General features: G+C 41.3%; 5 protein-coding genes across 9 annotated transcripts; 4 read left to right on the top strand and 1 right to left on the bottom strand.

The window, feature by feature from the left end:
• Positions 1–40,649: 40,649 nt before the first annotated feature.
• rwdd (RWD domain containing 4) lies at positions 40,650–46,031 on the top strand. 2 transcript variants are annotated; one of them, XM_078276298.1, is made up of 8 exons: positions 40,650–40,812; positions 41,546–41,626; positions 41,826–41,935; positions 42,478–42,628; positions 42,891–42,990; positions 44,023–44,072; positions 44,200–44,202; positions 44,733–46,031. In XM_078276298.1, the coding sequence occupies exons 1-8, from the start codon at positions 40,789–40,791 to the stop codon at positions 44,769–44,771; spliced, it is 558 nt and encodes a 185-aa protein (XP_078132424.1). In that variant the 5' UTR covers positions 40,650–40,788; the 3' UTR covers positions 44,772–46,031. The 2 variants fall into 2 exon arrangements, 1 of the variants encoding a protein (XP_078132424.1); XR_013503539.1 differs by having other exon boundaries at positions 44,023–44,202.
• A 555-nt stretch (positions 46,032–46,586) lies between these two features.
• On the top strand, positions 46,587–109,421 carry LOC144534419 (uncharacterized). Its single transcript, XM_078276336.1, has 32 exons — positions 46,587–46,652; positions 52,018–52,077; positions 53,892–53,942; positions 54,032–54,142; positions 54,318–54,648; positions 55,792–55,991; positions 56,097–56,512; positions 58,770–58,924; positions 66,845–67,059; positions 67,820–67,953; positions 68,044–68,154; positions 69,440–69,598; positions 69,708–69,831; positions 69,901–70,104; positions 70,665–71,009; positions 72,865–73,385; positions 76,301–76,440; positions 76,991–77,119; positions 77,501–77,709; positions 79,577–79,702; positions 80,051–80,184; positions 86,987–87,115; positions 94,077–94,324; positions 95,168–95,333; positions 99,992–100,193; positions 100,853–100,986; positions 101,348–101,484; positions 102,468–102,616; positions 103,419–103,625; positions 104,336–104,430; positions 105,355–105,479; positions 107,469–109,421. The coding sequence occupies exons 1-32, from the start codon at positions 46,605–46,607 to the stop codon at positions 107,714–107,716; spliced, it is 5,763 nt and encodes a 1,920-aa protein (XP_078132462.1). The 5' UTR covers positions 46,587–46,604; the 3' UTR covers positions 107,717–109,421.
• Positions 109,422–116,889: 7,468 nt separating this feature from the next.
• Positions 116,890–121,527, bottom strand: ing2 (inhibitor of growth family, member 2). 2 transcript variants are annotated; one of them, XM_078275560.1, is made up of 3 exons: positions 121,386–121,527; positions 119,841–120,008; positions 116,890–118,283 (listed from the first exon to the last, which is right to left on the bottom strand). In XM_078275560.1, exons 2-3 carry the CDS (start codon positions 119,983–119,985, stop codon positions 117,583–117,585), a joined length of 846 nt encoding a protein of 281 aa, XP_078131686.1. In that variant the 5' UTR covers positions 119,986–120,008; positions 121,386–121,527; the 3' UTR covers positions 116,890–117,582. The 2 variants fall into 2 exon arrangements, with proteins under 2 accessions (XP_078131686.1, XP_078131685.1); XM_078275559.1 differs by lacking the exon at positions 121,386–121,527 and having other exon boundaries at positions 119,841–120,128.
• A 4,205-nt stretch (positions 121,528–125,732) lies between these two features.
• Positions 125,733–136,253, top strand: cd68 (CD68 molecule). Of its 3 annotated transcripts, none has more exons than XM_078275558.1 (7): positions 125,733–125,867; positions 128,409–128,567; positions 128,718–128,866; positions 129,688–129,807; positions 132,203–132,272; positions 132,582–132,761; positions 133,804–136,253. In XM_078275558.1, the coding sequence occupies exons 1-7, from the start codon at positions 125,819–125,821 to the stop codon at positions 133,941–133,943; spliced, it is 867 nt and encodes a 288-aa protein (XP_078131684.1). In that variant the 5' UTR covers positions 125,733–125,818; the 3' UTR covers positions 133,944–136,253. The 3 variants fall into 3 exon arrangements, with proteins under 3 accessions (XP_078131684.1, XP_078131683.1, XP_078131682.1); XM_078275557.1 differs by having other exon boundaries at positions 128,409–128,669; XM_078275556.1 differs by having other exon boundaries at positions 128,409–128,866.
• Positions 136,254–138,099: 1,846 nt separating this feature from the next.
• On the top strand, positions 138,100–143,952 carry LOC144533978 (uncharacterized). The gene is made up of 7 exons (XM_078275555.1): positions 138,100–138,239; positions 138,491–138,612; positions 139,255–139,365; positions 140,822–140,875; positions 142,233–142,400; positions 143,176–143,298; positions 143,581–143,952. The coding sequence occupies exons 1-7, from the start codon at positions 138,233–138,235 to the stop codon at positions 143,617–143,619; spliced, it is 624 nt and encodes a 207-aa protein (XP_078131681.1). The 5' UTR covers positions 138,100–138,232; the 3' UTR covers positions 143,620–143,952.
• Positions 143,953–144,179: the final 227 nt, after the last annotated feature.

Here is a 144,179-nt window from a genome sequence, read left to right as displayed (position 1 = left end):
TATATGTTGTGCCATATTGGGGTGTTCAAATGCCACTTATTGGTTTAGCATAGTTGCTCCTCCACCCGTTTAAAGTTGGTCAATGTGTTGGTGATAATAGGGCTATAGGCTAGCATAGACTTTTTTTGGACACACACCTGTGAAGGCAAGGTCTTGCAGTCTTAGACTGCCAGTGAGGTTTTGCTCTATTTCTCTCCATGGGACTGTAGATGAGGGGTCCATCCACACTCTGAGGGCCCGTAGCTGAAAGGTTCTGTGGTACACTTTAAGGTTGGGGAGGGCCAGGCCTCCCGTGTTTGTGGTACGTTGCAGGGTAGAGTATTTTAGCCTAGGTTGTTTATTATTCCAAATATACTGCCAAATTACGGTTTCAAGTTTCTTCCAGAAATGTATTGGTGGGGGTAAGGGGATCATTGTACTTAAGAAATGACAGAACACGTTTATGTCAAGATGAAACTCTGCAATCAAAATGTAAACACATGCACACAATTACCTTTTCAAAGCAGCAACAACACACTGATGTACTTTATACAAAACACTGCTCTCTTTAGTACTTTGTATACCTATTTTCTCATACAGGCTCCTGTGAAAGATTGTTCCAGTAAAGAACAACTACTTACATTTCAATGAATGCAATAATGGAAAGGCATCAGAAAAAACATTTACAGTTTATTTTGTCCAATTGCGTGTTTTTACAAAAAAACACACAAAGAAAAGTAGAATTACAGTACAGTAATCAATGCAATATGTTACTTTAAACAAACAGAAAACAATACTGTAAAAGTAATTGCAGTTAAATTACAGTGCAACAAAAAAATGGTTTTGTAAAGGATGGGGTTGATGGTTTATGGATACCGCCTTCTGTTAGGGTCTGGCCACATCACCTCATTCAGATCACAAGCAATATTATCCCTGACCAGGCAATGGGGGGAAATATCACATTGGGTGCCATATCCAACCCTGGACTGACCCCACCTCAATGTCTTTGCATGCCTGCTTGCAAAAGAGGCATGTGGTTGGCAGTCGTACACTTTCCAAAGCCAAGCTGAAAATAATTCTTGAATCTGATTAAGAAATTGGGAGTAAGGGGCCAAGTATACAGCTGTGAAGTTACAGTATTGTGGTTGGTGAACCAGTCCCGGACCAGAGCAGCCTGCTGGAAACTAACATTATCCCAGATGACAACAAACCTGGGCTGATGTGGTCCATCCTGTACCACTACATTATGTAGTGCTCCTAAAATGTCATTATGTGTGCAGTATTGTAGGGACCTAGAGTGGCATGGTCTCCTTGCAGACTAATGGCGGCCCAGAAGGTGATCATGTGAATGGGTGTGTTGCCAATTTCAGATAGTGTTTTGCATTGTGAAGAGAAGTGTTTTCCCAATTATTGCAAGAGTTGTGTCAAAGTGTCTAATGTAAGTAACAGTGTGTAGTGTTTTGCAAGAAGTGTGTTGCAGAATTGCAAACAAAGTGTAAAGCAGAAAACGTGTTTGTACTTTTGATGCCTTTGTTTAAGGCATGGTTACAAAAGTTAGGGGTTTTGATGCTTTTGTCCAAGCATTCACTTTTAGTTTGTAAGCAATTGGCAAAAACCGTAATAAAAAAGGCTGGAAGATGACAATTCAGTGTGCTTTCAACCCTTTGTTAATCAGAGAGCACCATCTATTGGGCACAAAAAATACAAAAATGCTTCACGAAGATTCATTTGGACATCACTACTGATTAGCATCAGCATTAGTGAATCAGACGCCAGAAGACCCCCCTGCATCCTTCAAAGAATTAGGGTTCAGATCACCTACAACAGCAATGGGGAGAGAGTTGGCATTGACAGTATTTCATGTTGCACATGATCATGCTGGTTTAGTGAGCTTATCTAGTAACGTCTAGCTTGTGACCGGGAGGTTGTCGGTTCAAATAAAAATCTGGAAGGTACCCACAATTTTATCGTAGTAATTGAGTACATTTACTGAGTTATTTCCCTAATTTAAGATAAGATACGCCTTTATTGATCCCCAGAGGGGAAATCGGGTGTTGCAGCATCAAGACAGTTACACAGATAAATAGTACAGATAAATAGAGAAGTTTTATATACATCGCGGCATTTATTAAAAAAATAATGTTGGTATTGACCTACATCAGACTCATCTGGTATTTTTAACATATCTGTCTGTATGGCATAAGTAAAGGTGGCTGCTATTTTTGACACAGCTAATGAATTATGCCATTGTAGCAAATGGAACTACTCTGTTTTTTGTGTATTTAAATACTTTTGGGATCTTGAATTTGGTTTAGAATTTAGAAGAACCTTTTGTACGTTTGAGCAATGCTTGTTCACACCAATTTGTAATGATGGTTAGAGGTTCTGTGAGCATGAAAATATTCAACTGAGACATAACACTGCAAGATCAGGCAGCCAGTCCTCCAAACTGTGTACACATTCTGAAAATTAGGCTCTAGGCGCCCTCTTGTGTCACTAAAAGGTACTTTCCTATAAAGGCAGAGGATAGTACATTCCCTCCCATAACCTGCCCTGTACATGCATACAGACTGTACATATCTGCTCATATTGTTGATTTCAACACGTAGCTCTGTTGTTTGTAAATTTGGAGTGCTGTCAGTAGCAAGAAAAACGAAAACAATCGGTGTTGCCTACACGGTGTTATCCCCCTGCTAGAGTTAGCACCCAACAGGCTTAAACAGGGCTTTAAAGGGTTTTAAACGTGTTTTTAGCCTCTAAACATGTTCGAAATGTCATTACAAGTGTCTACCCATGTGAAGTGATTCCTTCCAAGGGAACACAGCAAATTTGACTGCAGTAGATGTGACAGGCATAAAAGTGTTAATCCATACCTCTGTTTATTTCCTGTTTTCCGGGGAAGTCCACACTAGTTGATTGTCGAACTCATACAATCCAATATTCTAAAATGTATTCTTTCCACAAAAAAACGATTTGCCATTGTTATTTCCTTAGTAATGACTATGTAGCAACAGGTTGTAACCTGACACCACAGCTGAGCCAGAGGCAGCAGGTCAAAAGTTCAAGAGCCTACTGTTGCTTAGGTACCTATACATGCACGATAGCTCTTGAACTGCAGTTCTGCTGGCTCCACTGTGGTGTCAGGTTACAGACTGTGGCTACATAGTCATTACTAAGGACATAACAACGGCAAATCGTTTTTTGTGTGGAAAAAATACGTTTTGGAATATTGGAATGTATGAGTTCAACAATCGACTAGTGTGGACTTCCCCGGAAAACAGGAAATAAACAGAGGTATGGATTAACACAACTTTTATGCCTGTCACATCTACTGCAGTCAGATTCGCTATGTGTTCCTTTGGAAGGAATCACTTCACATGGGTAGGCACTTTTAATGACATTTTGAACATGTTTAAAGGTTAAAAAAATGTTTTTAAACTTGCCTTGTTTAAGCCTATTGGGTGTTAACTCTAGCAGGAGAATAACACCGATTGTTTTCGTTTTTCTTGCTACTGACAGCACTCCAAATTTACAAACAACAGAGCTATGTGTTGAAATCGACCGGAATTCTCCTTTAAGGTTAAACATTACAATTAACATTATAGACTATAGCACTTTGAGAGCATACAACATTTTAAGTGATGTTCTTTCAGTACATTTTTTTCATTTAATTTGATCAAACTTTAGTTTGATAGTGTTACACAGAATCAGCATGTGGCAAGCAATTTTATCAAGTTCAATATTCAAAATTTACATAAAACTGCCATTCTGTCTTAGCACAATATTCACATGTCCTTAATGTACATTGAAATTGTTTTTTTGGTCGCTGTAATTATTCCTCTTGTCCATGCTGGCTGCAAAAAGAGCCCTTCCTATGTGACTCCAATGTAGATCATCGTTCTGTGTCAAATACATTCAAAAGTGCAGCTGAAGCTCATGTGAGGCTTTAGACACCTGAGGTAAACAAATCGAGTGTTTATCTTCTCTTTTTTTGTACAACTCCCCCTCTTTTTCATGCTGCCATAGGGACCCTGACTCCTATAATGTTTTATTTATTGTGATGGTTGGGGTCGGCTGGCTGTGAGTCTTTGTTTTGTTTTCTAGTTTCCTAGTTCCTATTTTATTTTCCACTATCAATTTCTCTGTTGGCCCTGCCTCTCTCTGTGTCTCCTGTGTTTCCCCCCTCCTGCCTGCTACTGCCAGCTGATTACGCACATTGTGCACACCTGCCAGCCATCTACAATCAAGCCCAGTATTTGAACCCCAGATCCACTCATCATCTTCGCTTGATCGTTGCATCAGTCGTCCTGGTGACATGCAATACACGCTCTCTGAAAAATTCTCGTACTTACCTGTCCTTGTCTGTTGCCGACCCTCTTTGTGTTTCTACCCTACAGTCATTCTCTCCACACGCCTCTGTTACCTCCAGTCAGCTGGCTTCACCATTCGGTCCCCTCCTCACGGCTCCCTGCTCCACCCTGCCTCCGCTTCTGCTCCGTCCTACCTCCGTCCCTGCTTCCAACCATCCCCTCTTCAACTCGCCTGTTGCCCCAGTGCCTCCTCCTCGGTTCCCTCGGCCCCAGTTCTCCCGCGCTCCCCGAGCTCCCTCGTCATTTCTTCCCAGTGAGTTCCTCGCCATCCTATCCCAGTAAGTCCCTCCCCATCCTGTCCCAGGGCCCTCTCTCCTGTCCTTGGTGTCCGCCTCCCCACTCCTCCTTCCCTTTTGTCATTTTGATTCTAATAAACCTGTTTTTGCTGAGCCTGGTTTTGGGTCTGTTCTGTACGATGGCCGACAGGGGCCGACACCCTGCAACTTAAAACACACGCAAATAGACAAAGCACAAGCAAATTAAGAAAACAACTTAATTTGACAACACATGAGCAGCATTCAGCAAACGTGCTGCAAATACACACAACACAACCAAATAAAAAAAAAAGCACGCTGAAAATATGAAACGATGCAAAAAGAAACGCACACAAACCCAGAAAACAAATGCAACAAAAAACGCTGCATCCAGATTACACAACGGAAGTTCTCCAGACCTCTAGAGGGAGCAGCTAGTGGAACAGCTTGATTTACGACCCCACGGGGGGAGAGCGCTCTGCCTTTTTATTAGAGTTTGGTATGGCTGCAGCCTGGAGAACTCCATAGACTGTATATTTTATTATTAATAATATACAGTCTATGCTCCCGTCTCATGCCCTCCTGGCTGGTGCCGTCCGCGAGCTTCGGCTTTTCAAAATAAATGTGTCCATGTCTTTGTACTTTGGTGTGTTGGATGTTTGTGAACTAAACAGCATGGCAATCATGCTAATGAATACAATAACTTTTTCAGCAGATGTCTTACTTACAACACGGAGTTAGCAAAGATGTTTTGTGTTTATATGTGCGAGCGGGATTTATTCAGTTTGATAAATCCTACGGTAAATTGGCTGGTTTACTAAACAGGGAGGGACTGTAAATCCTGTCTGTTTTTTGTATTTCAAGAGCGAATTGCTCCACAATATGAATACAGATTGATCACTTATTTTGTTGGTAAATGTTGTATAATCACAATATTACACTTGAGGAGGCCTATACTTCAGTAATGCGCCTTTCGGACCTTGAAATTAAACCCTCTCATGTAATATGGCTTAAACAAACGTCAACGTTAAACGCTGATGCAGTTTTATTACCACGAGTTTATAGACGTCTCTGCTGATTGAGTATCACCTGTGACCTGAGCCGAGACAAACCCACCAAACGAGAGAAAACATATCTCAAACATAGACTTAATATTTACAGTCTATGCAGTTGCGCGCTCTCTCTCTCTCTCTCTCTCTCTCTCTCCCCGTGGGGTCGAAAATCAAGCTGTTCCACTAGCTGCTCTCCTTAGGGGTCTGGAGAACTTCCGTTGTGTAATCAGGATGCTGCGTTTTTTTGTTGCATTTGTTTTCTGGGTTTGTGCGCTTTTCTTTTTGCATCGTTTCATATTTGCAGCGCGTTTATGTATTTGGTTGTGTTATATTTGCAGCGTGTGTATGTATTTGGTTGTGTGTATTTGCAGTGCGTTTATGTATTTGGTTGTTGTGTGTATTTGCAGTGCGTTTATGTATTTGGTTGTGTTGTGTGTATTTGCAGTGCGTTTATGTATTTGGTTGTGTTGTGTGTATTTGCAGTGCGTTTATGTATTTGGTTGTGTGTATTTGCAGCGCGTTTGCTGAATGCTGCGCAAGGTGTTGCATCGCTTCTTTTCCGTTTTATTGTTAGCCCTCTAGTGGCCATAATAATTATGATAGGAGCATAGCAGGATGTCATGTAATGTGGTATTTAACTTGCTAACTAGTCATTGACTGTACAAATAATATTAACTGTCTATGTAACTAGTTTTCTCACATAACTGCAACATGTAGTGTTCAGGTGTTACAGCTGATATATATTTTTATTCAAATCTAATTTTAAATTCATTTTTCAAATCAGTTGAGCTGCTCCACAATCTTTCCACCTAACCCCATAGCAACAGCAGAAGTACCCCCCCTGGGTTACACATACCCCTGGTTGGGAATCACTATAGCAGACAGAAAATGCATTGGAGAGGACATTTTGGATGAAAGCATCAGGACGTTTCTGGGAAACAAATCTACATAGTTTTATATCTGTGTTAGTTACAGTGTTTGTTTTTGTTTTCACTAATTGCCAAGACTTTGGAGAACAATTTCCAAGAGCCAAAAGTATTTTAAACAATAATTCTACATTTCTGTGAGATTCCATTTAAGTTTTGTCTTTATAGTCATATGGGTGGTGATGGTGCAGTGGATATGACACATGCCCTGTGGTGTGGGAGATCTGGGTTCAATTCCCACTGTGATACATCAACCAATGTGTCCCTGAGCAAAAGACTTAACCCATAGTTGCTCCAGAGGCGTGCGTCCTCTGACATATGTAGCAACTGTATGTCGCTTTGGATAAAAGCGTCAGCTAAATGACATTCATGTGCCATCCCTGCAGTATATATGTATCCTGATACACGTGCCATGTTTGGGTGTAAGTTCTGTGTTTTACCTATCCGCCACATCAACCAAACAAATTCCCTCTGCGGACCTCCGTCCTTTCATACTACTCGCTACGACGATAATTCACATGTAATGTAGGTCAATGGAGGCCAAACGGCATTGATAAACATGCTAAAAAACGATTATGTGTCTTTATAACAAGCAAAAACGGCATACGAATTGGCGGGTCATACATACGCCACTTTGTGAGATCAGTCTGGTTTACATGGTCTAGTTCTTTTTTATGCTGAACATAAGGTGTGTCTGAACTTTAAAATCTAATAAAATTAAATAAATAATAAAAATAGGTCAAAACCATTGCTGGCATGACAGTAGTCTAACTCAGGGTGTAAGATTATCATTTGTATTTCGTTTATTTAGGATCCCAACATCCTGTATCATCAGTCATGGTGAGCAAATTCAATCTTTTACCCATAATTTGCTAGATGTTCTTACCCCTTGTCTTTATTAATCTGCACATTTGTTCAGGCTGAACAGGCGACCCTCCGGTTCCCAAGCTCACAGAATGAGCTACTGCCACTCCTATTGTTTGTTCATTGTTTAAGAGGACTTATTATTGTGGAACAGTAGAAAGTTTCATGGCAATGATAAAGATCTGACATGTTATTTGAATATTCAAATGGTGATAATAATGTGAACAGGATTCAGTAACATTAATATAGTGCTGTGATCAATTTCCATCAGCACAGAGGGAGAGACATCAGAGCAGAGTGACGCTGAGGAGAACATGACTCAGAAGAAGTAAGTTGAGACACTTTTTATTTGAGATTTCATGTTTGTGTGGATTTGCAGAGGTGGACGATAGATCCACTATATTTACTGCTTGTATTCAACCTAGTGCATTTATATAATGAAATTAGTGTTTTCAGGTAACAATGAAAACTAATTTCGATTGCAATATATTGCAATTAATGATTTTTCAGTAAATACTACCTGTTTTGTTGTGTCAGGTCAGAGGGATATTTTTGAGTTTGGATTATTGCTGAGCAGTTTTTTATTGTCCAAGAAATACTTCCTTTTAAAATCATTCTAGATTATTTTGATTATTCCACAAGATTAATTTGATTATTCCACATAAAACTGGCTCATTGCTTCTTGAATATAATTTGATCATAATACAGTTTTTGTGGTAGTACGCGTATTAGTCCATAAAAATATTGATCAAGAATCTTTTAATGAACTTTGGCATAATAAATGCTCTATTTCACTTCTTCATGCTTACGCAATAGGCTCACTGTAATTTGAAAAAGAGAGAATATCAGATCTGAATAATGATTTGGGGTTTACTTGAGAAAAAAATATTAAGACTAATCCATTCACGACAAACGGAACCAATCCAATAAAAGGAAAAAGCAATCTTGAAGATTATATACACACAAAGGCACAGTTTGAAGTGATAAAAAGTCATACACAACATGAAACAAATGGATACAATAAAAAGGGAAATCTGTTTGCAAAGCTCCCTCCTCTTTTTCATATGAATACATATTATACAATAAATAAATACAATTGGGAAATAATCCTACAACACATTAAAACCTCAGCTATTATTATGATCTCATATTTCATCCTGCTTCGTTTGACAATAATAATTTTGAGGATAAAGCTTCAGATTTCTTAATGTCCAGTGTGTGAAGGACTAATTGTTACAGCTGGGTAGAGGAGGACTCAGGTGCAGATACAGAGCTCGGGAGATGGAGGAACGAGGAACAGGATTTATTTGAAGCACAGATAACCAAAGCAAAGGCTGGGTGTGTGCTGTGAGCAGAAGGCAGACAAGGTGGAGATGGTGATGTCCAGGTATCCAATGAAGAGTTACAAGATCCAGGTAGAGAAACACAGACAACAGAAAAAAGGGAGAGTGAAAAAACTCTGTGCTGATGGCGTTGACTCACTCAACATCTCATGTGGTGTGCACATTTAAAACACGGAATCCTGTGGTGCCGTTCCAACATTTTATTGCCGTCAATGCAGAGAAATGGTTTACACTTGGTTGGATGATGGTGGATTATTTTGTCTAAACAAAGAAGAATGTGACCGATCACTGAATAGCATTAAACAGTTAATAACAAATTAGGTTGAACTCACCTTGCATCCACAATCTGCACTTAATTTTCTCTTTACTTAAACAGGATTTAAGTTTTAAGATCAGCAATCTAGCATAAACAAAATATATGAAACTTTCAGGCAAAAGATTCAATGAAAATGATGACGTTGAAGGTGAAAATGTCCATTAAACTCACATCAATCCTCTTTGTTCTGCCTGGTGGGGTTTAGTTTGGAGGGAAACGATAGTCACAGGCCTGAAGGGCGGATTTATTTAACCTCGGAAAGGGGAGGGGTTTTAGTCATGATTGACAGTCCATGCAATGATGTATGTGAGGTAGAGACTTGCTATTTAACAGAGCGACAACAAAAACCCAGAGACACACAAATAACTATTTCATTGCACAGTGCATGTGAGAATTGTATTAAGATAGAGATAAAAAAAAGAAATGTAAAATGTTAACATTTATTTGTTATCACCCTCTTCAGCAGCACAGAAAACTTTTTAAAAAGCTCTTACTAGCCAGGTTGGGGCACTTTCTGCATGCTCTCTATGTAAAGCACTTAATTATTAACATTAAAAGCATCCATGTAATACCAATAATAAAGAGTGTAGGGATGTGTTACTGTGTTGCACTATACTGTACATGTGATTGTGTTATTGTGTCTAGACCCAATGTATTTTGTTATCTGTATTTGACACAAATCACAGATTTTCATGGGCTTACGAAGCAGTTGAATGTGATGAATTGTTGAATATTTGATTTCCATCCTGATATAGTGGGTTATATACTGTATATACTGAATGGGTTTCCCCAAACCTAAAGACAAGCTGTTAAAAGCATTGTGTTTGGTTCAGTGCACACTAAAATGTCAGTTTCATCTAACAGTGCGAAGATGCAGTGGAGTCTGTTTGTGCTGATTCTGATGGGTAAGTGGATCATCTTTATCAGTTCTACAGTGTTGTAATAATACAGCTGGACAGCTCACTCTTCTTATTAAAGCTACATTGTGTAAGAATTTCTCCTATCTAGCGGTAAAATTGTATATGACAACCAAATGAATATTACTTTCTAACCCCTCCCATTCCGAGCGCGTTATAACGCCTACGGTGGCCGTATTATTCCAAGAAGTATGACTTTGTCTGTGAGAGTTCCTTCCAGTGTAATAGTTTTATGTTATTTTTGTACCATTTCATTGCTAACATATCAGGTTCCCAAACATATGCAAGCTAATGTTAGTAAAGTATCAGTGCTATTGTTATTCTGTATATTGTACGAGATTAATAGTGTAAGGCAATGTTTACAGCGTAGGAGAGAAGCAACGAAGGTTTGTGTTTTTAATATATTTCTCTGAGCAGTATGAACAATGTCAATGAAACCGAAATTAGCTTCTTAGTATCTCCATCGTTTACACACAGCTGTTCTAGCTGTAGCTAGTCTGTGTTACAACTCCATTACGTGAGTTGTCTGCCAGGGAAATCACGACACATATGATTACGTTTATGTTACAAGGTAGACAATCCTTTTTCATCATTGACGTGAGGAAAAGTATCCTAGACGTCGTTCTAGCGTTATGCACAACCATGCTATATTAAGCCAAGCAACTATAAAACTTTGAATTTACACAAATAGGCAGAATTATCTTTTGAGAAGAAAGCAGGCAACTTCGGCGTCCCTTTTAAAATCCTTGCTCCTTATGAGTTCTTTCCATCTTGGAAAAGCCACTCCAATATTAACTTTTGTATTGTTGCTTTGCCTGTCGCGTTGTCGTTTTAATTCTCTTTTTAACTTCCTTGGCTATTCGGTTACATGTCCTAGATAGGTGCTCCATCTTCAACTGGCTTTCAAATCTGCCGGCAGTCGCTGAGTAATCTTCTCCCCCTCCCTGGCATTCGTCACGGTGCCAGTGAGTGTAAAAGCGCGAAACACGGAGGTATTGTCCCTCTTAGGCCAACGTATTTTAAAGATGGAGGTGCAATATGGTAGAATACATTCAAGCGACTCGCTCGAATGTATTCGAAATATAACTTCAAATTCAAATTTGTCTGCTACAATGGTGAGAATATGTGGCTAACAATTCTATTTAATGTTATCATCCTATTTACCACTATTTGCCCATGTGGCTATATACCTTATCTTGGTTTATAAAGAATTAAGTAGAAACTTGGCCGATAGGTTAAAACAAAAATATATATCTAGGAACTGTTCGGTATTTATGGAATGGACCACCGGAGGAAAATAGGGGAGGGTCATGTCTTAATTTTTTTTAGTCTAGGGGGGAGGGTCACCCAACTTTTGTTATAATATAAAGTTAATGGGCATTAATGTTAAATTGCAGCTTGTTTCGCTGCTGCCAATTACAGCAGTCTTGGGTAATATTGGACCAATTTCAAAAAAATTTCTTAATATTCGTCACTAAGACACAAAAACATAGTAAAATAGGCTCCAGGTTAAAAAAAAAACGAAGTTATCCTCCCATGATAAGTGATCCTGATCAGTCAGAGCAAGAACTGGGAGGACGCCTTATATTACTGCAGAGCTCACCATGGTGACCTGGTCTCCATCACCAACCTGGGCGAGCAGAGATGGGTCCAAGAGAGAGCCAAGAATGCCAACAGTCCCTACGTGTGGCTGGGACTGCGCTACACCTGCACTCTGGATTTCTGGTTCTGGGTCAGTGACGAGGTGGTCAACTACAAGACCTGGGACTCACATGAAACGTATGACTGTCAGGGTTTGCTAAGGGATTGACTTAGCTAGGACCCAAATGCAGGTAAAAAGGAGTTTATTAAAACAAAAACTTTCAACTGAAAGTGTCCAAAGGTTGGCAGGCAGGTAAACACAAAATAATCCAAAGCCAGGTAGACCAGGAGGCAAAAAAACACCAGAGACAACACACCATAAATCACAGAACTAAATGCTCCCACAACACACAAAGGAAAACACAGAGACTAAATACACAAAGTAAATGAGGAAACAAGCAACAGGTGACACTAGGGCTGGGAAACAGGTGACACACATTAGGGCTGGGCAGAACAATCAAAAAAGGCGGGAAACAAACAGATGAAGAAAAACCAGACAAGACCAAAGCCCGTCTACGGAAAGCCGTTCCACTCTCTATTCAGCCCCATTGTACCTACTTTGGTTGCAGGTCCACCAGGGTTCCACTGGGGCTGATCACGGTCCAGTGCAAAATGAATGGGACCCTATGGAGCTAGACGGCTAAATTTGTCTCTTTCACCTGATTGTTGTTGAGAAATCTCAGATTTGATTGTAGTTTTTGCAAGTTCAACATGGATTGTAGGTCAAAAGTTGAATGAACGAGTACTTATGCCCTTTCGATTTCTTACAGGTTGAGTCGTTGTTGCCCATAACACGCTAGCATTCTGCTAATGAATGCTGATTGGTCAGTGAAGGATTGATTACGATCGGAGATCCCGCTTGACGGCATCCGAAGCAGAGCCAGAATGTCAGAGTGAATATTTCGGCATGGTCTTTAAAACATTAGCAAACCTCTTTCTAGCATGTGTATTAACAGGGAGAGCCTAACCTGTCAGCTGTGTTGTCGATGCCTCGAGAGAAAAAAGAGCTTGCCGTAAAGCAGTATCTCTGGCCGTATATGTGTATGACGTCATTGACATTTTAAAAGGCTTTTTAGAACAAAAAAGCGACTTTAAAAAAAATCTAACACCCAGCAGTGTGCATTTTCTTAGCCTCCCCTTTCGAATGCAACATTCAAATTACTAGACAAAAAATTAAATCCTGAGAAAAGTGGATTTTGAGGGGTATAGCTCCATAGAGTCCCATTCATTCTGCACTGGCCTGTGAGCGCCCCCTATATGGAACTCTGGTGGAACTGCAACCAGTTCAGAAGCCGGAAGTAACGAGGGAGTGGAACTTCTTCCCATATTAGAAATTCTTTGACAAGACTTTCTGTCTGACTATCAAAATAAAACAGGAAACCGAGCAAAACAGAAAAACAAGACTACCACAATAAAACAGAACACAGAACAAAATACCAAAACCATGACAATGACTGTGACGAGCCATGGACAGAGGAGGACAACAACAGAAGTGGTTCAAAAAGATTGACAATGAGGAGTTTAATTTCATCTGTTCCAAGTAAAAACCCTCACTCACTGGTAGCAGGTGCTTTATTCATTCACTCACTTTGTTTGCTGTGGTGTGACGTTATATACTATATATACAGTATATGTTCAGTTGGTTTATTGAATGGCATTCTGGAAAATGTAGAATCACAACCTAAGGGGGAGAGATATGAAATAACTATCAGACTTTTTTTACAGCAGATTTTAAATTGAGACTTAAAGATTAAGGATGTGATCCTGTAACAGGTTTTTCTGTCTCCTGATTCTGATTCCCCTGAATGATCACTATTTGTTATTTTCTGAAGTTGTTATATTTTCTTGAATTGTGGATCCTTTATTCATCTTTTGAGGTTGTATTTAGTTTTCTGTATAATTCAAAAGGTGTTGTTTCCCCCATATTTTTGGTAGGAAAAGGAATAAATACACTGATGTGGTTTGATTTTGCTTTCCCATATCTAATATGGAACATTTTATCTTCTTTTTTTGTTTTTGTTTTGGTGAATAGCTGGTGATTGTTTTATTATGTAAAATCTTGGTCTTTCATGATTTCACATTTTATGGAGTTTCGGAATAAACTGTTGAACCACAAAGTGGTCCTCTTTTTTCACTTAAGTACTCTTAACCCAAATAGTACTTTTCCTAAACCTAACCAAGCCTTAACTACAGAGTTGTCACATCATGAAACTGATTTGTAAGACACAGACAAATTATGTCATCCTGCCAATAAGGGCATCAGATCAGAAAATTCGTAAGTCGTACTAAAGGACAATTACAAATAACATATTTTGTTTTTTATATTCTAAACAAACTGCGGATGCTGCTTGTTGAATAAACTGATCACTTCCTGTTTTTTTATAAGGAAAGTCCCAGCAGACACTGGGAGTTCAGATCAGCAAATGTGAAGGCTTTTAAATGCATGTGCAATTAAATTAAGTATATATATAATTCATAAATTATATATTCAGCAGGGAGTCCACTCATTTGATCTCTGACACCACAGCCAAATATTTTCATTTGTCTTAAAGAATTCCTTTTCTGACCCTCTGTTTAAACAGGGTGCATGATCAGTGCACTTTAATATTCTGTGGAAACTGATGTATTGATACTTCAACTCTTGTTTTTTTTAGGATGATTTTCTGAAAGAAAAAAAGAAAAGCTTTGCATTCACATTCAAAGTCACAAAATACACTATAAACAAAGTCTTCTGAACAGTTTGTTGCAAGAGTCTCCTGTAAGATACGATAAGAAGCGATGTAATGCTGCTAAAGATGAGATCAGGTTTGCTACAATTATTATTGTTCGTATATTGTGGCAACCCAGGGGACTTGAAGGCAAGATTCACAATAGAAATAGGAAACATACAGCTTTAAACATGAAGTGTATTTTAATAAATCTTTCAAGGAAAAGGGTAATGGGTCAAACTTTAACTGCGATTCATCCCATCCGTGTCAGGAATCCTGCTTCCTAAGTTCACTTTCTGCCTCAGTTTGTGTTTTCACCTGTGAGTCTGTGTTTTTCTGAGTTCCTGAACGCATCCTGTCTAGTTGCCTGGCGACGAAGCAAGGCGGGAGACTCTGCAATCACACTCACCTGTATCTCATCTGCAATCTGCGCACCTGGTCCTGATCATCACCTCTCCACCATTTAAGCCGTGAACTGACATCCATTCCCTGCTGGATCGTTATCCTCACCAGTATGTTTGCTAGAGTGTCAGTTAGTAAGTTTGAGAAGTTTGTTCTGCTCTTTTGTGACGTTTTACCGTTGCTAATCTGCCTGTTCCTCTGGCTTCAGTTTTGAGACCTGGAAGATTCTCTCCATCATCGTCTGGTCGTTTGCATCACCTTTATTACTGAGTCTGCACTAATCCGTCAGCCAACTCAATTCCACCCACTGCCTCACCAGCTGGATTCCCCTGCTTCCACATACCAAAACCAAATAAATACTTACCTTTTTTTCCCACTCTACTTACCTTGTCCTTGTCTGCTTTTGGGTTCCTGTCCTAGTGAAGCGTGACAATCCAGGGTCCTTCGGCCTTCTCGTCTTCTCTTAAAACGGACTGTCCTGTGGGGTTAGAGCAGAGAGAGGTCAATCCTTTCCCCCGGGTCAATGTCTCCTTCCCAGGCTCTTACTTAAAGCCACAGCGGTGTTGCCTGCTTAGTCCTTTGTTTCCAACTCCAGTCTGAACCTAACCTGGTCGGGAGCAGGTTTTCTTCAATAAACCCAGAGTTTCTCACAGTCTCCTTCCTCTGACACAGCGCTCTTTCATTTCTTCATTCATTCATTCACTCTGTATCAGGCGCATTTTAGCGCTGTTTGTTATCTGCATGAATAAAAAAACGGGGTTGGTTTATTAACCATAATAGGCAGACTATAAAACGTTTTTTTCTCAAAACCTGGCATTTCCTTTTGTCAACGATCCCGTTGATGAAGAAGCTGTATTACTTCGCAGGGAGTTAAACATACGACGGGAGATGATATTGAGGCCCCGACTATTGATGCATTTTCATTTCCAGATACTAGCCTACCTATTTCAGCGGTATTGTTTTTCTTCCTAGTCTATCAGTTATGTAGCCTACATAACCTCATCCATTCTCATATCACTAACATCACCCATCGTGGACATGCTTTTACATCCCAGCAGGTTCTTTGTGTCACATTACGTCTTTTTGCAAACAGCAGTTTTCTTTACAACATTTGTGATGTGGAGCACATTAGTAAAGCCACTGTAGCAAAGAACAGAAGAGTGACTTGCTCTGAAATGTTTTTAAAACTTTTTTGTAGTGTTCCCTGGACACAAACCAATAAGGTTGCAGCCTCAGAATGGGATTAAGGACCGTTCGGTATTTATAGAATGGAGATATAGGGGAGGGTCATGTCTTTTTATTCTTTGTTGATGGGAGGGTCATCCAATTTGTTTTTGTCTAGGGGGGAGGGTCACCCAACTTTTGTATTCATGAGAACAGCAAAATTTCAAAGTGGCTTGTTTGGTGCATATTTATCCATGTAGGTCCATGTAGCTCTCTCAGTCTCGGCCCCTATTGCTAGCAGATGGGTCCCTCCCTGTTTAGCCAGCCAGACAATTTGAGCTGTAACTTTAGAGACCAGGGGATTTCCCAAACTGATTAAATCCCGCTTGCACATATAATCACAAAACTGCTTTGCTAGCTCCATCGTGTTGTAACTAAGACATCTGCTGAAAAAATAATTGTATTCATTAGCATGATTGCCGTACTGTTTAGTTCAAAAACATCCAAAACACTGTACGAAAACATACCATACGCAAGCTTTTATTTTGAAAAGTCGAAGCTCACGGACTGCACCAGCCAGGAGGGCATGAGATGGGAGGTCTCCGGGCTGCAGCCATACCCGACTCAAATATCCTTTCGGTCCTTGTGATTATTTGTGAAATTGTGCAAACGACAGCCTTTTCAAGCCATTTGAGAAGGAAGGAGTGGTAGCATGCAAGCCCCCAAATTGACGCTTGTCTGAGAAATGGAGTTTTGGATAATGTTCAGCTTCGGCAAGCTTACCTATGCTAAAATATACAATGACTGAGGAAGCCTAGTGACGAGTCCATAGCAACCAGTGTTGAATTTGTTATTTCCCAGTGTCCTCTGTTGAATGGTCTCAATGTTTTATTGTTTTATTTCATGTGAATACTAGTTTACTAGATGAGTAACTTAGTATTTTAAGTAATACAGTAATGCAGTGTGCATTTAGTTTCCATGCTTATTGTGTTTCCACAACTATATTAGTGAGTAAATCTACTGAAATGGCCCCCACACCATAACAGAGGAGTGTGATGCGTAAGATGAGAATGCAGAGGTTTAGTCACATAAGTCATGGCTGTAAAAAACAATGAGTATCTGTATGTCTTTGCCAAGCACAAACTTGTAGAGTATGCATCAATAAATTGTTGGGGAGGTTCATCCCATTTTTCCATATCATTTTGGAGGGTCATCCAAAATGTATTGCTGATGAAGGGAGGGTCAGGTCTAATTTGATTAAAGATCCCAAAACTCCTCCGGTGGCCCCTGAAATAAATAATGAACAGTCCCTTAGTAGGCCTAGGACTTTTTCGCCAGCAGGATTGCACCTAAAAGAAATAGATTGTAGGTTCAATACTATTTCACCAGTGATATTATAGGCTACTTATGATTAAATATGATAATACATTATGTTGGAGCTGCTGTGTTTTGCTTTTTTAATGAAATATATATTCAAACTCGCTGTATGTGCGCATGAGTATTTCCGCCGACCAGTTTGTTTGTGGTTGTTACCATGGTGAATCGTAGTATCATGGCTCCATAGACCTCAACAGTCCCGCCCACAGCCGACTCCAGAAGTAAAAATCCCATTGATTTTCTCCATAAGGATTTAGAATATCAGTCATAATGTCTAAACCATCCGAGGTAGACTGACCCCGATCTACGTGGTTGTGAAACAAAGGTTTCCGCTCTTGTAGAAGCTAGAAGTCCGTATGAAATCAACCTTGTTTTAAGAAAAACATGTTTTATCCGCGATCTTATGGAGAAAAACTACACTACCCACAATCCTAAGCGTAACAGCCATGTCTCTGATTGATCCAACTTGCTGTTACAACAGAAACATTTACCGTACCCGCGAAACCGTGAACGGTTAGAGCGAGCTTCTACCATTGAAGTTTATGATAGTTTCTGTACACGGTCTTGTACCTTTGCCTTTTTTGCCATTTTCAAAATGTTTTTTGTGCCAAATCGGAGCGGAGTGAACCCAAGCAGAGTCAAAGCCGTAAAAAAGTGGGCGGTCACTGTTGAGCTCTATTTATGCTGCCTTTTTATAGTGGTGGTGCACGCGCTAAACTCTGAGTGAACCTACTCCGAGTTGATTGAACCAACTCAAATCAGCTGTTCTGGAACCAAAATCTCAGAGTTTCCCATCTCAGAGTCAATCAACTCAGAGATCAGGGTTAGACTCAGAGTTTGTTAAACCTTCTTCCTGAAACGGGCCCCAGGTGTCAGAATGTGACTTTAGCTTTTAATTTTGATCCCAACTTTGCATGTTTTGGTGAATTGCCCAGTTTGACTTTGAGCAGTGTGTGTATTTTGCATTTGGTTTTATTGGTAGATGTGTTGCATATTTTAACAGTTATTATTTGCATGGTTTGGTGGCTTTGCTTTATTTTCTTAATTGTTTGTTGGACTTGGAATCATGGTTATGAGAAGCAGCTGCGATTGCCTGGACCACACCCCCTTCCACAGCTCATGATTGGCCACAGGATTGAATGATGTGCTTGTTAAAGGTGGATGGAAACAGGTGCAGAGAAGGTGCTGGTGGTTGGCAGGCCGAACTGGAGACGGACAGGAGATGGCAGATGGACGTGACGGATCAGGAAGTGAGATAGTAGAAATGGAAGTAGGGAAGGATGATGGTTGGAATACTGTAGACCAGTGGTCAAAAAGTAGAAAAAAACAAAAGAAAGCAATACAGCAGAATGACACCGGCAGCAGAGAGGAAATTGATAGTGACCAAAGTGTCACAGCAACAGCAAGGCAGAGTGTGGAGCATTAAAGTGAGCATTAAACTTTGCCAAGACGGTGCGTCTTTTGGTGAGTGGAACCCAATTACGTTGACAAAACAATAAATGGGGTTCGGGGTGCGGTTAAGAGTGCAATGTAATATATATTACCTGATGACAAAGTTTATTCGAGGAGTCGTATCGGGAATTCCTATAGTGGTGTCAATGGATCAATTCAAAGGTAATCTGGAAAGTGCAAAAGTGATGGAGGCAAACAACTAGAAATGGAGGCAGATGTGATAGCCTGTCAGTCTTGATTCAATTTGATAAACCCAGACTACCAAGCAAAATACATATCGGATACAAGTTAGGACATATATTCCTCCACCACTGAGATGTTTCAAATGGCAAAAATATGGTCATGTTGCAGCGATTTGCAAAGGCAAGCAGAGATGTGGTAGATGTGCAGGTGAACATGAATATGGGAACATGTGAAGAAGGAGCTAAACTAAAGTGTAATTGTGAAGGAGAGCACAGCTCAGCATACCGAGGATGTGAAATAAGTATGGTGCTAAAACAGTCTCATAAGTATTTGCAACTTGTAAAACACAATGCAGAAATGAATGCAGTGATTTGTATCCGTAAATCTGTGTTGTATCTGTGCCTCTAATTTGTGACTTGTGAAACACAATTCACAAATGAATGCAGAGCGATTTGTATCCGCAAACAAAATTCACAAATGAATGCAGAGCAATTTGTATCTGCAAATGTGTATCTGTGTCCATGCGTCTAATTTGTAACTCGTATTTCATCATTTGTAAATGAACTTTAGTATTTTTCAATGTAAATATATTTGTAAATCTATTTGTAGAAGGGACGAGTGACCTGGGAAGGCAAGCGGGTGTTTTTTTCCAGGACCTGTCACAGGATGTTATCCAGAAGTTTGACGGCGCAAAAAAGCAACTACAGGAGAAGGGGCTGCGTTACACTATGGCGTACCCGGCTGTGCTGAGAGTGGTTGTAGATAATGTTAGACATACTTTCAGCTCGCCGGAGGAGGTCGGAGAGTTTCTGGCTACGAAAACTTAAATTTTCACTTAAGATATTGCAGAAGGTCTCCTGCGAGCTGTCTATTGGAGTCGGCTTTGTGAATTATTTTTCATTAATCTAATTTCAATATTTCTTATACGTTGAGACAAGGTATCATGAGACTGGACCTTACCGGAGGACGCCGGGTGGATTCTGCGGCGACTCCTCGAAGGACAATAAAGACCTTTTTTTTTCCTGTTCCCTTAATGGATGGATAATATACTGAGCAAGTTATTAAGAAATGAGAGTCCCGGACAAACTATGCCCAGGTTGAGCAGCTGTGAGCTATTCGTGAGTTATTTTTTATCTCAACATCTTTGTTTGGGTGGCAAATCAGGCTAGCTACTGATTTATTTACACGTAAGGTAATGCAGTTGTTATTTGTATATCGGTTTTGAATGCAGTTACTGGAATGTATTCTTTATCTTCTCAACGTTCTAACGTCACATAGGTCTAATGGCGGGTCAGAACGAATTACATATTTAATGGGCGGTTACACTTACTGAATGACCTCCCAAGATCCTAGACAAACTTGTTCTTATCTGCAGAGGATAGTATATAGACAATGTTATATTGGAGGGTGGCGGGGGCGGCTGGGTTGGGACTTAGAGTTTCACGGACGTATTATTTTTCAGTTTGGTTTCGGAGAATAATATGGTGTACGATACGGTTCATATCAGGTTTTTGAAAGCATGTACCATTAAAATGTACGCGTTATTTTTGTTCGGTTAGAGGAAATGCATCACACAGGGTTGCATTTAAATCAGAGTCTTATCGTGTCAATGCACAAATGTATTATGAGATCACACCAGGTGGCAATGGGGGAAATCAATCAAATAATATTTAATAAATAAACAAAGATAACGGAGTTTTATGGCAGAAATGCTTAAAGTGCTGTCTTGGACTATAAAGGGGTCAAATCTTGCCCTTAAGAGGAAAGAACTTATGTTATATTTGAAACAAAAGAAAGTGGACATTTGTTTTTTGCAAGAGACTCACTTGAATACAGAGGATTCGACTAAACTTCAAAGAGACTGGGTCGGTAAAATATTTTATAGTGCGTATTCATTGAAGCAAAGGGGGGTTTGCATTTTAATTCGCAAAAATGTTATTACTATCCATAACCAACTCTCTGACGGGGAGGGCAGATGGGTTGCTATAGATATGGAACTTCTCGGTATTAGGTGCTCTCTAATTAATATTTATGCCCCAAATACAGACTCTCCAGACTTCTTTACTGACATTTGTATTTGTAATACAGATTTTGGGGAATCAGTATCTAATAATTGGGGGGGATTTCAATCAAGTGAAAAACCCCACACTGGACAAACCAATCAAATACAAGGCCTGTACAAAAATCCCAATTAGCAATCGAGGTCCTAGAAGAGGAGCTAGGATTGACTGACATTTGGAGGCTTCTACATCCTCAAGAGAGAGTATACTTTTTACTCTAACCCACACAGTACATATTCAAGAATAGATTATTTTTTTTAATATCCAAGCAGTTGGTAGGCATGACTGTTAACACATCAATTGGGAATATAGCATTGCCAGATCATGCTCCTGTGGAAGTGGTGCTGAGATTTGGGACTGGGCCTAAAGAGAACTACAGGCCGTTAGCGATTCAACACCTCCTTACTCCGTAATGTAAACTACTGCAATTTGATTATAAAGGAAATCTCAGAATATTGGGAACTAAATGAAGGTTCAGCTAGTCCAGGCATAGAGTGGGACGCATTTGAAGCCTGCTTAAGAGGTCACTTGATACAACGCTCCTCTTACCTGAAAAAACAGGCAAGTAAGCGCTTACCTGAATTAGAGGGAGAAATTAAATCCCTCAAAGTTACATGCATCTCAGCTGAACTCGGGAGTCCTCTCACGTTTAAATAAACTTAAGCTTGAATTGAACTCTATATTGTAAAAGAAAGCAGAGTTTGCACTGTTCCAGTGCAGACAGAAGTACTACGAGCAAGGGGAAACGGCGGGGAGGTTCTTGGCCCAGAGGGTTAAACAACAATATAATCGGACACTAATAACCTCTGTGGAGAATGACGAGGGGGTTTTAGTAACAGACCCTGGAGAGATCAATGAAGCATTTAAGACTTTTTACCAATCATTATATACATCACAGAGCACTGAAGACCGGGATGTGGTGGATGAGTTCTTGTTCCAGGCCCTTGTCAGAAGAATCACAAAAAGAAATTGGAGGGGATATTACTTTAGTAGAGATCCAACAGACGACGGTTTTCCTGCAGACTTTTATAAGGCATTCTCTGACACGTTGGCCCCAAGACTACTTAAAGTTTTTCCAAGAGTGGATTGGTACCACTATGCTTTCTCCCTTAACCAGCTGTCCAAAATATATATGGTAGAAGACCAAGCTCCTCCATGGGTCTCGATGGAAAAGGAATTTACAGATCCATTCCCCATACAGGCTTTTATATCGCAAACGGGTGGAGAAATCCCATTTAGGAATCCACTGTTGGCATTTGCGAGAGAAACCTGGAGAGTTTCACATCAGGTGACAGGATTAAGGCCCTCCTTCACAAAAAAATCATCTGGCATAACAAACGTAACGAAAGTAGGCAAAAAAACTCTGTTGGAAGACATGGGTGGAGGCGGGAATTATTTTTATTGAAGATGTGTTCAAAGAGGATGTGTTCATGACATTTGAACAGATGACCACGTATAACATTCCTAAGAAAGAGTTTTGGAAATATCTTCAGCTGAGAAGCTGTATAATGTCTATACAAAGAAAATTTCCCCTAACATCTTATACTGTGATACAGGGAAGATTTCAGGGCGGCCAGCTGGTTGGGAGTGGCGCATCTAGATTTTATGGTCTTATGCGACAGGCTCATCCACCGAGGCTCAGTGGCCTCAAGAGAGCATGGGAGGAGGATTTGAAGGTTGGGATAGCTGACGAGACTTGGGAGGAAGTGGTGGGGTCCTGGTATAAAATGTCAAGGGAAGTTCAGACTCGATTGATTACTTGTAGGATCATGCATAGGGGTTACTGGACTCCCTGTAAGATGGCGAGACTAAAATTAGTGGATTCAGATGTATGCTGGAGATGCGAAAGAAGCAGAGGCACATTGATGCATATGTTATATGAATGTCAAATGACGACAAACGTATGGGAAGATATAACATTCGTTAACAAAGTACTACGGGCAGACTTGATACAGAACCCGGCACTTTGTATATTAGGCATAATACCAGCAGGGGTGGGCCTGTCAGTTCAACAGACTCTATGGTGCAGACTGGCCTTCACCACAGGTTGTAGGATTGTGCTAAGACATTGGAAAACAAAACACATCATCCCTTTCAATGAATGGTGTGGAGAAATGACCAAAATGGCCAGCTACGAACAATTCATTTTTAACAACAGACAGGAGGTATTTTGGAAAATATGGGGCCCCTACATGAATGCAATATTGCATACTTAATGGGGCAGAATTTGACTAAATGATTTTAATGTCTGTATAAGTCACTGCTAAGATGTTTGAGAGATGACTGGTATTGCATGATATTGGTAGAATAGTCATTTGTGCTACTGGTGTGATGATATGTGTAAGGTACGGAGACGAGTTAGACCAATGTTTACCCTGTGTATGTATATTTATATTTCTGTTATTTTTATTTATTTTTTTTTTTCCACTCATTTGTTGTCATCTCTCTCGTTTTTGTTTAGAGAGAGAGATCACTATTGTTCTTGTTAAAGTCAGTAATGTTAAAGTCAGCCCTGTAACATGGGCGTTGCCTGGTCTTTGTATGAAATTGGCAGTGTGAAATGTTATTAAGCGCTGCTTAAACCCGTCGGTGAGCTAGTGAATATATTTGGTATCATATGAAACTAGACAATCTAAGGAATCCATTGATACCAACCATGTCATGCTTGTCCATAACAGGGATATATAAAATAAGGTTCCAAAGTTAAGCCAAAGGAGTCTCTTACCTCAAGATAGCAGAATAAAAATGGATTTATCATGTTTTACACTGTAGCTGTTGCCATAACTACAGATTTCAGATGATGTTGCAAGTTAAACTATAAATACAAATTTTTAACATTTGCTCAACATATTGAAACCATGTTTATTAGTACAGTAATTGCCACACCCAGGGTTAAATACATGCTGCTCATGTAAGACAAAATGTATGTGCAGTTGTACACACTGATAAAAACTGATAGTTTAATCACCTAATCTGCCATGTTTTACAGATCTGACTGATCAGATGCTGTCCTGAACACCTGTTTGATGAGGTTTACCTGGACCCACAAGACTCTCCTCACAGTATGAAGGTATTGTGGGACAGGTGTCATACTTCTGCCAAGCGATGGTCTAAAGACAACACAGCAGCATCAGGATTCAGTATCCACAGGATGACTTCTGTGACCTGAGAGCCTACATTACCAGCTGACACATCTTCAGTAGAAAAGAAGCCCTTTAGACTGGTGGAGGACATGATCTGGACAGTTTACATCTACTACTTTGTGCATTATGTATACACACTTTATATTTCCATTTCATTGACTGTGAATGAAGTCCTTTATTTCTAAGCAGGGTTTGGTCATTTTTAAGTTTAGTGTTATGTAACATGTTTTTTCACAAAGACTGTAATTGCACTGTTTATACAGGTGATATGTCTGATTTAATGCACGTAGAAGGGTCAAACACTAAGTGTAAATGTAACACTTTACAACAGGTAATAGTGACAGTAAGCAACACAAAACATTAAACGTTAAACTTCATCGTTTTGACAGATGACAATATGAATAAAACAAAAGTATTTTGAAAGGGTATTAAATCTAATCTGCAGCTTGAAAAACATTTCACAGCATAAATGACAACAGACGAATAAAAACTTCAAGTGAAAATCTCTGTTACTTTGTGAAAGAAGAGTCCTTTTCATGCAGCGTGACAATGTCTATGGAAACAGTACAGTCCTCACTGTAGCTGTTGATACTTTAGTTACTGAGCGGTTGAGAAGTATGACAACTTACCCGGAGGAACGTCAAGTAGATTCTGCCAACCGTCTCTGAAACATTTGACAAGGCTTCTTCATAGTCTTGATGTAGTTTAAAAGCCGTGACACACCAACCCGACGGCTGACCGTCGGCAGAAAAGGCAGTCGGACTGATCAGTTGGCTCCCTGAGGTCCAAAAAGTGCCACAACACATCGAAGCGATGCCGACATGAGCGTACATTCTGCACGTGTGTGAGACGTAATACGTCTCCATAACAGCAGGCGGCGCTAATCTGTATTGTCGCCCAAAAAATGAAAACCAGAAATGACGAACGCGTAACGGGGGTCTGGCTTCTCCAGCCGATAGTAATGGCGGCTTCTTCGAAATACGATCTCGTATTTTAAGAAAATAGTTCACTGAAACGTGTTTCTGAAAACATTTAAAGCGAGAAATAGGCCATACAGTTGCTGAATCTGTCATCATTTCAGATCGACAAAGGTCAGTTTAAAAGATTTTAGTCAGATTTTGAGAGGCGTCCGTTCACTCATCCCGCTCGCCATATCCGGGTTAGCACTCCACCAATCAGATTGGTAATTGAGTCCGACTGCCCGCCCTCCTACCCAGCAAGTCAGGTCGGCCAACATGAAGGCCGACGGCCCCTCTGACGGATGACGGCACGGAACACACCAAACAGACTCGAGCAGGGTCAGGTGAAACAAGGACAGAATAGGCTAGAACACTACAATAGTTAAAATGGTACTGGCATTCCACAAAGCACCTTTGGCTTAGCAATGCTACTGAATAACATTAGCTAATTAAGCAATTCAAGGAACACTTGTATCAACACTGATTTTATAGATCACAGGCCAACCGCTAGCATTTTCAATGTAAGCTTAAGCGGTTAGGTTAACTGACAGCCACTCACTTAACTACAGCCAAACTGCTTGTTGTCGTTATGACGTGAGGTGCACACACACACACCCTTCCTGAGAGTCCCTGTTAATTTGCCTACTCTTTACCATGTCATCAACTACTCTCTCTTCCATCATTTCCTCACTCGCTCCCATGGCCCTGTCATGGTCACTCTCCTCCTCCTCGGCTTCTTCCCTGTCATGATGTTCCATCCATCCATCTTCTTCCGCTTATCTGGGGTCGGGTCGCGGGGGTAGCAGCTCCAGCAGGGGACCCCAAACTTCCCTTTCCCGGGCCACATTAACCAGCTCTGACTGGGGGATCCCGAGGCGTTCCCAGGCCAGGTTAGAGATATAATCCCTCCACCTAGTCCTGGGTCTCCCCCGAGGCCTCCTCCCAGCTGGACGTGCCTGGAACACCTCCCTAGGGAGGTGCCCAGGGGGCATCCTTACCAGATGCCCGAACCACCTCAACTGGCTCCTTTCGACGGAAAGGAGCAGCGGCTCTACTCCGAGCTCCTCACGGATAACTGAGCTTCTCACCCTATCTCTAAGGGAGACGCCAGCTACCATCCTGAGGAAACCCATTTCGGCCGCTTGTACCCTGGATCTTGTTCTTTCGGTCATGACCCAGCCTTCATGACCATAGGTGAGGGTAGGAACAAAAACTGACCGGTAGATTGAGAGCTTTGCCTTCTGGCTCAGCTCTCTTTTCGTCACAACGGTGCGATAAATTGAATGTAATACCGCACCTGCTGTGCCGATTCTCCGACCAATCTCCCGCTCCATTGTCCCCTCACTCGCGAACAAGACCCCAAGGTGCTTGAACTCCTTCACTAAGGACTCATTCCCTACCTGGAGAAGGCACTCCATCGGTTTCCTGCTGAGAACCATGGCCTCCGATTTAGAGGTGCTGATCCTCATCCCAGCCGCTTCACACTCGGCTGCGAACCGATCCAGTGAGTGCTGAAGGTCACAGGCAGATGATGCCATCAGGACCACATTATCTGCAAAAAGCGGCGATGAGATCCCCAGCCCACCGAACTGCAACCCCTCTCCACCCCGACTACACCTCGATATCCTGTCCATAAATACTACAAACAGGATTGGTGACAAAGCGCAGCCCTGGCGGAGGCCAACTCTCACCTGAAACGAGTCCGACTTACTGCCGAGAACCCGGACACAGCTCTCGCTTTGGTCGTACAGAGATTGGATGGCCCTGAGAAGGGACCCCCTCACCCCGTACTCCCGCAGCACCTCCCACAGTATCTCCCGGGGCACCCGGTCATACGCCTTCTCCAGATCCACAAAACACATGTAGACTGGTTGGGCATAGTCCCAGGCTCCCTCCAGGATCCTTGCGAGAGTAAAGATCTGGTCCGTTGTTCCACGACCAGGACGGAATCCGCATTGTTCCTCTTCAACCTGAGATTCGACTATCGACTGAACCCTCCTTTCCAGCACCTTGGAGTAGACTTTACCGGGGAGGCTGAGAAGTGTGATACCCCTGTAATTGGCACACACCCTCTGGTCCCCCTTTTTAAAAAGGGGAACCACCACCCCGGTCTGCCACTCCTTAGGCACCATCCCAGACTTCCACAGACTTGTTGAAGAGGCGTGTAAACCAAGACAACCCCTCCACACCCAGAGCTTTAAGCATTTCTGGACGGATCTCATCAATTCCTGGGGCTTTGCCACTGTGGAGTTGTTTAACTACCTCAGCAACCTCCACCAGGGAAATTGATGCCAATCCCCCCTCATCCTCCAGCTCTGCCTCTACCATAGAGGGCGTATTAGTCGGATTTAGGAGTTCCTCAAAGTGCTCCTTCCACCGCCCTATTACCTCCTCAGTTGAGGTCAACAGCGTCCCATCCTTACTGTACACAGCTTGGATGGTTCACCGCTTCCCCCTCCTGAGGTGGCGAACGGTTTTCCAGAAGCACCTTGGTGCTGACCGAAAGTCCTTCTCCATGTCTTCTCCAAACTTCTCCCACACACGCTGCTTTGCCTCTTTCACGGCAGAGGCTGCAGCCCTTCGGGCCCTCTTCGGTACCTTGCAACTGCCTCCGGAGTCGTCTGGGATAACATATCCCGGAAAGACTCCTTCTTCAGTCGGACGGCTTCCCTGACCACCGGTGTCCACCACGGTGTTCGTGGGTTACCGCCCCTTGAGGCACCTAAGACCCTAAGACCACAGCTCCTCACCGCAGCTTCAGCAATGGAAACTTTGAACATTGTCCACTCGGGTTCAATGCCCCCAGCCTCCACAGGGATGCACGAAAAACTCCGCCGGAGATGTGAGTTGAAAGTCTGTCGGACAGGGGCCTCCTCCAGACGTTCCCAATTTACCCGCACTACCCGTTTGGGCTTACCAGGTCTGTCCAGAGTCTTCCCCCACCCCCTGACCCAACTCACCACCAGATGGTGATCGGTTGACAGCTCCGCCCCTCTCTTCACCCGAGTGTCCAAAACATACAGCCTCAGATCAGATGAAACGATTATAAAATCGATCATTGACCTTTGGCCTAGGGTGCTCTGGTACCAAGTACACTTATGAGCATCCCTATGTTCGAACATGGTGTTCGTTATAGACAATCCATGACTAGCACAGAAGTCCAACAACAAACAACCACTCTGGTTTAGATCAGGGAGGCCGTTCCTCCCAATCACGCCTCTCCATGTGTCTCCATTATTACCCACGTGCGCGTTGAAGTCCCCCAGCAGAACTATGGAGTCCCCGACTGGAGCCCCATGCAGGACTCCACTCAAGGTCTCCAAGAAGGCCGAATACTCCGAACTCTTGTTTGGTGCATATGCACAAACAACAGTCAGAGTTTTCCCCCCCACAACCCGCAGGCGTAGGGAGGCGACCCGCTCGTCCACCGGGTTAAACTCCAACGTAGGCTTGTGAGTATCCCCACACCCGCCCGGCGCCTCACACCCTGGGCAACTCTGGAGAAGAAAAGAGTCCAACCCCTATCCAGGAGTATGGTTCCAGAACCAAGACTGTGTGTAGAGGTAAGCCCCACCAGATCTAACCGGTAGCGCAGATCCACCTCCCGCACAAGTTCCGGCTCCTTCCCCCACAGAGAGGTGACATTCCACGTCCCCAGAGCCAGCGTCTGCTGCCCGGGTCTGGTCCGTCAAGGCCCCTGACCTTCGCTGCCACCCATGTGGCAGCGCACCCGACCCCAGCGGTTCCTCCCACAGGTGGTGGGCCCATGGGATGGAGAGATGTCCGCCACGTAGCTTTTTCGGGCTGTGCCCGGCCGGGCTCCGTGGCAAACCCGGCCACCAGACGCTCGCTGACGAGCCCTCCATCTGGGCCTGGCTCCAGACGGGGGCCCCGGGCTTCCTCCGGGCAGGGTCACTTCATCCCTTCCTCGATGTTTCATAGGATTTTTGAACCATTCTTTGTCTGGCCCCTCACCTGAGACCACTTTGCCTTGGGAGACCCTACCAGGAGCACAAAGCTCCAGACAACACAGCCCTCAGGTTCATAGGGACACACAAACCTCTCCACCACGATAAGGTGATGGTTCCCGGAGAAGTCATGATGTTGTTTCTGCTTTTCTCTGTATAGCCAGCCTCCTATCCTCCTTCCTCTACTTCAGGTAATGCTGATGTTGAAGCAGCTACTACAGCCCCAAACATGTGTAGGAAGTTAAGGTTTCCCAAGGGATTACATATGCAGAGGCAGTGAAGAAAGTGAAGTTGGTTCAAACAGGAAGGCCTACCACAAAATTAGTGGGAATTGAGAGTAACAAGAGACCCCCCTGCGGGGGATGTGATAAAGTGAATATAATGGAAGACACGCTACTTGTGGGCAAGAATGAATTTGTGTTGTTCATTGTAGATGTGATCAATTGCAGAAATATTTGGGAGTCAAGGGGCAATGGGAAACGGGAAACAGTGGAAGTTCAGACATGGGGTGGTGGTTCTTCATTATAGTTATTTTACAATGGAATGCAAGAAGCGCAATTGCTAATGGACACGAATTAAAAATATTTGTTTCAAATTTATCAGACAAGCCTCATGTTATATATATATATAATAGACATGGTTAAAACTACAATGGGATTTTGTCATATATGGATATATTGCGATTAGGAATGATAGGGAAACTGGTAAAGGGGGTGGGGTGGCGACATTTGTAAAAAAAAAAAATGGGTTGAATTATAATGTAGTTAATATTGGGAAAGAAAATGAATCAATTGAAATCAAAGTGTGTCAGAAAATAACAGTTTAGTGATAGTAAATTACTATTATCCTATTGAATTATGATATATTGAAAGATGTAAGAGGGTCAACAAGGAAAAATAGTATGTGGAGATTTTAATGCACACTGCACAATGTGGGGGAGTAATGATTCAGATGTAAATGAGCCGGTGATAGAAGAGTTCATTGATGATATGGAATTGGTGTGTATAAATGATGGAAATAGTACAATATATAATAGTTCACAGAATACGAAGAGTGTTATAGCTCTGACAATCACATCTGCTACAATTGCTAGTGTTAGTATTTGGGAAGTTTTAAATCAATCAACAGTAGGTAGTGACCATTACCCAATAATAATAAAGATTGGAGTAGAGATACGTCAAGAGGGAGGAATGAGTACACCTAGATGGAAACTGGCTAAAGCTGACTGGGATGCATTCCAAGTATTAAGTGAAGCTAGTTGTGTAGAGCTAATAGGAGAGAATATAACAGATGTAGAGGATGCTAATAACAAATTGGTTGCATATATTATATACACACACACACACACACAGCAGTAAAAACTATTCCAAAGAGTGCAGGAAGCAAACGTAGAAAGAGTGTGCCATGGTGGGATTAAAAATGCAGGGAAACGATCAAAAAGAGAAATGGTGGAGTGGATACATTGATCCAATATTAAAAAGCACAAGCAATTAGGTCCGCAAAACGTACATACTGGAGACAATACTGTAACAAAATGAACGAAACACAGTTTTCAGAGGTATGCAATAAGTAATTTAGAAAAGGCAGAAATTCTAGCAAAACATTTGTGAAGGTTCATAGTTCAGAAAATGTATTGTTAAAGGCTAAACAGGGTAGAGATAATACCCTTGCACAGAACCCAAGGGTTACAGAAAAAAAGAGTTTCATCAGGAGAAGATCTAGACCTACCATTTAGTCTATTTCAACGAAGGAAAGCTATTTCAAGTCCACAGCAAACTTCACCAGGAAAAGATGGTGTTTGCTATAGCATGTTAGCACATACAGTTGTGTTATAATGTGAATAATAGCAGTGTGTTTAAAAAAGTGAATAATGCTCAAAATCCTTAGAATAGCTTTTAATTCCATAATATCAATGCATTAGGAACACTGCACATTCAATTCCAAATCAAAACGTGATCAAAATTGATCAAGTTTGTGTTATACCTTTACAGAAAGTGAAGAAAAAGGAATATTAGGCTGTTCAAAAAAATAGCAGTATTTGCATTTTTCTTTACAAACCCAAACATTTACTGTATGAACTGAAAAATGTCTCAATGGTTTGCTTTACTTTGAATCACTGCACTAATATTTAGCTGCATAACCATTATTTCTGAGAACTGCTTCACATCTGTGTTGCATAGAGTCAGTCCACAGAATGTTGCACCATTTCTCCTTTGGCCAGTCAATGTGTCCTTTGGCAAATTTCAACCTATTCAGTACATGTCTTTTTTTCAGCAATGGGACTTTGCGGGGGCTTCTAGCTGATAGCTTTGCTTCACATAGCCTTCTTCTGATCGTAACAGTACTCACAGGTAACTTTAAGTCTTCTTTGATTTTCCTGGAGCTGATCATTGGTTGAGCCTTTGCCATTTTGGCTATTCTTCGATCCATTTGAATGGTAGTTGACTGTTTCTTCCCACGTCGTTCAGGCTTCGGATGCCAGTTCAAGGCAATTTTCTGCATTTCTTTATATGTTTTCGCCTCTCCAATCAACTTTTTAATCAAAGACCGCTGTTCCTCAGAGCAATGTCTGGAACAACATTGAGTATTTCAGTGTGAAATGCACTATAACCAGCATGCACATTTGCTTCCTTCCTTCCTTAAATATGGGCCATAATTGACACCTGTTTCTTCACAGAATCAATCACCTCACTAATTGAACACAACACTGCTATTATTTTGAACATACCCCTTTCAATTACAGATTCAATTACACAGAATGAGCAGCATGCATGTCATGACTGTTGGTTTTCTATGTGTCCTGCTTCTACAACACTTACTAGCAAATTATTTGCCATGTAGAAATATCACTTCTACCAAACAAATGTATTTATGAGGTTAGTGATGTTGGACTGCTATTATTTTGAACCCAACTATATGTCAGATAATGCTCTTGAAGTAGTATTGATTGTTTAATAAAATATGGGATCAAGGCAAAATCCCATCAATGTGGACGCAATGAATTATAGTTCTGATACTTAAACCAAGTAAAGATTCATCAAATGCATCAAGTTATAGACCCATTTCATTAACATCACGGTTAGGAAAGACTATGATCGGATGATTACGGAAAGATTACATTTTTAGAAAGTAAGTACCTTTTTTCAAATTACCTAAGTGGATTTCGAAAAGGAAGAGGAACAATGGATAATGTTTTGAGTCTGGAATCAGAAATTAGGAATGCTCAAACTAATAGAGAAATGATGATTGCTGTATTTTTCATGTTGAAAAAGCATATGACATGCTGTGGAACGAGGGACTTCTCATTAAACTAAGTCATTTGGGTATAAATGTTATGTGGGCAGCTGTTCTCTACCCATTCTGTGTCCCTTTCCTCCCTTGTTTTGTCCCCACTTTGTCGGTGGTGTGTGTGTGTGTGTGTGTGTGTGTGTGTCCACTGTGTTTGTGGTGTCTGGCGGTGTGTATGGCAGACTTGCCTGAAAGTAGGTCAAGGGGCGTGGCTGGAAGATATACCTCTCCGTACAGCTGCGGGTGCTTCCACTGATTCTTACACACATTCTGGCAACATGCCCTAAGAGACCAAAAGACAAGGCTCGCTCGTAAAGGTGGGTCTACTTGCGAGCCCTGAATTGGATCCTGAACCCACCATTCCCCGGTTACAAGTTCCAGTTACTTTACGTTTCCAGAATCAGTTCCTGCCACTCTCAGCTCTCATAGATTCAGGTGCAGAGGATAACTTCATTAGTCACCAGTTGGTTACACAAGCTGAAATCCCTGTTGAGCCACTACCAACCCCCCTTCGTGTCACAGCCCTTGATGGGCGCCTCCTTGCGGAGATACTATACTATACTATACTTACCATCGTGGACAGATTCTCTAAATCTGTCCACTATATAGCATTACCAAAATTACCGTCTGCCAGTGAGACAGCGGACCTCTTAGTCCAACATGTATTCCGTCCCCATGGAATACCTGTGGACATCGTGTCTGATAGAGGCCCACAGTTTACTTCTCGAGTGTGGAAAGTTTTTTGTACTGCATTGGGTGCTTCTGTAAGTCTGTCCTCAGGGTTTCATCCCCAGACCAATGGGCAGACGGAAAGAGCCAATCAAGACCTCGAAGCGACCCTTCGTTGTGTGGCAGCTCAGCATCCAACCTCCTGGGCCAAACATCTGCCTTGGATAGAGTATGCCCACAACTCCCTGACCACCTCTGCCACCGGCCTTTCACCTTTCGAGGCAGCCTTGTTTCAAGCCTAGGAGAAGGAATTGGCTGTTCCAAGAACCTACCTACCGGTGCTACCATACCGGTGTGTATGGCAGACTTGCATGAAAGTAGGTCAAGGGGCGTGGCTGGAAGATCTACCTCTCCGTACAGCTGCGGGCGCTTCCACTGATTCTTACCTGCGCAGCTGCATCTAATTCCACTATCAACCTGGCAGTATTTATTCCTGGGCATGGCTCTCCATCGGCGCCAGATTGTTGCACCTACCAGTGCGGTAACTAGGCTCCCAAGTTGCAGTTAGCGAACTCATTTATTTTGTCTCCTTGTTATTATCTCTTGCTCCTGCTAATGTGCTTTATTTTTGCTCCGCTCAGACCCACACCACTCAACCTGCTGCCGTGGCGTTCCGTGTCTCCAGCTCTTTCACCTCCAGTCTTCCACCACCTCGTTTGGATTCCTGCAAAAGAAACGTCCGGATATTCCACTGCCTGCCCGCCTCAGTCCCTCTCCAGTCCGGAGCCGACCTACTTAGGATTTTAATTTTTTCGTTACTTGATGAACTGAACTTTCATTAAAATCACTTTTGTTTATCTACACTCTGAGTCCGTGGTTGTTTTCTCTGTGTGCTGGGTTTGAACCATAGCCTAACAATAATGTACAACTGGGTGTTAGATTTTATGTTTGGGAGGACAATAGAAGTAAAAGTGGGTACAGAATATTCCAATAGGTATTCAGGTGAAAATGGAACTCTGCAGGGTAGTGTATGCAGTCCATTATTAATTAATATAATGATCAATGACATCTTTGAACAGGTTGGACATAATGTAGGAAAATCACTTTTTGCTGATGACGGGGCTCTTTGGGTTAGGGGTTGAAACGTAGAATATGTAAAATAACAAAATGCAAACTGCAATAGACAAAGTGGGAAAATGTACAAATAAATGGGGATTTAAACTGTCATTTAAAGAAATCACAAGTCATATGCTTTGCTAAACGCCATATATCAGTACCCATGAAATTATGTGGACAAATAATCGAGCAGGTCAGAGTGGTTAGGTTTCTTGGGGTTTTGTTGGATGAAAAGCTGACCTGCACCATGGTGTCAACATATTATTAAGGGAAAAACAATTAAGGGCTCTGTATTTTCTCTTAATGCTTATACCAGCTGACTCACCCTTGTACAGTACCGGATTACATTCTCTCAATCATTCATACTCACTCATACTTACACTTACACCATCAAAGTCTCCGCAATTCCTTACTGTGCTGACCCTCCAGACAGGGTCAGCACAGTTTCCGGTTGGCGGTTGCCTGCCAATCGGAAGGTTGGTGGTTCAATCCCTAGCCCTGCAGTCCCATATCAAAGTGTCCTTGGGCAAGACAATGAACCCCGAGTTGCTGTGCATCGGAGTGTAAATGTGTGTGAATGAGCAGGTGGCACCTTGTACGGCAGCCTTGGCCACAGTGTATGAATGTGTGTGAATGGTGAATGGTTCCTGTACTATGTAAAAGTGCTTTGAGTAGTCATTAAAACTAGAAAAGTGCTATATAAATACAGTCCATTTACAAAACATCCTGAGACTGGACATACTGGAGTTTACATTCCACAGAATAAGATATTATTAAAAAGAGAGCCACAGATCATTTATCAGTTTATATTGTTGAACTTCTAGCTAATATACTAGCATTGGAATGGTTGGAAGAAAACAAAAGAAATGCATTAATTGCTTCGGATAGTTTGGCGGCGCTTACAAGCATAAAAACAGTGTAATCATGCAGACAAGATCTCATTTTTAAACTACATAATTTATTATACAGAATGTACAATAAGAACGTAATGGTCTGTGTCATGTGGGTTCCTGCCCATGTAGGTGTAGATGGAAATGAGGATGTTGACATATTGGCCGAGCAATCAATTAAATCCCAGATTGTGGACATGAACATCCCACTTAGTAAAGCTGAGGGCAATGCAATTATTAAAGATCAAATGGAAATATGATGGCAAGAATACTGGGACATAAATGATGCAGGAAAACATTGATATAACATTCAAAGACATATTGGGTCAGAAATAGAAGGGAAGATGCAATTTTTACACCTCTCAGGACAGGACATATTGGACTAAATAAAACACCCAACTGGTAGATGTACAGGTGCTGGTCATGTAATTAGAATATCATGAAAAGGTTGATTTATTTCAGTAATTCCATTCAAAAAGTGAAACTTGTATAATGTATACATTCATCACACACAGACTGATATATTTCAAGTGTTTATTTCTTTTAATTGTGATGATTATAACTGACAACTAATGAAAACCCCAAATTCACTATTTCAGAAAATTTGAATATTACTTAAGACCAATACAAAAAAAGATTTTTAGAAATGTTGGCCAACTGAAAAGTATGAACATGAAAAGCATGAGCACGTACAGCACTCAGTACTTAGTTGGGGCTCCTTTTGCCTGAATGACTGCAGCAATGCGGGGTGGCATGGAGTGGATCAGTCTGTGGCACTGCTCAGGTGTTAGGAGAGCCCAGGTTGCTCCGATAGTGGCCTTCAGCTCTTCTGCATTGTTGGGTCTGGAGCATCGCATCTTTCTCTTCACATTACCCCATAGATTATCTATGGGGTTAAGGTCAGGCCAGTTTGCTGGCCAATTAAGAACAGGGATACCATGGTCCTTAAACCAGGTACTGGTAGCTTTGGCACTGTGTGCAGGTGCCAAGTCCTGCTGGAAAATGAAATCTGCATCGCCATAAAGTTGGTCAGCAGCAGGAAGTGCTCTAAAAACTTCCTGGTAGACGGCTGCGTTGACCCTGGACCTCAGAAAACACAGTGGACCAACACCAGCAGATGACATGGCACCCCAAACCATCACTGACTGTGGAAACCTTACACTGGACTTCAAGCAACGGGGATTCTGTGCCTCTCCTCTCTTCCTCCAGACTCTGGGACCTTGATTTCCAAAGGAAATGCTAAATGTACTTTCATCAGAGAACATAACTGTGGACCACTCAGCAGCAGTCCAGTCCTTTTTGTCTTTAGCCCAGGCGAGACGCTTCTGACGCTGTGGCTTGTTCAGGAGTGGCTTGACACAAGGAATGCGACAGCTGAAACCCATGTCTTGCATACGTCTGTGCGTGGTGGTTCTTGAAGCACTGACTCCAGCTGCAGTCCACTCTTTGTGAATCTCCCCCACATTTCTGAATGGGTTTTGTTTCACAATCCTCTCCAGGGTGCGGTTATACCTATTGCTTGTACACTTTTTTCTCCCACATCTTTTCCTTCCCTTCGCCTCTCTATTAATGTGCTTGGACACAGAGCTCTGTGAACAGCCAGCCTCTTTAGCAATGACCTTTTGTGTCTTGCCCTCCTTGTGCAAGGTGTCAATGGTCGTCTTTTGGACAACTGTCAAGTCAGCAGTCTTCCCCATGATTGTGTAGCCTACAGAACTAGACTGAGAGACCATTTAAAGGCCTTTGCAGGTGTTTTGAGTTAATTAGCTGATTAGAGTGTGTCACCAGGTGTCTTCAATATTGAACCTTGTCACAATATTCTAATTTTCTGAGATAGTGAATTTGGGGTTTTCATTAGTTGTCAGTTATAATCATCAAAATTAAAAGAAATAAACACTTAAATATATCAGTCTGTGTGGAATGAATGTATACATTATACAAGTTTCACTTTTTGAATGGAATTACTGAAATAAATCAACTTTTTCATGATATTCTAATTATATGACCAGCACCTGTATATAATGTGATCAGCATGAGTCTGTGCAGCATGTGCTGCTGGAATGTAGGGGCTATGAAAAGGAAAGGAAGAAACTGAGATTAGCATTAAAAGAAGCTAAAATAAGCTTTACAGTATTTCAATTCAATTCAATTTTATTTATATAAATATAGGCTACTGATTAAACCAACCCACAATCTTTTTAAAAACTTATCAAAGTAGTTTTGTTGCCTAAACCTAACCAAGTAGCCCTTGGCCACAGCGTTTTTGGGGCTGTGTCATGTTAAACAAAAAGGATCTTACCCTTTAACAAAAAACAACAAAACAAAACAAAAAAGTTGACATTTCCTTTCCATTATGCTGTCAGACAATTAATAATTTCAGCAAAGTGGTAAAACAAGCACTTTTGTGGATGTAAATCGAAGGTGTGCAATTGCCCAATAACTTACATTGCAGCTTGCTGCCGACTGCCGCGGTCTTGCTTAATACTGGACCAATGTCAAAGATTGTTGTTACCATCAGTCGCTTAGACACAAAAACATGGGGAAATAGGGTCCAGAATGAAAAAAACTAACTTACCCTTTAAGGATAAGTCTTGTCATCCCGTTGTCAGCGTCTGAAGAGACAAAAAAGGCGTCCTTCAGCGTGTTTGTACGTATTGGGGCAGAGCAGCAGCTACACGGGGTTTAGCAAGTAGTTATGTAAGGGAGAAATTCCACACAGTGAGGTTGGTTGGGGTGGTGGTGGATGGGTCAAAACAGTTTAATCCAACAAAAAATAGTAGCTGAAAATGTTTCTCAAGATCCTAAAAAAGACTAGTCATTGCTTATACAATTATTATAACTATGAATGGAAGTTAATGCTATCTTATTCTTGCATAACTTGTCCCGCTTGTCACGTTTCCTAAAGTCGCTTTCTTCTTTAACCGTCCCATTATTCCCGCGTGTCACGGAAATTTAAGCCCACCCACAACCTTTTCCTAAACTCAACCATCCCGTAAGCCCACCCATGACCTTTTCCTTAACATAACTGCGTCAAAAGGGAGGCCAATAGTCCCGACCAAGCACGTTTAGTTAAAGCGCGTTATATGACGCTAAAGGAGACTTTTAGCATCAATAAGAACGACAAAGGCACCTGACCAAGTGTCCGTACTTTACGAGATGGGAGTGAGAACCTGTTGGGCTTGTAAACTCCTCAGCCTACAACCTCCCTTAGCTAAGCTTTCTTTCCCCAGTAAATATGTGAAATTTTAAAGTTATTATGTATGTATTATATTTTTCTTCAGATCAAATTTTATGTGCCGATCCAAACCAATGATGAATCTAACGTAGTAGCGTGTGTGTATCAAAGCCTGATATATCTTTTTATTCCTCTGTGCCATAAAGCTCTTTTGTTTTCCATCCTGCTGCCCCAAATACTCACTAGAGCATCAAGAGTGGATTGACCCGCTGCTGAAAATAGTCTCCAACAAATGCATTATCTCTTTTTGTTTGAGTGTGGTTTGCTAAAAACTACAGTGACCAGCTGTTTTAGTTAATTAGTAAATTCTTAATCTAGTACATCTACATAGTACATCTTAGAAAAACTCATTAGGACATTTTTGTCTTCCACTACAACCTTTATTCAGATTCGCAAGACATCTGTTTAAGAAAATGTTTCTAAAGATATTAACATTCATATCATGTGTTTTTGTGTTTATTTGTTTTTGTCTTCTTTATTGATAGAACAGTGCATACAACATTTGCACATCCAAAAATGGTCATACCAAACCAAAGACCAAAAATAAATTAAAATAAATTAAATCATTCCAAATTAAAGGATTCTATGAATATATAATTGACTTTACAGCACTCTTGTTTTTTTTTTGTTTTTTTTCTAAGATTATTTTTTTGCGGGCATTTTCAGCCTTTATTTTGATGGACAGCTGAAGACATAAAAGGGGAGAAAGAGGGGGGAATGACCAAGGGGGTAATTGAGCCTCTGCAAAGCGTACCTCCTGTGGAGCCATTTTGATGCAAATAAGCCATCACCTGCCGTTAGCATTCCATTGACTGCCATTCATTATGGCGTCACTTTGACAGCGAATAACTTTATCTGAAGAGTTTAAAGATTCTATTTGTCCATTTTTATTTCTAAAGAAACACAACAATCTATAAAAGGCTCCTTTTCCTTGTATCTCACGTTATGGCTCCGTAGCAGGTGCTTTTTTGTTTGTTGTAAAAATAGGCTAACAATTGTGTCATAACCACGCGACTTTCTGTCACATAGTAGACAAATTACCATATAGTCAGGAGAAATTTTACTGTCTATGGGAATGACATGCAGCAAAGGGCCGCAGGTCGGAGTTGAACCCCGGGCCCACTGCGTCGAGGAGCAAACCTCCATATATGGGTGCCGCTCCACCAAGTGAGCCATCCGGCCGCCCAGCACTCTTGTTTTTAACATCTAACAGTGGTGCCATATTCAAATCATTGGCAAAAAAGTGTCCAAATTTCAGTGTTGAGTCGATCCGTTTCCTTTATGTTCATAGAATGTCACATTCAAAAAGAAAATCAAATATTTGTTCATCTGGCTGCCTGGAATTTTTTACCGAAGTCTTTCTCTTTATAAAATGAAAAGTCTTACTCTTTTTTCTAATCCACAGAAAACCAAAGAAGATTATTTAATATGCAGCAGGTTAAATCTCCTGAACATGTTTTACTGGATATACTAGCACAAAATTCTAAATGAAACCCATTTTACATAACAGTATTTCTTACCATATATGCCCCTTTAATAATTCATCATGGGTTGCTCAAAACATCTTCATTGGGGAAGAGTTGCATTTAATAGTTAGCCTACATCTCATATTATATGTCTGATATATTTATTTGTCCATTTTCTTTAATAAGAATATACTATGGGCAATTCTGAAGCTGAAACTGTTATGAAACTTCTTAGAAACTGTAGTGCACGCTTATCATGAACCTTATTCTTGTCACGTACCTAGTAAATTTAACATAGATAACTCATTATAGGTTATTAGTAAGTGAATATGTGCATGAAAAAGTTGATCAACTAACATAACACTGTGATCAAAGCATAATGGTTTTATCTTTGTATTGAATATTCATGTTATCGAAATGACGTATTTCCACATGTGGATTGTCAATGTTTTTAGTCACATTTAAGTAAAAACTACACTGCTCCTCTGAAATAGTTTGACAGTCATAGGCGTAATTTACAGGGGGGATTGAGGGGTTACAGCCCTCCCCAATAATCAAAACTGGCCAGTGCAACCCCCCCCCCTCCCCCCCCAAAAAAGAAAAGACATTTGTACCATTACTTGATGCAGAAAAGGAACACATCGTTCCAGAATGCAGGAAATTAAATGTTTGATATATTCAAAATTTCTATTTTTTCAGAGATCTAGGAGCAGTGGGTGAAACTGTCTTTTCGCTACGATCCATTCTGAATTTGGATGACTGGACTAAATTGAAGAAGCTGATGGATTTTCTACGCAGTATAGGACTTTATAATAAAATGTGAATAAGTAAAGACAATGTTGGTAATAAACAGTAGAGGGCAGCAATACGCCACCTCAGCGTCTAGTCTGCCTTAATCCAAAGAAGAAGAACTGCGCATGCGTGTAATATGGTGGCATTGGTGGTACCAGTTGGGGAAGTTGTTACATTATTTTCTTAGGAAAGTTTTAATAGGAGAAATGGGTTGTTAACTCTGGGATTTATAAACTCTACACAGAAGAAAAACCATGACAGCTAACGAGGATCAAGAGGTATGAATGAATGATGAAGCAGTAGTAGGCTAGCTTCTGTTAGTGGCTAACAAGTTGACACTAGCGTGACTGCTAGCATAATAGTGTAGGTTAGCGAGTTTAGTTAACAGCTTTTCTGCTCGTTACCTAGGAAAACAATTAAACATGTCAGCTCTTACTAAATGTGCAAGAAACTCAGGACAGAGTGTCTAGCTTTTGAGCCCAGATAAGCGTCGTTCATGCCTGAGTAAACGTCACGCAAAACTCCATTTAAAAGTGTGCCAAATTAAGTGTGTTTTAACTCAAGGGAGGAATGCGTGCCACATAAACCTCAAGTCAAGAGCTTTTATGAATACAAAACTTCCTTTAACCCATCCGGTGTATATGTTAGCTGTTAAACAGCACATTTACCAATTAAATATTGGTGTTTCACAGAAGCCATCTGCCACCATAAAACGTAACATTACAGTAATAAGTGGTAAGTTGGTGGCTTTAGCAAGTTAAAGGTTGAATTCAAAGAGTCCATTAATGTCTGGACGATTACATGTATGCCGATTTAAAAAAAAAAAAAGTAATCATTATCTCTTAAAAAGGTATTTACTCGTCCTATCCTGCATACCCATGCCAAGTGTAAATTACCATATTTGTAAATGGTGTTTGGTGCGCGGAAGCTATCGGGACAAGCTGCTGCTGATGTAAGGAACTACTTAAATCTGTCTAACCTGCTGTCGCTTCCTCTCTTCTTCCACCACAGATGGAGTTGGAGGCTCTTCGCTCTATCTATGAGGGGGATGAGTGTTTCAAGGAAATCGGTTTAGTTTCCTTTCAGTTTAGGGTGAGTACTGTCCCCTGTACTGTCCAATCCTGCTTTAAAAAAACCCATAACCTGTGCCTCCCCAACAACATGTTTCAACAAGTTAAAGCAAGAAACTCAATATGCTTTTTCACTTGTACTTCATGACCTTTAACAAACTATTAGGATTGGTTCTGTAGCAGTACCTTCTTTTACCGTCTATTGTAATGTTATACAACAGATAGGAGACCTTGATGACACCAAAGCATTCATGCTGGACATCACATGGCCTGAGACATACCCTGAGACGGCCCCACAAATGTCCCTTGATGCCTTTTTCAACAACAGATTGTAAGTGCTAAATTATTATGCATTATCTGGAAACACTTAGCGCCTTTTGTCTTTGCAGGGTTCTAAACTGTATGACTGTACAACGATTAACAGATATAGTTGTAAGTGTTCCAATACTGTATGTGGATGTAGCCAATCTGTGGTAAATGCACTGTGTAGAATTGTTTTGTGAGTATATGTTTTCTTTCAAATTATTCCGACATGATCAATTTCTGTTTCAAAATTGTTGCCGTCCATCAGGACTGTAACCACAATTTAAGAAATAGTCCTCCCAACGTAACCCCCACCCCCTCAGAACATTCTGACTAGACACCAAAAACATTTTAAAACTCTGTTTATTATTGTTACTTAGGTATTTTACATTATAATTTTCAGTTGTTTAAACAGTTAAACCATTTGTTTGGATTCCTGTACATTGAATTTCTCAACATGAAAGAAATACTCCATGAGTTATTTATTGGCCTAAAAGCTGTGTTGTAGCTGGACACACACTTTATGTGATGGTCATATTGTTTCTTTCCTTTACAATTGTTCAATACCAGCTCTGCAGAGACGAAGCAGCTGATTCTTACAAAGCTGGAGGAGCAGGTGGAGGCTAACCTGGGCACTGCAATGATGTATACTCTTTTTGAGTGGGCCAAGGAGAACCAGGAGGCCCTCATGGAGAACCACAAGCCTGTAGCCACTGCTGTGGTCAGTATATTTCATCACTCTCAACTAAATACATCAGTACAGTTTCAAAATCCTTATTCGTGGGTCTATTTTTGGTACTAAGCCCTGATAGCGGCACAACCGCAGAGAGCTCTTGTCAGTCAACCATTGTGGGCGTTGTGTGGCTTCTTCTTCCCTGGATTGGTGCTCTTTTTGTCCTCCCCCTAGATTAGGTGAGAAGAACTTGTTGTAATTAGAGTCATCAGATGTGAACAAAATAACGGATTGTGTGTTGTTGTTGCAGACATCCAGCAGTGATGGGATCACCAGCTCAACAGCCAAGAAGAAGGAGAAGAAGGAGCAGCTGACTAAATCTCAGAAGAGGAGGATTATCAACAGAACAGGTACATTAGTCAGACTTACCACAGGAAGATAGTCTTTCATTTTAAAGGACCAAATTGGTCATTTCTTATACTGAAACCTTCCGATCAAAATCTGATCCTTTCTTTACTGAACTCTACGGTGTTATGTTGCCTCAGCTTGCTAGTGTTGCAGCTCTGCTCTCCTCAACACTGAGTATTCAAATGTGAAAAATGATTTGGTGACACTAGTGATTGACTCTGTTCTGACACTCGGGTTGGCAAAATACACAGATTCGCTAAGCTCCGAATTATCATTAGGAAAGAGCACTGGAGAAACATCCAGGCAGCAGCTTCCAGTGGTGTCACACTATTCCACTGATCAGCAGGTAGGGGTTAAGGCCAATGTATGCATCTGCATTAAATTGTGGAGCTAAGGACCCTGCGCAGTAGCCTGACATGCACTTCTCATAATTACAATTACATGTCGCGGCGATGCACGTCTGTCGGTCGTGGCTTGGTAGCATTACATTTCCCCCAACTCATTTCCTGGTTCTCCTTCTCCATAAACAACATGAAATCAAGGAGAGGGTTAACTTTTCCTGCTACAGATTTCCAACTGTGGTCAGAAAGCCCAGGGGAAACTGTTTCTCCCACTATGCCTCTGGAGCTGGTACTTGCTCACTCCCCCGACCAGACACTCCCCACACACACACACATTCCAGCCCTGCTATTCTCTTAAAAATATTGACGCGCACACCAATATATAAGTGTATAAGCTAGTAAAACCTTCAGGCCACTTACGTAGACTACAGCGAAAGCTCTGTGTGGAGCCTCCCTAGAAGCAGAAATCCTGCTTCATACACTGAAATATGCTACAATGCACCAACAAAGGCTGGGAAGAAGGAGACTTCAAGCTAGTTAACATGAATGTAAACAATGCAGGATTAAATGGAATGCAGCCCGGCATATTTGATAGCTGTGAAACATTTGGATCTCCATAATAATTTAGAGCCAGTAGCTTCAGTGTTTAAGTCAATAGACAGCAGTGCATATCTTAACGATTTCTGCTTTCAGATCACAAAGGGGAGCTGCCAAGAGGTTGGAACTGGGTTGACGTTATCAAAGTAGGTGCATTTTATCTTCTGGCCACAAGATGGTGCACTTATTCAGCTTTAAGCCTGCAGTGACATTCATCATGAACTTTTCCATGTTTGTCTTTTTCTCTCTCGTCACTCCTGCTTAATGGTCCAGCATGTGAGTAAAAAACCATTTAAGTTAAATCTTTGAAATGTATTTATATTTTATTGGTTTATTTGATATGGACCATGCATATTTATGAACACTGTTGTATAAAACTACCACCAGAATTAGTAAAAATAACAACTTTTCATCTGCAGTCCCTAGGCAGGTGACATAGGACTAACATAGAAACAGCCAGCAGTCATACAGCACTCATTCACTATAAATTAAAAGGTACACATAATGGTGACATATACATTGACAAAACAAACAAAACAAAAATACATGATGACAAAGATATTATTCATTTACCTATATACTGCATTCAATTTAAAAGTGAAAGTGTATGTATGGGTGATGAAATGTGTGACAGTTAAAAGTGATTGAAATCTCTGGTTTTCTAGGAGCCACTGTTTTGAGTTTTAAAGGTGTTAAATGTAGGACACTCTCTTATTGGGAGGTGCAAAGCTATTTCAGATCAGAATCAGATCAAATCCTTCACACAATGCCATGTCTTATTGTTTTCCTTTGTTTTCATGTTGCAGTTGAGTAAAACGGGAGGAAAAGACGATGATTTGGCCTGAGGGCAGTGATCTGGTGCTGCTTTGTACAAAGAAGTGCAGTGAAGTCTGAACTCACCTGTAGTAGCCTGTTGATGCTGCTGTCCAGATACAGTCACATCCTCCATCTTCAACATTTACTCAACATGGCTGCTTTCACCCTGAGAACCAAAGCAGGCTGGGAATGGTGGACTTCAGGACACACACACACACACACACACACACACACACACACACACACACACACACACACACACACACACTTCCAGCTAGAGTCAGACTTTGAGCTGTGAACTATATGAAGCCCTTGCTGTGTTTTATGTGTTGTGTGCAATCAGGTGAAGAGGAACACATCATCAGCTTTTGCTCCTCCTATACAGTTAGCATTCAAACATTCTGCTCAGTCATCCATCAGGGTGGAGTGTGCTTGAGATACTTGCTGTCACTGCCATGTTTTCAGTCTGTGATTAGGCCCAGCTGCCAGGCACTGGAGCTAAAAATGTTGGATAGTGGTTCTAAATGGATGTGTCAAAGTGTACATTTTTAATAACACACAAAATGTCACCAGACAAAAGTTTTTTTCCCCCCTATAAATTTAATTCTTTTTAATAATTAAACCAAATTTGGTCTACTGCTTGTCTAAAAATGTAATTTACCATTGTGTGAGATTTTAAGACTATAAGAGTGATCGCTCAAGTGATCATGGTCTAAATTGTGAAGTGTGAAGTAACAAAATTGTGCCAGTGTTACAAAGGAAGTTGAGTGATTCTGCCTACAAAATAAAACCTGAATCTGATAATTGCTGTTGATACCAATGAGGTCGTATTTCTGGTAATTTGAGAGTTTAAAGATCTGTAAATAATTAGAAATCTTAGTTACTCAAAAAGGCTTCCTCTGATATGACTTAGAAGACTTAATATCGAAACAAGAAACACTCTAGAAAGTCCTTGCACACTAGAACAAAACCTCTTGACTGTGAAAAGAACAACTCCTGCACAGGGTCAGTACTTATCATCTAATCAGGTCAAATCTATATAGACATACAGCGCTGGAACTATACACTGCACATAAGAACAGCCTGGAGCTGCTTTGATTGTGAGTCTTTCCCAATTAAGGTCTGAGGAATAACACTTGATTTACAGTGTGGGGTTTTTAATGTTACTGCACAGACTAAATATGTTAAATTCTTACTGTTTTGCAGCATAACAGAAACAGATGGACAGAATGTATTAACAAGTACAATTTAAACAATATGTGAATAAATAAAATGTGTTTTCAGTCATTTTTATAGGCTGGCCAAAAATGTGTTAACCCAATCCTGGCTACAGACCAGATTTCCCCAGTAGCTGAACATAACTGGTGAAAGACACCACGTGTAGAACATCTCATGTCACTACACCTCAAACATGTATTTTCACGAGTTTTATACAACAGCATATCTGTGCTGTCCAAAAACTTAACGTTTACTTCTTTAATTCTGCCACATTCTCAATGGACAAGCTAAATGCTGTATGTAAACTATAACAATGGCATCTGGAATAATATGAGCATATTTCATTTGGAATGAGCAGATATGACTGCAAGGCTGTACTATAAAACTGCTATATAGGGGGAAACAATGTCCACTGAAATAGTTTTCCCTTTTACACGTTTTATTTAAATGTGTGTGTGTGTGTGTGTGTGTGTATATATATATATATATATATATATATATATATATATATATATATATATATATATATATATAATTATTTTTATTTTTTATATATATTTTTTTATTTATATTGCGACCGGAAGTTGGGCCTTTTATTCCTTCCTACTTGACACTGCCGTCTCATATCGGTCGGAGGGGACGCAATGTGGACCTATAACAGGGACGGGCTTTTTCCCAAAAAGAAAAAGAAAGTAAGTGTTTTATGACAAATTATATAGTTTTAATTGTCAATAGTTCATACTGGATTTTAGTTTGTTTGAAAACTCTTAACCTTCTTGTTGTCCTCCGTTTTCAAAAAGTCTCTATCAGAAATGTGGGTTTCTTTCAACCAAATAACCGCGGTGAAGATAGTTTAATGTTTGACATTCGTCGGTTTTCGCGGATGTTACCTTCAATAGCTCCGTGTCAATACTTCGATTTCCCCCAGTTTCAGGGTATGTTGGACAGCTTATTTAGACAGACGTTTCACACTTATTTTTTAACTCAAAATCACCAAAAATAACGACACAGTTCAGAGCGCAAAGAACTGAATGTCTGTCCAACGCGCCCGTCACAATAGACGTACTTAGGGACCGTCGTAAAATTGCAACTCCACTCATTTTAATCTTTATTAACTATTTTGTTTTACAACATAGACATCTCAAACCACTTCTATTATAGAGAGGGAGAGCCATTAAACATTTCACACGTGTGAATTAGTAAAAATAAATAAAGATGTAGGCTATAGTTACCAATAATGATGGTAGTTACAACCATTTTCTGATTAATGAATATATTGACATCAAACCACCTGTAATAGGTCTCAGACATCCTCTTACAAATTTCACAGCTGTTAGTTTGTGAAAAAGTCTTTATCAAATCCCTTAGCATCCGCATCAGTGACCTATTGTCTCTAAAATGCATATTTAAAGCTTTTCAATTTAATGACTTTCTCATTTATGAAGATAATCACATCAAACCACCTGTAATATGTCTCAGACATCCTCCCAGAACTTTCACAGCTGTTAGTTTGTGAAAAAGTATTTAGCAAATCCTGTAGCATCCTCATCAGTGACCTATTGTCTCTAAAATGCATATTGTAGCGAGCTACGTGGAAGAAGTCGAAGAGCCAGAGATAGGTTATAGGCCCTTTTCTGCCGCACCCCTGAGTTGGCTTGAGCCTGACGGGTGTAGTCGTGTACCACCTGTAGGTGTTCTTTCAGCCTACGGTAGTAGTCCATTTCTTTTCCTCCAGCAATCTCAGGCTCAGGAGGGGCTCCGAACACCAAGTCCACCGGTGTACGCAGTTCACGTCCAAACATGAGGGCAGCAGGTGTGCACTGACTGGACTCCTGGACAGCAGTCCGGTAGGACCACAGGACCAGGGGCAGGTTGCGATCCCAGTCCCGCTGATGTTGGCTGGTGAGGATGGCGAGCTGAGTGGCTAGGGTACTGTAGTGGAAGTTGTCTTGTTAGCAGCACGAGTGTGGATTTAAAAGAAACACAAGAATTGAAACTAATAAAGACTTACTGAGAATAAAACCAAAGTTTGGTCTTTGAGTATTTATTTACTTTTGCAAAAGCAGAGAAAACTGTTTCACAGGTACTCTCAGCACATCTGAAAGGTTCTTCTGACCAAGCCAACAAATCCATACACTATATAGTAGAAACTCCCTTAAACCACCCCCAGTAAAGTTATCTTTAGCAGCTACACAGAGGAAAAGTCACCATAAACCGTCAAATCCTTTTACAACCTTCCCCTTTGCTCCTGTTCCCAACTTGGCCTAAACACCAGTGTGGCTTAGGAGACAGAAAATGAGACAGTTCAAATGTTATGGCCTTTCCAACCTTATCTGCTAAAAAGGAGAGACTGAGTTCTGAAAACAAAAAATAGCTTCAACTAGGCTCAAGGCTTTATGACACCAGTTGCTTCTCCTTGAAGTCCTAGAGTTTACACAAAATTAAAGAATATAAGAGAACTCTTGTAAAATATATAAGAGAATATTAACCTATTATGTTAAAATAAAATTTTGCCATTACAGTACGGTTAAACCGTTCCACCAGCCCATCACTTTGAGGGTGGAGAGATGTAGTCCTCGTCTTGCTCACCCCTATCCTCTGGCAGACCTCACAGAAAACATGGGACTCAAAGTTCCCTTGAGTGTCATGGGCCGGGCGAGGCGAACATGCAGGCGCAGCCGCTCTGGCCTGAGACCCTGCAGGAAGGCATGAAGAGCCAGTTCCTCTTGAGCTGCTGCATTGAACTGTTGGTATCCTTGTTGAGTTTGTAGCTGAATATCTGCAGCAAAGGTGCCCAGGCTCTCCCCCTCTTGGCGGCGGCGATTGGCTAGTTGCTCTCTGCTCTGCTCAGTGAAAAGTCTCTGCCCAAATCGCCTTTCCAGTGCTGTCGTCAGGGCTTGAAGGTCCCGTTGCTCTGCTGGGGCTAGGTCAAGGAGCACCTGCAGCGCCTTTCCTTCCAATGCGAGCGCCAGATGTATAGCAGCTTCCTCCTCACCCCAACCGCTGTGCCATGTTGCTAGTCTGACTTGGGAGAGGAATGGCTTTAAGGGTGTCATCCCGTTGTACTTGGGCAGCTTGGCTGGGGTCCTAGGCACAGCTGAGGGGTAATGTACTCTTTGTAAGGGGGCAGGTGGTGATGGCTCATGGGCAGCAGTGGTGGTGACAGGCAGTAGATTGGCATCTGTCATCTGCAACAGAGTATCACTGACAAGGGCACTCCCAACCTCTAGGGGGCGATGGCGCGGCGCGCTGAAACTGTCAGGGCGTGTAGTGGCAGACGGCCTCCAGGGGGCGATGTCGCAGCACGCTGGAGCCGTCAGGGAGGGTTGGAAGGAGTCTCTCCTCGTCAGCGTTGAAGTGGTCCAGGCTGCGACGGGTCAGCTTGATGGCTCTCTCCATCGACTGGATCTTGGCTTCCATTTGTTGTACCATCTCTTCAACTGTTTCTTCCATTTTTACGATCTGCTCAATCCCACTTCTGACACCAATGTAGCATGTGGAAGAAGTCAAAGAGCCAGAGATATAGAACTCTGTGGTCATTTATTCAACCGCTTTACACACTCGATACACAGAGGTCATCAATCTACCCCAGTGTTTCAGTCATGGTAACCCAACAAATGTAAATAAACATGAACACATTATCAAGACTTAAACCTAGGTAACGTAAATGCAAAAAAAAAAAAAAACACTAACAGAACATCATTTTCCCACTTAAACTAAACACTTAAACAACACTAATACCCTAGTCCCATGATGCTTTGCACTGCCATGCAGAACAGTTAACACAACGGCATCCTGCCGGTCGTTACAATATTTAAAGCTTTTCAATTTAATGGCTTTCTCATTTATGAAGACAATCACATCAAACCACCTGTAATATGTCTCAGACATCCTCCCAGAACTTTCACAGCTGTTAGTTTGTGAAAAAGTCTTTAGCAAATCCCGTAGCATCCTCATCAGTGACCTATTGTCTCTAAAATGCATATTTAAAGATTATCAATTTAATAGGTTTGTCATTTATAAATATATTGACAACCCACTTGTAATATGTCTCAGACATCTTTTCCCAACTTTCACAGCTGTTAGTTTGTGAAAACGTCTTTAGCAAATCCCGTAGCATCCTCATCAGTGACCTATTGTCTCTAAAATGCATATTTAAAGGTTAGCTGGGGAAAAGGCTGTTAAGTTGAGGTTCGGTTGGACGGTTTCAGTTCCTACCTATTATTGATTGTTAATGATGCATTGCATACTTGTATGGCTGAATGGGCTGTTTCACACAGTAAGAGTTTTGTAACTTTTTGGATTATGTCTGAGACATATTAAAAGTGATTTGATGTCCATATCTTCAGAAATGACAACCATATGGAAATAACCTCTAAATTTGCATTTGTTAAAAAATTTATTTTTCCAAGTTTTTTTTCACAAAGTTAAATATGTGAGAGGTTGTCTGAGAAATGTAAGAGGTGATTTGTTCTCAGTAAATTCATGAATGAAAAACCTATTGAAGTGATAACTTCTAAATGTGCATTCTTTACACAATAGGTCACTGAAGATGATGCAGAATTTGCTCAGTACTAACAGCTAAAAGCTGTGAAAGTTGTGAGATAACTGAGACATGTTACATATGTTTTGATGTCAATATATTCATTAAAGAGAAACCTATTAAAATTATAACCTTTAAATATGCATTTAATAGCCAACAGATCACTGATATTAATAAGGTATTTTCAACGTATTTTTACACAAACTAACAGCTGTGAAAGTTGTAAAAAGATGTCTGAGACATATTACAGGTGGTTTGATGCCAAAATATTCAGAAATGAGCAAGCCATTGAATTGAAAAGCTTTAAATATGCATTTTAGAGACAATAGGTCACTGATGAGGATGCTACGGGATTTGCTAAATACTTTTTCACAAACTAACATCTGTGAAATTTGTGAGAGGATGTCTGAGACATATTACAGGTGGTTTGATGTGATTGTCTTCATAAATGATAAAGCCATTAAATTGAAAAGCTTTAAATATGCATTTTAGAGACAATAGGTCACTGATGAGGATGCTAAGGGATTTGATAAAGACTTTTTCACAAACTAACAGCTGTGAAAGATCTGGGAGGATGCCTGAGACATATTACAGGTGGTTTGATGTCAATATATTCATTAATTAGAAAATGGTTGAAACTACCATATTTATTGGTAACTATAGCCTACATCTTTATTTATATTTATTTATTTTTACTAATTCACAAGTGTGAAATGTTTAATGGCTCTCCCTCTCTATAATGGAAGTGGTTTGAGATTTATATGCTGAACAGCAAAAAAGGTATTGAAGATTGAAATAGTTGGTATTGCAATTTCACGACGGTCCCTAAATATGTCTATTGTGACATGCGCGTTGGACAGACATTCAGTTCTTTGCGCTCTTAACTGCATCGTTATTTTTGGTGATTTTGAGTTAAAAATAACTGTGAAACGTCTGTCTATATTACCTCTCCAACATACCCTGGAACTGAGTAAAATTGAGGCTTTGACAAGGACCTATTGAAGGTAACATCCGTGAAAACCGACGAATGTCAAACATTAAACTAACTTCACCCCAGTACCAAATAACGTGGATGGTTACATACAACGCTCTTCACAAGTAAAATAAATGATTAGCTCACTACTTTCATTGAATTTGGGTGTTTTAGTCAATTTTATAGCAGTTGACAAAAAAAATTGATAAAAAAACATCAGAAAAAGTGACTAAAACGTCAAAACATTTCCAAAACATCGGAAAAACGACAAAAGTGTCAAAAAGACGACCAAAACATTGAAAAAAGTTACATTTTTTTACACAGAAAAGCAAAGTTGCACGGTCCTGCCACTAACTGCATTAACCTACTGCAGCTAAAAGCTATTTAAAAATCTGTACAGTGAAGAGCCTTTTTGTTATGCTCAGTATTGAGTTAATCCATTATTGGATGAGTTTAAAAAAGACTGTAGTATTGCAGTATTTCCTAAAGCTGAATTTCGGTCTCTAAAGTAATGTGATAATTTATATTTCCTGTGTTGCAGGAGGACAGAGAGGCTGTAACACTTCCATCTATCAACACTGGCCCAACTGCACTATGTCAGGTGAACTGTGACTTTATAGGTATATTATGTCATAGATATGTATGTAGGTCACATGGGGCTTCACATTAACTTTTATGCTCACCAGCTACTGTGGCTAGTAGTTTTGGAAAACTCAGCATTTTCACTAGCCGCTATTTTGTGGGAAATTACGTATTATTTAAATAAAGTTGACTATGATGTGCTACAATTAACTTGAAGAACCAGATTTACAACCATTTAAAATGTAAATGAGCACGTTAACACCCAGATCAAGAATACATAAAACATATAACACTGCAGTCATCAAATATTCAGCTCTGATGTGTGTAAAGCTCCTTTTTGTATAAAAACATACAAGCGAATAAGACATAAAAAGAGTAGCTTCTGATTGCATAGGCTAAATGGTGCAGGGTGTAGAAGATTAGATGAAAATGGTTTGGAGCGCGCTCACTCGCGTTTCACTTAAAGTGCTCATATTATGCTCATTTTCAGTTTCATAATTGTATTTAGAGGTTGTACCTGAATAGGTTTACGTGGTTTCATTTTCAAGAAACACCATATTTTTGCTGTACTGCACATTGCTGCAGCTCCTCTTTTCACCCTGTGTGTTGAGCTCTCTGTTTTAGCTACAGAGTGAGGCATCTCACTTCTGTTCCATCTTTGTTGGGAGTTGCACATGTGCAGTACCTAGGTAAGGTCTACTAGCCAGTCAGAAGCAGAGTATGAGGGCGTGCCCTGACAGTACCTAGGTAAGGACTACTAGCCAGTCAGAAGCAGAGTATGAGGGCGTGCCACGCTAGCAGCTAGGCGAGCATTATAACGTGTGTTACAAAGTGAAGTAAAGGCTGGACTACAGTAGAGCTGTTTGGAGCAGTTTGTGAACAGTGTTTTCTCTGTAAGATGGTAAGTCCCTTTGGGGTGGACTGTGTATGGAAGACTGTGGGCTTTTTCACTTTGTAAACCTATACGTGAACAAAATTATATATACACAATAAAGGAATGGGAAAAATCCCAAAAGCATAATAGTAGCACTTTAAGCAGCCGGCATGCTCGGTGACGGGAAGCGCACGGAGACCAAATGTTTTTACCAAGTAAATTGTCCTGCTCTCTCTGTACTTCTTCTACAAACCTATCCACTAGTTGTTTTTTTTTTTTTTTTTTTAAAAGGGGACCCTTCAAAAAAAAGTGTATTATTACTCAGAATAACAATATCCAATTTAATCTTTATGTAGAAAAGGCACCTCTTGTCCATAAATTCACCACTACTTCTGACTTTAACAAAAGACATGAAGACAAACCTGCAATGATGGAGATAAAAATATAGATATTATTTTATCAGACATATATTTATTAATCCTAAATGTATTATACATTTTTGACTGTATTATATAATTGCATGTTAAGTCTGTGTCACATGTCCAAATTCAGCAAAGTTGATGACATCATCAGGGTTTTTCTTTATAACACAAAGCCTGCATTACAAACTGGGGTCTTGGAGACGTGGGCCATTTACTAGACAGAGGGTCTAAAAGATGCTATCAAATTGCATTATGGGAAATGTAGGATCCAGTGTTTTTGGGGCTTGACCCATGGTAGGACTTAAAGTGAGGATATCTCTGCCTCTGCTGCTTTGATTTTGACCATTTACAAATTAAATGTCTCTTGCAAATCCACAAATTTAATAGAAGTTTAATACTAAATCACCGGTGTGCTATATCAATTTAAACAGACAGATTAGCACCTTAAGTAAATAGGTGAAACAGTTACCTTAACATATAACATAACATACTGTATGTACCCATTCTTATGTCTTCTTTGATGCTCTTATTTTTTAGAGGACAAACAGGAATTGGCACGAGACCAAACTGAAGCCAAAGCACCTCAGAGTAAGTGTCTCAGGCCAACATGGAAACACTAAATGTTTTATGTTTCTGTTCATTCATTTATGGCTAAAGCAATCCCAATGTTTTTACAGCGGAGTGATCCTGTCTGTCTCCACTATCAACTACAGCTGCTGCAACTAGGCAGACCCCCAAATGGTCCATATTTAGAGAACAGAATTCTGCACAAAGCCCATTTTTTCAAGGTATGTCATTTATTTATTTATTTACATATCATTTAATGTCAGTGAATGTGCCCATTTCATCTTTAAAATGAAACAAAACAGACATAAAGCTGTAAGTCTGTGGCAGTTCCTTTGTCATCTTTCTTTTAATACAGAACTCAACTCAATCATACAGACCTTTTTGTTTTTTGAACAGGTTAAGGCTACCAAGGCCTTACTAGACCTACATGAATATGGGAGAACAATTGAGGACTCAACAAAGTTACTGAGGAGCATGGAGGCACTCAGCGAAGAAGATGAGGGCAAAGAAGAAAGAGAGGGAAAAGAGAAGGGCAGAGAGACGGACAGTGGGACTTATCTGTCTGTTAGGTCAAACAAAGATGATGTGGACAACGGAAGTGACGACAAACTCCCAGTGACAAACATGATGTGTGATACAACGACCAGTAAGGTTCAGAGAAAGGAGGAGCCTCCATTTCTTGTTGAAGAGAAGAGATTCATGGTCTACATATGTGGTGCATACAAAGGTAAGAATGACCAAATCTCTGATGTTTATACTGTGGAACATATTCTTTTTTGAATGCCTGGCAGGTGTTCAGAATCACTCCGAACCATTGTTATAACTCAGTCTTTAGTTTGACATTGGAGAGTTAGATAAGAAGATTAATACCAATCTCATGTCTGTAAGTTAATATGAAGCTGGAGCCAGCAGACAGTTAGCTTAGCTTAGCATAAATGCAAGAAAAAACTGGTAACAGCTAGCCTGGTTGTGTCCAACGGTATCAAAAACGCAAACTCATGAAACAAAACTGAAAAACTGTCAAACTAGGCGGTCCAATATGAATCAAGATTCTGTTACTGTATTGCCTATCTCTTGCCTCAAATGTTTTCAGAAACACATTTTATGGTTTAGCTGTAATCTGAGAAAGTTTGTGATTTGGCTGCCATTTTTTTCCTGCTTGAAAACAGACCATGCACCGCCCCGATTTGCAGCGCTACGTCACACGTTTTGTTGCTCTCATTGGTTGTAGGTCTATTCAATTGCAGCCAGAGACATTTTGGTCTGCATGGTTGATACCACCCTTTGGAAATAGAAAATCAAAAGAGAGGTTCCAGACTAATATGAATTTGCAAGTGAGTCTGGTGCCAGGCTAGTGAACCCACTGCTGTTCAGCCTGGAGTTAAGTAACTCTTTAGGGTGCTGATATTTCAGATGCTGTTCAGTTTGCTGCCCCCAAGTTACCAAATAAAACCAATTAATGGTGCTTTAAGATTTAGGTTAAAACTGTTTCTACAACTAAAATCAAATGTCAATACACCCTGAAGAAGGCCGCTTTGTACCGATACTAGTGGGTTTTCGATAGATTTCGATATGAAATAGCCATTCAAATAAAGGCTATTTTAATTTTGAGTGCCTTGGACCTTTTTATTCATTTTTTTTCTCTTTTGAAGTTGTTAATATTTGTGGTTTTGTTCCACATATGACTTTCAGCTCCATCACCACATAATTCGGCAGCCATATTTATTAAATGCAAAGAAATGTCACAACAGTATTGATCATTCAGAATTTGTCTTTCTCTGTTTTCTAAAGCAAAATCAGTCCCAATTGACATACAGTAAAAGGAAGATGTAACAATTGTTTTCCACATGTGCATATGTGTTTGATTCAGACACAGTTGCAGAGAGAAGTGCGCTCATGGAGAATGTTTATCCCAGACTGTATCTGTACTGTAAGCAGAGAGGCTACGACTTCAGCATGGTTGACCTCCGCTTGGGGGTTGGATCACCTGTAGCTGAACTCCACAACACTGTAGAGCTGCATGTGGAGAATCTCCAGCGATGTCAGGAAACCCAGGGTCCAAACTTTATAGTGAGATATCAGCATGTTGTATTATGTAACAGTAAAAGTGCCGAGACAGCATCTTTGCATTTGAGATGATGAATTCATATATATCTCCTCTCTTCTGTTGGTCAGTTGTTTGTAGGACAGAAGAATGAGGTCCAGAGCCTTCCCTCCACCATCACCAGAGAGGCTTTTGAGGCCATAGTGAGAGTGGTGGAGAAAGACCAACAGCAGTCGTCCAAGAACAAACCAGTGGAGGACTTTCCTGCCTCGGGCTCCCAGTCCAGCATCACTACAGACAGCAGCTCTGGCAGTTTTGTCCAGGATTCCATTTATGGGAATGATCTGATTTTCGGAGAACAGGCTAAAGTCTCAGGACTGCTAAGCCAGAGTTCCTACAACTCATTTTCAGGAGGAGAGGAGGCCAGACTCAGCCCTGTGGGTGCAAGGAGCCCGGGGGATTTGGACAAAGACCTTACGTTACTCCAGACGTGCTACAGGCTGGACAGGAATTGCCTTCCTCCTATTTACCGCTTACTTCCCATCAGGTGAAAACAATCTGCTGGTCACAGTTTATGGTGTAGCAGATCTATCCATGACATGCTCTCCCTCATAAAGATTTTTGGTTAACATTTTAAGGATTGCAATGTCAGTCGGTTGGTTTGTGTAGACTGAAATATCTCAACAACTATTATGGCGCTTACCCACTGCTAGTACTAGCTCTATTCTACTCGGCTCGGCTCAGCTCGACTCGGCTGCGGCTCCCCATCCTCCTTTTTCCATTGCAGATTTAGTACCGCCTCATGCATGAGGTCATCATAGCGACGCTGCAGGAAACTGCCGTGACCTAACGCAACAAGCACACAGAACGTCAAAGGTGTGTTGTTTTTGACTCTCGGCATGTGGCTGTTGCCACAGCCAGAAGACACATTTTGTTTCAAAAGATGCTGGAGGCAGCAAAAAAACCACCGCTGGCGAAACTATTTAAAAATAGCGGGTTTGTTCAGGTCACCCCCGTCTGTCGCTAGCAATAATGACGCAGTGATTAGTGACGATTCTCTCCAACCAATCAGTAGTCTGCAGGTTTTCACGTCACCTTTTGGTATCGCCTCAGCTCGCTCGGAACCTTGACAGAGGTGATACCGTCACCACATTTAAGAATAAACTGAAAACCCTCCTCTTTGATAAAGCTTATAGTTAGGGACGTGGCTCATAATCAGTCGCTCCCGATCTCATCGCTCCCGGCGGCCTCCCAGGATACTGCGCCATGGGACTCAGCCGCCTGCCAACGTCCATCTTCTTGCTGTAGCGGCCGATGCGGTTTGCCGGGCTCGCCCCCCTTCAACGCCGACTGACCAGCCGTCGTCACAGAAGAGAATTGCCTCCACGCGGCGAAAGCTTCTGAGGGATGCAGTAGTCAGACGGTCCGGTGGCCTACACTGCCTGGATCGGCCAAACGACAACGTTCCTCAAATACAATCTCCCCAACCGAACGCTTATAGTTAGGGAGTGAGGAGTTGCAGCGTATGCCTAGACCGGCATACACAGCACCCCAGCTTCCCTCTGCTTCTCCTCATAGTCATCAGATCTACCTATCATATAATCAATAATATAGTGAGAGTAGAGGGAGGCAGGAAGTACAGCCCGTTCCGGCAGGGGGGAGTTCAAGCCCGACCCGGCACCTCTCTTTAGCCTGCCTCTCTTAGTTATGCTATTATAATTCTAGACTGCTGGGGAATTTCCTTCCTCCCTATGACACAATGAGCTGCTCTTTCATCTCTCTTTTCATTTGTTCCTCTTATGTGCATCCTTCTCCCAGAAATGCTTGTTATTAACCCAGAATATCGCCTTGGATTAGGGTGGCACCAAGACCTGGGTCTTGGGTGCAGCAGTCGCTAGGGACCTGCTACACCCTGCTACGCTCTGCGATTCCCTGCAGTGTCCGGCTGCGTCCTGCTGCGTCCTACCGCGTCCACCCATGCTGTGCTGTCCCACATTACACCCCGTAACGCCCTGCTGTGCCCTACTATGACATGAACTACTATGACTACCATTGTAGTCACTGTTCCATTATCTTTATTGTGACTATTACTACCACTGTTCATCACACCCCCAACCGGCACCGTCAGACACCGCCTACCAAGAGTATGGGTCTATCCGAGGTTTCTTCCCGAAAGAGAGTTTTTCCTCGCCACTGTCGCAATAGCTACCGCTACTGCTTGCTCTTGAGGGAATTATTGTAATTGTTGGGGCTTTGTAAATTATAGAGTGTGGTCTAGTCCTACTCTATCTGTAAAGTGTCTTGAGATAACTCTTGTTATGATTTGATACTATAAATAAAACTGAATTGAATTGATACTAAAAAAAGTACCTGTTGGCAGGTACCGGGGACTTTTTTTCATAATGGAAAAACAAAAAAGGCGAGTAGAGGCAAGGTGAGCAGGTACCATGTAATGGGAAAACGCCATTAGATCTATTACCCCAGAGAATGAATCCTAATGACCGTGGCAATTCTCAGACATTTCCTCTGCTATCATCATTAGGGTTGAATTTTTGGTTTTGTGTGAAATATCTCAGCAACTGTTTGATTGATTGGCATGGAATGTTGTACAGATATTCACTGTCCCCAAAGTATAACTCCCAGTGACTTGTTTATTCTCCTTATAGTCAATCACATTATTCAATGATAAGAATGTCTATCAGCCCCTCTATCATCCTGTCACAACGATCAATAGGGTTCAACATCTAGAAAACATGAACATAGGTGTAACAACCCTATTCATGATCTCCTGGTGACATTCACAGCTTTCACCATCCCGACATGTTGAGCATGGACATGGAGCGCAGGAAGCAGGCCATGAAGGACTGGAGCGCTACCTGCTGCAGACTTTGGGCGATTCTACAACGCAGCGCAGATGAGGCAGTGGGGCAAGAAGAGGCATCACTGTTACTCAGAACAGGTACGGTTGAAAAACATATAGTGTTATTTTTTTCTTCTCGTATGATAGACAGTGGTGGGAGAAGTATTTAGATTATTTTCTTAAGTAAAAAGTACTAATACAACACTGTAAAAATACTCTGTCACAAGAAAAAGTCCTGCATTAAACATGTAACTTAAAGGAGAACTCCGGACAATTTTTACGTTAATCTTAATCGCTATAAATATGGGAGTACAGTCGGAAAAAAAACCGACCCCAATCAGTGTGGTCAACATGGAGTAGCTGCAGCTACATCTATGAGCTTCCACTTAGCTAAAATGCCAGTTGTCTGGGCAAGTTTTAGTGTGCCTTTGTGCTTCTTAACAGACACAAAATGCAATTAAAGCTGCAAGCAGCTTTGGATGGGCCCTCACGCCTCTGCGCGCGTCGGGGTTACTGGCGGACACCGCTCCTTGCGACCGTGCATTTGCGCGACACTTAGACACTGTAAATTGTCACCAATGAAAAGGGAACTCCCTGCTGAGTTCAATAATACCTCACACAATACTCTACGTCATACAGTTCATTAGCTGTGAAAGGGGGCGTGGCCAAAGCATAGGGGTCAGGGCAAACCTTTACCAATAAAAAAAGGAAGTCTCTGCTGAGTTAATTGATACCTCACATAAGACTCATGATACCTCACACAAGGGTCTACCTTAATAGGTTCAAATGTTATGAAAGGGGCGTGGCTTACGCATAGGGGGCGGGCCAAACCATCACCAATGAAGAAGGAACTCTCTGCTGAGTTCAATGACACCTCACACAAGACTCTACCTTTAAACGGTAAATGTTATGAAAGTGGGTGTGGCCTGAGTAAGTGGGCATGGTTAAAGTATGGGGGGCGGCTCATTATCACATGTAGCGAGCCATTTTTGTGCGCCTATTCCCGAAACAGCGTGGTGAAGTTGGCTGGACATTTGATATTCACTTGATATTCAATTTTAACTTCCTGTTCTGTCGCTAGGTTCTGTCTAAGGGACTGTCGACAAATTACCGTTTTGGTAGATTTGCAAACAATTTTCTTAGAAAAATATTCACCAAAATTCAATAAAAGGGACTTTTCTCATTCTGATTGCTGTAGTAGTTGCCAATGCTAATTGCAAATTAGCCGGAATTCTCCTTTAAAGTGGCTATATGTGACTTTCGTTTGTTGTTTTGATTCTAGCGGCCACTTTGGACAAAAGCGGTAGTGTTTTTTCTTTACGGTGCTGTATTACCCACTGTATTTCTGAGTTAGTGTTACCGGGAGGTCATATAGTCACAATGAATGTTTTGCTCAGACAGAAAATCATTCATTTACAATAAGAGAAAACGTTACAGATGCATCGTTGCATTTCAAGTGTTGCATACGGTAACTTAGCCTACTTTGGATGTATCGTGAGATAAACCGGGTATCACTGTCGCTGGGTCACGAGACAAAACATGAAGAGATTGTTGTAGCAACGAACGTAATAATAGCTTAGATTTATAAAGCACATTTCATGAAACCCACGGACACTTTACACAAGTACAGGGATACAAGGGAAAAGAAAATAGTAAGCCAACACAAACACTGAAAAGAAACAGACTGAAAATAAATAAAAACCGGGCGCTAAATGGAAGGGGGACGTAATTTGATGTTTGCTACTGACGTACAACCACATGCCCCATTGTGAAGTTATTTTATGAATGAAATAGACAAATTACATACCATTCAGGGTCGGTTTTGAATCATTTACAATCCTGTAATTGCCTCCATCTGTTGAAAGCCCAACTGAAGTGCACTCACGTTTTCGCCCGTTGTCTTTCACTTTCCCTTTTAGATTTTAGTTGTTCTTGGTTTAATTTCCTTCTTTCCTGTGATGGTCCTTCCCCAGTATCAGCCATAACTACAGCAGATAACTTCTAAAATAACATTAAAATCAGTGCTGTCAAACGATTCAAATATTTAATCGCGATTAATCGCATTAATGTCATAGTTAACTCGCAATTAATCGCACATTTTTATCTATTCTAAATGTCCCTAGATTTCTTTTTGTCCAATTATTTTTTCTCATTTTAATGCTCTTATCAACATGGAAAAGTGCATCAGCTTGCTTTGTGCTTTTGTCGCCTGGCTTTGACGAGGGGGCGGAGAATTCGCATCAGCTGTGTGCTTGGCCATCAAGTGGTATTTCAGACTGGACGTGCTGCGATGATAGCTCAGTTCACAACGACAAAACACACAAATCACTTTGGTCTTGTCAATGGAACCATTTGGCAACTTTTTAAAAGTAAACTTTCCATTCAGAATCTTATTGGCATCCATTTCGGCATCTCGCGCTCGCCATCCACTCAAAATGTAACGTTAGCCTACTACTCTTTGGCCGGCTCACATGCCCAAACAAGTGTGTGCGGCGTGCCTGTTGTTTTGTTTCCAGTCTAGCTAGATCCAGTGTGGTGTTGTAGTTTTTCTAACGTTACTAGTTGTTGCAACAGCATGTGAAAAAAAACTACAAAGTTTGCTATGCCAAAAAGAACGTTAATCTCGCGATAAAAAATGGACGCCGTTAAAATTGGTTTGTGTTAATGCCGTTAATAACGCGTTTAACTGACAGCACTAATTAAAATGCAATTAGGCCTTGCCTATATAAAGAAATATCTTGCTTCCTTTTACCTGGCTGGATACTCACTAATGCAGGCTTTTCCGGTGTTACAAAGAAATCTGTGACCCATTAGAGTGTGTTACTGTTGCGCCGTCTACCTGCCGCAAATCATTCTGTGACTGTGCGGGAAAAATCTGACCCGGGCAGCAGCACTAATAAAAACGTTTGCTGTTACAGGTCATTTATGATCATTATATGAAAAATGACAGTTTTAGAAACACTAAAAAGCTACATATAGTCACTTTAAAGCTATAGTGTGTAGTTTCTGTCTCCCCATGAGGAATTCTAAGTAATGACAACAAAACTGTAGGCGAGTCCAAATGATACAAGCCTTCCGTGACCGCGCACCGCCCCTCACCCCCTCCTCCACACAGTTGCTAGTAGCCAAGGAGGACACGGAAAGGAGAGGAAGTTACACTAAAGCTCTAAGTAAAAGTACAGTCAGGTCCATAAATATTGGGACATCGACACAATTCTAATCTTTTTGGCTCTATACACCACCACAATGGAGTTGAAATGAAACGAACAAGATGTGCTTTAACTGCAGACTTTCAGCTTTAATTTGAGGGTATTTAAATCCAAATCAGGTGAACGGTGTAGGAATTACAACAGTTTGTATATGTGCCTCCCACTTTTTAAGGGACCAAAAGTAATGGGACAGATTAACAATCATAAATCAAACTTTCACTTTTTAATACTTGGTTGCAAATCATTTGCATTCAATTCCAGCCTGAAGTCTGGAACGCATAGACATCACCAGACGCTGGGTTTCATCCCTGGTGATGCTCTGCCAGGCCTCTACTGCAACTGTCTTCAGTTCCTGCTTGTTCTTGGGGCATTTTCCCTTCAGTTTTGTCTTCAGCAAGTGAAATGCATGCTCAATCGGATTCAGGTCAGGTGATTGACTTGGCCATTGCATAACATTCCACTTCTTTCCCTTAAAAAACTCTTTGGTTACTTTCGCAGTATGCTTCGGGTCATTGTCCATCTGCACTGTGAAGTGCCGTCCAATCAGTTCTGAAGCATTTGGCTGAATATGAGCAGATAATATTGCCCGAAACACTTCAGAATTCATCCTGCTGCTTTTGTCAGCAGTCACATCATCAATAAATACAAGAGAACCAGTTCCATTGGCAGCCATACATGCCCACGCCATGACACTACCACCACCATACTTCACTGATGAGGTGGTATGCTTTGGATCATGAGCAGTTCCTTTCCTTCTCCATACTCTTCTCTTCCCATCACTCTGGTACAAGTTGATCTTTGTCTCATCTGTCCATAGGATGTTGTTCCAGAAATGTGAAGGCTTTTTTAGATGTTGTTTGGCAAACTCTAATCTGGCCTTCCTGTTTTTTGAGGCTCACCAATGGTTTACATCTTGTAGTGAACCCTCTGTATTCACTCTGGTGAAGTCTTCTCTTGATTGTTGACTTTGACACACATACACCTACCTCCTGGAGAGTGTTCTTGATCTGGCCAACTGTTGTGAAGGGTGTTTTCTTCACCAGGGAAAGTATTCTTCGGTCATCCACCACAGTTGTTTTCCGTGGTCTTCCTGGTCTTTTGGTGTTGCTGAGCTCACCGGTGCGTTCTTTCTTTTTAAGAATGTTCCAAACAGTTGATTTGGCCACACCTAATGTTTTTGCTATCTCTCTGATGGGTTTGTTTAGATTTTTCAGCCTAATGATGGCTTGCTTCACTGATAGTGACAGCTCTTTGGATCTCATATTGAGAGTTGACAGCAACAGATTCCAAATGCAAATAGCACACTTGAAATGAACTCTGGACCTTTTATCTGCTCATTGTAAATGGGATAATGAGGAAATAACACACACCTGGCCATGGAACAGCTGAGCAGCCAATTGTCCCATTACTTTTGGTCCCTTAGAAAGTGGGAGGCACATATACAAACTGTTGTAATTCCTACACCGTTCACCTGATTTGGATGTAAATACCCTCAAATTAAAGCTGAAAGTCTGCAGTTAAAGCACATCTTGTTCGTTTCATTTCAACTCCATTGTGGTGGTGTATAGGGCCAAAAAGATTAGAATTGTGTCGATGTCCCAATATTTATGGACCTGACTGTAAGTATCATCAGGAAAATGTACTTAAAGGATTAAAAGTAAAAGTACTCAATGCAGAAAAATCCTCACATTTTAGAAACTGGAAATGATCAAAACAGTTCTGTCAATCAACTTTAATCGTCTAATCAATTTAGCTGGACTTGTTATATTGGTGGGTAGTTTAATTTATAATGAAACATCGTATTTTACAAACTACATGTTTTGTGTGCAAAAATCTTTTGTAAAGTAACCAGTAACTAGGGCTGTCAAACGATTATTTTTTAATCGCGATTAATCGCTGAATTTCAATAGTTAATCGCGATTAATCGCATGTTTTTATCACATTATTAAAATTCTATCTTGCAATTTAAGTACATATTAACAATGGAAAGCAATTCTTACCATTGTGTCTTGATTGGGAATCAAATGAATGCAAGGAAAGTTACTTTATGAACTTGACTTTAAGATTTGTATTTGTTTATTATTTATTTATTGTAAACTAAATAAAAATGTTTTAATCTGTCATTATTGCTCAATTCCTCCAAGTACCTAACTAAAACCTAAAAATCGCTATCCTTACCAGAGTCAAGATAGTGTGCAGTAACTTCTAAATAATTTTGATTACTCACTGACGTCCAGTGATCACCGGTTAATGAGACAGCGTTTGCACTTTGCAGCAGTTCCAGTTGGGCTGCTTTCTCCGTGTCGTACAGGCTGTGTATGCGTGAAACTACTGTCCCCCTCGACGGCAATGTATAAGACGGGTCAGAACATGCCACCGTAGTACTTCTTTAAAGTGCCCATATTATGAAAAAAACACTTTTTCTGGGATTTGGGGTGTTCTTTTGTGTCTCTGGTGCTTACAAACTTTGAAAAAAATCCATCCATGCTGTTTTGAGTGAGATACGGTTTCTGAATGTGTCCTGCCTTCAGTGTCCGGGTGAGCTGTTCAAAATTGGCACGGCTTGTGACGTCACAAGCCGAAACGAGCTGGCTAATCGCAACCGTTAGCTCATAGCGTTAGCGTTAGCATGCTAATGCTAGCATGCTACCTCGTTCTCAATAGCAAAGCACTGCTATAACACACACACAAGTTCACCATAATCTACAAAAGAACTACTTCCATGTGCGCCCTCATTTAGAAGTCTCCCAGCTAATCCTGCCTTGTAACTGACCGAAGTTGGAGAAACAGCCTTTCTTTTATTGTCTATGGAGCTAGCTAGCTGACATGATCTACATCTGAGCTACTGCGCATGTGCAAGTGCAATCAAAGATGGTACAGAAGAAGAAGAAGAAAAGAAGTCTCACTCTGTAGCTAAAACAGAGACCAGGTGAAAAGAGGATCTGCAGCAGTGAGAGAGAGCGGTGCAGTACAACAAAAATATGGTGTTTTTTGAAAATTAAACCATGTAAACCTATTCTGGTACAACCTTAAAATACAATTATGAACCTGAAAATGAGCATAATATGGGCACTTTAAGACCCGAGACTTCTACGATGCTGACAGGTCTGCAGTTAGTTGCCACCCATTTCGCAAGAGCTGTAGTAATTGTTTTGGATTTGTTTTCATCAACAGGTCGGCAAGTAGCACTCTCCAAAATAGTGCTTTGCCTGAGCCTCCTAGCATCAACCCGGGTCACGTTAACTGTAATATGCTTACCTCGTAGGTGGTAGCTCAAGCTTGACGTGCTTCGGTGATATTTTAATTCGGCTTTACGCAATGTGCATATGGCTTTCGACTAGAGATGCACCGATAGACTGGCCGGTGACCGGAATTGGCCGGTTTTCACGTGCTCGGCCGTGACCGGCAACCGGCAGGTCAGTCTGACATATGCCGATTTCATGCCGGTCAATGCTACAATTAACTGACAACATAAGTTATACGAGTTACAGTTTTCAAGGATGCACGCACGCACGCACACACACACACACACACGCGACAGCACAGTCTCTTTTTCCTTTTTCTCAACTTTTCCGCCGTGTGTTGCGCGGTGTGAAGCGCGTCCGCGCTATTCTTGAACATGTAGGGAACCTCGTGAATTAACCTGCAACATGTCAGCTGTTTGGAAATTCCTTAGCGTGTGTGCAGAAGATAACAAGTTTGCAATATGCAACACCTGCAAGGAAAAAGTAGGGCGTGGAGGGACGACACCAAAAACCCAAATCACATTTTTTGTAGTTGGATATTGGATATGAAAAGAAGGAAATGGTTCTAACATTGCACTTTAGATGTGTGTGAATTTCCCCCACCAGGAGTAATTTATATTGTTCTATTTTATAGTGATCCATTATCTGTTCAAAAAATGTTCTGTGCAAAATGTTCTATTAAAGAAAAGATAGAAAATAAATATTTGTGTGTGCTGTAAAGTGGTTAGAAAAAATGAAATCGTAATCGGATAAAATCGGTATCGGCTGGCCTAACTCAAAGAAAATCGGAAATCGGAATCGGCCTAGAAAGTTGTAATCGGTGCATCTCTACTTTCGTCTTGTCTACGAGCCGTCCGGGAGTTTTGGAAAATAAAAAGCGGCATTCAGAATTGTGTTGCTGCTGTCTTTCTCCATCATGCCTGCAGCCTGCAGCAGCAGGATATGTTACAAAGAAGTATGGCAGCTTGATGATAAGTAAAGGTGCGGCAAAGGGTCAAAATAGTAGCCTGTTAGGCACGACGCGAAGCCGAGTGAAGTGTAAAATAAATTAATAAATGGCGGCATTTGATTAATGCGATTAAAAAAAATTAGCGCGTTATCCTCGGCCCTTAATCGCATCACGATTAATGCGTTAATGCTGACAGCCCTACTAGTAACTAAAGCTGTCAGATTAATGTAGTGGAGTAAAACGTACAATATTTCTCTCTGACATGTAGCGGAGTAGAAGTAGAAAGTGGCATGAAATGAAAAGACTACAAGTAGCTACAAGTAGCTCAAATTTGTACTTAAGTACAGTACTTGAGTACATGTACTTAGTTACATTCCACCACTGATGATAGAGGTGTCTCCTTAATCTTTCTGGCCAAAGAAATCATTCCACTGTGCTGATGGATACAGAGGAAGCATTGCAGTGAATCTCAGTATAGACGTATTATAGTTTATAGCTTTAAAAAGCTGAACAGTTCCTATGGTTTAACAGTGACAAGAACTTATTTCTCGAGGTATATGCTAACTAATGGCACAAACCGATGTCACCATGATCTTTTCCCTTTTTTTATGTGTAGTTCTTGACTGGGAGGTAGAGACGGCTCTGCAGTCTGTAAAAGACGCTCCGCCAGAGGAGCACTGCCACTGCTATAAGAGGCTTATCCCAGACCTTTACAACAACCTGAAGAATAAACATGCTGCTCAGTACACCGACCTCCAGGAGGGACGGGCTCAGCTCGATCCAGTCCTCAGCACAGCACACCAGCAATTCATGGACCGGCTCCATGAAAAGGTATTTTCACTGTTACTGGCTCTTAGTCTATATCCACGATGTTCCACTTCCTGGATTGCTCTGTTGCCGATGGAAATTCCGCCGGATTTCATTCATTTAGGCTGGATATCCGTTACCTTGGGCTTTCTTTGTGTTGGCATTTTAAACTTAGATTTATGAGGACTATGGTTGACCTTTTTTCAGATCTCTGCAAGGTAAATCCAGACAGCTAGCTAGACTATCTGTCACTATCTGTCCAATCATGTTCCACCAAAACAAGTTCCTTCCCGAGGCTGTGGAGGTATAGGTCTGGCAATGCGAGACTACTGGCTTCAACTGAAATCACATTTAGTCTTACTAAAGCTAGTTTGGGATCAATCAGAAGTGCTCATTTACTCTGTCAGCTTCTGAGAAGGCATGCTGGTCTACATGTCTGACAGTTGACAGAGGCAAAGAGACAACAACTTTTCTCTGCTAACTGTGGCTTGCAGTACTTGGACAGTCAGTGTTTTGTTAGAAGCAGTGTTGAAGAATTAAGATTCCTAGGAACCTGTAATTTAGCATCTGAAGTCACTGTAAGTTTTTAAACTGTTAAGTGTGCTTCAGCAGACAAGCGAGCTTGCAGTATGGTGTTAGCAGTGGTTTCCCAGGTGGATGTTTGTTTGGCTTGTCAAGCAAACCAAAGTGCAACACAAGACATGTCTTTGTAGATTTTCTTCTCTTGTCTTTCAGTTCCGCCTCTTAAGTATGTTTTATTAATTTCTATGTCTACATCATCAAGCTGCGCCACACCAACATTTATGAGCGTAATGTGGGATGGGGACGGAAAGGCCTGAAACACAATCGCTCACACCAGTTCTACATCGAGCGCATCTCCTCCCACTTTCAAAGGACTGTTATCAACTCCCTCAATAAGTACAACATACACACATATGGAAACATTTTATGAACTAATGACTATCTCTGTGTCATAAGGGTTACATCTATGTTATTTCACTTTTTCAGAGTAATGAAGGCCACCAAAACTCAAGGCCCCTTTGACACAGTGAGGAGAGAAGCTGTCAGAGTGCAGATACAGGCCGACATACAGCGTCACATTTACTATGGACTCCATCTGTGAGTGGCTCATTGTCTTTCTTGTCCATTACCAATCTCAAGAGCTGAAAATACACCACACTCTGGTGTGCTTAGGTTACAGTGACTCACAATTCTCTGTTGTATCCACACTTCCTCATTTACGCTGATAAGATGGCTGTATTTTCACATAAAAATCATTCCCAGTGCAGCTTGATGTTGTTGCGAATATCTCATTCAAAGCCGCTGTGTGTAGAATTGTTTAGTGATTATAGCAGATTTCAAATAATTCTGATTTCATAAGTTTTAGTTTGTAGTCAAATGATGTAATGCTGGTGAACATTGTCTTTGTTTTGCTTTCAGCCCATTTATCCCAGTGTCCCCTGGTTGGATCAGTGTAGAAGGGCTTTTTTTTTATTGTCCCCTGGTTGGATCAGTGTAGAAGGGCTTTTTTTATATTATCGCCTCTAGTTGCCAAAATCAGAAAAAAATTCAAATCCTTCACATGTTGGCTTTAAAATATATTTAACTTGAGCTCTTTTAATGGTCCTGAAAACCTTTTTTTCTCAGTCAGTTATTACTGTGAGCAGTGGGATCCACACAACACAAAACCATCTGCTAGTTAGAAGATTACCTGTTTGTTGTTGTCATTGCTTTCCTGTCTGGTTTAAAGTGGATGATGTTTAGTTGGGAAAATATGATGTCACATATTTCCATGTAGTAATCAAAGTTTGCGACATTTGACTGTTGCCTAATTACTCATGAATATTTAATGTTATAGTGAAGTACTTTTAAATTTAAACCCAACAAATGTTAACGGCCTGGTCACATCACCACATTTTTATAATACATAAAGAATAATATCTGACCTTATTTGCAGTCCGAGGTGTCCTGTCAACAGCTTTACAGACCAATCTTTTATAATAGTGGTCTCTGGGGAAAATGTTTCTTGGGCCGCATTTTTTGTTGCAGTACTTCAAGTGGCCACCAGGACAAACTGGCAGCAAGGCCGAGAGGCGTTGCTGTATCATCACTCTTGATACCTCAGTTAGCACTGTCAGTGGTGTGAATTTGAAGCCATTTCAATTGAAATGACTTGATTTTACCTAAATTATTTAAGTGCTGGTGTGACTGAGATTTTACTAACTTTTACTACTTTACGAAAAAGTACAGAGCAACCACAGAGTAATCTATAACTATCTAACTGGGCTACTCAGACTTTTTAACAGAGTACGACATATTAATAACGTATAAGTATTCTTAATTGTATTTCCACACATGCTAAAGTTCCAGTTTAACTCCAGTGCGATTTCCTTTCATCCATCAGGGGGAAGGGCTGTACTTTGAGGCGGGCTTTCCTAGCTGATGTGAAGAAGGCAGTGGAGCAGTCAAAAACCAGACCCATCCTCCTACTGGGACCACCAGGCTGGGGAAAGAGCACCACCATGGCTGGAGTAGCACAGCTAGCGCCCTCTTGGCTACCGGGGTGAGATCCTGGTAGAGCAGAGAATAGCATGTTAGCAATAACGTTTTTTGTTTTTTTTGTGGTGGGTCGTTGATTGAACCATTCCATTTTTTATGTCCCATTGGCTCAGAGCTGTGAAGATATTGGTGCACTTCATTGGCTTCACTGGAGAGAGCAGGAATATTCGACTGGTCCTGCAGAGTCTTTGTGTCCAGCTGGCTGACGCCTACTGTACCCACACGCAGCTGTCAGAGGTACTGGACCATCTCTAGTAAACACAGCTTCACTTTTAAAGAGATGCCAAGATTTATTTGTTCTTCCAGGGCCTTCATCAGCTGATCAATGAGTTCCACTCTCTGTTGGGACTAGTGGGAGCAGAGAGGCCCCTTATGGTCCTGCTGGACGGGTTAGATGAGCTGTCTGAGGAACATGGTGCAGACCTTTCCTGGATCTCAACTCCTCTACCTCCCAATGTCTACCTCATTCTCTCTGCAACCACTGACTCCCACTGTACTCACACTCTGCAGGTCAGTATGGCTCCATTGAAGTAGACAACATTATAAATTGTACTGTTACTTGAAGAAAAGGTCGATAAAGCAAATCAATTAAAATGTGATAAATATTTGTGGTTTTAGAAGGAGTTATGGGCTAGAACAATTTCCTGCGGCCAGGACAGAATTTGGGGCTGATCACACCGAGAAGATTGCGATTAGCATAAGCATTATACAGGCTAATTAAAGTCTTAATGGCATCAAAACAGGAAGGAAATGGTAAACTCTCCTCTTGCTTGATATGATTGGCTCCCTGTGCCAAGTGGGACATTGACGAGTGGTGCGACTGTGCCTTGTGCTGAAAAGATGAGAATGTTTGAACTTTTATGCATGTCTAAAAAAACGCTAGAAAAACACACCGTGGGATGCAAGAAAGAAGTGCAGCATTCAGCAGTTGTAAGCAATAACTATGGCTGTCCACATACATTTGACCTTGTTGTGCATATTGTTTGTTAAAATTATACATCTACCCTTGTTACATAAACTAATCTAGTAAATATATTTATAGATGACAGATTGTTCTCTCTTACCAACAGTCAGCCCATCCCACAGTCCTTTCCCTCCCTCCACTCAGTCCTGATGACATCACAGCAGCTTTGGAGACCAAGCTGCAGACTGACCAGAGGTGTCTGCAGGAGCAGCAGTGGCAGCTGCTAATCCAGGCTTGTCTCTCCTGTCCCTGCCCTCTGTACCTGGAAGCAGCTTACTCTGAGAGCATGCTGTGGATGTCGTACTCCCCCCAGGCCAGCATCAGCCTTCCAGCTAGCCTGGGGGGCCTCTACCTTGCCATGCTGGCTCGCCTAGAGAGAGAGCTGGGGAGGCAGCTAGTGAGACGGGCTGCATCTCTCATATCCATCTCACGTTGGGGTGTCACTGAAGAGGTGAGGAAAGCTACATTTACGTACAGGCTGCTTGGCATTGGAACAGGGATTTCTATTATTAACCTTAAAACTACATTTGTCACCATTTTCATAATAATATGCAGTTGTGCCTCAGTTCTTGGTCCTATGCTGTGACTAAGAACTGCCGCATGCATGTTGCTATTAAATTTGATCTGAGTGATCGGATCACAAGTGGACAGCTCTCAGTGCAGGTGAAAACACTATTAGGATGCATTAAGGATGCATTGAGATCCAATCATTGAGACCACATTTGGAGGTGGCCAGAGCCACATGTCTGCATTCTTATAGCAGTGAGAACGGGAATGTGTTCTGGGCCACATTAACGACCGCCTACTCAACTGTGAGCGGAACTGTGTAACGATACTCCGATAGATCCGATCACAAGTGGTCACTCAGGACGCATTTGGAGACACATTCTGCTGCTAGGTCGGAACACACATACGTAGAGCCGTCCACTTGTGAGCATATGACTTAGATCGAATTTTAATATCAGGTGAAAATGGGGCTATCGTTATGCTGATGACACAACGCTCTTTTAATTGTAGTAACTCTACGATTCAAAACTGTCTTAATGCAATAAAAGAATGGATCACTCAAAACTTTCTTCTACTTGACAAAACAGATTATCATTAGGCTCAGGTACTGTTATGCACAACTACTCAAATTTAATTTGCCCGCTTACCCAAAATGTTAAACACAATGTAAAACAAATCTTGGGATTACCTCTGATCCCAACTTAGATGTTAACCTAAAAGTTGAACTCCATGTAAAATCTCTGGTTCAGTCCTGCTTTTTCTAACTAAGTAATATCAGCCAAAAATCCGACCCCTACTTCAGCCAAAATACTGTTGATAACAAAATCTAACCTAGTGTAATCTTTTCCGCATTACAGCTACTGGTCATATATCAATTTTAGAAGTGATGCTTAAGATTTATTCAGCAATATTTAAAAAACAACCCGACATACCCAGAAATTACAATTTATTACAATTTGGGGCTGTAGTCAGTAATAACAACTTTCTACTCATCAAATGAAAAAAGAAGTTCAACAAGGCAAGGCATAAACAGTCAGATCATCTGAAAGATTTTAAAAGAATAATTAACATCTCAGGACATCTCATGTCATGTCTCTGCATTATCTACGGAGCTGAAGTCAGAATGTGGTTAGCTTAGCTTAGCATAAAGGATGTAAGCAGAGAAGGTTAGCTTGCTAGTTTTATAATATTTATACCACTACCTCTAAAACTTAATTAACACGCTGAATCTCATTCATTGTAGGGGAACTTATGTGCTGGAGCTTTTTCTTTACAAACAACAGTGTATCCACCTGCCGAGTACCTGAGTGCAGTGTCTCTGGCTGTAGTGCTGGTTGCCAGATACAGTCTTGAGTACAGGTTTTGGTTTTTGTCTGTGTATAGGCGCAATGGTACCAAACCAACCTCACTGATAACAAAGAGCGCTGAGCACAGTTCATGTGTTCACCAGGAAGTAGTTCCAGCATGTCACCATTTTTACATTCTGTTTGTGTTCAGATTAAACAAACGAGACACAAAATGTTAATCAGTGAGCTTTACAGGTTTTGTTGCCAGGTTAGCTGTTCCCCCTGCTCCCAGTGTTTATGCTAGTATGGGCTAACCCTTCCTAGCTTCAACCTACAAACAAATGATTGATATCTTCTCAGCATACAGTTATTCTGTATTTGGTCACTTTAATGTAACAAGTCATTTTATCTCAGTCACACCAGTATTAAAGTGACTTCCAGCGCAAAAGCCTGTATATGAATGGGATCAATTGGACATTTTGAACCAATAAAATGCTTGTGTCCAACATCCAGGAGTTACTGGACCTACTGGCCCAAGATGGAAAGGTCCTCCAGGAAGTGACCTCATGTCACTCCTCTTCCGGCCACCCCAGGGTGCCTTATGTCCTGTGGGCTCGACTGAAACGTGACCTCGGTCATCACCTAACTGAGGTCAGGACAGATGGGACGTGGGTGTACCGCTGGACCCATTCTGAGCTGAGGCGTGTGTGCATGAAGCATTATTTAAAAACGGATGATTCTCGCATGGCTGTGCATGCAGATTATGCCAACTACTATAGACACAAGTCACAACACACACACATATTTCAGCCACTGGCATGGACACTGGATGAGGATGGTGAAGGCATGAGTAAAAGTTACAGATTCAATCTGAGGAAGCTTCACGGGTTACCCTACCACCTGGTTCGCTCAAGCCAAATCTTGCTCTTCCTGTCCGAATGCATTTTCAACTATGAGTTCCTGCTCCATAAGTCCTGGGGTCTGTCTGTCCTGGACATCGAGGAGGACCTGAAGAAGGCTGTGCTGCCAGACAAGTAGGTCCTTTCAGAGTACAGATAGAATGCTGTCCTGTTGTCTTAAACTGCATATACCATTGATGACAAGTTGTCCAAAGCAAGAAGATCCTCACTTTGCGTCTTGGCTTTGGTTCAGTTTGATGTCCCTGATTTCAACTTTACTTTACCTTCCAGTTTCTGCTATCCAAAGACATGCATATCAAGTAATTAGAAGAAATGACATCATAGGGTGCATCAGAATAGTGAAACATTATGTCCTTTTTCTTTTATAACCATTATTCTACCTTGATGGAAAATGTCATAAAGTCAAAAGAAAGATGTAAGAGAATTGACAAAGTGTTGACAGAATTCCACTCAAACTACTTTGCACTTAAAGGTTCCCTGTAGAGTTTCTGACCACTAGTGGTACACGGTCAACTTAACTAGGGATGCACCAATCCGACTTTTTCAGTCTCGATACCGATACCTGGGCTTTGTGTATCTGTTGATACCCGATACCGATCCGATACCATTATTGAATTAATAATAAACTGTATACCTTCCACCTTATACCTTCCTTCCACCATGAGGAAGAGACTAAAGGCACCAGACTTTCCTAACTAAACATTACTTACTAAGACAAAATAACATAGATGTAATGTATTGAATTCTTATTTATTTGTTATTTAAAAAACAACTGTGCATTCAAATCGAAAATAGAATGTAATCAAACTTCTTAAAATAAATTTAAAGAAATAAAATGTAGCTGTAGAAACAAAATAGTAATATATATTGGTCAAACGTACAAAAGTAATCAAACAGTTACCAAACATTGTAAACATGTAAAAAAAAATTTGAATTCTTATTTATTTGTTGTTAAAAAAACAATTGTGCATTCACATCTAGTATTGTACTTTGCAGTACTACCACCACCCCTCGAAACATTTACTTTGCAGACATTGCAAACAGCTGACGAGCTAGTTGGCGTGGCAAGCGTGAAATATCTCCTCACAGCCGATTCTTTGGCTCGCTCCATGTTGCTTAACGGTTAACTCAACTCTTCCAGCATGCGACGTACGTGCTGCTGACGAATGACGTAGGATGTGCTGCGACGGAGGAAAAAAACTGAATCAGCTATTTTGCCAATATCGGGGCCTATATCCGATCTTAATATCGGATCGGTGCACCCCTAAACTTAACACACATTCCTGTGTTGCACACTACAACTGATTAACAGTTTTTGGTGTTTTCATCCATCCATCCATCTTCATCCGCTTATCCGGGGTCGGGTCGCGGGGGTAGCAGCTCCAGCAGGGGACCCCAAACTTCCCTTTCCCGGGCCACATTAACCAGCTCCGACTGGGGGATCCCAAGGCGTTCCCAGGCCAGGTTAGAGATATAATCCCTCCACCTAGTCCTGGGTCTTCCCCGAGGCCTCCTCCCAGCTGGACGTGCCTGGAACACCTCCCTAGGGAGGCGCCCAGGGGGCATCCTTACCAGATGCCCGAACCACCTCAACTGGCTCCTTTCAACGCGAAGGAGCAGCGGCTCTACTCCGGGCTCCTCACGGATAACTGAGCTTCTCACCCTATCTCTAAGGGAGACGCCAGAGGAAAGGTCAGGGGTCTCTGGTGAACATGAGTGTCTGTTCTACATTTCATGACAATTGATCCAATAGTTGTTTGGATTTTGGAAACCAAAAATATCAACCTCATGGTGGCTTTAGAGACACTAAGGATTTATCATGTGGGTACCATTACCAAACTGACAATCCATCCTATAGTTGAGATACTTAGAAGTGTTTGGAGAATTCTGTGCAGAGCATACACATTACTCCTTTGTTGAGAGTGTGTACAAGTGTAAAAAGAATCTTTGTTAACCATGTGAAAAGGCTAAATGTATTGGCTTGTTCTAAATGGCCACACTTGAGGCCTGTGTTCATAGCCTCTTCTTGGCTGCATCCCACTGCCTCCTCAAGCTTTCTCCAAGATTTTTGTGTCTTTGTTGTCTAGATGCATTGAATCATATGAATGGGGATAAGGGCGCACATTTTTAAGACATTTGTGACAGAAGTACGCACTTGAAATCTTTGGATCTCTTCTTTTGTTTTCCTGATAGGACTGTTTACCGAACTTTGATACTTTTTAGGCACAGAACGAAAAAAAAGTATCGAAAAATGCCTTGTCATTCAGTACCAAATTTCAATAACTGACGAGTAAATCCCATCAGTGTCAGTGAGCCAGTAAGCATGCAGCATGCTTCTACCGAGATCTAATAATGTTTGTGATTGGCTGTCTTACATTACACATCGTAGAGGCATGCAGGAAAAACTCTACGTTCCATACAGAGACAGGGCTCACGTGTTTTTGTATTTTGAGAGGCTTGACTACAATGTTCATCACATAGGTGTTTTAAAGGATCTGAAAGTGAAAAGATTTGTACCGTAGTGTTGTAATTTGTTTTTGTTAAAATTATTTCCATAAAATTTGTGTCGAAAAAAGTATCGTCCGGTACCAGTACTGGTATCGAAAGTCTTGAATCATGAACAATACCCAGGCCTATTTCCTGATACCTTTTTTTTTTTCTTAGCTATCTACTGCAGGCTGAGCAGATGTCATGTACTTCTGACCTGAGCTAAAATCTAGCTTGTGATATTTGTTGCATGTCGTTCCTTTCTTTATAGCCCAGTCTATCCTCTTGCATGCTATCATCCCTCTGTTGGAGTATGGTCTGGCTGCGCAAGTTAACATTGTGGGATAGGAATGGTAGAAAACACTCTAGCTTGTTTGTATTTCTTTAAACCAATCACAACTGTCCTAGGCGGTGCTAAATCCCAGATGCAGCGACACTGCCTTTTCAAAATAGATAGCCGAAGGAGAAGAGAATGCTGGCTGAAATAGGTAGCCAATGGCACCATCTGTGTAAATGCAGTGTGTATCCCTTTCACCTCCTAGGGAGCTGGTGGATGTGAAGGTGCTCTCAGGTGCACTGGAAATGTCCCGAGCGGTGCTGCTGCAGGACCCCTGTCAGCTGGCGTCCCAGCTTATGGGTCGACTGGGACAAATTGTAATTGAGGATCGTCCTGTTGCTAAAGGTACACTGACAGAATCTACCTTTAAATTGTGTTTGTCAGTATTTATTTACTACATTTAAATTTAAATGGGCTAACGCATGCCTAATCACTGGTATCCCCCATACGAGTGGTATTATCAGGGGAACAGGGAAACAATTAATTCATTTAAAAAAGTTAAAAAGCCTTTATTAAAATGGCTCTTTCATATCGAAATCTTTTGTAGGCCTGTATTAAAAATAGAACTGGGCAGCACCCTGAAGAAGGCTGTTTGTGCCCATTTAAATAAAAGCTTTTTAACTTTTTTTTGCAAGAAGAGGGCCTTGGACCTTTTTCTCTTTTGTGTTCCCCTTCCAAAGAGCACCCTCATGATTTGTTTGAACTTCTAAGCACACCGGACTTTTTTTCTTCTAATGAATTCATGTATTTTTGGTATTTTGAGGACATGAAAATAGTCAAGTTAAAGATAGTTAACCACTTGGAAGCAAAAAGTTATTTCTATCTGCCTTCAGTAACTCCAAAAAGTATATTGTCCTCCATTATTTGGTGAATATTTGCTGTGTGTATGACCCAGGTGACCCGCTGAAGTTCAGCTACCTCCATGCTCTACTGTCTCAGTGTCGCCAGTCCTCCCTACCTGTGTTGCTGCCCTCCTCCACCTGTTTGCTCCCCCCAGGAGACCTCCAACACACTCTGCTGGCAGGTAACACATCATACTGCCCTGCCACACAGAGTTGTCATCCTGATTGTCCATACTATAATTTTGCTATGTTGCTCTATTCTGTCCGTCCTGGAAGACGGATCCCTTCTTTGTTGCTCTTCCCGAGGTTTCTTCCATTTTTTGGCCATAACAATTTTTGGGGACAGGGGGTGTCGTATGCTGTACAGATTGTAAAGCCCCCTGAAGTACATTTGTGATTTGTGATATTTGGCTTTATAAATTAAATGTAATTGTCTCAGTACTTAAGGTACATGCTTGTCCACTCCACACCTACTGTAACTAAAGTATGTATATGTTGCTAAATGTTTTGTAATATAACTGTAATGAAATAATCAATTGAATAATGTTGTTTTGACTAACCAGGTCATTTGACCAATGTGACTGCCCTGGGAGGGGGGCAGAGAGGACCCTTGGCTGTCACCAGTGAATCAGATGGAAGGCTGAGGTTTTGGGATCTGGAGCAGAGGCGGATCATCAGGAGTCTGAACGCAGTGGGGGGAATTGTAGGAGATTCCATCACACTGGGTCTGGATGATAGGATGCTTATTGTCCGCATGGGACAAAGTCTGCAGGTTAGACTTTAGCGCTGCTTGGTTTAAATGAAGAGGAACTATCATTATTCTGCCTTATCTCAGCAAGGAATATTGTAACATGGTGTTATTCAAACTACAGTTATGATAACCACTTTGTAAAAACAACTTTTGAGGATCCAAACATGAAGACAATTTGGATATGTAGCACTCGAAGACAAGCAAGCAAAAAATATGTTTGTATTGTATAAAACACCAGGGGCCTCATGTATAAACGTTGCGTACGCACGAAAAGCTTACGTACGTTGGTTTTCCCGCACACGGTGTGATTTATAAAAATGAACTTGACCGTCACGCAAACTTTTGAGCAGACGTGAGATTGTGCAAGCCGACCGCAAAGTCTTGTCTGACTCTGTACAGTGGCGAATTACATAAAGTGAAAAGTGTCGAAACTCACCAAACATTACAAAATAAAGTTTCACCTTGAAGTTTCCACTTACTGGCATACGTCTGCGACGTTGTCTATGAAAAAACATAATTATATCCGCTGATACTCCATAAAAGTTTGATCATTTATGTGGATAATGTTTCACATCTTTCACACTATTCACTGTTTAATTAGCAGGCTCAACCTCTGTTAAACATGAGGCCGGGAAATGAATGAAAAATCCACTTAGAAAATACTTTCAGTCATCCTGTATTTTCCATAGATGAAATATCTATTCATTGTGCAACAAAAAGATCGGCACGGAAAAATGCAATACTGTCTGGGAGTCTGTAGTTGCTGAGGCTCAGACATTGCGGAGGCGGGACGCACGGATCCACCTCCCCAGGAACAGACGCAGTGTCAGGTGGACACACTCATGTGATGATTGGTAGGTTATGTAAGTGAACAAGGTGTACCTGGTCCACCAAACACTGGGCCATCTTGACTGTCTTAATTCTGCACATATTTCTGTTACTGTAGTCCTATTTACTATTTCATTATTTCATCCATGCGTGGCGCAGCGGATCCGTGCGCACTGTCACCTGCCGTGGGGACGCTGGCCTCACTAACTCTCCACTTAAATAAATGGCATTACATCAGTGAGAAACTGCTTATTGTGCGTAATAAGATAAGATAGACTTTATTAATCCCACACTGGGGAAATTCCTGTGTTACAGCAGCTCAAAAGAAAAAAGAAAAACAATGTACACACATCAGAATAACACAAATGCACATTAAGTAGACATAGGAGAAAAATATATAAATATATATACATAAAGTATATGAACAAGAAAATTGAAGCAGTTATAATAATAATAATAATAATAGTAATAATAAAAAAGACATATTTACACATAAACACCTTTATATAAACAGACGGTATATAAACACTCATTTGGACTGACACTGAGATGCATGTTCTTTAACTGGTGTGGCGCTGCCACAATTCTCTTGATTTCCACTTTAACATTAGACTTTTTTTTTTTTATTTCTGCCATGGTTCGGTGCATTCACCGCCCAGTCACCATTTGCCACTCTGGGCATTTTCTTTTATTGCTTATCCGAGATGACAAACCTCCAAACAGAAAAAAAAATTCTCGCCTCCACTGCGATCAGCACCTCAACCGGGGGCGCATTTATAGTCATTTCCATATTAATTTATGGGAGGAGGCAAGGCGGGGTCGGTGGCTCGTTCACGTGCGCTCAATTTGAAAAAAGTTGATTGGGATGTATAAAGGAAAGGTGCGCAGGACCTGGCGTACGCCCGGTTTCATACATGTGAATATTTCTATGCATAGGTACTTTCAAGTTTTGGCAGTACGCCATCTTCTGGTATGAAAGCTGCACAGTCTTTTATACATGTGGCCCCAGGAGTTCCAAACCACTGAAAAGATCATATACTGATATGTAACTGTGTTTCAGGTGAGAGAGGTTGAATCGGGGCGAGTTGTGTATTCAGAGAGTGACTCAGTGGATGTTCCCATAGTCACCACAACTTGTGAAGGACAGCTGCTGGTGGTCTTCTATGATGGAAGTCATCGAGTCAAGGTGCAGCAAACAGCAGACATACAGTTAGAGACTAGCTGGTGAACATAGTGGAGCATTTAGCAGCTGAAGAGACGGATATTTTTCTCAGGAGTTGGTGGAGACCAAACCAGAGCTAAAAGAGAGTAAATATTGGACTTGTTTGCTAGACCCTTAGCCATAATAACTTTATAAGGTGATGATGTGTCAATGTTGTGTTTTCATCTTGTTCTGCTGCCCATAAATGGTGACAAAAACAATTAATGAAGCCTGAATGTTATTTAAACTTTACAAAGAGAGTTCATTCAATTTTATAAAAGGTTTGTGTAGGTCATGTCTGAGCTAAATGTCTGTCCCTCGTGTGTTTGTTAGGTTTTCGACCTAGCCTCCAGCTGTTCTCTGCTGCACTGTGCTGACATCTCCATGGAGCGTGAGGCAATCCACAAAAAACGCTCCATTCTGCTGTCCAACAACTCCATCAGAGACTACGTCCTCTTTGCCTACAGGTCAGACAGCATGAGATTAGACCCAGGTCAGGACCAGGCTATGGCCATGCCTTTTGGGATAAATTGGACATATTAATGATGTCTTTTTATGTTATTCAGCACTTTGAAATTTGACAGACACTTATCTTAACCTAGCAAATAGCTAAAAAAATGAAATTGGTCATCCTGTCTTTGTGTTTGCATTTGAAACAATGAAGGTGGTGGCGGCAACTACTTGCTGTCTGAAAGCACTTTAAGACTGAAATATAGTCCCCTGAAAGCTGTTCTTTTCTTGGGAGCATTGTCCTGTTGCTGCCTTAGTTTTGATTAATGTTTTGTCTTTGTAGCAGCATAAAAAAACTGCACCTGAGTATAGATTAAATTATTTTCCTGGTTGCAGTAGTGTCTGCAGATCATCCAGTCAGACTGGGTTCAACCCCAATAATCTCCACCAGAGGGTTAGGATAGGCCAAGTCTCTCATTGCCAGACTTATCTCCACAGCGCTCTGTCCGCGCTGGAGTATGGTCTGGCTACGCAAGTTAACATTCTGGGATAGGGGAAGAAAACACTCTGGCTTGTTTGTATTTCTTTAAACCAATCACAATCGTCCTAGGCGGTGCTAAACCCCAGATGCAGCGATGGTGCCTTTTCAAAATAGATAGCGGAAGGGGAACAGAATGCTGGCTGAAATAGGTGGCCAATGGCAGACTTGTTATCAACAGTCTACATCTAGTGAGCCACCTGACCTAACACATCACCCTCTGAACTGCAAGGGTAAAGTAATAACTGAAGGCAACCCACGTTTATTAGTGTTTTTATCAACTTTCAAAATTCTCTCAACTGTATTATGATCACTCAAGCTGTAGTCTGGCTCAACAGATGAACATAGAGACTATCCCTTGCTGCTGCAACAGTGTGAATTTCCCCATTGTGGGATTAATTAAGGATTTGGAATCTTGAATCTAGAGCACATTGCATCATACTCTGAAGGCCACGCCCACTGGAGGGGAAAGCCATTGGCGCCACAGTATGCAACCAAGGGATTAAACGCTAACAAAGTGCCTGTAGCTAGCTAAAAACATCAGATTTAAGCACGTCAAAGGATTATTTTGGCAGACTATGTCTACCAGAGAGAACAAGTTAGCTGTTATTAAGCTAATGTTAGCTTGCAAACATAATACTGCATAGCTCACGGATTTCTCCACATTCCACTATAACACAACTTTTTGTACTGTCAAAATGCTTTAACTTACCTGACAGACATATAATAAGCCTAAATCTGACATTTGCATATTGTTGGACAAAATGCTTGCTGCACACGTACTTTGGGCATAACGTTAGGTTAGTGTCACGATCCTCTTCCCATTCTTCCTACTGATTTCTCATGTCTGTATCCACTTTTGTCTTTCTAAAAGCTCAGTTTTTCGGTTCAGCAGCTTATGAAAACTTAGTTATCGGTCTTTACCATGTTGTTAGTGCATCCCACCAAAAAGGCAGCTTTTTCTGTTGTTTGTTAGCAGACGGAATTGATGAGGAGGCACCTTAATGCAATACAATGGAGAACGATGAGTTGTTTTCCCCCTCCGGTGTGGGCTGGACTTAAATGCCCTCTTTCGCTATTGCTGAGATAAAGCAGATGTCCCTACCCTTTCGCTATCTCAGCTATGTATTTTGCAATGGCACTGTTGCTGCATCTCGAACTTAGTGCCGGCCAGGACGGTTGTGATTGATTTGAAGAATTCCAAACAAGCCAGTATTTATTTTCCCCCCTATCCCAAATTAGATGGGCTAGACCATTCTCCATTGCTAACACAGCGATCAACTCAAACTGTACTTGTGTAACTGTGAAAGTCCTGAGTGGGAATGACTACCTTAAACCCTGGTTGCACAGTAGGCTCAGGTCACTATGAATGTCAAATGATGGTGATCTCAACAGCAACATGTTCACAAGTGTCACTACGAGTGACCTTGTTCTTAAACAATATCACATATCCCTTTGTTAACAAGCTGTGAAATCAGGCCTGCATAGTATCCAGACAAATGTCACCACTAGATTTGAAAACAGTTGTGAATTATTAAGACAGGCGACTACTCATGTGCCTCCCCAGTGTAATGTAGCACCGAGAAGATCCCTTAATGCCTTCACTCATGTCACTTAGATGAATGACACTGAAGCTGATGGCCAGGTGCACTGCAAGATGATAAAAGTTTCCAAAGAGGTGTTCTTCATCCTGTTACACTCTCATTATAACTGAATTAAGACCAGTGGCATGGCTGCTTTCAGAGTAATTAGCACAGAAGCCATACGCACCTAACAGGAGGAGGTATCAGATAAACAACAAACTAGGGCACTAGTGGTTGCTGGTAATACAAGACGACAGGGATGGTAATAATATGGAACGCCTCAGAGCATCAGCACATTTACAGTTGGGTCTTAGTGTGTCAGAGTTTAATGGTAACTTTCATAAAAGCCGTAATCTACAAATAATAATAATACATTTTAGTTAATTGCGCCTTTCTCGGCACTCAAGGACACCGTACAGGGATACATAAGACATTTAAAAGCAGCAAAAAAAAGAACAACAACAACAGAAAGAGGCAGAGCAATTGACATCAAGTGGAATAGGCAGTTTTAAACAGATTTGTTTTGAGTTGCAATTTGAAATGGGGGAATGAATCGATGTTTCTGAGTTGGGGTGGTAATGAATTCCAGAGACGGGGAGCAGAGCAGCTGAATGCTCTGCTTCCCATTGTGGTGAGACGGGCGGCGGGGACAGGCAGGTTTATGGAGGAAGAGGATCTGAGGGAGCGGGATGAGTGGGAACCTGGAAGAGATTAGACAAATATGGGGGGGCGAGGTTGTGGAAGGCCTTGAATGTAAACAGGAGGGCTTTGAATTGGATACAGAACTGGACCGGGAGCCAGTGGAGCTGTTGGAGGACAGGAGTGATGTGGTGGATGGAGGAGGTTCGGGTTATGATACGGGCAGCTGAATTCTGTACCAGTTGAAGTTTATGGAGGGATTTGTGAGGGAGGCCGAAGAGGAGAGAGTTGCAGTAATCCAGATGGGAAGTGACGAGACTGTGGACAAGGATGGCGGCAGTGTGGGGGGTAAGGGAGGGGCGGAGGCGATTGATATTTTGTAGGTAGAAGTAGGCAGACCGGGTAATGTTATTGATGTGGGGTTGAAAGGATAGTGTGCTGTCAAGGATAACACCAGACTCTTAACCTTGGGGGAGGGTGAAACGGAGGAGTTATCAATAGTGAGAGAAAAACTGTTGATTTCGGATAAAGTGGATTTGGTGCCAATGAGGAGAACCTTGGTTTTATTACTGTTTAATTTGAGGAAGTTTTGGGTGAACCAGGTTTTTATTTCAGAGATGCAATCAGTAAGGGAGGTGGGCGGAAGAGTGGACGAGGGTTTGGTGGAGAGGTAGAGCTGGGTGTCATCAGCATAACAGTGGAAATGAATGTTAAATTTGCGGAAGATATTGCAGAGGGGAAGGAGGTAAATGATGAAGAGTAGGGGCCCCAGGACAGAGCCCTGGGGCACACCTGAGGTGACGGAGGAGGGAATGGATTTAAAAGACTTGAGTTGAATGAACGGAGTGCATCCAGAGATGTAAGATGTGAACCAGGCTAACGGAGCGTGGGTGATGCCGATGGAAGATAGCCTGTTGAGGAGGGTGGTGTGACAGATGGTATCAAATGCTGCACTCAGGTCGAGGAGGATGGGGATGGTGAGGAGTCCAGAATCAGCTGCCATAAGGAGGTCGTTGGTGATTTTGATAAGTGCTGTTTTAGTGCTATGGAGTGGGCGGAAACCGGACTGGAACTGTTCATACAGGTTATTGTGGGATAGGTGAGAATGAGTTGAGAGGCAACTGTTTTTTCAAGGATTCTGGAGATGAAGGGTGGATATAGGGTAGGGCAGGACGGAAGTTGTTGAAGTTGGAGGGGTCTGCACCAGGTTTCTTCAAAATAGGGGTAATGGCAGCAGTTTTGAAGGATGCAGGGACAGTTCCAGTGGTGAGAGAGGAGTGGATGATAGCAGCAATGAAGGGGACCAGGGAGGGAAGGCAGGCTTTAACAAGTTGTGTGGGGAGGGGGTCAAGTTGACAGGAGGATGGATTGGATTTGGACTTGGATTTCTGGGTGAGTTCTGTGATTTCTGAAATATCGGGGAGCTGGAAGGAGGAGAATGAGTGTTTGGATGGGTGAAAGTCGGCTGAGATGCTGAGGTGAGGGATTGATCCAAGTTGCTGGTGGATGTTCTTGATTTCTTTCTGTGAAAAAAGGACATAATGGAGTTGCAGAAGGAGGTTGTATACAAGTGAGGGGGGAGAAAGTCCTGGGGTTGGGTGATATTGTTAAGTAGGGAAAACAGTGACTTGGAGTTTCCTTTGTTGGCAGTGATTATACTGGAGTAGTAGTGGGTTTTTGCACTAGCAATGGAGTCCTTATAACGTAAGATGTGGTTATTGTACATTTCTTTGTGAATAGTGAGACCAGTTTTTCTATGAAGACGTTCAAGTTGCCGACCTTTGGCTTTCATGAGACAAAGATCGGGGGTGAACCAAGGGGCCGAGATGGAAAAAGAAACAGATCTGTTTTTTAACGGAGCCAGATAATTAAGAATATTATGGAGTCCAGTGTTGTAATGAGAGACTAGGTCATTGGGGGTGGATAGATTGTGAGTGACAGGGAGGCGGGAGGAGTGGATACTTGAAGTGAGAGTGGCGGGGTTGATATTCTTTATATCCCAAAATGAAATAAGGCGTGGTATTTTAGAGATGGAGAGAGTGAGTTTCACTGTAAATGAGAGGAGAAAGTGGTCAGTTATGGGGAGTTCAGGGTGACACCAGAGCAGCAGATTAAGTCCATAATATGTCCTTTGGCGTGTGTGGGAAAAGTGGTATGTTGCTGACATCCCAAACTCTCTAAGCAGGAGGTGAAGTCTTTGGAGGCAGATTGATATTCTCCATGTGGATATTGAAATCGCCCAGCAGTATTATGTTTGGTGAGCAAGAAGATAAGAGGGTGAGAAAAGCAGCAAAGTCATTTAAAAATTCACTGTTCGGTTTAGGGGGGCGGTAGACAGTAGCAATGATGGTTGGAGTGGAACCAGACAACTTGCAGACAGCAGATTTAAACGAGCTGGAGACAGGCACAGACACCGGCGAGACTTTCCACTTCTCGCGGTAGATTATTGCGAGACCTCCTCCCCGGCCGGAGCCAAGGGGTTAAACAAACCCACTAGGAGTGGATTCATTTAGCTGAGAAAAGTCGTTGGGCTGTTGCCATGTCTCGGTTAAACAAAGAAAGTCTAGCTTACGATCGCAGATGAAGTCCTGGATGAGATGTTCCTTGCCTGTCAATGAGCGGATGTTGAGCAGAGTGAAGTTGAGTGAGGTGTTGTCACAGCTAGTGGTGGTGCTAGCCGACCGAGCTAGGCGGGCTAACACGCTGTGGTCAACAGCCCGGTTGGTGGAGCGTGGAGGGTGACGAGAGCTGGACCAGATGGACTTTATTGCTGTTGAGCTGTTGTGGTGGAAATTCCGGCGGGACCCTCGGTGGATGTATATCCGGCGGGGCTGGAAGGCGATGTCCGGGTGAAGGTGAAGAGCCTCCGGAACAGGTCCAGGCAGGTGACAGCGCAGCTGGAGCAGGTCAATGGCCGAGTACGGCGAGCAGCGGTAGCAAGCTGTGCCAGCATTCGCTCTTCGGCCGTGACAAGCCATGACCAACTTGCATCCTCCGGTCATCATGGCATCTATATATATATATATATATATATATATATATTGGGTTTATCATTCAGGAACTGGGTTATAGTTCTTGGCACTGTGTAACTTTTGAATGAAGAAATAACAGTCTCTCTTAGAAATGAGAAGTGGAATTTATAATCAATAAAACAAAAACAAGAAAAACACAAAATGCTGACATTTTCATCTTAAAGTGCATAAATAAATATGACTAAATAGCTGATTTATAAGATTGGATGTACACTATTGTCTCATGTTACAACATACAACATAAGTGGAGAACTGCTCGCAGCTGATAAAAAGTGAAAAGATTGTACATGGTGCAACAGTTCCAGTAACATCTCAGAACACCATAATTAAACATAATTAATGATTAATTAAATAATACATTGTCTTACCTGCCAGAATAGTTCACTGGCAAGTGTTAGTCTATGTTTCAGAGTATATCATTTGGAATTGGTACACAACTTTTGACATTAATTCATATATTTTGAAGTTAAAAATACAGCCTGTCTGTGGTTGTTCACATCATGTGAATCACATGGCTGTCTAAGTTGGGCGAGCAGTAGGGCTGCACAATTAATCGCAATTTTATCGAAATCGTAATATGGATTAGTGCAATATCCAAATCGCAGGGGGGGGCAATATTTGTTAAAGGCAAAATCAAACCATTCTGAATTAAGTATTGTGGGGCTGCAGAGACGTCCCAGCCTACAAATCCTATCCTACAGACAAAAGAAAAACATCTTTCTTTGGTACAGATTCTTGCAAAAATCACACTACATGACTATAGTAAATTTTGATTTGTGTTTCAATGAAAATGAGAATGATGATCCAAAAAAATTGATTATTCCCTCCAATATCGTGAATCATATTGCAATTGCAAACATCAGTCAAAATAATCGCAATTTGACATTTTCTTCATATTGTGCAACCCTAGCGAGCAGTAAACATTTGGCACTGTGTTCTAATTTGTAAATACTATTAATGGTTTAAATGTATATATGGAAGTTACATCCTTTTAGGTATTTGATACTTGTTCTTCTCTGTGTTTGAGGTCTTGTGATGAGGCAGCAGTATTCAGTGCCAGAGGGGGCGCTGTGCTGTCGGTCCTGTCTGTTCAGCACTGCGCTTCCTCTATACAGGCTGTGGACATGACTGAAGACTACCTGCTGCTCTTCTGCAGGTACAATAACATTACAAACAATTCAATTCAATTGTATTAATAGTATCAAATCATAAAAAGAGTTATCTCAAGACACTTTACAGATTGAGTAGGTCACTCTATAGTTTACAAAGACTCAACAATTCCAACAATTCCCCCCAAGAGCAAGCATTTAGTGCGACAGTGGAGAGGAAAAACTCGGACAGACCCAGGCTCTTGGTGGGTGGACATTTGCCGGTGCCAGTTGGAGGTATGATGAACAGTGGAATTATAGTCACAATAAAGATAATGGAACTATGACTAGAAATAATAGTTGTAGCAGTTCAGGGCGCCGAGCAGGACCACGGCGGCAGCTGCAACCATGATTTAGGTGCCACCCTAATCCAAGGAAAACTGTGAGGCGAGAAAACATAAGGGCTCTGGGGAATAAGCTACCCAGAGCTAAGTTAGTAACAAGCATTTCTGGTACATGAATGCACACAGATGGAAAGAGAGAGGAGAGAGCTCACTGTGTTAAAGAAAGTCCCCCGGCAGTCTAAAACTATAACAGCATATCTATAAAGGTTGGTTTATGAATCTGACGACTATGAAGAGAAGCAGAGAAGAGAAAGGGTGCCTTCTCTTCGCTGCTGTGCTGTGCCTTGCAATTCTAATAAAATGTTGTTGGAGGAGTAAAATACTACGAAGGAAAATCATCAATATTATGATCCTGTGTATAAAGTAAGGATAATTAAGTAATAATATGGGTATTAAATCTAAATTTAAATCCTGCAGCAGGTCCTGTGGTACTTCCTTTGAGATGTGTTGAAGCCCCTGTAGTTCAGCAGATTAATGGCATATTTCAAGAGAATCGTTCAAATTGGCATACAAGCATGAAATTTGGCACAGATACTCTCTAAGGGTCACTTTTTGGGAAAAAGGCATTGGCCACCCAAAAATTCAACATGGCGGCCATCTTGAAAAAATGGCCACCATTTCTGTCAGAGCTCAATTTAATGTGTTAAGGAAGGTTTTGTTTAATAGAGTGAACGTCATTACACAACCAGGGCACACTGGTGACTTCACTGCTGTGGAACTCAGCATGGGGTTCAGTGTCAGCTGATCTAGTTTTACTTACACTGTAGTTCTTGACTAGTAGTAATAGTATAGCTACGTTTAGTGTCCCAAATGCTGTCTAACAGCCCCTCATCGATTAGCTAGTAATAGATGTAGTTAGATAGCCGCACCTGAATTGACAGGTTGTGCCAGCGCGGGAGAGCCGAGCCAAGGGTAAGCGGGGCAATACATGACTTGTTCATGTATGCTTACCTGGAAGGTGTACAGATCACACGGGACTCAAATGGCACTGGATGAATGATCGGGCTAGGTGTAGGTGACCCGAACCTAGTTGTATCGCATACCTGAATGTGTACTATTTCTATGACTGAGGTGGTAAAAGGATAACCCCTCGGCCTTAATCAGACAACAAACCCCCAAAATGGCAAATGAAAATCCCATGTCAGCCAAGAGGCCAACTGATTGGATGAAATGTTGTCTTTGTCAGACAGACACAACGGAACCCCTCCAATCACCACCTACCCATCATGTTTCTCAACATGATGGCTATAAAATGATTGCCACCAACATTCCACTCTTTCACAAGATCAACAAAATGCCAATGACCCTGGACCTGGAACGACTGGATGAAGGTGGTGGTATAGAAGCTACTTTGAGAAGGAACCAAGTGAAGTATCACTACAATTGTCGACTTCGGTTCAACAACACAAAGTTACTTCGTGCCCAGAAGCAACAATCCGATGCTCAATGTAGTGAGACAGATGAAGGCCAAACAAAGCGTCACAGAACCATGATGCAGAAAAGTCTAGATGATCAGGTTTGCTTTCTTTGTGATAACATATCTCCTGAATCTGACCTACGTCAGGTAATGACAATGCACCTGAATGACAGACTACATGAATGTGCACAAACACTGAATGATGGTAAAGTATTGGCTCAACTAAGTGGTGCTGATGCCATTGCACAGGAGCTGAAATACCATAATGTGTGTCTCATTCATCTTTACAACAGAGAGAAACTCCACCTCAGAAGGCTTGACAAAGAGTCACAGAGTGAAACGGTTCAACCAGCCATCTTTCCTATGGCTCTTTCTGAACTGGTCACCTATATTGTCTCAATTCTGATGGTCCTTCCGCCTTCCGTCTCACAGATATGTGCAACCTGTACCGGCAGCGTCTACATCAACTGGGTGTACATTCCCCTACAGTTAACTCTACTAGACTAATGGAAAAGCTGTTGGCTGAGATCCCTGAACTCACGGCTCACAAACAGGGCAGAGATGTGCTCCTGGCTTTCCAGAAAGATGTTGGCTTGGCTCTCTTTCAAGCGTCTGAAGACTCAGAGGCACTTATTATGGCCAAGGCTGCAAAAATCCTGAGAAGGCATATTCTGGATCATCAGTCCAGATTTGATGGAACATTCCATGAGGGATGTATCAAAGAAGCCATCCCCCCATCTCTCCTGCAATTTGTTGGTGTGGTAGAACATGGAGCCAACATCAAATCGCAGCTGAGATTTGGCACTTCACAGACTGCCCAGGCTATTGCGCAACTGTTGTAGTACAACTGCTTCTCCCGGTACAAAGAGGGAGCAGCTGCACACAGACATTCCAAAGATAGAGAAACTCCATTCCCAGTATACATTGGTATGTCTGTGTTCGCCAAAACTAGGAAGAGAAGCCTGGTTGAAATGTTGCATGAACATGGTATGAGTAGCTCATATGACCGGGTGCTGGAGATATCAGCTCAACTGGGAGATGCCACAGTAAGCAAGTATGTTGAGGAGGGTGTGGTCTGCCCACTGGTGCTACGGAAGGGCTGTTCACCACTTCTGTCATGGACAACATTGACCACAATCCTTCTGCAACAACTGCTACAACATCATTCTATGGCACCAGTGTCTCTGTATTTCAGCATCCAACAAAGGAAAGCAGTGGTGAGGAACGTCGGCAGCTTAGGTTTGGTCCAGAGAGTCAAGTCTGTTGCAGAACTTCCTGACTTTCACCAACATCCACCCTGCTTTTTTCAAGAAAAATAATCCTTTACAACCAAATACCCCAATGCCAAACCCTGACACCAATGTCTTCAGGCCACAACTTGCCCTTGAGTATGAGTGGCTAGAGAAAGTAACAGTTGTGGAAGAAATCGATGATGCAGTGAACCTTACATGGTCAGCACATAATGCTTCATTAAAGAGGAGCCCAGAATTTAAAGTTAGCGTCACATCACTGTTGCCACTCCTCAGAGACTAAGCCCACTCTGTTGCTACCGTCAAGCACGTGATGGAGACAGTGCAGGATATAGTGGCATACCTTAACCCAGGTCAAGTACCCGTCATCACAGCTGACCAGCCAATATATGCTCTTGCAAAGCAAGTGCAGTGGCACTGGCCAGAGCAATATGGAGAAGACAAGTATCTTGTCATGTTTGGGGGTCTCCATATTGAAATGGCAGCACTCAAGTCCATTGGCACTCTTCTTCAGGGTAGTGGATGGACAGGGGCCTTAGTTGAAGCTGGAATGGCTTCGTCTGGCACTGCAGATTCATTTCTGTCAGTTGCCAGTGTCACCAGAGCACGTCAAATGCATCAGGTAACAGCATGTAGTCTCTACAAGCTCTTGAAGGCAGCATACACTGATTACTGCCAAGAGAGGGCAGATAACAGTGAAGAAAGGTTGGGCTTTGAAGAGTGGTGTGAAAGACGCAAAGAAGAAAGTCCACAGTTTTAATACTGGCACTTGATTCTTTCCATGGAACTGGTGATCTTCTTGCTCATTAGGTCATTCCGTGAGGCTAATTTTAGTCTTTACTGTGAGGCACTGAGTGAGCTGATTCCATACTTCTTTGCCAACAACAACACCATCTATGCTCGCTGGCTTCCCATCCACCTCAGGGACATGTTATCTCTGGACAAAAAACACCCAGAACTGGCTCAGGAGTTCAGGCGTGGCAACTTTGTTGTCCACAAAACACATCGCAATTTCTCTGCACTTGCCCTTGATCAAGCCCATGAGCAAGCAAATGCCATCATCAAGGCCGACGGTGGAGCTATTGGTCTCACAGAGAATCCATCTGCCCTGAGGAGATGGATGGTCGCTGGCCCTGAGGTTAGCCATCTGGTGTCACTATATGAAACTGAAGTACAAACCAAAGAAGCATAAGAGCAAACAGTCCACCATGAGCAAACTCCTCAAGCTCAAAAGACATTCCTGGAGAGGGTCAAGAAACTGTCTGTCTGCAAGACCTAGGCAATCCATTTGAAGAAGTTGTGATCTGTATTCTATAGACACAAGAGATATTGTGAATCCCAGCTCTGCTGAACTCCTACAGACACACCTTAAGAAGGGACAGACAAAAGCCCAGGACTTTGCACAAGGTCTGCAAGAGAACCCAACCACTTTCTATGATCCAATCAAGAGAAATAGTCAACTTCTTCAGCCAAGAAACCTACATCACATCCCCAGAAAGAGAACCAGACACTGAAGTCATCATCATAGATGGTTCAGCTTTGGTCCATACACTACCACCAAAAAGATTGAAGACATTTGAGGACTATGCAGCACTGGATGTTCTACCCAGTATACATGCTTATGTCATGAAGTACAAGAGCACACATATTGTGTTTGATGTGTACAATCCATCGAGCCTCAAAATGGAAACAAGATCTAAACGAGGCCAGGGAGGTCGACGCCAAGTGACAAACAAGAATAAAGTTCCATCAAATTGGCGCAATTTCCTGAGACAAAATGATAACAAAACAGACCTCTTCCACTTTCTGGCTGACAAGATTGCTCAAATGACTGTGCCAAACATAGTTGTTGTAACCAAGGGACCCAATGTCTTGAGTACATCTGAAACCTGTCTCATTCGTCTAGACAAATGTTTCCATGAGGAAGCTGAACATGCCACAGAGGAGGGCAGCAAATCCATAATGATCAAAGCCAATGACACTGATATTCTTGTTATAGCATTGAGCATCTTCCCATCCCTCCAGGATCTTGGTCTCCAGCAGCTGTGGGTTGCCTTTGGGCATGGTGTGAGCCTACGGTGGATTGGTGTTCATGACCTGTACCATGTTATTAGGCCGGTTAAGACCAAAGGCATTCTATTCTTTCACGCCTTTACAGGTTGTGATACTGTATCAGCCTTTTGCAACAAAGGCAAAAAGACTGCCTGGCAAACCTGGGACATTTTCCCTGAGGCCTCTCTCATCTTCAGCAAACTAAGTCAATACTCTCCTGTTCTGACTGATAGTGACCTGGAGATCCTTGAGAAGTTTGTGGTCCTGCTGTATGATCGATCAAGCACAGCTGTTAGTGTAGATGAGGCTAGACTTGACATGTTTGCCCGAAAGCAGAGGCCATATGAAGCCATTCCTCTAACAAGAGCAGCTCTGCTTCAACACACTAAACGTGCTGCATATCAGGCAGGCTGAATATCAGGCAGGCTGCATATGGGGTCAAGCAACCCAGTGTCAGCCAGAAGTAGAGATTCCTGCTGACTGGTGATGGAAAAAGCTTGGTGAACAATGGGGGGTCTTCTGGACAGCAAATGCACCAGTTACACAAAGTTGTGAACAACTAGCCAAGTGTGGCTGCAAATCAGAGTGCCGTGGAAGATGCAAACGTTTTAGATTGGGTTTCACTTGCACAGAACTGTGCAATTGCAAATAAAAAAAAGTAAGTAGCCTTACGGTGGGCCAAGAGCCGATTTCCTGATTCTGGACCATGATGTATATGTACATCTTCCTGGATATGTTGCCCCCAATACAACACTTGCTGACTGCCAAGCAGGGAGGCATTGGCTACCATTTTTAAAATTCTTTATTATGAATCGGCAGGGCACAACCTCTCAATCTCAGGTTGAACACTCTAACCACAAGGCCTTTGAGCTGGTAAAAATGTGAATAGAACTTATGTTTATTTTTTTCAATCCTTCCTTTTAACTCAGTCCCAACAGAGTACACTATTAAAGCAATACCCACCTTGAAAAATGAATCTTGAATTTTTGCGATTGACTTTTTCTAAAAGTGTGGCTGTTACAGTATTTTTGCTAACATGCATGTGTGAAATGATGGCTATTTTGGAAAAGGTCTCCATCTTGAATTTTTTATTGGCCATCCAATTTTTCCAAAAAGTGGCCTTAACAGAGTATTTGTGGCATATTTTCTGTATCACTATTTGTAAACAGTGGCCATGAACATAGGACAGGAATGGCAGCCATCTTGAAAAATGGTTTCCATCCTGAATATTTACTGGCCACTTCCTTTTTCTAACAGTGGCCCTTCCTCTCTGTGGACTGCACCTTGCCGTGGTGGAGAGGCTTGTGTACTCTAATGAACCTGAGAGCTATGCCGGCAGGGATTTTATATCCTTGGCAAGTTTAACTAAGCTGGACAGGTCAAAGGAGAGGAGGCAGACAAAGCAGACATTGTGACTTTTTGACAGAAATGGTGGCCATCTTGAAAATGGTCGCCATCCTGAATTTTTGAGTGGCACATACCTTTTTCCAAAAGGGTGTTCCTTGAAGAGTATTTCTGCCTAATTTTATGCTTGCATCACCATTTGAACAATTGAAATAATTAATATTCAACAGGAACGGTGGCCATCTTTAAAAATGGTGGCCATCTTGAATTTTTGAGGGACAAGCATCTTTTTCCATTAACATGTCCTTTAGAGAGTATTTGTATCACATTTTATGCTTGGATCACTGTTTGAATAATTTATATAATAAGCATTGAATAGCAATGGTGGCCATCTTGAAAAACAGCTGCCATATTGAACGCCTTTTTCCAAAATAGTGGCCCTTAGAGAGTATCTGTGCCAAATGTCATGCTTGTATACCAAAGTGAACAATTTACTAATCTGCTGCACTACTGGACTTAGTGAAACACTGTAGTGAAACATTCCCTACTTTGTTTGTGTCAGATTCCCATACAAGTGGGGCAGTGAAATCATCCAGATCAAACTCTTCAGCACTGTGTCCTTCCTCTACCTGCGCTCTATACTGGGCTGCAGCCAGGACTGCATTTCGCAGGTCACTGTCAACCGGGCGGGGACTCATGTTGTGGCCTTTTGCCCCTCCCCCCATACTGGCATCACGGAGCTGGTCACCTGGAACCTGGAGACAGAGGACCACAAACACATCACTCACTGCCCCGCAGTACTGACCAAAGGTTTGTTTTTACAGTGGTGCTCAAAGTGAGGTGGTGCAGATACCCAGAGGGGGTTTAGGGGTTTCCAGGAATACTGACCAGATTGACTAATAACCCAACTAGGGATGCAGATATGAGAAAATTATGCATTAACGTTGTTGAATACCGCCATAACAATATTACTTGGGATAAATAAACAGATATTAAAGTGTTCTCAGTTCTTCATTTCTGCTGCTTTCAGTATTCTGCTAAAATACAACAATTTGCTTGTTGAATTTAAACCAAATGAAAGATAATCCTTTCCAACATTCTTTTATTCAAATTGAATATAAAATGCATCACTAAAAAAAATGTTACATTTTAAAGTGCAGTTTTCTACTGTGTTTTTCACCATATATCGCAGCCTTTTGCAATGTGTGCGATGACGATAAAAAAAAAAGATGTATTGTGCAGCTCTAAACCAAAAAGCATTTGTCCAGTTATAGCTTAGTGAGCAACAGTGACTAGGCATGGCACACGCACAGCTGTCAAGGATTGGCTTTTTCAACTTGCTGAAATGTCCACATGGAGCCCTAGTAAGGGCAATACTCAATATTCAAAGAGTTGTGTGTTTTTTATTGTCTGTCCAAAACCAAAAGCACAAGAGCAGAAATGTAAAGAATGAATTTAGAGGTTGGTTTTGGCTTCATGCTCCACTGAGCAACTCCCCTAGGAAAGAACGGGGCTCCGCCTCAAACTCTGTATCCAGTTGTTGTTATACATCCGTGGTTTAAATAGGTACAGTAATCCAGGAAGTCATTTTAGGGGGCGTGTCTTGTAATAAAGTTGGTGTGTTGCCGTGTTAGCTCTGACATTTTCTTTCAGGCCTTTGTTTTGATCTGCGCTTCTGCCTGGGGGTCTGCAGCGGAGAGAAGTACCTTTGCCTGTGGGATCTGACCTCCAGGATCAGTGACCGGGCTCTTATCTATAACATCTATAAGCCCAGGAGCGAAGGCACAGAGGAGGTCGTCCCTATGGGGAAAACCCTGAGGTAGGTACTGATATGTAGCACTGACGGTAGTCGCTTTGTATTTTCATCTCATGGTGCTTCTGATCCAGAAGAGGCAGATATTAGTCAATATCATTAACTTTTGTTATGGTGGTTGTTTGATTCAGTTTGTATCCATAAGATGAACAGATTTATTCAACACACCAGTAAGGTCACATTCCCTAAAACCACTAAAATATTGCTTTCCCTGACTAGGTTAATGCTAATAAATAACTTTTTTAACGAACCTAGGTCATTCTACGTGGACAGCAACTAGCGGTTACAATCTAATATCATGTTACAAATTACATTTAAATACAATACGTACGCAAGTCTTTGTGTGTCTTTCAGACTTCTTGTTCCCAATTTTAAGGGGCATTCATGTGAATTTTTAGCCTGGATGCCAGCCGAACTTAGCCCCGCCCACAACATTCAAGGTTGGGAATTTCGGTCTGGACTTGATCCATTGTGGAGCAATTATGCTCGAACAAGAGCTGTTCGGACTAATCAAATTGTGAGGGCGGGCTTTATACGATGATGGACAGATACAGTAACGAACAGTAACGTCTCACTCACATACACACACACACACACACACAGTGGTTAAATTGGGCCGGGGCCCTCCGGGGCTCAGCCCCGGCACATAAGCCTGCTTGTTTGTGTCCGGATGTGCCTGCTTGCAGTCAGTTGCCTACTGGAAATATGTCACATAAAATTTGATGAAAGTGATGCTTTTGAAAACATGATATTTCTGACAATAAATGAAAGATTTTTGAAATGGCATGTCAATTTTGTCTCGGCGGAGCTGAGATGAGAACAATCAGAACACGGCAACAACCCGCGCAGCACTGCAGACAATTCACCACTGCGGGTCAACTACATAAAGCCTAGTGTCTACATCGGTAGGATTAACAGATAAAATGCCTTCTCCTAAAGCTAAAAACCTATTCGCAGCGGTGGAAACCCGGTGCTCGGAAGCTCCAATGGCCGCTACAAGTTCATGTCGCTGACCAAGCCATTGAACCGGTCCTCGCCGTCAGATCTCCTCCAGCGGCAGGGCTCCGAGCCGTCCACGGCTGGCTTCTGAGCATCGGAGAGTACCACTCGGCGCTGGGGGTGTGTGTGTTGTGTGTTGTGTGTGTGTGTGTGTGTGTGTGTGTGGGTGTGGGTGTGGTAGTAGTAAAGAGAGAGAATGGGAGAAGGAAGTTTGTGTGAGGTGGACCTGGTCACCACAGACCCAAATCTTCTCAGCTGTTGCTACTGTCATATGCTGCACTGTCTCTCCATGTGGCACATTATGTTTGGCACATTGTATGGGTCACTTCTTATATCATAACAAGGTAATACAATGTGTAATCAAGTGATGACTGATTAACAGTAATGTGAATGCTAAATGCCCTAATACCTGTTGATACTACAACAATGCAAAGTGTGCTCTTTCTCCATTTCTTTGCACAAAATTCTCCAGAAAGTGCCATTTAATGGTTTATTTTTCAAAAAATAATTCTGGGGGGGGGGGCATACCCGCGGACCCCCCTAGGGATAGCCCTCCGACATAACAAATCCCAATTTAACCCGTGCACACACACACACACACACACACACACACACACACACACACACACACGTGACTCAAGTCACAGAGGCTGGTTTTAGAACGTAAGAGACATCGTCTGTTTCAACGGCCAATAGAGAAGTCAGCTGTTAAAGTCAGCTAAAAACTATAGAAATAAAAATGATTTTAGACGGAGCAGAGCCTTAACAACCGCCCGAAAGCATGGTAGCGTTAGCTATATAGTGGAGAGAGATAGAGAGAGACTGAAGAGAGGGAGCGCCCAGCGGCGTTAGAACAAAGTTTTCGCCAATTGATCTCTAGAAATGCAACTGCAGCAATCATCTCACTATCACTAACGCTATCCACATTCATATTTACACGAAACAAATGATATATCCAGTTTCAAAAAAGTCGGGAGTTAGGACGGAAGTGCATTGTGCAACGAGTGGTTGCTATGGAGACGAAACACCATCTCGTCTGTTGACAGTTGAGTTGAGTTCCGTTGCTCTGATTGGTTCTAGGTCTATCCATTGAGTGCAGAGAAATTTTCTTTCCTGGTTCGGTTGAAATACGCCCCATAATCACAGCCCAATGGAGCAGTATCAGACTCATATTCTGACTAGAATCTGAGTATGACAATGTCAGGCTAGTGAATTTTCCCAGTCAGGAACTCATTTTTCGATTATTCTGACACCAAGTGAATGCAACAATAAAACTTTGCTGGGATTGGCTGGCCCTAAAGCTAAACATAGCACCAAAGCCGGGCTATAGAAAGCCATTTCACTCCCTATTAAGCCCCATTGTACCGAATTTGGTTGCAGTTCCACCAGAGTTCCACTGGGGGTGATCACGGTCTAGTGCAAAATGAATGGGACTCTATGGAGCTAGACGGCTAAATTTGTCTCTTTCGCCTGATTGTCGTTGAAAAATCTCAGATTTGATTTTAGTTTTTGCAAGTTCAACATGGATTATAGGTCGAAAGTTGAATGAACGAGTACTTGTGTCCTTTCGATTTCTTACAGGTTGAGTCGTTGTTGCCCATAACACGCTAGCATTCTGCTAATGAATGCTGATTGGTCAGTGAAGGACTGATTACAATCTGAGATCCCGCTTGACGGCATCCGAAGCAGAACCAGAATGTCAGTACGACAAAAATATGGTGTTTTTTGAAAATGAAACTATGTAAACCTATTCTGATATAACCTCTATATACAATTATGAACCTGAAAAGGAGCATAATATGAGTACTTAAACAAAATAAACTCCAATAACAGGTGATTATAACCGCATATTAATTGCACTCTGTTGTGCACACTGTTAATTAACTCACAAAATCATGAATGCAACATCTCAGTCTGGTAGACTTGGTCAGGTATTCATTTATTTGGACTATCTGTACTTTTTTTATGCTATGACAGCAGTAGAGCTGGTTAATATATCGGTATTATATCGACATTGATATGAGGCTAGATATTGTCTTAAATTTTGGATATCGTAATATCTAGAGATGCACCGATAGACTGGCCGGTGACTGGAATTGGCCGGTTTTCACGTGCTCGGCCATGACCGGCGACCGGCAGGTCAATCTGACATATGCCGATTTCATGCCGGTCAATGCTACAATTAACTGACAACATAAGTTATACGTGTTTCCAAGGACGCACGCACACACGGACGCGACAGCACAGTCTCTTTTTCCTTTCTCTCAACTTTTCCGCCGTGTGTCGCGCGTGTCCGCGCTATTCTCACACATGTAGGGAACCTCGTGAATTAACCTGCAACATGTCAGCTGTTTGTGTGTGCAGAAGATAACAAGTTTGCAATATGCAACACCTGCAAGGAAAAAGTAGGGCGTGGAGGGACGACACCAAAAACCAAAATCCCATCTTTTTAGTTGGATATTGGATGTGAAAAGAAGGAAATGGTTCTAACATTGCACTTTAGATGTGTGTGAATTTCCCACACCAGGAGTAATGTATATAGTTCTATTTTATAGTGATCCATTATCTGTTCAAAAAATGTTCTATTAAAGAAAAGATAGAAAATAAATATTTGTGTGTGCCGTAAAGAGGTTAGAAAAAAATGAAATCGGAATCAGCTAAAATCGGTATCGGCTGGCCTAACTCAAAGAAAATCGGAATCGGCCTAGAAAGTTGTAATCGGTGCATCTCTAGTAATATCCCATTAGTGTTGTCTTATTCTGGTTTTAAAGGCTGTATTACAGTAAAGTGATGGCATTTTCTGAACTTACTAGCTGTTCTATTATTTGCCTTTACCCACTTAGTCATTTTATCCACATTATTGGTTATTGTTAATATTTTGTGAAAGCACCAATAGTCAATCCTACAATATCGGTGCAATATCGACATCAATGTCTTTGGTCAAAAATATCGTGATATTTGATTTTCTCCATATCGCTCAGTTCGAGACAGCAGTTTTTAACTGTATATAAGTGTATCACTTGTTCATAGGTCAATTGTTTGTTCATCACGAGACAAAAAGCAACAATATATGACATTGTATAATATTATGATATTAGTCAATATTCCTGTAACTTCTATCTCCACTCTAGGTGTGTGATTTTTTAAAATATATTTTACTTCATTATATCACCTTTTCCTATCTTAATAACCCAGCTTCCTTGTTTCTGGTATTACCATTGTGATACAGGCAGGGACCTGCCAGAAAGTGACTCTACTGACTGTATTAAAACAAAAATCTAAATATAAAATGCCTCCATTTAGTTTTACAGTTTGCAGTGTGTCCCACAATATATTTCAAAATGCCACTAGAATTGAGAATACATACTATTGTAACTGTTGTTATTTCAAAGAGATGCAGGCCATATTTCAATATTATTCCAGGACCCAAGACTAAATCATTTGTTCATTAATTAAATGAATTGTGTCTGTCCCAAAACTGACACCAAACTTACTGTGTGTGCTTGGTTTCAGTGGGGAATTAGAATTGTGTGTCATCTTATTGACATTTGGCAGTCCTGTCCACCCTGAGGAGAATAGATTATGGGGCAAACACTGAGCACTAACCATCAAAACTGACACTTCATCATCCTCCTTTGATGGAGTCTGACTCCCTCTGCTGGCAGGTATGCTGTGTGCCGTTCCATCAGAGCTGGGACGGTATATGTGTGGAACTTGACCAGACGGCGTTTCGCCTGCCGACCAGTCAGAGTGGAGCACAGCCTCTACAGCAGCACTGATGTGGTGCTCGCCCATGACTTCAAACTTTACATCTTTACAGACAGAAGCAGAAACAGCAGCATGGACGCCGCTTCATGTCCATTCCAGGTCAGACTCTCTATGATGTCATTTTGATATTTTCATCTGCTCATTTTGAGTTTAGTTTTTGGTCTACACTTTATACTTATGTACTCAGATTCATTCTCAACTATGTCTAGACTGCACTCCTTTAAGTTCACGTTTTCTCTTAGCTAAGATGTGGACTACTTAGTATAGTAACTTACTTACTATATCCACGACGTTCCACTCCCGGTATTGCTCCGTTGCCACCGGAAATTTCGCCGGATTTTCGGCATTTTAAACTCCGGTGGATTTATGAGGACTATGGTTAACTGATTCTCAGATCTCTGCAGGGTAAATCCAGACAGCATAGCTAGACTATCTGTCCAATCCAAGAGTTTTCTGTTGCACGACTAAAACTACTTTTGAAGTATGTGTTCCATCAACAAGTTCCTTCCTGAGGCTATTTTGCAGCGGCACCGTGGCTCTGCCCAGTGCTTAGCGCTGCCCAAAGACGATTGTGATTGGTTTAAAGAAATGCCAATAAACCAGAGCATGTTTTTCTCCCATCCCGGGAATGCTGTGTAGACTAGCCAGACCCTCCTCCGCAGCGCTGTTTAGGAAGGTCTGGCAAAGCGAGACTATGAACTACTGAACTAACCATACCCCCTGTCAAAATAACCTTTCTGTCATGTCTGACCTCCCAGACTCTTTTGGTGTATGATTTGATAAAGCGGAGCTATGTGAGGAGACAGACTGGGATCACAGTTAATTCCTGTCCTCAGCACGAGTACCGTGTTCTGGGGGATGGACGGACTCTTCTGGGCCTATCAGAGACCAGGTGAGAGTGAATATGTGAAATACAGGGAGTATGAGAAGTCTGCAATGATAGGGATACTTCACATCACATAAGATTAAGAAAATTAGGAAAAAGAAACTGAGCTTCAAATGAATTGATGGGTTCCATGTATGACATGCAGTTATTTAATTTGAGGCTACCCTATGATCCAGACACCCTACATGTCTGTATTCCTTGTAATGCATATCATGTTCACATGAACTGAACTGAATTAAAAATGAAAGTATCAAACAAGGTAATAAAGTTGTTCTTACTTTGCATCTTGATAGATGATTATGACCTGCAAAAAGCCATTTCACTTCAGAACCCCAGTTTATTTCCTGTCTGATGTGTGTCGTTGCAGAGACCGTCTGATCCTTTGGGATCTAAACTCTGGCTCTATCAAACATGAGATCAAACCCTCCCACTACGAGTCGCTCCTGTGCAGCTGCCCTGCCCAAGACCTGCAGCCCAATGTGACCCCACGCAGAGAGACAACATGTGAGCTGTCTGATCCTCCAGCTGTAAACACATATTTGTCATCATCATCTTTTCCATGATGATCTGACTTTTTAAGATTTACATTTTACTGTGTGTGTGTGTGTGTGTGTGTGTGTGTGTGTGTGTGTGTGTGTGTGTGTGTGTGTGGCTGATGCACAAATCCAAACCAATTTACAGAGTGTAATATCAGTATTAACATCAGTTCCTAGATCACTTCAATAGCAAGCAATTAGGGCGGTAATAATTTTCCTTCCACTTGTAAGTTGGAGCCAGCTGAGGAGACTAAAATATTTGTTGGAGAGTATACAGTAGGTGTAATCTTTTCCAGAAAATGGTTTATTTACATGACACTTTGTGGTAAAGGTAGATTTTAGTTTAGTTTTAGTGCTCGTATAACTCCCCGTCCTCTTCACTCTAATCTTTACACTAACCTAATCTTAATTCTTTTCTTACCTATAAATCCAAATTCCATCCTTGACTGTCTTCTTAAAGCCATTTTGTGTAGGATTTTATGCTACATTTCAAAGTATTTTGATGGCCTGAGTATTAGGAGAAACGCATGACCATCCTGATAAATAATGGTGCCCTGGTAAAATATACCTGCTTCAATGATACCACATGTCTGGATAGGCCTGTAGTTACCTCCACCAAGGAGGTCATGTTTTTGGCTCTGTTTTCTTTTTGTTTGCTGGGAAAAACTACTGGCTCAAATTTTTGACTTGGTGGAAGGGTGTAACATGGGCCAAGGAAGTACACCTTACATTTTCGAGCGGGTCTAAATCACAGGGCGGATCCAAAAATTATATTTCACTTTCGTTAGCATTTGTGAGATAGGGCATTTGTGCTGCTTTCATGTGATGTTGAAATAATCTGAAAAATGTGTTCCCGAGAGTCGCAACGTTAGCTGCAAATAGGGCATGCCTTGAAGGAGGTCGCCAATCTCTGAGTGTCCTTCTTGTTTAAGTTTTCTTGCATTGCTACAGTGATGCCATGGGACATTCGAACAGAGAGCCAGTCTGCAAAGAAAAAGAGGCTGGAGAGAGAGGCACAGAGGGAGAGAGAGGCGAAAAGGAGGCTGGACAGAGAGAAATACAACTTGATAGACCAGTACCTCCTCAGTGGAAATGAACAGGTACACAGCAAAAGAGCAATGCACTGTACAAGGGCAGGATAAGCCATCCAAATCTACATTTTTATCTGCAATGTTTAAGGCACTGCATTTTGTACACAAGGAGTTTTAAATAGTTTCAGGTCTTTTTTATTTTATATAATATCAGCATTGTGGGCAAAACAATGTTACTGTTAAGGCCCGGACACACAGAGCCGATAATCAGCCGTTGGACAGTCTGGCGAGGTCAGTGACTGGAGTCTATTCGGTGTGTTCCGTGCCGTCGTCCGTCCGAGGGGCTGTCGGCTTTCATTTTGGCCGATTTGACATGTATAATCGGCGGGACGGGCACTGCTGGCAGTCGGACTCAAATGACCCATCTGATTGGTAGAGTGCTAACCCGGAAACGGGGAGCGGAATGAGTCTCTCAAAATCTGACGAAAATCTTTTAAACTGACCTTTGTCGATCTGAAATGAAGACAGATTCAGTAACTGCATGACCTATTTCTCGCTTAAAATGTTTTCAGTAACACGTTTCGTCTTTGAATTTCCGGAGAAACCAGAACCACGTGACGCGTTCGTCCTATCAACTGCCGGTTTATATTTTTGGGCGACAATACAGATTAGCGCCACCTGGTGTTATGGATACGTAACGTCGCTTTGGTGTGTTCCAAGGCACTTTTTTGACCAACTCTGGGACACTGATCAGTCCAACTGTCTTTTCTGCCGAGGTTCGGCCGTCTGGTCAGTGTGTCTGCAGCTTTACACTACATTGTCAGTAGTTGTTGCATCACTGACCTCTACGTTCCACATCTTTATTTTGTAGGTGGTGGTGTGCTCTTATTTTGCTCACCACCTCAATGTCTTCAGCGTGGTTTCGCAGAAACACCTGCACAGCCTGGGGGAGAAAACATCACTGTTGAGCCTCCATACTGCAGCTATTACGTACACTGGCAGTCACCTGGTGCTGACCAGCTACAACCATGAGCACAGGATGCCCCATATCACCCTGTGGGACCTGCACAAAGGAGTGGTGGGTTCCCACTGTTTGTTACAGTTTCCGTTTTAAGTTTATTTAACACTTTTAAACAATTTGTGATTGCTTTGTGGCAGGGCGAAGCAAGACATAAACATTCAGGGCTCAACACAAACGTAGTGGGCGTCCATTTACGGCCGCTACTTGCACTATTTTTCAAGCCTTTGATAATAGAATAGAATGCCTAAAAATCTGTACATCATTTGGGAAAAACATGATAGACGACATCCTGTTTGGTATCGAATTGTTCTCCAACTGTATTCATCATTCTGAAACCAGAACACAAAAAATGTTGAGGATGACTCATTTTCACTCCAGCCACCTAAAAAGAGGCAAAAACTGTCTGATGTTACTAATTTAAAGTTACATAACGTACAGTACCAGTCAAACCAGACGCACTTTCCGATTCACTTGAATGAGAAAGTGTGTCCAAACTTTGGACTGGTACTGTAGGTAGGGTAGGAATTTGGTGTAAACAGCATTACTTATCTTGAAATGAAGGCGATATTACCGAAGTAACAGAACTTTTGCTCTATTGACTTTGCGGTCCAGTCAGAGAGACTGAGTGAAATGACACAAGGTTGAAGTTATTTTAAAAACCTAAAACATTCGGGGCTGGAGCCCCAGACCCCCTCGCTCATCCCCTTCTCTGTGGTTGATTTGATTTTATATTGCCCTCATGTTATGCTTTGTATATATTCTTTTAGGTGAGGAAAAGACTGTGGAATGAAGCTGGAGTTTGCTGCGTAGCTATCACAGACAACGCAGACAGAGTTGTCTTTGGGGTCAGAGGAAGCAACAGGTAAATGTTTTCAGATTTCTTGAGTGACATGACCATGTTACTACTGTATATTCACTGCTTTAACACTGTGTCGTACCATTGTTATGCAGATGACACCCAGTCGTGTCTCGTTTAGTCCTGAAATTCCCTGCAATGCCGCTGAACACCGATAAGACTAAACCTCGGACCACTGACATCTAACTTAAAACACTCAGCCAGACATTTATGAGTTGTTTTTGCTTAAATCAGTGCCTCAAACATGTAATAAGTGTAATAAATGTAAATAACGCTGGGAACGGTCTTGCTTGCCTATTTAATATCTGAACAAACGTCAAAACTGTAGGAGTTGAGCGTGAAATTTCATTCCCACCATGAAAATATTTTAAAAAGTAAAAGCCATTCAAGTAAAAGCCACTCATGGTCCACTTACTAGCTTTTTCTGGAGCATTTGACTGCATCTTACAGTCTTTTTCTGCTTTTATGCTTCCATGAGTTTATGCCATACACATATACTAAGCTGTAGTAATTTGGTTAACTGATTAATATTATATATATTCTTACATTTTAAATCTTGACGGTGTGTTTATGAGGGGTCCTGTGTCAAAAACTATTTTTTTACTATAGTTATGTAGTGCATATTCATTAATACATTTGCATTTGATCAACCTATGACCTACTCTTTTGGAGAACAGGAGCGGGGTGAGGGCTCTCTACTGGGTTTATTCAGCCCTGCTGTCAGCCTTCACTTTCTGTAACCTTTCGCAGTCAAAACACCTACTGTTGTCTGACATGCTAATGACGCTAACCATGCTGCCATTGGGTTCCACTAGCATTTTGCTGACAAGACAAATCCCATAGTGAATTCTGTACTGAGTTTTAAATGTGTGGATGAAAACATGCTATCACATTTTAAATGATTAGTGTTGTGCATGTTTGCTCTGACAGACTGAAGGTGTGGGACCCCTTCAAGAGAATTTATAGGAGCATCTGTGGCTATGGGAACCTCGTGATAGAATACTCCAGTAAGCTTCACGTGACAGAGGGAGGAACCAGAGCCATCCTGCTATCAGGTAGGTAGTCTCGCATTGCCAGACCTATCTCCACAGCGCTGTGCAGTAAGGTCTGGCTGCACCACAGATACATTCTGGGATAGGAAGAAAAAAACGCTCTGGGTTGTTTGCATTTCTTTAAACCAATCACAATCGTCTTGGGCGGTGCTAAGCTCTGGACGCAGCGACGGTGGCTCTCCAAAATAGTCTCAGGAAGGAACTTGTTTTAGTAAAACATTTGCATCCCATAAAAGAAAACACCACATAAAATATTAAATGAAGTTAACTGTTCACACAATACTGTGACATGAGCTATTTAAATTAGCTGGATACATGGTTAAACATCATTTGCTCTTCCCAGCGTATCGCCGTGTGTACTTCGTCCACAGCAATCCCACCAATTGGTCCCAAAACATATAAACATATTCTTTGTAAATCTTTATAATCATTCCCCGAAAGAACCAAGCAGGTTCTTCAAAACTTGCCATTTTCAGCAGCTTAAAGTAGAGATAAAGCAGATTTTTAGAACGGCCACACACAGAGAGCGGAAGGTGGCGGCCGATGTCAGGCAATTATCCTGGAAATCTCAGGACACATTTCATATAGAGCAGGTCTAGATCCGACATTCCCCCATGAGCAACGGGGGCAAGAAAAAAAACTCCCCTTTAAAAGCTCCTATAAAGCAATGGAAAGATTTTTTAGGCTTCAGTCTCATGACTGTGTGTGTGTGTGTGTGTGTGTGTGTGTGTGTGTGTGTGTGTGTGTGTGTGTGTGTGTGTGTGTGTGTGTGCGTGTGTGTTTTCACACTCTGGTGCTAAAAACCAACTGTTTTCTCAAGACTCTTTCACCTTAAGGTGCCATATTACAGCATGTTTTCACACTTTCAAGCAAGTGAAATCAGTGCAGTCCCAGGTAGAAAAGGGTTGGATTAAAGGAGGCTGACTTACATTTTGATTTAAGCTGCCTACAGTCTATTTATGTGCTATGATGATTTATTATTTTTGACAGTGTTTAACATGCCAAGAGCTAAAGCGACTTCTAAGTTTATTGCAATTTGGGTGAAAATACATTTAAAATCAGACTCTTTAAAGCTAAAACAATTCCGATATGTATTCAGCGATTTCTCTCTGATTATTATTAAGAGGCCTTTGAATCAAAATAAACATTTATCCCCACTCCTGATCTGATCATGTCACTAGAATCTGTTCAATTCAATTCATTCTTAATTGCCTCTCTATAAAGTTATTTTCATAGTTGCTGGCAGAGTCCGCCTCTCCCACACGGGATTCAAATTGTGATTATTTGCTCTCTTTTTTTCTTTCTTTTTTACCAATATTGCAGTTACATATATATATATATATATATATACAGTGAAATTATGATTATCTTCCATTAGGTTCAAATCCAGGCCTGTATTTGTGGTCGTAATAGTTTTAAACAAGATACAAATGTACCAAGCATAATTAAAAATGAATCAACCAGACAGTCAGATTTCAATCATTCAATCAATTCATTTAGGTATATATACCTAATATCACTAATCACAAATTGTGATACATTAGTGGTATACTTATACTAATAATTACATAATAACATAATTACAAACTGCTCCAGCTCTACTGTAGCTGGTTAAGCTAACCTTAGTGTCAGCTTCACAGATAGCAACTGCTTCACAGCTCTGAATCTAGGAGGTCCCAATTCAAAAATCATAATTTTAAGCTAATTACCTGGACTGAACAAAACCGCGGTACAGCCGGAACGCAGCGCAGTCGCACCTGGTGGAAATTAGGGGTTAGCGTCACAGCGACGTCTCTGATTGGTTGAGCTCTCTGTTACCATGGAAATGTTTACCAAACCCACGAACAGCTATAGCAAGCTGCTACCATTGAAGTCTATAATCACTTCACAGTACACAGTTAGAACCCACCTACCTTTTTTACTGTCATATCATACACAGCAGAGTGTCTCCATGTGCAACAGGGACTTTTTAATGTTGCTATGATATTCCAGGACAGCTGAGCCTGTGGGACCTGGAAGCGGGTAGCGTCCTGTCTGTGCTCTCCCTGGATGCACATGTCCGCTGTATGAAGCTGCTTCTTGGGTGCCAGACTTCTGTCCTGCTCGGCCTCAGCCACAGCCCTGCCCTCATCAGCGTCAGGTTAACATCCAGGACTGTCAACTCAGCACCTCAAGTCTCCCAACACGGAGACCTGTTTGGAGAGTCCAGCAGCAGCGAGGAAGAGGAGGTGAACTCGTGAAAATCAGGGTTGTACAGCTCTTTCTTCGTAGTGATTGTGTATAGGAAAAGGTTTTTTTACGCCAGTGGATGTCACATGACTTGCAGCCATGCCCTTCCCAACTTTCTATCTCATCTAAAACACTGCTATTCAGGCACCATAAATACATTAGCGGGACTTGACTGTTGTAAATACGTTTAAGATGGGGAGAGCCGGAATGGTTGTTGTAATATGTATGATGAGGGGGGAGGCAGTCTAAGGCAGTGTCCACATTTAGGATCCACATTTAGGAGCCTGAGAGTAGAAGCTCCTTTCTGAGCCTCTCAGTGCTGGCCTGGTGTAACCGGTACCTTTTTCCTAACCTCAACAGGTAGAAAAGACTGTTACCCAGGTCATTTGGAACTTTAATAATTCTCTTAGCATTATTATTGTAGCGCCTGGTGTAAGTATCCATTAGGCAGGGTAGGGCACTGCCTATTGCATGTTCAGCCGAACAAATCACTGTTTGCAGGGTTTCAGTACCAGGAGTAGAAATTCCTCAGAATTTGAGGGGATACCTGGAATTTCCTCAGGCGTTTAAGGTGAAGCCGTCTCCATGTGAAAAGGCTGCCTTTCTCCCTTTTCACTAGGCCCTGTTCCGAACTTTAACCGTGTTTTGTGTCTGCTTGATTCTTAATTACAGTATAATGTTTCAGTTTATTCAATAAATTATCATTTGATGTGTGTAAATGACACAGGTCCGTTTAGTTGGTTTATGAGTTCATAGTATTTTTGTTCTGGTTCTGTGTGTGATGTGGGGGGGTGATCTGCTGCTCCCCAGCTCAATCAAGGAGAGTGCATGCATGTTTGTCTGATTAGATCAGGCTCGTTAGAGATGAGCTGCACCTCGCCTGTAGAGTGGACGAGAGCAGGTGGCAGCAGCAGGGGGAGGTGACGAAAATCCGCGGTCAAGTTGGACAGTCTACAGCCGTTTCCAGCAGCCTTCAGGCTGAACAGGAAGTCACAGAAACACTCACATCCTGTTAGGTCTGATTCCGATTTAATAAAATGTTATCAGACCCATAATCAGCTTGTACCCAGTCTCCAGTTGTTTTTACTATTGATGACAGAGTAGCTGTCAAAATGCTCTACATGCGATCTGTTGCTAATGTTAATAAACAACAGACTAGACGATCCGTAAACTGAACAGATTTAGTCTCTCTGATTTCTAAACGTAACTATCAGCCACACAACATGTGTTCTGTACAGAATAAGCCTTTAAATCAGACAAATGGCAATTAGAATCCCTCCAATTCAAAAACAATAAAAGGTTTATATAAAACGTCATCACGTTGAATTCTGAACCAATCAGCTGAGAGCCAGGTGTTTCCCAGCATGCCCTGGGTCCGCCTGGGTCTTGCAGTCGGTGAAAAGCAACTGCGCTGCCTGTGTCTCAAACCTGCGGCTGCCTTGATCACGTGTTGACCACGTGTGCATGACGTCAGAGCATGTCGGGATCAAGTCGGACACAAATCTAACCGGCATGCATTGGGTGGCGATCGCCGGTGATCGACTCTGCGCAGGCCTGGCTCATCTCGAACGAGCCTACCCTCTCAGCAGGGAGGGGTGGGGCACTCTGAGGGTGTAGGAGAAAAGGTAAAATAGTTATGCAGTAAATTACATTTTGATAATATTTGCGGTGCTTATTGTTATGGGTGCTAATATATATATATATATATATATATATATATATATATATATATATGTATATATATATATATATATATATATATATATATATGTATATATATATATATATATATATATATATATATATATATATATAAATGGTAATGTCAGCAGTAACAGTAAATGTGAATCTAATGGTATTTTCTGGATCCAGAGTGTTAAATGTTGCTTCTTTTTTTTTAGTATAGCTCACCCTATAGTTAATCTGTGCAGGTGGTAGGTTCCAGGTGGGTGAGGCTGAGATGTGAAAGTGCCTTCACTAGAAGGTAGAAAGAAAAAGGAGTTGGCAGCCTGCTGTGAGTTTGTTTTGTTTGATGTTATTTTGCCTCAGTTTAATTCAGTTTCATTGTAATTCCCGGGTTTCATTTTGTACCCTTTGTTTGAATATGTTTTTTTGTTTGTTAATAAATGCCACAATGGACTTCAGTGACATCATTGTCAGGGAATGTTCTGTTGCTTAAAAAAAAAAGGAAAAATAAACAGTTAAAAAGAATTTTTATATATATATATATATATATATATATATATATATATATATATATATATATATATATATATATATATATACACACACATACATACATAGTGGAATTTGTTCTGTATGTCTGAATGATAAATGGTGCTAATAACAATAAAAGATTGATCTAAAAAATAATTGTGAAAATGCTGCAAATAAACCAGACTAATTTCATCCTGTGATTTGCACATCACAGGATGAAAGATGTCACTTTTTCAAATCCCGGTGAAATATGGTCTAAATGTGAATGTTTAAACAACTGTTACAAAGGCTAAGCTAACCTGGACTTGTGTTGTCCTTCCGTCGACCATGCAACTTTGTGTTTTTCTTTTTTTTTAAGATAATTTTTTGGCCATTTTAGGCCTTTATCTATACAGGACAGCTGAAGACATGAAAGGGAAGAGAGAAAGGGGGGATGACATGCAGCAAAGAGCCGCAGGGCAGGGCCGAACCTGCGGCTGCTGTGCTGAGGAGTCGACCCCTATACATGGGCGCCCGCTCCACCAGGTGAGCACCCTCAACTTTTTTTTTTTTCTGGGTCATAAAATTAAAATCTTCTCCGGGAACCATCACCTTATCGTGGTGGAGAGGTTTGTGTGTCCCTATGAACCTGAGGGCTGTGTTGTCTGGAGCTTTGTGCTCCTGGTAGGGTCTCCCAAGGCAAAGTGGTCTCAGGTGAGGGGCCAGACAAAGAATGGTTCAAAAATCCTATGAAAAATCGAGGAAGGGATGAAGTGACCCTGCCCGGAGGAAGCCCGGGGCCCCCTGTCTGGAGCCAGGCCCAGATGGAGGGCTCGTCAGCGAGCGTCTGGTGGCCGAGTTTGCCATGGAGCCCGGCCGGGCACAGCCCGAAAAAGCTACGTGGCGGACATCCCTCCATCCCATGGGCCCACCACCTGTAGGAGGAACCGCTGGGGTCGGGTGCGCTGCCACATGGGTGGCAGTGAAGGTCAGGGGCCTCGACGGACCAGACCCGGGCAGCAGAGGCTGGCTCTGGGGGACGTGGAATGTCACCTCTCTGTGGGGGAAGGAGCCAGAACTTGTGCGGGAGGTGGAGCGCTACCGGTTAGATCTGGTGGGGCTTACCTCTACGCACAGTCTTGGTTCTGGAACCATACACCTGGATAGGGGTTGGACTCTTTTCTTCTCCAGAGTTGCCCAGGGTGTGAGGCGCCGGGCGGGTGTGGGGATACTCACAAGCGCCGCTACGTTGGAGTTTAACCCGGTGGACGAGAGGATCGCCTCCCTACGCCTGCGGGTTGTGGGGGGGAAAACTCTGACTGTTGTTTGTGCATATGCACCAAACAAGAGTTCAGAGTATTCGGCCTTCTTGGAGACCTTGAGTGGAGTCCTGCATGGGGCTCCAGTCAGGGACTCCATAGTTCTGCTGGGGGACTTCAACGCGCACGTGGGTAATGATGGAGACACATGGAGAGGCGTGATTGGGAGGAACGGCCTCCCTGATCTAAACCAGAGTGGTTGTTTGTTGTTGGACTTCTGTGCTAGTCATGGATTGTCTATAACGAACACCATGTTCGAACATAGGGATGCTCAAAAGTGTACTTGGTACCAGAGCACCCTAGGCCAAAGGTCAATGATCGATTTTATAATCGTTTCATCTGATCTGAGGCCATATGTTTTGGACACTCGGGTGAAGAGAGGGGCGGAGCTGTCAACCGATCACCATCTGGTGGTGAGTTGGGTCAGGGGGTGGGGGAAGACTCTGGACAGACCTGGTAAGCCCAAACGGGTAGTGCGGGTAAATTGGGAACGTCTGGAGGAGGCCCCTGTCCGACAGACTTTCAACTCACACCTCCGAGCGGAGCTTTTCGTGCATCCCTGTGGAGGCTGGGGGCATTGAACCGGAGTGGACAATGTTCAAAGTTTCCATTGCTGAAGCTGCGGTGAGGAGCTGTGGTCTTAGGGTCTTAGGTGCCTCAAGGGGCGGTAACCCACGAACACCGTGGTGGACACCGGTGGTCAGGGAAGCCGTCCGACTGAAGAAGGAGTCTTTCCGGGATATGTTATCCCAGCCGACTCCGGAGGCAGTTGCAAGGTACCGAAGGGCCCGACGGGCTGCAACCTCTGCCGTGAAAGAGGCAAAGCAGCGTGTGTGGGAGAAGTTCGGAGAAGACATGGAGAAGGACTTTCGGTCGGCACCAAGGTACTTCTGGAAAACCGTTCGCCACCTCAGGAGGGGGAAGCGGGGAAACATCCAAGCTGTGTACAGTAAGGATGGAACGCTGTTGACCTCAACTGAGGAGGTAATAGGGCGGTGGAAGGAGCACTTTGAGGAACTCCTAAATCCGACTAATACGCCCTCTATGGTAGAGGCAGAGCTGGAGGATGAGGGGGGATTGGCATTTCCCTGGTGGAGGTTGCTGAGGTAGTTAAACAACTCCACAGTGGCAAAGCCCCAGGAATTGATGAGATCCGTCCAGAAATGCTTAAAGCTCTGGGTGTGGAGGGGTTGTCTTGGTTGACACGCCTCTTCAACATTGCGTGGAAGTCTGGGACGGTGCCTAAGGAGTGGCAGACCGGGGTGGTGGTTCCCCCTTTTTTAAAAAGGGGGGACCAGAGGGTGTGTGCCAATTACAGGGGTATCACACTTCTCAGCCTTCCCCGGTAAAGTCTACTCCAAGGTGCTGGAAAGGTGGGTTCAGTCGATAGTCGAATCTCAGGTTGAAGAGGAACAATGCGGATTCCGTCCTGGTCGTGGAACAACGGACCAGATCTTTACTCTCGCAAGGATCCTGGAGGGAGCCTGGGAGTATGCCCAACCAGTCTACATGTGTTTTGTGGATCTGGAGAAGGCGTATGACCGGGTGCCCCGGGAGATACTGTGGGAGGTGCTGCGGGAGTACGGGGTGAGGGGGTCCCTTCTCAGGGCCATCCAATCTCTGTACGACCAAAGCGAGAGCTGTGTCCGGGTTCTTGGCAGTAAGTCGGACTCGTTTCAGGTGAGAGTTGGCTTCCACCAGGGCTGCGCTTTGTCACCAATCCTGTTTGTAGTATTTATGGACAGGATATCGAGCGTAGTCGGGGTGGAGAGGGGTTGCAGTTCGGTGGGCTGGGGATCTCATCGCTGCTTTTTGCAGATGATGTGGTCCTGATGGCATCATCGGCCTGTGACCTTCAGCATTCACTGGATCGGTTCGCAGCCGAGTGTGAAGCGGCTGGGATGAGGATCAGCACCTCTAAATCGGAGGTCATGGTTCTCAGCAGGAAACCGATGGAGTGCCTTCTCCAGGTAGGGAATGAGTCCTTACCCCAAGTGAAGGAGTTCAAGTACCTTGGGGTCTTGTTCGCGAGTGAGGGGACAATGGAGCGGGAGATTGGTCGGAGAATCGGCACAGCACCGTTGTGACGAAAAGAGAGCTGAGCCAGAAGGCAAAGCTCTCAATCTACCGGTCAGTTTTTGTTCCTACCCTCACCTATGGTCATGAAGGCTGGGTCATGACCGAAAGAACAAGATCCAGGGTACAAGCGGCCGAAATGGGTTTCCTCAGGAGGGTAGCTGGCGTCTCCCTTAGAGATAGGGTGAGAAGCTCAGTTATCCGTGAGGAGCTCGGAGTAGAGCCGCTGCTCCTTTGCGTCGAAAGGAGCCAGTTGAGGTGGTTCGGGCATCTGGTAAGGATGCCCCCTGGGCGCCTCCCTAGGGAGGTGTTCCAGGCACGTCCAGCTGGGAGGAGGCCTCGGGGGAGACCCAGGACTAGGTGGAGGGATTATATCTCTAACCTGGCCTGGGAACGCCTCGGGATCCCCCAGTCGGAGCTGGTTAATGTGGCCCGGGAAAGGGAAGTTTGGGGTCCCCTGCTGGAGCTGCTACCCCCGCGACCCGACCCCGGATAAGCGGATGAAGATGGATGGATAAAATTAAAATTAAAACCTTTTCGACACTTGTCACTTTTCCTGACATTTTTGTCACTTTTTTCAAGTTTTTGTTGCTGTTTTGCGCTTTTTTAAACATTTTTTGTTGTTTTTTTTGACGTTTTTTGAAGCATTTTTAGACATTTTTCTCACTATTTTCAACATTCCTTTACCATGTTTTGTTTTCAAATGCAATAAAATTGAATGAAACACCCAAATCCAGTGAAAATAGTGAACTGAGCATTTATTTTACTTGTGAAGAGCGTTGTATGGAACCACCCACGTTATTATTTGGACAATTTGGTTGAAAGAAACCCAAATTTCTGATATAGAAACTTTTAAAATGGGTCAAATTTGACCTGAGGACAACAGGAGGGTTAACCAAGAAACACAGCTACTAAAGGCTAACCTAGCGTGTAACATTCATGGTATTGTCTCCTCTCCCTGTGTGATGCATTTAATGTGAGAGTGAGTCCTAAACTTGCCTGGATGAGTGCAGGTCTTTCCTACTTCTAGAGGGGTTTGTGCTGTGTTAAACTGATTCACCCAGACACTGCATGTGTTCGCGTCTGTAGCCGGGCCTGCTGGCAGGTGGCCGCCGTTCTGCATTCACTGCGTCGCGTCCTCTCCTTTATCAACGTCCTCCCCCAGCCAGCCCTGCTCTTCCTTGTTGTAGTTCAGGTTTTAAACGGTGTATTTACAAAAGTTTGTGTTGTGGGAAAACAAGAATACTCTTTTAGTGTCTTTGTCTTCAGTAGTGTTCTCTGTGTAGAAAATGTGTGGTTTGCAGCCGTCCGCTTGAGGCTCTTCACGACTGCTTCCAGCCGGAAACAATCGCCTCCATGAATCTCCTTCACACACATATCTGGGTTATCAGAGCCACACAAACATGCCCTCTCATGTCACGTGTCAGCATTTTCCTTATCAAAAGGCTACTCCAAAAAAAACGTCTTCAAATAGTCAGTCAGTGAAAAAGAATTTCACTTTTGCACAAGTTTTGAACGTCTTTTCACTGGTGGCCATAGTCATTTTGCTTACTGGGTAACATATGAAACATATTGTGGTTTTAGCTGGTTAATGTTAGCTTGCTTATTGCTAAAAGAATCTGATTATGTGGGAAACACTACAGCTATTTTATTAGAATGACATGACAAACGTTACTGGGTGTAAAGTGACTTTAATACATTATATATATATAGATATATATCTATATATCTATATATATATATATATATATCTATATATATAAACAGAGAGCGCCATCTATTGGACTCAAAAACTAAAGAAAATGCTTCAGAGAGCTAGGGGTTTGATCCTGCACGGCATGGAGGATGTTCAGGTGAGTCAATGGGACAGTAATGAAATATTTTCTAGTTCCATATTGTGATTTTCTTTTAAGGATTTTGGAATCAGCTTACTAGATAAGAGTTTTAAATCAAGGGAGTATGCCAATATTATCTCAACAGACAAGGAATTTATGAATTGTAATCACAGATTTAACCCTCCATAGACTGACAATCAACCAAAACAAACATATGATTCAGGTATAACATGCATACAAATGCTTGTATGCCAAAATATAACAACTTATTGGCAACCATTTCTTAGTTTGGAGAGCAGTTAGAAAATGCTGCAAATAAACCAGACTAAATAAAATGTTAAAAATTGAAATTAAAGAAATAGATTGGTAATTGTGTTGACATTTCACCGATTAGACTTCTTCTGATCTTACCAGAGCCACAGAAGACAGCCAGCCTTTACTTTTCTCTTGCTCTTGGCAGACTGGATGCACTAACAGGCCTGGAACAGGCAGAAAAACTCATTACACACTTTCACTACAATTTCTTTTAAGAATTCCAGATTGCCATGGTTTTTGTTTTTTCCTTTTTAAATCAGAGGGTGTTGTGTAAAATCCCCACTGTACCATACAGGGTGCTGCGTCACCCCCTCGTTGTCTGACAGGCTTCTAGTGGCACATCACACAGAAACACACAAGGTTCATTCCTATCCAGAGCACCCAGTGATTGTTTTTTGGAAATCTTGTAAGCCATTTCTTGTCAATGTACCAAACCATCCATCCATCCATCCATCTTCGTCCGCTTATCCAGTATCGGGTCGCGGGGGGAGCAGCTCCAGCAGGGGACCCCAAACTTCCCTTTCCCGAGCCACATTAACCAGCTCCGACTGGGGGATCCCGAGGCGTTCCCAGGCCAGGTTGGAGATATAATCCCTCCACCTAGTCCTGGGTCTTCCCCGAGGCCTCCTCCCAGCTGGACGTGAATGTATGTACCAAACACCAAAGCAAATTTCTTGTATGCGAAAACCTACTTTGCAATAAACTGGATTCAGATTTTTTTTACTGCTAAACATAACATTTAGCACATTTACACGCTAATGCTAGCATGTCAACATGAGGGTAAGTGTAACATGCTTTACAATTAGCATGTGGCATGCTATTATGGGCGGCTGTGGCTCAGATGGTAAGGGCTGTCGCCTACCATGTCGAAGTGTCCTTGGGAAAGACGCTGAACCCCAAATTGCTCCCGATGCTGTGCCATCGGTGTGTAAATGTGTGAATGTTTATCTGATGAGCAGGTGGCACCTTGTACGGCAGCTTCGGCCACAGTGTGTGAATGGTTCCTGTACCATGTAAAAGCGATTTGAGTAGTCGGTAAGACTAGAAAGGCGCTATATGAATACAGTCCATTTACATTTAGGGTAGCATTAATAAAGTACAGTAGTGTACTGTGTTTAGGATTAGTGTCCTGTCAAACTTATTGATGGACAGGTGAAAACTTCAGCCTGATAAATATGCAATGTGAAAAGTCAGAGGATCCCCAAAGTCATTGGAGATCATCCTCTTTGAAATTTAAGAGCAAGTAAACACTTAATATTTTGGTGTTTCTGGTGACTAACATTGCCAGCTGCTAATGTGGCAAAAAAAAAAAAAAGAATATTAATGTGTACTGTGAAAACAATCTTGGCTAATATCTCAGCAGACTGTACTGGCTGGATTCAGGCTGCAAGAAACCTTGTTGCATACTCCATGATAATGGTGAAAGGAGAACTGAATGGTAACTGAATGATTATACTTTGTTTTAATGAATATAAAAAGACATTTACACAATAGTGATAGTGAACCAGTGAAAACATGAAGTCCACAAACATAACGTCCTATTCCAGTGTCCCATCAACAACCATCTCCTCAATTAAATATCATCTCTTGTAAACATAACATGTGTAGGTTATTCTCTACAAGCCATTATTGTATAGACAAAACGCTGATTTCAAATAAATGCGTACAATTCAGAAAGTTAAAATAAAGGAAAAAAAAGTTTGTTTCGCCAAAACTGAAGAAAATAATCATCATTAGCAGGTACACCTTTTTTTTTTTTTTTTTAATTAGGACCTTGTCCAGAATGAAAAGGGATAGCAAACCAAAAGATGCTTTTTCATTTTTTCCCTCAAAAGTCAAAATAAAAAGTCTCACAAAAAGCAAAAACACTTGGGGAAGATGGCAGCTTCAAGCTGATGACTTTTGCAGCAGCTGGACTCCCTACAGTACACTTATAGCCAGTGAGAACAATCAGTGATGTTACAGCACAAGTTCAATCACAACTTGTCCTTGATTAATAATAAGCGCTGCTACCAATGGTGTTGGACTGTGCTCTTCACAACATCACAAGTACTGTTTTCAACTACGGCTGATAGTCCTAACCCTTTAGGCTGAAGACATCATCCAGATGAATAAAGGGCGAATGAAGATGGGTCACTACCTGGACCTGCGGTCTTTTCTGTTTTTGTCTAGGCTTTTGTCCATGGTCTTTTCGTTGTCCCCTCTGCATTTGGGGCAGTACCACTTGCCTTTGGGCTTGTAGGTCAGCCCCACACATGAGAAGTGGAACCACTCGATGGGGCACTGGTCATTGTCGCAGCCGATCATCTCACCGTATGACACCTGCTCGCACAGGCAGTAGGTGGGCTCGTTGGGGTCGATGGCGAAGTCGACCGGCGAGGCATCTCGCTCCTGTTTGGCCTTGCGCTTTTTCTTCTTCGCAGACTTGGACTTCTTCTCTCGGGGCGTAGGAATGGACAGCTCCTCCACTGGGTCGTCCACCAGAGAGCCGTTGGCTGATGGGTGGCTCGAGTCGCGGCTCTCGCTGTTGCGCTGGCGTCGTGGGCGGCGGGCCGAGGTGCGCTCCGGGGCCGGCAAGTCTTGGACACTGGAGCGCCGCTCCGTAGTGACTCGCTCTGCCTCGCTGGGCTCCTGGAGGCAAAGGGAGTGGGAGTCCATCTGGCGGGAGCGGTTCTCCACCAGCTCCGTCATCTGGGTCACTACATGGATCTTCTCGTCGCCCAGCTCCTGGCTGATGATGAGAGCTCTCTGCAGCTGGACCTGAAGGCGCTTTCTTTGAGCTGCATCCTGCTCACCTTTGTACTTCTCAAACACTTCATCCACCTCCTTCAGCACCTCTGAAAAGCAGGATACAAGGACAAGGATTTTTACTCATAAGGACACTGAGAATCATAAGAGAGAGGAGATATAATAATAATAATAATAATAATAATAATAATAATAATAATAATTAAGTAAGTCCCCCTCCACTGTTTTTCGTATTGTTTCTTGACTGTGATGTTTGAGCATCCTTATACAGAATGATGTGTGCGCAGTGTTTTTACATCCATCTGCTGAAGAAGGAAGGTTTCTCTGTGCTCACCTAAATCTCACTGCGGATGTACCAGCAGGATTTTGTGACCAATCATGGTCCAGTATGCAATTTACACGTGTGATGTGTGAAATATGAAGCTTCCAGTTCACAAACACTCTGAGAACAGACTTTTCAGTCAAATAGAGGACAGCTTGTGCGCGCAGTAAAACATTTAAAATAAAAATAAAACATTTGCATTTAAGTGATGAGCACGCAACTATGTAAAAAGGCTAATCTAGTTCAGTGAATAACGGCAAAGTAATTAAGGATGCCAAGCGCTTTAAAACCTCAAAGTAGAAGGAGGAGGGCAGCGCCGCAGTGAGTTCCTGCCTACAGGAAATGACGACAGTTAGATGTTGAAAGGGGTTGCCTAGAGGAGCAGCTATCCGGCTCTGCGTCTCACACTCGACGGAGTAGAGTGGAGGAGCAAACATCGTATATAAGCCATCAAAAATGTGTAATCTCGCTTAAAACAATCCAAATTTAATGTGCCCCTGATTATATAGGTATATTTAATTATCTATCGACGGGGTAGTGGAACTGTATGGAGACTGGGTTTTAGCCGCTGCTATCCCTGCGTCAACATAAAGCATCGGTGTGGGTTGTTTTTAGATTTTTAAAAAACGGCAGTATTTGTTCACCATGGTTATCGGGCAAGGGTTCACACCTCAATGAACACAGTTTAATGTCTTCTACACGTCTGTATTCTGCGTGCTGGACTTCGGCATACATTAAACACACCAAGCATTGTTTAATTATATTAAATGCTTAGGTTTATGCATTGTTTTCCCTGCTATTCGCACAATAATCCGCGGAAACACCGTGGTGGGCGGCAGTGTGTAACGTTAACGTTACCTATTGAAAAAGTTGAGATTTTAATATTACAAGGTGCTAATTTTTGGATTATATTGATGCCGAATTTGCCATCGGACACCAAGTATTTAATGCAGATCTCTTATCTGGCTATAATGTATGTGGACATTTGCCGAGAGACCGAAATATCGAATCAAAGAATTTTCTCATTGAGTTTGGTGTCACACACAATACAGGACGGAGTGTATCAGGGCTATGCTAACTGAATGTTGGCTGACTTGTTTATATAACAATTGGCTCGTCAATGTATTTAACCATATTTCAGCTAGTCACATTACTGTTTATCGAAGTAACGTTACATATGAACAAGGGGCGTTCGGTTTTTGCAAAATGGGAACACAAGGCTCGCGCCTGCTCCACCATTTCAGGACACCCTAGGTTGCAGTTCATGTTTGACAATTGTATACACACAGTTGTAATGAATGGTAAAAACAAATAGACACAATACCTTGATACTTTGCATCAATTTCTCGAAGCAGAGAAACATTTCTTTGTATGTCCAAAGGCAGAGACTCCACACATTCCAGATAATCCTCCACATAGTTGACCAGTTGTTGCGACTTGTCGGCATTTGTATAATGGTGGCCTAACATCGTCTCTACGATGCATAGAGGCACTAAAAGAATATGGAGGAAATGTGAAAAATATACTGTTAAAATCAAATGCTTGGCGACTTTGCAGCTTGTAGGGCAGTCCCAGGCAGCAGTTCACTTCAAACAAAACTCAAGCCTCTGCGCATGCGGGAGTATTTTCCTTTTATGGTATTGTACAGTTTCCTCTCATTTGTCGTCACCGAAGGCGGGCTCAATTGGGTTTGCAGCATCGGGATTGGCAGAGAGTCACCTCATTATCATAACATTTTCCCGGGAAATTAAACCAATGGGGAAATTAAACACAGAGTTTAGACGGAGACCAAATTGAACCTCTTTGTTTTATATAAGAGCAGAGCAGCAGCAAAATTAAAGGCACAATTAGTCATTATTTTTTGTTTGTGTTTTGTAGCCTGTCAGAATTCAAATTATAAACCTGTTTTACTGCAGTGTTAACACAGTATTAATGTAGGCTACTCAAACTTTTAAAGGGATACTTCACCGATTTAGCATTAAGCTTTGTCTCAGTAGAAACACGGTAGTATTTTTGAATGACTGTGCTTCCCTCCCTCATGTCCCCCTGAGAGGGGAGATGTCTGTATTGTGGGTCTGGAAAAATGTATACCGATGACGCAAAAATCGTCATTTTACGTCATCGGTATACGTTTTTCCAGAGGCAAAGGACTACAGCCAGTACTTCTGCATAGCCCATAGGGGGTTGGACTCCGGGCTTTTTCAGACTATATACTCGACACAGCTTCGCCCGCCTGCTATCGAGACCAGCGCTGTTGCTCGAAGCCTCTGGCCGATAAAGGGACATCATCAGCGGGGGACGTTGAACGAGTTTGCGGGTGGAAAACTAACGTTAGCCAGCTACCTGTTCCATCAATCCTGCTTGCAAGTGTCCGCTCATTAGACAACAAACTGGACTACATCCAACTTCAATGAAACTCCCAACGCAAGTTCAGAGACTGCTGTGTTTTTGTTGTTGTGGAAACAATTGCTGTGGTGTCTTTCATCCACATGAGCCAAAAACACATTTTATGGCTTTTCTCGGCCTAGAAGCCACCAATTTCAAATTTTTTTTTCACATTTCTACTACATAAGTGACCCAATTTAAAGATATATTCATCTTTCCAATGGTGAAATATCCCTTTAACAGCAGAACTTAGATTTATTGTTAGGAGCAACAGCAGGTATGAATCTTAACTTTTTAATTTTTGATTGTGCTTTTCTATATTATGTACACAAATTGGGCATTAAACAAAAAAATAGCAGAACAATACATTTTCTACATGTATTAAATGAGTCAAGTCAAATCCATTTTATTTATATAGCGCCACATCACAAGACAAGTTATCTCATGACACTTTTCATATAGAGCAGCTCTTGACCATACTTACATAGTTAGTGATTCCAGACAGTGCTCATGTTTGGGTCTTCTTATATACTGTCTATGGTTTGGGTACATTCAAAGCACTTCAAAAGCACAAAAGCATCTGCTATACACACGGTCACAAGGCTGAGGTGAAAATAGGCCTGACTATGACAATACACAGGTCCTTCCTTTAGGCTGCACAAGCTCATATTCAAACTGTCACTGTGAACCACCTTGTGTGTGTGTGTGTGTGTGTGTGTGTGTGTGTGTGTGTGTGTGTGTGTGTGTGTGTGTGTGTGTGCGTGCATGCGTGTGTGTTGGTCTGGGAAAATACTTATTTCCTCTTTCTGTGTCACATGATGTCAGGGCACTTCACGACATCATGTGACACAGAAATAACTAACTAGGCTACTACCACCACTATTACCAGTTCTATACTACTAATTACAACTATTACTACTACTACTATAACTTGTATTACACTACTAATACTATAACCAATAGTGTCACTAGCTAATAATAGTGCTGTGAGTCCAGACTCGAGATGTTTTTCTATTGTCTCTGACTTGTCTCCCACTTGTTGGTACTTGCACTTAGACTTCACCACTGATCTCACCAAAATTCTAGTTGGTCTTGTCAGTGTCCAGCACTTTATGCTTTTTTCTAAAATATCTTCCTCCTTCACCACAAAACCATTAATGAAGTGCACTTGTTCAGAAAACAAGTAAGTCGTAATTCAAAATCCATCTAGAACAGGCATTGACGTTTCGTCACATGGTATTTGTCGGGTTGTGCCATATGTCTCTGCTCAGCCTTGCAGATGCAGGAGCATTAATCTTTGTTTTAGTGACACCTATGGTACCTTTTTGTTACATTTTCCATTGGCAGTCCAGAATGTTATCGTTACACTATAATTAAAAGACTCAACATCTAAAATGTCAAGTTGCACTTCATCTTTATGGGAAATTGCTATAGGCTTAAAGTAATGGCCTAATTTGATCCTACAGGGTCGTTACTCTGCACATGCTTTTTGATAATTACAAATAATAATGCAAAATGTTAATCTGAAAATAGAAGATATCTTTCGCATCACATACATTATGAACAGGTAAGTATGTGGTCTTGAAGAGGATTTTTTCTTTTTCGGTCTCGGTCTTGACTCAATCTCGACTGGTCCTGGTCTTGGACTTGTCTTGGACTCGAGGTGGTCTTGACTACAGCACTGGCTAATACTAAAAGCAGTACTGCTTACATCACTACTGCTAATAGTCTACAGGGGTCTTCAATGTTTTTAGGCCAAGGACCCCTCAGCTGAAAAAAGACAGAGCAGGGACCCTTTAATTCAATTAAATTCAATTAAATTCAATTTTAATTATAGTATCAAATCATAACAGGAATTATCTCAAGACACTTTACAGATAGAGTAGGTCTAGACCACACTCTATAGTTTACAAAGCCCCAACAATTCCAGTAATTCCCCCAAGAGCAAGCATTTAGTGTGACAGTGGCGAGGAAAAACTCCCTTTTAGAGAGAAACCTGGGACAGACCCAGGCTCTTGGTAGGCGGTGTCTGACGGTGCCGGTTGGGGAATATAATGAATAAAATTGAGTTGCATATTAAACTGGGACTACGATAACGTGTAGGGTGGCCTAGAGCCTTTAGATATACTTTTTTATGGTGCATACAATACTAAGCTATTAACATAATTGTCAATTATTCATATATTTATACATCATGTTTTAATGTTAAAATGTGGAACAGTATATATAGTGCATATATAACTATCAAACAATAATTTGGTGGCCCCCCTGCAGCAACTCTGAGGACTCCCTAGGGATCCCGGACCCCCTGTTGAAGATCTCTGCTGTACTATAACTACTACTACTATTACGTCATATACTCAGTAGTCAGATGTAACTAAGTAGATTAACTTAAGCGTTAACTGTTCTACAGTACAATTTTGATCTACTTGTACTTTACTTGAGTATTTCCATTTTGTGCTACTACAGTTTTGAGGCAAAAATTTTACTTTTTACGCCGCTGCATTTATGTGATAGCTTTAGTTATAACTAAATGCAATTACTAATTGCAAATCTGCAAGGTAACTGATAACTTATTAGTTACCTTGCAGATTTAGATTCTTAACATGAAATATAAATCAACAAAATAACATTCTGATATATTATTGTAGGTAAAACTACTCAGCAGTAGCCTACATAAAGTCATTGAAATGAGCTCTACCTTTACCTGCTGCAAGTGATGCACACATTAATGCATCCATTATTATAATCTAGTAATATAACATATATATATATGTATATATATATATATATATATATATAAATATATATATATATATATGATTCTGAAATGGAGCATACTGTATAATGGGTACTTTTACTTTTGGTACTTTAACTATATTTTTTAAATAAAGTATTTTTAATTGGTAAGCCTTTGCTGAGGGACCTTCTTTGCGGCCAGAACGGGTAGCTAAAGTAAGATTTTTAATTTTTTAATTTTTTACTTGTAACAGAGTATTTTTACACTGAAGTATTGCTACTTTAGGTAAAAAGATTACTTCTTCTTCTACAGCTATTATTAGTGTAGAAGTAGTAGGCATGTATAATTACTGCCTTAACTACTACATTACTACAACTATCATACTGTAAATGTTTGTGTGTTCATATATGCATTGTACAAGGAAGCCCAAAGCCACTGTCTTGCTTCAGTAAAATGTCAGATATGTTAGTTGAGACGGTGCCATGATAAGTGTTGTCCTAAATGACACGGAGCAGAAATCACATGAACAAAGTAGCGAAGCAGGTCTGGTGTGGGGGGTGCAGCCAGTCACTACTTAGGTTTCGTTTCATTCTGGTGGAAAATAACTTGCGACCTTTCGCTCCATTTTTAGGCAACGAGTTCCCTCCCTGCTGTCACATTACTTTCGTTTCCTGCATATTATCAGATGACAAGTTTAAAAGAACCATTAGCACTTCGGAATCAACAATAGCTTTTCCGGTTACTGCTTTCAAAATAAAACCGCTAGTGCCTCTTTCAAATAAATGACTCGTAACACCTTACTCCAGATTGTGGTAAAGTAATAATTTGATTATTCACATTCATCCCCTCTATTTATTATAGGTTGACCTATTCTTATCCTCATACTCATGTAACACCACTAACTGGTTAGAATTCCCACTTGGTTTTCATTAAAAAGGCATTATATTATATGTTAATATATATGGAAAAATATATATTGTAAATCATTAAAATCATGAATAACGTCAGATTTGTTGTGAACCCCATCAATTTGCACTTTAAATAAAACATTAAGGTACAAGCCTTTATAACACCTTAATCCACTCAGAAAACCTTTAGTGTACAGATCTGCTCGAAATTTCTCGAAATACAGATCTGCTCGAAATTTCTCAGGTTTGACAAGGGTCCAGGCCTGAGGACATCTACATGCCAAAATTGACTTTTGGTCATAGCGCCCTCCGCTGGCAACAGGAAATCCGCCTTATATGACAAACATCATCCGATTTACATGAAACTTATAATGTGTGGTCTACATGTGATACCGCCCCCTATACTTTAACCACGCCCATGTACTTAGGCCTTTAATACTATCTTATATGGATAGCATTCATTTGAATATATGGCAACATGTATTAAGAATACTATATTTTCCAGGTAATTTGGCTCCCTTTTCTACCATCCATCAGAATAGTGCAGAGATCCTTAACAGGGGGTCCGGGACCCCTAGGGGGTCCTCAGAGTTGCTGCAGAGGGGCCACCAAATTATTGTTTGATAGTTATATATATATATATATATATATATATATATATATATATATATATATATATATATATATATATATATATATGTCTGAAAATATACATAACAGGAATCCAACATATTGTTTGTAGAGCTAAACATTTTTTTAATTTACACAACATTGATGATAGGCTTACTGGCCACTTACAGGTAAGGTAGCCATACACAGATAGAGTTAAGCTTAAGGATTCACTGTTCCACATTTTAACATTAAAACGTGATGTATATATATATATATGAATATGTCAACAATTATGTTAATAGCTTAGTATTGTATCCACCATAAAAAGGTATATCTAAAGGTTCTAGGCCACCCTACACGTTATTGTAGGCCCAGTTTAATATGCAACTCAATTTTTAACATTATAGTTTTTAGCTGAGGGGTCCTTGGCCTAAAAACGTTGATTAAAGACCCCTGGACTGTTTTTCTTTCACAATTAGAGATACTCTTACTTTTTAAATAAATCATTTCCGGTTATGAGCTGTGCCTCTACTAGCTTGACGCGGCTGTTTATGTATCAGTGGAGACGCAGCGCTGTTGTTGCACTCTGAGCTCGTGTCAGCAAAAGTGCAGCAGTAAACTAACGTTACCTACAGTCTGTCAGCCTCCACTGTCACCATGAAAACGGCTGTTGTGTTCGCTTTTTTAGCCTGCCTGGCTGTCTCAGGTAAGACACTTTGTCTAAACTAAAAGTAAAAAATAGGAGCTGTCTTTTCAGCAGTTTAGGGAAAGACTTTTTATGGAGAAAAAAATAATAAATAAATAAATAAATAAATAAATTGTAGGCCTACATGCTCAAGGACAAATACGTGTTTTATTATACAATTGTGTTGCTTCACGTTGGTGACTTAAATGTCCAGACTAAGTTGATTTAAGTGTATTGTATACAGCCTTTATATTGGAGTAGGATTGTGTTTTTCTGGTTATTAGGAAGTCTTAATTTTTACTTTTTTTCGATGTAGAAATGAGACATGATGTGTTTTCATGAGACCTGACTGTGACTTCCTGGATTGTTTAGAGAACAGAAATCTTCCGACAGTGTTGATCTGACTGAGTCAACATGTTTGCTGGCAGAAGAGTCAGGGTGAATCTGCAACTTGTTTTGAAGCCCAAACTCCAGTGGATATTTTGCATTTGGTGGCTGTTTTTATGGGTGTAAAAGTAAATATTATACTTAAGTGCAATTATGTCAAATTAGGCCTAATTACTCTACAGCGCGGTGGAGATAGGCCTGACACTGCTAAACTACTCCAAAATAAATATTAAACAGCCTAAAATTGGTGAACACTTTATACAAGTCAGTCATCTAGTGAATAAAGCCCTGTCACCTCTTCTATCTGAGTCCTCAAATGGGGCATGGGACAACCAGTTCCTTATCAGAAAAAGACGATGTAGGCTAGAGAGCACATCCACGTAGTTGCTGGTGCAGGACAAACAAGTAAATGTAGAAATGTTGCACTATTAAAGTATTTTTCGGAGCATTGAGCTGTTGTGTGGACTTTACCTTTTTTCTATAACCAGTGCCTGAACCTGAAGCTGTGGACTGAAAACTCATCACAGTGTCATAAATATAAATGTGCTGCGGTCTTGTGTGGCCTACTGAAATGTGGCGATTCCAGTTGACCTATCAGCTGTGTGTTTGTTTAAACGAATAAGCTACTCACAGTTCAAAGATCAGCTGTAGTCATCAAACATCAAAGCTGCACTAATCAGTATTTTATTTTATTTCAAATTGTTGTATTAATGAGACCCCAGAACATGATCCCCTAACTCCTCAGTTCCACTCCACTCAAGGCTGTTTTTAGCCTGTTTCAGCTCATTGTTTTGGTTTTAAAGCCCAAAAGTGAGTGTAGAGGCTAAGCTCAAGCTTTAAGCCCCTGAGGTGCTGTTCCACGGGTAGAGTAATTGATGCACTTTTTACCTTTTTGAGCAATGAAAGTCCAAGTTATATTTGCAGTTAAAACCTTTGGTTCCATTTATTTCCATGATATCTTAGTTGGGTTTCCAGACAAATCACTGCTTGTATGTATGCCTGTGTGGTGTTGTGGTGTTGGTGTGCGTGTGTGCGTGTGGTCAAAAACTGTATGTGCTTCTGGGTTGCACCTGAGGAACCAAAGATTGGTTCCTATTTATACCAAGGGCCCTAAGTGGCTCTTACAGTGAGGCTATCATCCCTTACATTTCCAGCAGCAGCAGACAGCTGTTTTCGTTGAATTTAAATAACTCACTGTATACTATCTGCTCATAGAGCTGCAACGATTAGTCTACTAATCAATTACGCGATCAATAGGATAAAAATGTGATCATCAATTAATCGTTAATGTGTCATGCAAAAATGGTTGTTTCAGCCTCTCAGATATGAAAATCCTGCTCTTTTCTGTTTTATATTATATTAAACTGAATATCTTTGGGGTTTGGACATTGGACTTTGAGAAACTGCGATGGACATTGTTCCCTATTTTCCCTATTGGATTAATCGATAATGAAAATAATCGTTATTTGCTGCTCAGCACCAAACAGCAGAAAGGCAAAGTTAGTGACTAGCTGGTGAGAAACATCTAGCAGCTAAAGAGGCAAGTTTTTTTCTCAGGACATGGTAAAGACCAAAACAAAGCTAAAAAGAGAATATTATTTTCATTACATTCATCAGATGGCACAACTCCAAACGAGTGATAATGTTGCTCTGATGCATGTCAATTGCTTGCTGTCCTGTAGGACATCAACAGTTTTTAAGTTGATGATAGGGCTGCTCGATTATGGAAAAAATCATGATCACAATTATTTTGGTAAATATTATTATCACAGTTATTTAACACAGTGAATCATTGACTTTTGGAAAGATGTATTTATTGAATTTAAAAAAACATAAATAGTTCAACAAATCAACAGTGAAAACGCCTTGAACTGTGAAGTTTCTCTTAATACTTTTCCCGTTTGAACTTTTTTTTTCATTCAGAACCCAACACAAAATAAGAGTTTACTTGCAAAATATAATGTGCAAAATAATTGTTTTTCTCCATTACATTGTTTTTTTTAATTTTTTTTATCATTAGGAGCCAAAACCCGAATCACGATTAAAATTATATTAATTGTACAGCCCTTGTCAATAATATGTTAGATGTTTTGTTTTCAGATGGTTCTTCTGAAGTGGTATAGCAGTGAACATTGAAATCGATTTATTTCTCCCTCTCTGTCTTTTTGATTTAAGCACTGTCATTGACTGAAGATGAAAAAAAGGCCAGACCTCCTGCAACCGTGTCCCCTGCCATTGAGTTCAGCCTCCAAACCACCATGCCAGCCAACACCACAACTACGACCACCAAACCTACAACTACGACTCCCAAACCTACAACTACGACCACCAAACCTACAACTACAACCACCAAACCTACAACAACCACCAAACCTACAACTACGACTCCCAAACCTACAACTACGACCACCAAACCTACAACTACGACCACCAAACCTACAACTACGACCACCAAACCTACAACTACAACTACGACTCCCAAACCTACAACTACGACTCTCAAACCTACAACTCCTCCTCAACCTACTCCTCCCACCAACTTGACTGTAGGAAACTACACCCTGATGGCAGACAAAACAGTTGTGTGTGTGATGGCTCTTATGGCACTGCAGATCCGACTGGCAACACCAAAGGTACATTTCATCAGTCACAATAGACACAACAAGAGCCACAGCAAAGTCAAAGGCAGAGCTATTTTTTGAGTAGGCTCTGATCTTAAACATGCATGTAGTAGTGATGTCCAAAAGAAGCTTGGTGAAACTTTGTGTTTATTCTCTGAGCCCACTGCTAAGGCACACTGAATTGCCATTCCTTGAGCCTTTTTTCTAGTAGGGTCAAAGAATACAACTGATGGTTCATGAAGCTTCATTTGAACCTCTATAGCATTTAGGGATTTATTAAACCATTTAGAAATTTGCCAACAGTAGGGATTCGAATATTTTGACCAGTTATGCATGTCAGGCTATAGGTTAATTTGCATAAACAGGCTTGCAATACACTGGCGAAAACCCTGTAGCTCTGACCACTGACTGCTGTACATCTTTTACAAACGGAAGCTACAACACCATCACAACTAGGTGTATTAGGTGTCATTTTGCTTTTTTTTTCTTAAAGATTAGCCAGTTACTTACCGGTAGTGGGCGTGGTAATGGGCTATCGAAGGCAAAATGAACCAAAACAGACATTTCTAATCCAAATAGTTACAACTTTCTGCACAAGCCTCTGACTCAGCTTTCAGCAATTCATTTGTCAACATCCTGGTTTCAGGAATTGAGGAAAAAGGTTTTCGTTGCGAGTTTTGATTTCCTCATTGTGGCACATTTGATTGACTGACTGTGAGATTAGATGTGTGTCATGTGTCATATGACAGTTTGCTCAGTCTACATGACAAGGTTATATTTGTTTCTTTACAGAAACACTGGACCATACTGATTTCTCTTTGTCTATCTTTCAGGCTAATGGAACCTTCATTGTTCAACCAAAGTCTACACATACAGGAGGAGGTTGTCAGGCAACCAAGGCCAACCTTACCATTGAATTTAAAGAGGGCTTCATCACCTTCATGTTCAACAAGGTATGACATATGTCCTAGATTTGTCACAAATATGGAAGTATAATACTGGTAGCTACACTGAGGTCAGTAACTCATCTTTGGCACTGATTTGGCATTTTACTTAAAGTCTTCAGCAATTAAATACTGTGACAAAACCTATTCAGTCTTTTTTTGATGAATAACAAATTGTTTGAGCGGTACCTTCATATGCAGTACAGACTGGAGTCAGAGAAGAGTTGTTAAAAAAGGGAAGTTTAGTTGACAAGCCTGTTCTAAGAGCATGTGACAGGGAGTGGCCCACACTGCCTCACGCCACAGCGCTTGTGTGATTCACTTTGTGATTTTCTAAATGAAGAATAAAAACACCATCACAGTTTCTCAGAGTCCAAGGTGGCGTCTTAAAATATCTCATTTTGGCCGACCAACAGTCCGAAACCCAAGATGTGCAGTGTATCATGATATAAAACAGATCAAAGCAGGAACTCATCTCAATGGAAGAGTGGGAAATAGTGAATGTTTGGCAATTTTGCTTAAAAAAATGACTGAACCAATGAACCAATCAGTCGACTAATCGAATAATTAACTAATCGCTTTGGCTCAATGAGTTTGAATCCTTGCGAAACCGAATCTCGTGCCGAATCTCGAAGCTATTTAGGTTAAGCTCTAAAAATTGCAAGAAATAAAAGTTAAATTTTAAAGTTAAATGTAAACTCAAAAGACTGACGTTCAAAAAAAGAACAAGAAGATGCTGTGTCAGACAGTAGTTTAATGACTACCATTGCTTTTTGCTGATGAGAAAGTGAGAGAGAAAATGATAAGAGATTTGTTAGCTTTGGTTTGGTTACATTTTGATTTAGACTTACTGATTTACCTGACCGACAACGTTGCAGATTCAGAATGTAATCACAAAAAATCACAATGAAAATGTGGAGCAATATGGCCGGGTTGGTTCAGTGGGTAGAGCAGGCGCACATATAATTAGAGGTTTATGCCTCAACGCAGTGGTCCAGGGTTCAAATCCAACCTGTGACTATTTCCTGCATGTCTTCCCTTTCTCACCTATTTTATTTGTTGTTTATTTGAATAGGGACAGATACAAAAAACATAGATTATTACACAAAGAACAATCCGATGCCTGTATCACAGTGTTCGCAACACCTGTCCCTAGAATAAAGGCGGAAAAGCCCAAAACATAATCTTTAAAAAAAGAAAATGGGGAGTAATCAGACATTAGCCTCATGGACTCATGGCAGTGCGCTACCCACCCGGCCCCTCATGAGAGCTAAACAGCACCTATCTGCATTAATCAACCACCAGAACCGGACTGTGTGTGTGTGTGTGTGTGTGTGTGTGTGTGTGTGTGTGTGTGTGTGCGCGCAGAGAGAGAGAGAGAGAGACACGGTGTTGTCTCGTGTTGTATGATTGTTAATGAATTTAACGCTTCAGCAGAGGTGTTAATTTCCATACAGGTTTAGTGGCTTGACAGTTAACAGTGAAGTAGGGGATTTGATTCGCAGGGGTATTTTGGCGACGGTAATGTTATTAGTTAGCAGTAGGCTTAATTAACCCGGGACACTGATGAAAAGTGCTGTGTCTGCCCGGTTCAGCTCTGAGATTTTCTGAAATTAGTGTATAGTTTTTGCAGGAATGTTTCATTTTGCAAAGGGTCTGAGGTGTTCTGCTAATTGGGTGTGTGGTTGTGCTAATTGTGTGTAGTGCTCTGAAAAACCGGTCCCTGTTTTCAAAATAATGCTTAAGCAATAGAAAAAAACTGAAAAGTAGCGAGCTGCAACAACAGCTTGGTCTCTGTTTGTGCTGTAAATAAATCCAGCAAATTTTCCAACACATTTAACACCCTGAAACTCAATATAGTCGTGCAACAGAAAACTCCGATTGGACAGATAGTCTAGCTAGCTGTCTGGATTTACCCTGCAGAGATCTGAGGAGCAGTTAACCATAGTCCTCACAAATCCACCGGAGGTTAGAACGCCAACACAAAGAAAGAGGATGGTTGCGGAACTCCGGCTGAAAAGAGTGAAATCCGGCGGAATTTCCGATGGCAACGGAGCAAACCATGAGTTACAGGATTGTGAAACAAAGGTTTATGTCGGTTCCAGGCTTAAAACTCTTCATATAAGCATTTTCTAAAAAGTCAATGGAGATATTGAATAGGGAAAGACACTACTTGAACCAGAGCCGTTCAAGTGGGCAGTCACTGTTGAGCTCTATAAAATGATGCACAGTAGAGCCTGCCAATATTCTTAATGAATCACATTGTTTGTTCATGTAAATTAAAACCAATATCTCACATTTGATTACAGTAAGGATTTAAAATGCTCCATGTAGCACCTTGAATACTCACTGCCATTGGAAAACAACTTTGGTAAAAAAGACGTGTCCTATTTTCTTTCCTCAGAGCATTGAGAAAAATACCGTCTACGTTGATGCTTTGTCTTTCACCCTCAACTACCCCTTAGACAAAAAAGGTAAGTTGGGAATACGCACATTTTATTCCTCTCTCTACGTATGATATACTGTCATGTTAACGACATGACTATCTGGGTCCACTGCAGGTGCACTGATAATTCAGCTGCAGGTAGGTGTTGTGCAAGACAAGAGGCAACTTCCCTGTTTGTGTTTAACTATACATAGACCGTGGAATTGCTGTTAAGCATGCACTGCCAACCAACCTGTTTTCAGTGCAGTCAAACATGTTTGGCTCCATATCTGATCATCAGCATATGTTTTGACGGGAATCGTCATTCTGCCCTGAAAGCATCTGCTTTGTTTTACAGTTGCAAACGGACCCCCGTACACTGCCAGCAACAAGTCAATGAATCTCTTCGCTGCAAAGATCGGACACGCCTACTCCTGCAAGAGTGAATCACTCTACATGGGGAACGGACTGTATCTGGATGTCAATCAAGACCAGATGCAAGCCTTCAATCTGACCAAGAGCAACAAGTTTGGCACTTGTAAGTGTCTTTATGGCTCAATGAGAGCTTATTATCAGTACATGTAGCTGTCTATTAAATGCATTGTTAGATCCATTAATGAAAGTAAGAAGTTATCCTTATACGATGTTCTGCAATACCACAATGTCAAGTACTGAATTACAAGTAAAAGTCCAGCATTCAAAATGTAATTTAAGTAAAAGTTCCAGCAAAATGTATTCAAAGTATCAAAAAAGTAAAAGTAGTCATTACGCAGAAGGGCTCCTTTCATAATATCATTAGTATATAAAGTACAGTATTGTAAGGTAGCTGTATTGTGCAGTTTAAATGATAAAAATGGATCTTTTTACAAACTGATCATAAGTTTTGGCTGTAAAAGGTAAATCTAAGTAAGTAAGTAACCAGTACAGCTCTAAAACCAACCTAATTGTGTAAAATGCACAATATTTTTTTTTAAAAGGACAATTTATGTAGTGGAGAAGTATAAAGTAGCATAAAATAGATGTACTCAACTAAAGTGCACGTAACTCTAAAATGAATTGCAGAGTACAGCACTTTAATAAAGGTATTTAGTTACTTCCACTAATGAATAGCCATCATCACAGTTTAATCTCTATGCGTCAGTTGGGTAAAACAGTTGTGCATGTACTGTTGAGCAGTGTATTAACACACTCAGTAATTATAACCAGTCGCCTGCAGGCCAGGAATAACAGGTTTAACTACAGTCTAACTGTACCAGCGGACTGTACATTATATTTTCATCGTAATCATAATTGTTATATTCACATTAGCAGGCAAAACAAATGGTGCATGTTTAGCCGTGAGATTTCTTTTCATACTGCGAAAGCACCACTTTACAGTGTGTGCATGTATAGTGTGTTAATATTTGCTCATTGATATTTGTTGTATAGCTGTTAGACAACTGTAGAATTGTTTCTTTGTTTTATCAGTTGTCAGAAGTAAGTCTGATGTGTGTGTGTGTGTGTGTGTGTGTGTGTGTGTGTGTGTGTGTGTGTGTGTGTGTGTGTGTGTGTGTGTGTGTGTGTGTGTGTGTGTTTTCCAGATGACTTGTGTGCGGCTGACAAGCCTGACTACCGCGTTGCCATTGCGGTGGGAGTGACATTGTTGGTGCTCATCATCATCGTGGTGGTGGCCTACCTGCTGGGCCGCAGGAAGAGGGCCGATGGCTACCAGTCTCTGTGAGGGAGGCCGGGCACACTTCAATCAGAGGTTTCTCCTATTATAATCAGTGAGGCTGTGATCTCAGGGGCATTCCCACTAAAACGTGCCATTTCTCTGTTCTTTCATGATTTGGTTTACCCACTTTACTGTTATTAACAGTGTTTAAACTAGGGGTCCCGAGTATGGAGGCCAGAGTGTGCCAATGGAATAAGTGTAGACCTTAAAAGTGTTTGATTGTAGTGAAACTGATGAACTTAAATTGAGCCATTTAAATGCTATTATATAAATTGATTAACACTTGCATTGATAAAGTCAAAGTGAAAAATAAATAGATATTTAAACTTGCCAATTAATTCATCTATTTTGTCTTTAAATGCTCAATCAATCATTGAATTTTAAGATAGAGTCACAAAATACGTTTTAAAGGGCATTTAGACTTATCTTTTAGTTATCTCATTTACTGACTTGTCTGTCTATCAAGTTTAATTGTGTGTTGGACTGTGATGCAAACATGTATGTAAATATAATAACAGTTTAAATTTAAAAACTTCAATCAAATTAAAAATCAATTAAGAAAACAAGAAAATATAATAAGTAATTGCCAAATTTAATGATATATAAATAACTTTGAGTTTAATAATTCATTACCTAAATGCAAATGAATGAAAAATGAATCAATTTGCTTTGTATTATTATTCCAGTAGCACGCTCTAGACTCTATACACTTTTTTTAGATTTTCCATGCCAATAGCCACTCCTTATATGTGAGGAGAGTTTTATTCAAAGAGTTTGACTCCTGAATTGTATTCTCATCAAACTGGACAAGCCTCTGAAAAACCATTTGTATATTGGGACACTAAAAATAACGATGTTAATAACGACACATCTATAAAGACTGACATCTTCATAACTACTTAAAGTAAAAAACTGACGAAAATGTCTTGTAAGAATCAGTTTGGGTTATTTTTTCCATAGAGAACTAGTGCGTTAGTGGTCAGTACTTCATATGATAATTATGTCATTCTATATTAAATTCTTGGCTCCTTTTTTCAGTCTAGTCCCACATTATACTCTCCCTTAACAGTGGAAGCGGGAAGTAAACCAGATTTTATCATGTGCTTTTTGATCTAAATTGTATTCAGCTTGTCTCAGCAAATACACGACAAAGTACATTTTAATGTTTTTTCATTGTTTTAAGATTATGTGTACATGTTTTGTTATTCCTTTTTTTTTTTAAGAATCAAATATTGTGTCTTCTGTCTAATAGGGATTTTATTTTTTAAAAAGAAGGGAAGTTATCCAATCAGTAACGTTACAGATGATTGTACTGTGTATGTTTGCATTATTAATATGCACAAAGGGAAAATTGTAGGGGTGTGTGTCGGAGATTGTTAAAAACCAATAGTCAACAATAAGTGCACTGATTTCTGTCCCAACTTGATTGCCTTTGTCTTTTTCATACAATATGTAGATGATGCTGTGTTTAAATGTAGGGATGGCCCGTCCATGTTGGTCAGTAAGGAGTCTGGTCGGATCCTGATTAGATTTTTTTAAATGAGTCACGCATTAATCACATCTCAGGAGTCCATCTCTCCTCACTCGCCAAGTCAACTCTCACATACTATGTTGCCTTTAAGGAGTAGTTTCACATTTTGGGAAATACGCTTATAGATTGTATAGCAGAAAGGAAATAAGCATATAAGCACATATTTTATCCCATATCTCTAGTGGTATTTAGTTGTGCAGGTGGTTTCAATTTTATATTTAGGTTTTGATTTACTAATTTTTCAAAACTTCTGCCGCCACTTTAATAAAATGATGGTGAATAGGCTTTTCAAAGCATTGAAAAATAACATTTGGAAAATAAACAGTGGCAGATATCTCAAAACCTGGACAAAAACAAAAAATCTGCATGGTCAGATACCACTAGAGGTAAATGTGATTTATGTCTTGTTTGTTTGTGTGAACTGAACCTTTAAGCGTTTTAAGAAGTAGGCTAGACTTACTTTAAATAATACTCAGTGTGCTTGTGTTATATTGAAAAGTGGCATGGCGGGTGAGGTCGGATGTCTGGATGTGATGTTACTGATTCAGTTTGTCCCTGTATAAATGTTCCTCAGTGAGTGTCAGCTTTTGCAGTATTTGCAGTAGAATTGAAGAGTTAGACTTAGACCTGCTGCTCACAGCTGTACTTCCAGATTTTATCCTCAGGTGATGCTCTGTTAGGAAGTGAACAGAAATAAGGGACCTTGCTGTATGTACAGTTATCCCAATGTGTGAGCACTTTTACCTGTTGTAGACTTCCTGTGCCAATAAAGACATATTTCTGTGTGTGTGTGTGTGTGTGTGTGTGTGTGTGTGTGTGTGTGTGTGTGTGTGTGTGTGTGTGTGTGATATGCAGCTTCAACAGCAGATGTGTGGTCAATCTTAATCACTAAATATTTTTCTCAAGTAATGTAAGGTACTTCACCGTCATAAATAGCAAAAATCAAGTCATTTGACATTTATGAAGCATTTTCAAAAACATGATTACCAAGTGCATCCCAGCTTAAAATAAATACAAAAAAGATAAGATAATAAAAGCATTTTAATAAATATTTAAAGCTATAGTGCATAGTTTCTGTCGCCTCCATGAGGAATTCTAAGTAATGACAACAAAACTGTCGGTGCCCAACATTTTCTAAACATAGCCATACTGAGAAATACAGAGAGAGTTGTGTGGAGCTGATAGTCTTAATTAGCTTTGTAGCAACTCATTTGGCAATGGCTTAAATGTAACAGGCGTTCATTATTATAAAAAAAAGTCACACACTAAAGCATTAAATCAAAGAGAGCAAACATTGTTAGAGGATAAGATCAAATTAGAGCAAGGGTGCATCAATACAATGTGTTTGAGAATGCAGTCAGTAGGTCTGAGATGATTGCTGATCTGAGCTGCTCGCAGCCCGTATCACAAAAGACAGAAATTCTAACAGAAAAACAGTCAAACTTAAAGTGCTCATATTATGCTTTTTGGCTTTTTCCCTTTCCTTTATTGTGTTATATATCTATTTTTGTGCACGTTATATGTTTACAAAGTAAAAAAGCCCAAAGTCCCCCCCAAAGGGACTTACCATCTCCAACAGAAAACACTGTTCACAAACTGCTCCAAACAGCTCTATTGTAGTCCAGCCTTTACTTCAGAGACAAACGTGGTCACTTTGTAACACAGGTTATAATGCTCGCCTAGCTGCTAGCTGCTTCTGACTGGCTAGTAGACCTCAGTTCTCCTGCTGCATTTATAAAATATCTGATCAGATAAGTCCTTTATATCAGCTGTGTTTCTGCTAAATCATTGACAGATTTTGGTAGAAACAAGGAGTTAATTAGCCATGGCAAATGCAAATTCACAAACAAAAAACCAACATTCTCTATATTTGTAAAAGAAATGGAACTCTATATATATCAACAATTTCTGACTTGCAGAACAGAAGAAAAATGAAAACATTGGTTGTCTGTAATACATTTAATGTTTTTTCAACAGTGCTGTGTACTTTTGTTTCTGTATTTCTTTTTATCTTATCTTTTTTTCCTTTTAATCTTTCTTTGCCTGTTGCTTTTCTTCTATCTTGTTGATGTATCAATATGTTTGTACTTTTGATATTTTCTATCGATACTGTATGTCATGCTTAAAATTTGAATTAAAGTACAACAAAACAAAAAAAAGTGAATTAAGATAATATAAGATAAGATAGACTTTATTAATCCCACACTGGGGAAATTCATGTGCTACAGCAGCTCACAAGAAAACATTTTTTTTACACACATCAGAATAACACAAATACACATTAAGTAGACATAAATAGTAGACAAAAAGTCTACATAAAGTATAAGAAATATAGAAAAAATAGAATTAGTTATAATAATAATAGTAATAAAACAAACATATTTACACAATAAACACCCTTATATGAACAGACAGTATATAAACAGATATACAGATGACTAGAAATGACATATTGCACAGTTGGAGGTAACGAGTGATAAATAAATATAATATAAATAATTAGCCACATGATCATCGTTTATACAGCTGATGATGGTGTCTGAGAGGAAACATGCAGCCGGAGGCATGTTGCAACACTTTGGAGGAGGGTCTGGCAAGGCGAGATTATGTTGCATTGACCATAGGCATTGACAGACAGACGCGGGGCGGGACTCGATCACCCAAATCCACAGAGTTGTTGCAAAACTTCCGATCTGCAGCCTCGGAGTCTCGGACCGCTGCAAAACAAGTTTAAAAAAGGGAAGTTGTCGCTGATATCGTGACCATGGAAGGTAAAAACACGCTTTGTTAATATATTATTGTATTTAATAACTTTGAGTTAACAGTGAGGAAAGAAGGGCATGACGATCTGTTGTTTGTGCAGAGTGATGAAATCCAGATGTTTACTGCTTGAGATACTGAAGTCGATTTCCGCTGCATGCCTGCAATGCATGCCCAACTCTTTTCCACCATAGGCTACAACTGTTCCTGCTAAATGTTCATATAGAAGACATGGAAGTAAGAGTAGCTTTGGCTGTTTCAGATGAAGGAGCAGTTGTGGAGGAAGGCATCAGCCCAGCCCAGAGCCCTCTGGTCGCTGTCAGCTTCCAGAGAAACGTCCATAGGAATAAGAAGTACCTGGAGGCTGAACCCAAAACTCTGGGGGTACAGTGTGTGTGTGTGTGTGTGTGTGTGTGTGTGTGTGTGTGTGTGTGTGTGTGTGATCTGCAGCTTCAACAGCAGATGTGTGGTCAATCTTAATATCACTAAATATTTTACTCAAGTAATGTACGGAACTTAAGTTGTGAGAAAATTGTAATTTACTTCAGTGTGCCACTTTTACCTGCTTCATACTTATCCTGCACTACTTTTCAGAGGAAATATTAATGTGTCAGTTTCACAGCTGTTACAGTTACTAGGAGAGTGTGTTTAAACAGTATCTATATTTACAGCATAATAAAAAATAAAACATTATAATACAATACGGTAATATATTTCATATATTACCAGGGGCATTGGTTTGGTTTAAGAAGTGTAATTACATGATTACTTAGAATCCTTTTTACTTCCTTAATAGATACTTTATGATAGATACTGTATTTTCCATATTACACAGAGTTTTGTGCTTTATGCCTTATCTTTGACTGGTGTGTCTGTGTGTGTGTGTGTGTGTGTGTGTGTGTGTGTGTGTGTGTGTGTGTGTGTGTGTGTGTGTGTGTGTGTGTGTGTGTGTGTGTGTGGTATGTGTGGTTACACATACCACAAGTTTTGCAATCTTAATAGAAAGTCTTCTCTCTGCTGTCCCAGATCACTCAGATTGGTCTGAGTTTGTTTCAGATCATCTGTGTGGGTGTGTTTCTGTCCAAAGGCTTGAGCCATGTGGACGCTGACATACCTCTCTTCATTTCATCTATACTGGTAAGCATGTGGCTATATCAAATATTATACCATAATTCAAAAGAAGGTGATCTGAATCTGAATATATATGAGATGCTAACAGGGTGTCAAGCTTTTATGCCCAGGTGGTGGTAATGGTAATGGTGTCCTGTCTCTCGTTACCACCCTCATTGCCTTGTGTATTTAGTCTGTGTGCTCCCTTTATCTGGTGTCAGTTTTCCAGCTTTTTCCCTAGCGTGGGTCCGTGTTTTTAGTGTTCCTGGGTTTTTTCCCTGTTGTCTTGGATTTTCAACAGGGTACCTTTGTGAGTTTTTGTTTGTTTCCTGCCTGTTTTTGGACTCTGTAAGCTTTTGGTTATTTAAAGGACAATTCTGGCGCAAAATTAACCTAGGAGTTAATAACACATGGGTACCGAGTCAACCGTTCTCTGGGATATGTTTTCATGCTAATCGAATGTGACCAGTTTTAGCGCAAACCGCTAATTAGCTTATAAGTAAGTAAGTGTACAGTTTATTAAAAAGATAGTTTATAAAGACAGTACCGTTCTCGTATACAGGCAGGCGCCATCTTGGGAAAAACAGTCATGACCAGTTGAATGCCATGCAACCAGTAACCAGTAACATAGCTCAAGCACGGCGTTATTTTGAGCCTTGTTATTGATATAGAAATAGCGATTTCGTTTTACTTTCGCATGCCCCGACGACTAGCTTTATAAGCTAATTAGCGGTTTGCGATAAAACTGGTCACATTCGATTAGCATGAAAACTCCCAGAGTTTCCAAAAATCCCAGAGAACGGTCGACTCGGTACCCATGTGTTATTAACCCCTAGGTTCATTTTAATTAATAGTAATTGTCCTTTAATAATTTTATTGCATCAGTCCTTTGTGTGCATTTGGGTTCTTCTCCTGCTGCCTATTCCGAAATCGTAACTAGTTAGAGACATGTCAGAGACAGATTCACGATAGAATGATCAAAGCGACGTGTAGTCTCAAATTCTAAAAATGTTCTATAAAAAGACCCATAATGCAACCAGTGACAACTCCTCAGATCTGAAAAGCCTACATCTTTCAAATGTCACACTTCCAGTTTATAATGCAGTGTTTCAATTATAAAGTGTTATCTCCAAGCACGAGCTCAGATGACCCTGATGATGTTGTTGTTACATACGTGCAGCTCACAAGGACTTCAGTGCCCACATAGAGCAACACGGTGCATGGCTCGGTATTGTCTTTTAAAAAAAAATCCTAACTAAGGCTGCAGAGGTACGTTAAAGCAGTATCCTTGCACTGCTATAGTTTTTATATTACTATGTCTTGCACTACCACCATGACACACACTCTCATAGAGCACCTTACTTTTTATTTAGTAAATACTTAGTAATTTTTAAGTAATTTTGTGACTGTGCTGTTAACTGGCGAAACTCTGGTTGGCAGCTGCAACTTTTGGTTGTGTAATTTGTGTTCTCTTCATTCACAGGTGATAATAGCTGGGAGTGTAGCTATAGCAGCACAAAACCTCCATCTGCCGACGGTAAGTCACCTGGCTGGAGTGGAGACCCCACATGATTGCCAATTCTGTATAGGCAATATATTATACCAACGAGCAGATCCACAGGCCTACTGCCTTCAGAAAGTACCAGAATATATTGAAATGTCTTGTCATGAGAAATGTTGACGATATTGCACATTTGTGAACTGCCACAGAAAAACTACTGCTCTGTCACTTTCTCTAAGATGAGGAAGTTGGTGTTAAGTTGTCCACTGACCCCGTCACATCTGTCCATCTGTGGCCACATTCAGCCATGTTGCTCAATTACATGTTAGCAAGCAGTGGAGAGAGCGCCGTTTAGTAAAGGAACAGGGAGTAGAGCAGCCAGGTGAAAATGTCTTGTTGAATCTTACAGTAAAAGACTTAATGTTAAGGTCTGAATGGAACCCATTTAGGCTACCCATGAGCATTAAAGTGCCCATATTATGCTCATTTTCAGGTTCATAATTGTATTTAGAGGTTATATCAGAATAGGTTTACATGGTTTAATTTTTTAAAAGAAAAACATATATTTGTTCTACTGCACATTGCTGCAGCTCCTCTTTTCACCCTGTGTGTTGAGCTCTCTGTTTCAGCATCACACTTCTATCCCATCTTTTTTGGCAGTCGCACATGCTCAGTAGCTAGGTAAGGCCTACTAGCTAGAAGCTAGCGCTGCTAGCGGTTAGCCACCTAGTTCTCAATGGCAAAACACTGCTACAACACACACAGGTTCACCCTAATCTACAAAATAAATTGTATAGAACTACTTACATGTCCCTCGTCTGCAGGTATTCCACGCAAAGTTGGAAGAAGAAGTCTCCTGGCTAATCCTGCCTTGTACTGACCGAAGTTAAGCTAACTGATGTGGTGTTAGCTAAAGTGGTTAGCAGCCACCAAATGTTTCGGCCGATGATTTAGAAAGCCCTGCAGATTTTGACCAGCTCACCCGGAGACTGAAGGCAGGATACATTCAGAAACTCGTATCTCACTCAAAACAGCATGGATGTTTTTTTTTCCAAGTTTGTATGCGTGTGGAAGCACCAGAGACACAAAATAACATCCCAAATCCCAGAAAAAGTGATTTTTTTTCATAATATGGGCACTTTAATACATAGAGGCAGGAGATGATGGTGTAATACACTGCAGAAAAGAGGGAAGCTGGTTAATCCAGCTGTGACGATTCAAAATAGTTGCAAATTTACCAAGTACAACTGTTGTACATGATTTGCCTTTGCAATGTTAATTTCAGGATTTAAATATCAAGTCCTTTTTCTCTTACATTGTATCCAGCCTGTGAACGACTAGCTAAGCAAATCAAGCATCATTCTAAAGAATAATAAAATCTCCTGTCTTTCAGCTGAGGGCCTGTTTTGGGATGCAGGTGGTGGCCAGTGGTGCCTCACTCTTCAACATGATCTGTATGCTGGTTAAAATGGATCACACGCCCTCTTTCTGCTGGCATTATTACTATGACCTCGACCACAACGCCACAGCACATTGGGGCGAAATCTGCCATCAAATTGAGGTGAGCTATAACTGTTTGCTCTTTTTAAGAACAATATTTTCATGGTTCAGAGTTTGATAAGATAAATAATGAAACTAGAGTAGTCTGGAGATTCAAAGTTACCTTTTAAAATCTGGCACATAAAGAGCAAGCAACAGGGGTTTCCTGTTATCATTTTTACAATGATGTGTTCATCTCAACAAAAACAAATACACAAAACAAAGCATGTCTGTCCTTCAATTTTCTCAACAACTGTTCATCCGATCGACGTCACACTTGGCAGGTGAAGACCCAAGGAAGTGCAGTGTTAAGTGCGAGCTCTGGAGATCTACGGGACAAATGTATTTGTAGTGCGTTGTGTACACACTGTGTAGTGTTTTGAGTGGGACCCCTATTAACTGTCACTTTTTTTATTTTATTTAATTTTTACTTTATTGTATGAACCATCACATAAAATGTGTGACAAATACATACATAACAAAATTTAAATAGCTCCACTCTAAATAAGGCGATACATTGATATTGTATCAGGACATTGGATAAATGTACTACATTAACAAATTAGAGAAAAAAGAATAAAGAAATAAGGAAAAAGCAACAGATGAAAGCAGTTGAAATGTCAATTGACATTTAATTGGCATATGAAAGCAGATGCAGTGTCAAAAAAATTTAATCTTGTTCAGCTGCTGTTTTGAGCAGCCTTGTAATGCCGCACATCACATTTGTTTTTATTTTATCTTTCTTTCTTCTTTTGTCCAATTTGTTATCATTTCTGCCAATCTTATCCCTATACCAGAGCATCCACTCACACTTTCATGCGGAGGGTATAGTTATTGAGGCTGCTCTGTTGGCTATCTCCATCACTCTGGCCGCCTACAGCTGCAAGGTGATCAACTGCTGCTCACCAGCTTCCAAAATGGTGAGTAAACGCTGACAATAGCTGTAGCAAATAGCAATACAGCTGCAAAGATTTTCTCATTGTGTCACAAATCTTGCAACCACATCTGGTTCTATCGTAGAGGTCCTATCTGGATAACAAGGTTTACTCTTAATGCTGAAATATATACCAACCATACAAGAAACAGAAAGATGCAGGGCAAGCACGACTTTGGGACCTTTAGCAGATTTTGATTACAATAACTTTTAATCAACCATTCCATGGCTTAAAATTTAATCTTTTTCTTGTTTATGTCCCTCCCAGCCGGTGATCACTGTACAAGCGCCCCCTGTCCAACACTGAGGAGACAAAGTGGACGAGCGTGGAAGACAGATGTTTAGCTACATACAAATGCTACACAAATTTAAAGCTGCACTAAGCAATATTTTTCAACAATCAATGGATCAACAATGGATCAAATGACTATGTGTAATGTGAAAGTTGTAGTGGAAAAACCCAAAGAGTTAAGCGTGGTTTATACTTTTGCTTTAAATCTACGCCGTGGCTATGTACGTAGCTACGTAGAGACACAGACCCCACACCGGACCCTACGCCGTAGCCTGACATGCACCTCTCAAAAGTGAAGTTACATCTTCACATCGCGGTGACGCGAGTTGCTCAGCCGTGGCTTGGTAGCATTGCCCTGACTCATTTCCTGGTTCTCCTTTTCCATAAACAACATGAAATCAAGGAGATGACTTTTCCTGCTACAGATTTCACATCAGAAAGCACAGGGGAGACACTTTGTTTCTCCCATTATGACTCTAAATTTGCTACTAGCTCAAAAACTAATCACCGTCACTCTCTCAATCGCTCTACCACACACTCCCCACACATGCCAGCTCTGCTATCCTCTTAAAGAG

This window comes from Sander vitreus, chromosome 19, assembly GCF_031162955.1.
Source record: "Sander vitreus isolate 19-12246 chromosome 19, sanVit1, whole genome shotgun sequence".
In the NCBI taxonomy this organism is placed as follows: domain Eukaryota; kingdom Metazoa; phylum Chordata; class Actinopteri; order Perciformes; family Percidae; genus Sander; species Sander vitreus.
This window is presented reverse-complemented; position numbering and strand designations above follow the sequence as displayed.

Coding starts and splice junctions, on each gene's coding strand:
- rwdd (XM_078276298.1), top strand. CDS start 40,789: ATGACAGCTAACGAGGATCAAGAG. Junction 41,936..42,477: donor GCCTTTTTCAACAACAGATT/GTAAGTGCTAAA, acceptor GTTCAATACCAG/CTCTGCAGAGACGAAGCAGC. Junction 42,991..44,022: donor GAGGATTATCAACAGAACAG/GTACATTAGTCA, acceptor TTCTGCTTTCAG/ATCACAAAGGGGAGCTGCCA.
- cd68 (XM_078275556.1), top strand. CDS start 125,819: ATGAAAACGGCTGTTGTGTTCGCTTTTTTAGCCTGCCTGGCTGTCTCA. Junction 129,808..132,202: donor TCACCTTCATGTTCAACAAG/GTATGACATATG, acceptor TTCTTTCCTCAG/AGCATTGAGAAAAATACCGT. Junction 132,762..133,803: donor GAGCAACAAGTTTGGCACTT/GTAAGTGTCTTT, acceptor TGTGTTTTCCAG/ATGACTTGTGTGCGGCTGAC.
- LOC144534419 (XM_078276336.1), top strand. CDS start 46,605: ATGTGGACCTATAACAGGGACGGGCTTTTTCCCAAAAAGAAAAAGAAA. Junction 54,143..54,317: donor ACAAAGCCCATTTTTTCAAG/GTATGTCATTTA, acceptor TTTTTTGAACAG/GTTAAGGCTACCAAGGCCTT. Junction 69,599..69,707: donor GCGCCCTCTTGGCTACCGGG/GTGAGATCCTGG, acceptor CCATTGGCTCAG/AGCTGTGAAGATATTGGTGC.
- ing2 (XM_078275560.1), bottom strand. CDS start 119,985: ATGTTAGGCCACCATTATACAAATGCCGACAAGTCGCAACAACTGGTC. Junction 118,284..119,840: donor AATTGATGCAAAGTATCAAG/GTATTGTGTCTA, acceptor CCTGCTTTTCAG/AGGTGCTGAAGGAGGTGGAT.
- LOC144533978 (XM_078275555.1), top strand. Junction 138,613..139,254: donor CTGAACCCAAAACTCTGGGG/GTACAGTGTGTG, acceptor CTGCTGTCCCAG/ATCACTCAGATTGGTCTGAG. Junction 142,401..143,175: donor AAATCTGCCATCAAATTGAG/GTGAGCTATAAC, acceptor TCCCTATACCAG/AGCATCCACTCACACTTTCA.